This window comes from Papio anubis, chromosome 6, assembly GCF_008728515.1.
Source record: "Papio anubis isolate 15944 chromosome 6, Panubis1.0, whole genome shotgun sequence".
In the NCBI taxonomy this organism is placed as follows: domain Eukaryota; kingdom Metazoa; phylum Chordata; class Mammalia; order Primates; family Cercopithecidae; genus Papio; species Papio anubis.
The window spans coordinates 106,824,369-106,968,547 of NC_044981.1; the positions used below are offsets into that span (position 1 = coordinate 106,824,369).

Consider the following 144,179-nt stretch of genomic DNA (forward strand, 5'->3'; position numbering starts at 1 on the left):
CTTTAATTCTACCTCAATGTTCTTCAACAAAATTTTCCATAAGAGTCTAACACATCTTTTTGTTTTGTTTTGTTTTGATTTTTTAGAGACAGGGTCTCACTATGTTGTCTAGGCCTGTGTCCAACTCTCGGCCTCAAGCAATCCTTCTGCCTCAGCCTTTCAAAGGCATTGGCATTATGGGGCTGAGTCGCCATGCCTGGCCTCATCTTTTAATTTTGTTCCTGGTTACCTCAGAAATTTTATTGTCATTGTAAATGGGAAATACTAATTGAATATATTTTAGAAATAGAAAATCTATTAATTTGTCTACATTATTATTTTATGTAGTAACTTTCCTAAAATTTTGTAGTAGGTATAATATTTTGTCAGTTGATTCTCTTGGATCATATATTTAGATAATCATCTGCAGTCTATCTTTTTCTTTACAATTCTATACATTGCGGTTTTATTTCTTGTCTCATCTTGTTGGTTAGGTTCGTGAGAACAAGGCTAAATGGTTACAGTGAACATCCATGCCTTATGCAGTGCTTTAATGGGAATGTTTTTAAATTTTATCATCAAGTATAAGGTTTAATATACCTTTTTGTTAGATGATTTTCTTTCATTTAAGGGCTTGACTCTAATCCTACTTTATTAAGAATTTTTATCATAAATAAGTATTGTTTTATAGAATGGTTTTTCTCTATCTATTGAGATGAACATATGAATTTTGATCTGAATTTACTAATGTAGTACATAATATTAGAGAGTTTTCTTTTTTGTTTGTTTATTTAAAAAAAAAAATTTAACTTCCACAGTATGTGCTCAGGATGTGCAGGTTTGTTACATAGATAAACGTGTGCCATGGTGGTTTGGTATACCTGTCAATCCATCACCTAGGTATTAAGCCCAGCAAGCATTAGCTATTTTTCTGAATGCTGTCCTCACCCCCCTGCCCTCCCCCAACAGGCCCCAGTGTGTGTTGTTCCCCTCTTTGTATCCATGACTTCTCGTTGTTCAGCTCCCACTTATAAGTGAGAACATGCGGTGTTTGGTTTTCTGTTCCTGTGTTAGTTTGCTGAGGATGATGGCTTCCATCTCCATCCATGTCCCTACAAAGGACATGACCTTGTTCCTTTTTATGGCTGCAAAAATCCTTGCATTCCTCAAATAAACACTAGTTGGCCCTAACAGATTTTGCTACGTACTCTTATATTCAGTTTGTTCATATTTTAGGAATTTTACATCGTTTCAAAATGAAATTGTCTATGATTTCCTTTTCTTGTATTTTCCTTATCTAGTTTGATTATCAACATTATACTAGCATGGAATTACTTTTATGAGGGAGACCTCTTCTAAAGTTTCCATAAACCGCTTGTAAAACTACTGGGCCTGTCATCTGATCACTGAATTAGAAAAGAACAGGGTAGACTTGATTATCAATGCATGTCTTTATTCATTACTGTTCTACTCGCATCTTCTATTTCTCCTTGAATACACTGCTCTAATCCCTATTTTTCGGGAAAATAACATATTTTATCTAGTACTCTAAGTGTTATAGAGTTGTTGATAGTATACTCTGATGCTTTAAAAATATCTATGTTTTTGAGTTAGTTGCTTTTATCTTTATTATTTTGTCTTATGTTTCATTATGTCATGTTCTTATTTAATGACTATCTCCCTCTTATAACTCTATTTTAAACATGTTTACCTTAAAGTCTCTTTCACATCTATTATTTCTTTTTCCAGAATTTTTTATTGTGGAAAATATTAGAGAGGATAATACTATGTATCCCTATGTGTCTGTCCCAGATTCAAAAGCAATAAATTCTGTTCCAATCTGTATTCATTTATCTCTACCTACTTCCTTTTACCCCTTGATTATTTTGAAGTAAATCTCAGACATTGTGTCATTGCATCTATGCATATTTCCATACGTATTTCTAAAAGATAAGGACTCTTTTTAAAATATAACCTAACATTGTCATCCCTGAAGATATTTTTTAAATTATTTAATGTTAGCAGATTCACTCAGTGTCCAATTTGCTTTACTCTCTCAAAATTTTTTATGATTTTATTTTCCAGTTAGATTTTCATTAAATCAATACACCGAAACTACTTAATATCTCTTGTTTCTTTTAATCTAGAGATTTCCTCAAATTTTTGAATTGTGCTTTGTTGTTTGAAGAAACTAAGTAGGCTGTCCTACAAAGCATTTCATAGACTAGAATTTTCTAAGTGCATCTGGATATTATTTTAAATATCCTTTATACCCAATTTATGGTTAGATATAGAAGCCCAATCAAATGAAGTTTTAATATTTTATTTAGCAAAATACTTCAAAATATTATGCACAATTTAAAAATCATAATGTCTGATTGAATTTCTGTTTGTGGTGTTAGCAGCCAATGATGATAAATTTCCTAGGTCCACTGAAGTTGGGATTAGTGTAAGGGTTAGGGTTAGGGGTTGCAAAGTGATCATTCTTAATTATTTCTTTCGAGATCATAAGCTTGACTACAGTACACCTAAAAAGAGAAATTCTCTTTGCCAATTATCTGCTTACCCCAGGTACAGTTCAAACAGCAAGATAACACAAAAATGTTAAAATGTTTGATTTTTTCCATTTATTTATCAGTTTCCAAAATAAGTTGGCACCCCAACAGCTTCCAAAAGTGACTAACGAAGTGCTTGTTTTTTAGTATCTTTATGAACTCATGCATTTAAGCTTATTTGATATGTTATTATCTCTACTGGTCCTCAAATTATCCTGTATCTGGCCAGTGGTAACTTTTTCAATTTGATCTTCAGGCTCCTTGACATGTTACTTGGAGTCTTTGCCAGCTTCCTTGCTTTCTAATATGACTAAATATTCTAGGCTCTTATAAACTTCCTGCTGCAATCTTAGACTCAGTCATTTCTCCATGGATTTGTGGTTTCTTTTACCAATAAATGGCATTTAGAAACCACAACGTGAGCCAAGGGATGTTCATTGCTCTTCGGCACTTGGTTGTTCTTATTTTTTCTGGACGTTTTCAGTGAACATAGAAAATAATCTTGGAGGGAAGGAGAGCATCAGGATAATAGCTAATGCATGTGGGGCTTAATGCCTAGGTGATGGGTTGATAGGTGCAGCAAACCACCATGACACAAATTTACCGATGTAACAAACCTGCACATCCTGCACATGTATCCCAGAACTTAAAACTAAATTAAATTAAATTTTAAAAAATAAAATAGTGTTTTAAATAAAATATATCATTGTTTTTACTGATACTTCTCTTTTAAACCCATAATTATAGAATTTCTACTTAGCTTCATTGATCTCACTTCTGTATCTTTTTCCCCCACGCAGAAAACCTGAGTTCTCAATAACATTAATGTAAACATTCATTTTTCTTTATCCTTCAATACACACAACAGTTTTGACAAAAGTATTTCCACTAAAATTATATTTTACTTCTTTTTATTCTTATAGCATAGGCCTCAAAATGTAGGCAAATTACTTTTTAAAAAAAAACTTGCAATAATTCCTCTCTGTATAGTTATTGCTCTATTATTCCTGATCATTTAGACAGTACCTATGTATTGTCTATGGACTGTCTTGCTTTGTACTGAACCTTGTATGTATTAAAATTTCTATATGTGAGGTCATCTCTGTCTTAAGGGAAACTCAACAGTAGAGCTCTACGTTGCATGAGATTTTTTACCAGTGCTTCTGCCAAACCCCTAGTTAGGAACCATTTTTACATAAATTTGTGGCTCTATGTTAACATCACCTTTCAGGTAAGTTTAGGGTTACAATTCTCAAGGTAATTCTGTTTCCTCCCACAATAAAGAATGAACCATTCTCTCCCAGGCTTACAAGCAAAGATTTTTTTATTCCTATTAATAGAAAGGGCAGTGATTTCCAACAGGCTGGGAACCTGGTACCATGCCGTGGGTATGCCTGGGGCATGTTCTCTAACCTGTGGTTCTTAAGGTAGAGTTCCATCCTGGAACCCCCACGCATCCCTACTGCTTTGTATACACTCTGCATTTGGGAACCTAGAGTTTTCCATTCTTGTCATAAACCTGGTTATGTATTCCTTGATATTTACAAATATTATAACTGGCATATCTATGTATTTTAAGTAGTAGTGGAGTTCCTTGTACCCATGAAGGTCACAGCCGTGACCAGAAGTCTCAAAAAGTAAACTTCCACAGATAGGTTCACACAGTTCAGAAAATCCAGGTAACATCTGGAAGCTTTCTTCATCCAGATATTTTGGTATTTGCAGACATCTGAATACTTGCCTCAATTTTTCACCTAGAAACTGGAGTTCATGTAGATGTATATCCGGTTTAATTTTTGGTCATTATTTCAAATGATTTTTAAACATTTAATGTATGTTCTGTAATATGTTTACCTTTAACATGATAGTTAAATTCTCGGTGACTCAATGAGAATGCTTTATTGCATTCTAGATAATGTGACTTCACCTCATACCTAAATACACCTTTTAAAGCCTACTAGAAGCTACAGGCCTGAAAGCTTTTTCTCTAGGTGTGCATCAAGCACTTCTTAGAGGCACTGTCTTGCTGGATCATTATTTAGTAAATTGTTCTGAAGGAGACTTTGAGTCTCTTCAAGTGCCTTTTCATTTAAGTTACCAGAGTCCTCAAATTTAACCCCCATCCCATTTTTAAAGTTCAATTTTTTAAAAGAGAAAGAATTGTGTTTTTTCAACATTGTCTTCTATGTCTTGTTTAAAGACGTGTGTTATAACTTAACATGATTTAAAGAAGATATTTTAAAATTAAATTTATCACTTGGCAATTTGATTTGTAGGCTAAGGAGTGCTAAGTTGTACAAATGAAATACTTTTAAATAAATCATAATTAATTAACTATGCAAACATTTCCAATAAATTTGGATACATAGTTAGATGACTAATTACAGTTCAGAAAGGTTAGAAATTGTAATACTTATTTTTTAGCTTGGTTAATATAATATTATAATTGGGGTTGCTTTGATCATTGTGAATGTCAGAGACAATAATTTTTCAAGCTTGGATGATTTTGAAATCATATGGTTATAGTATTAGCAACTTAATGTAAAATGTGGTGCTGTCCACAAAGTTAAAAGAAATTATTTTGTCATAATAAGCTATATTAATTTAATTATTTGTGTATATGGTTCTATTTTTTTATTTGAAAATGAAAGCAGAGTGGTAGTTGATAAATGTAGTTCCTGAAAGAGAAAAAGGAACTCTTTGATATTTGAAATAATTTTATAGGAAAAAAACTTTAGCTTCCATATATTTTATTATTTCACATGGCAGATTTTATTTTTATTTTTATTTTATTTTATTTTGAGACGGAGTCTCACTCTGTCACCCAGGCTGGAGTGCAGTGGCGCGATCTAGGCTCACTGCAAGCTCTGCCTCCTGGGTTCATGCCATTCTCCTGCCTCAGCCTCCCGAGTAGCTGGGACTACAGGCGCCCGCTACCTCACCCGGCTAGTTTTTTGTATTCTTTTTAGTAAGGACGGGGTTTCACCGTGTTAGCCAGGATGGTCTCGATCTCCTGACCTCATGATCTGCCCGTCTCAGCCTCCCAAAGTGCTGGAATTACAGGCTTGAGCCACCGTGCCCAGCCTCACATAGCAGATTTTTTAAGCCTCCCTTAATTCATGCTTTCATTCTGTAAGCCTTCATATGGGGCTCAACAATGGGTTAGGGGTTACCACATCCTGAGTTAACTTTCACACACTGATATGGTTTGGCTGTGTCTCCACCCAAATCTCATCTTGAATTGTAGTCCACATAACCCCCATCTGTCATGGGAGGGACCCAGAGGGAGGTAATTTAATCATGGGGGCAAGTTTTCTCATGTTGTTCTCATGATAGTGAATAAGTCTCAAGATCTGATGGTTTTATAAAGGGCAGTTCCCCTGCACCCACTCTCTTGTCTGCCGCCATGTAAGACATGCCTTTGCTCCTCCTTCACCTTCCACCATGACTGTGAGGCCTCCCCAGCCATGTGGAACTGTGAATCCATTAAATCTCTTATTGTTTACAAATTACCCAGTCTTGGGTATTTCTTTATAGCAGTATGAAAATGGACTAATCCACATGCCCTTCCCTGATCTACTGTGAAGGCTTCCTACTTCCAGCTCCCAGGCTCACTCCCTTCAGTCTATCTTCCACCCTGACACCCAGGCCACCCTCTGATACAGCAGTCTGGGGCCAGTATCCCTGTGTTTCATGCTCTTTCAGGGCTTATCATCCCCTACAGTGGAAGTCCCAAACAGGGGGGATGCGGGAGGGGGCTCAATGAGCCATTTCCAGCCAATAGATGTGTTTCTTGGATTCATATTGTGATTTTAGTCTCATTTTTGTTTTAATCTGAGGTTGTTTCCAAATTAAAGAGAGTTTCATGTAAAATTCTAGAAATCTGACTTTCCTTTAAAAATTGAAAAAATGTAATAAGGTTGGCCCACATTCCTTCCAGAGCCAAGCAGAGGCTGCCCCATTTAGATGAAGTCACCACTCTGGTCAGTTTGGGGACTTCAGGCACCTCTGGCCCTCTTGACTCATTAACAGAGGCTGCCTGGAATCTGGATCTGTGGCCCATGAATGCAGGCTCAGATCCAAATTTATTATTTTTCCTAGAAGGCTATGGTGGGTTGAATCATGACACCCAAAAGATATGCCCACCGGGAACCTCAGAATGTGACTTTATTTGGAATAAGAGTTTTTGTAGCTATAATTAAGGGAAGTATCTTGAAGTAAGATCTTCCTGCATTAGGGCAGGACTCCAATGTGATGGAAAGTGTCCTTATTAGGCACAGAAAAGGAAATTCAGAGATGAACAGAAAGAAGCAATCCATGTGAAGACAGAGCATGGAGGCAGAGACTGGAATGAGAAGGCAGCCCCAAGCCAATGAACACCGGGGGTTGCCAGCAGCCATCAGAAGCTACCAGACAGGAACAGAGGGGATTCTCACTCAGAGTCTCCCAAGGGAACTAGCCCTGCACCTACCTCAATTTTGGACTTCTGATCTCCAAAACTGTGAGAGAATAAAATCTGTTGTTTGCAGCTCCAACTTTGGGGACTTTGTGGTGGCAGCATGAGGAAGCAAATAGGACCCTGGGTGACCTGGCCCAGGCTACCATTCCCATCTCCTCTTGCCTGACCTGTCTTCACCACTGACCTCTGTTTCCACACTGGCAGTTCCCTCACACTCATCTGGTTTTGTGACTCTGTTCCTGCAACTGCTTCTTCCCCTGTCTGGAAGACTTTTCACATCTCTTTTTTCCTGGTGAAATTCCAAATTGTTAAGACTCCTATACTCCTTATCCCCAGACTGAGCACACTGCTGCCCTAGGGGCATTGCTGTTCCTTGAGCTACCACACAGCTTTTTAGCACTTTCCACATGAGGCTGAGGAAGAAACCTTGCAAAGGAGGTCATATTTGACCAAATTCTTGAAGGGGGTTATGTTTATGAGGCATAGGATTGTTAATTTTGTGTGTCAACTTTGCTAAGCTATGCTGCCCAGTTCTTTGGTCAACCCGCAGTCTGGATGCCGCCGTGAAGGTATTTTTAGATGTGATTGAAATTTAAGTCAGCCAATTTTGAGCAAAGTTCATTACCCTCTGATATGGTTTGGCTATGTCCCCAGCCAAATCTCAACTTGAATTGTATCTCCCAGAATTTCTGCATGTTGTGGAAGGGACCCAGAGGGAGGTAATTGAATCATAAGGACCAGTCTTTTCTATGCTATTCTCTTGATAGTGAATAGGTGTCACGAGAGCTGATGGGTTTATCAGGGGTTTCTGCTTTTGCTTCTCTCTCATTTTCTCTTTCCACCACCATGTAAGAAGTGCCTTTTGCCTTCTGCCATGATTCTGAAGCCTCCCCAGACATGTGGAACTGTAAGTCCAATTAAATCTCTTTTTCTTCCCAGTCTCAGGTGTGTCTTCATCAGCAACATGAAAACAGACTAATACAGTACATTGGTACCAATAGAGCGGGGCATTGCTGAAAAAATACCCCAAAATATGGAAGCGACTTTGGAACTGGGTAACAGGTGGAGGTTGGAACAGTTTGGAGGACTCAGAAGAAGACAGGGAAATGTTGGAAAGTTTGGAACTCCCTAGAGGCTTGTTGAATGGCTTTGCCCAAAATGCTGATAATGATACAGATAATAAAATCCAGGCTGAGATGGTCTCAGATGGAGATGAGGAACTTGTTGGGAAATGGAGTAAAGGTGACTCTTGTTGTTTTAGCAAAGAGATTTAGCAGCATTTTTCCCCTGACCTAGAAATTTGTGGAACTTTGAACTTGAGAAAAATGATTTAGGGTAACTGGCAGAAGAAATTTCTAAGCAGCAAAACATTCAAGATGTGACTTGGGTGCTGTTAAAAGCTTTCAGTTTTATAAGGGAAGCAGAGCATAAAAGTTCGGAAAATCTGCAACCTGACTATGTGATAGAAAAGAAAAACCCATTTTCTGGGGAGAAATTCAAGCCAGCTGCAGAAATTTGCATAAATAGCAAGAAGCCCATTGTTCATCGTCAAGACCAGGGAGAAAATGTCTCCAGGCCATGTCAGAGACCTTCCCGTCAGCCCCTCCCATCACATGCTTGGAGGCCCAGGAGGAAAATGTGGTTTCATGTGCCAGGCCCAGAGTCCCTGTGCTGTGTGCAGCCTAGAGACTTGGTGCCCTGTGTCCCAGCCACCCCAGCCAAACTTACAGCTTGGGCTGTGGCTTCAGAGGGTGAAAGCTCCAAGCTTTGGCAGCTTCTACATGGCAAAATTTGCTGCAGGGGCAGGGCCCTCATGGAGAACCTCTGCTAGGGCAGCGTGGAAGGGAAACATGGGTCTGGAGCCCCCACACAGAGTCCCTACTGGGGCACTGCCTAGTGGAACTGTGAGAAAAGGGCCACTGTCCTCCAGATCTCAGAATGGTAGATCCACCTGCAGCTTGCACCGTGCACCTGAAAATGCCACAGACACTCAATGCCAGTCTGTGGAAGCAGCCAGGAGGGAGGCTGCAAAGCCACAGAGGCAGAGCTGCCCAAGACCATGGGAACCCACCTCTTGTATCAGCCTGACCTGGATGTGAGACCTGGAGGCAAAGGAGATGATTTTGGAGCTTTAAAATTTGACTCCCCCTCTGGATTTCAGACTTGCATGGGCCCCATAACCCCTTTGTTTTGGCCAATTTCTACCATTTGGAATAGCTGTATTTACCCAGTACCTGTACCCTCACTGTGTCTCTAGGAAGCAACTAGCTTACTTTTGATTTACAGACTCATAGGTTGAAGGGACTTGCCTTGTCTCAGATGAGACTTTGGACTGTGGACTTTGGGGTTAATGTTTAAATGAGTTAAGAGTTTAGAGTACTGTTGAGAAGGTATGATTGGTTTTCAAATGTAAGGACATAAAATTTGGAGGGACCAGAGGTGGAACGATATGATTTGGCTGTGTGCCCACCCAAATCTCAACTTGAATTGTATCTCCCAGAATTTCCAAGTGTTGTGGGAGGGACCCAGGAGGAGGCAAGTGAATCATAAGGGCCAGTCTTTCCCACGTTATTCTCATTATAATGAATAAGTCTCATGAGATCTGATGGGTTTATCACGGGCTTCCACTTTTGCTTCTCTCTCATTTTCTCTTGCTGCCACCATGTAAGAAGTGCCTTTCACCTCCCACCATGATTCTGAGGCCTCCCCATCCATGTGGAACTGTAAATACAATTAAATCTCGTTTTCCTCCCTGTCTCAGGTATGACTTTATCTGTAGCATGAAAACAGACTTATACAACCTCCACAATGTGAGTGATTCTCACAATCAGGTGAAGGCCTTAAGAGCAAAGACTGAGGTCTCTCCAAGAATATGGATTCTCCTCAAGACTGCAATGAAGAAACCCTGTCCATACTTGCATCCTGCTGCCCAGAGGAGTTTAAATTCAAGATGTTGGTATCAACTCACCTGACTTTCCAGCCTGCTGGCCTGCCTGCAAATTTCAAACTTGCTAGCTTTCACACAGTCATGTGTGGCAATTATTTATGATAAGCAAACAAATGTTTGTCTGTGTGTATCTGTGTGTGTGTGTCCTATTAGTTCTGTTTCACTGGAGAACTCTAATACATGGCAGAAAAAAGAAGGAAGAGCATTTCAGAAAGAAGAGAAAGAAGGAACAAAACACAAAATACAGACCTCCTGGTTGGCTCTGGAGTAGCTGACTTGTAGGATGTGCTGGGATATGGAAAAGCAAAGCTGGAGTGGGAACTCAGAACCAGTCTCTCATGGGAATCATTTCAGACATATAAGCGGAGTTACAGCATGATTCATTCTGTGCTTTGGAATAAATACTCCAGTGGCAGAGTTGGAGTCAAAGTAAAATAACTGCAGGCAGATATGTCAATTAGGGGTAGTTGAAAAAAATGCAAGTGAAATGTAATAAGGGCCTATAGCGGGGCACCTGGAACGAATGGGAGGGGATCTGTTGAGATACAGGACAGAATCAAGCAACGTGATATGGTGACTGGCTTGCTTCCCTGTAGATACTGAGCCTATGCCTCATGCATCTGGCACCCAAGGGCCTAGCATGCCTGGGATATGGCACTCAATGATGTTTGTTAAAGGAAGGAATAAATGGAAGACTACACAGGAGGAGAAAGAGAAAGAATCAAAGATAACCTTGATGCTTCTACATCAGAATGGCCATTTTTTTCCTTTCTATAGCTTTTTAAAGTTTTACATCTCATTGCCCATCCATAAATCTGGATAGTCTAGAAAAAATCTGGAACCACGTGAGTTTAGCTGCCCAGAAAACTTATTCTCCCTTGACCTGATGTCCAATTTTGTAGTGCATCCAATCTCTTCCTTTTTTCTTTCCTCACTTCTCCCCTGTATCATTTTGAGCCAGGAACGTATGAGATATGATCAGTGAATGCAAGGGCAGTTTATCTCAGCAAAAGGAGATCAAGTTTAACGAGGGGGGAAAGAAATCAAGGTTGGTCAGAAAAATAAAATATTAAGTTTTCAAACTTAGGAAAAAACACCTACCTATACAGTGTGGAGAGGCAGAAAAATAAAAAGACAGCAAGAGCACTGTTGAGTATTTTGCAATCACATGATTGCAAGAACCAAGCCATAGTTTGAACAAATGGTTTTGCCAAAAGCCAGATTGTACATTGCACCACCTCAATCACCTTGTCAAGAAATCCTCTCCCTTTTGACAATAGTATCGCACCAAGACAAAGAGCCCTTGCAAATTATGTAAGTACTAATTATAAGCAGAGTAGTATAGTACCTTATGGCAGAGCTAGCGCCTTCTAGGGAAACATGCAGGAAGGTATCTGACAGAATGTCTTACCACTAATACAGTATGAGGTAAGAGGTAAAATTGAAGTTAAGTATGAAACCCTGAAGTGCCAAGTACATATTGGTTTATTCACAACCAGTACCAATTATTCAAATGATGTGTAGCCATGATGCCTCACCTATTGGGTCCAATGGCCTTACCTCCTCAAAGAGAGTTTGAACTAAAAAATGGAAGAGCTACAGTTAGGAACTGTAGCACCTGGAGCTTCAAATGACACAAATTGTCTGGAATGGTTGAGCCCACATAAAGAGGAATGTAGAAGTAGACATCAAAAGCAACTATATGATGATTTTCAATGTACGTACAGGACTTCATTGCTCTTGTTGAAGATCCGTCTTCTAAAAAGCACTCTATAATAAACAGACAAAATAGAATGGGAGAATATATTTGCAAACTATGCATCTGACAAAGTTCTAATATTTGGCATGTATAAGAAACTTAAATTTACAAGCAAAAAACAATCCCATTAAAAATGGGCAAAGCACATGAACAGACACTTCCCAAAGGAAGACATACACATGGCCAACAAGCACATGAAAAAATGCTGAACATCACTAATCATTAGAGAAATACAAATTAAATCAGAGATCCACCCATTCAGACCACAGGCCAGTACCCATCCATAGCCTGTAAGGAAGCAGGCCATGCAGCAGAAGGTGAGCGAGCATTACCACCTGAGCTCCACCTCCTATCAGCTAAGTGGCAGCAGTAGATCCTCATGGGAGCGTGAACCCTATTGTGAACTGTGTGTGTGAGGGGTCTAGGTTGAGTGCTCCTAATGAGAATCTAATGCCTGATGATCTGAAGTAGAACAGCTTCATCCCAAAACCATCCCCTACCTTCAGTCTGTGGAAAAACTGTCTTCCATGATACCAGTTCCTGGTGCCAAAAAGGTTAGGGACCACTAAATTAAACCACAATGAGATACCATCTTACACCAGTCCAAATGGCTATTATTAAAAAGTCAAAAAATAACAGATGCTGGTAATGTTGCAGAGAAAAGGGAATGTTTATATGCTGTTAGTGGAGATATAAATTATTTCAGCCACTGTGGAAAGCAGTTTGAAGATTTCTCAAAGAACTTAAAACAAAGCTACTATTCAATCCAGCATAACCTATTACTGGGTATGTACCCAAAAGAAAATAAATTGTTCTACCAAAAAGACACATGCACTCATATGTTCATTGCTGTGCTATTCACAATAATAAAGACATGCGATCAACCAAAATGCCCGTCAACAGTGGACTGGATAATGGTACATATACACCATGGATTACTACAAAGCCATAAAGAAGAATGAAATCATGCACTTTGCGGCAACATGGATGGCACTGGAGGCCATTATTCTAAGCAAATTAATGCAAGAACAGAAAACCAAATACCACATGTTCTCACTTATAAGTGAGAGCTGAATATTGAGTACAAATGGACACAAAGAAGGGAACAATAGGCACCTGGGGCATACTTGAGTGTGGAAGGTGGAAGAGGATGAGGATCAAGAAACTACCTATCAAGTACTAAGCTTATTATCTGAGTGACCAAATAATTTGTACAATAAACCCCTATGACATGCAATTTACCCACGTAACAAACCTGTACATGTACTCCCAAAATTAAAACAAAAGTTGGGGAAAAAAGAATCTTCTTCCAATAAATTTTTCTCAATATAGGTTTAAAAATTCTTTTTGTGTTCAATTCTTCTATTCACTGAAAGAAAATAGTTAATATTAAGTCACACTAAAAGCAAGTTTCTATTTACTTTTAGGATTCGAATTCTCTATGGGCGTGTGTGGCAGAAAGAAACTTCTTCCACTACCATCTTCTCAATGTGTGCTAACAAACTCTTTATTTTGTTAAACTCTTCCATTTTAAGAATAAAAACAATTAATGATGAGCCATTCATTAAAAATAAACATAAATTTAAAAAATAAAAATTAAAAGCCCTCTAATGTAGGTTCTGAGCAACTAATTTGCTTCCTCCTGTCATCCAAAAGAATTGCTAAAAATAGGGCAATGGGAAAAATTAATTTCAGTTTTAAATTATCTACCTGTAATAAGGCATTTCTTCAGGACCACTGTCCTATTAAATTGTATTTTTCCATTGGGAAAATTCACGCTTTAAGTGTAAACTTTTGAACATTTGACATAAAACCTACTCTCTCTCAAGAGTTACATCATCAGTGAAGGCGGGCAGAGTAGCACCAGATGACTAATCCTCTCTTTTCTTGGAACTGTGACCCAGCTTCATGGCCCCAGTCATTCTGAATAAGACTTTTTCTTTATTGGTTTAAGTTAATCAGCCAGGCCACAATAAAATGCCTCTAGCTCTGGATGCCAATCAAAACAGAAGCATTCATGCAGATAAAGGAAGTTGCCATGCGTAGTTGTCATCATGTATCTGTGCATCTGTCTTAAAAGTAACATGGTCAAGCAGGAAGACTGCAGGACTGGGGCATCACACACAATGGGCTTGCAACTCAGCGTGGCCTTCACTAACTAGGTGATCGTAAGAGAGTGACTTAGCCTCTTTACATCTCCATATCCTTCTCATCTATAAAACAGGTTTTATTATACCATCCTAATAGGTATGCAAGAATTAAGTATAATAACATGAAATGCCCGGCACCTGGGTGGCCCTCTAGAAATAGCCATACTCCAGACTTTTGGAGAGTGGTTACATTTTTCCAATTAGCACTTCCCAGGCAGCATTGTCTAGGACTCGGGCTCCCAGAGTGAGTGCTCAGGATATGCTTTTTGTTAATTCTTTCATCCCTGTCCACTGTAGACTGCAAAGTCGTGAAAATAGAAGTGGAGCAAGTGATGAAATGAAATAGCCAGAGGATCTGAACACCAGCTCTAGTCTCGTTTCTCCACTAACCAGCAATGGGACCTAAGCCTAGTCCCTTATCTTCTTGGTCTCTATTTTCTCCTTTGTAACATGAGAACATTGCTCTACGGGATCCCTACCATCTCCTTCCATTCTTGAGGGTCATGATTCTAGAGGAAATTTTCATTCAAAATATGGGACTCTGCAAACCATCTCTAAAAAAATATTACTGAATCTTTTTGTGTGTATGTGTTCTGGGTCATTGGGTGACGGTTATGATGGCAGTGGACAGGTTTGCTTTATTCCATTTTGCCGGTTTCTTGTGAAGTGCTTATGGAAAATTCATAGAAATCTTGTTATAGTACTAAGCAAACATAATTCTTTTATGTGCTTACATTCTTTCTTCTATTTTCTATGTCTTAAATTTCTGTATTGCTTTGGTCCAACTTCCCAATGTCCCTTTGACAATAAAATGAATCTTTAAGACTGCAATAATGCAAACATTAACTGAGTAGAATAATAAAAAAATTGTGCATAAGATGACGAATGAACTGCAAGTCATATCATCCTGGAAGACAGATATCACTGAACCTGCTGAGTGACATTGGCATCCTTCGGAACAAATGTGCAGTGCTTTCTCCAGCTGCTATTTTCATATCTGATGGCATTAAAAAAAAATACTAAACCTTTGTCGGATGTTCCTGTTCTTTTCTGAACTCTGATCAAATAGTCCCAAAGTTTGGCAAACTGACTTATAAGGTACTACGAGGATAAAAAGTAAACTTTCCAGCTTGTCTAAATGGATCCTGAAAATGGAATATTTCAATAGCTGTTCATTTGCTTTCTTATTTGCTACCAGAAAATTCATGGCTGTTACAAGAAATATGTATTTGGAGGAGGCTTGTTTTATGTGATTTCGCCTATCCCCTGTCTATTAAATCAAATGGATGTAATTCATCGTGTGAGTGCTGGTAGCCTTCCCCTGCGGCATGCAGTGATGTGGCGCTCGGGGAGGGGGTGAGCACGCAGCCTGAAAGAGCAACAGGAAAAGATGGTTGGAAGTGCGCTCCTCATCACAAATATGTGTCTTCAATATTTAGTTGTTGTGGCAGGAAAACGCCAACAAATACATGAACTGTAAACCATCTGGCTTGAAATATGTTCAAATATGACTGTTCATCTTGAAAAATGAAATCTATGGAATTCTGGCATCCACTTTGACTTTTGAGAGATGAACAGCTTGGATATGCAAAGAAGGGATTTCTAGACTAGCCTTCTTAAACTTTAAATTTTCCTGAACTCAGAAGTTAAATGATTCACTGCCTAGAAAGGAAAACTTCCCTTTCACTTTTACACTTTCATGAAAACCACTGACTCTTTGAAAATCCCTGGGACTTTATCTGTGTCTTGTGTGTCAAAAAGAGAAGTAAATGTGGTTCTGTATGGATGATTAAATGTTTATTAAGTTCTAATATGTGCTAGATGCAATATAAAACACTTAAAGAGCACGATAATCCTGGCTTTCACCAAATTTCAAAATTGGACATTTAAAACTTGCAGAACTGGAGTCTGCATTGTGCCACTTAATTTGGGGTAAGAAATGATGAATTAGTCACCCTGTTCTCTCATGAACTGGGATCCTCAGGTAACCTAGTACCAATGACCTGCCAGAAGTGGTTATCCCATCAATTTTGAGAAAGATTTTAGGTAACTTGATATATAGAGAGAAGAAATGCATTGCAAACGTACGTGAGTGATGACGAAGATGAGGGCAGGAGAATGGGAAGGGAACCAAACACAGACATTCTGGGCTTAGAAGACCAGACCAAAAGCGACCGCAAGAAGGGGAATGGAGGCAGGGATATTTTTTGCCTGCTGCTTGATGTTTTAGGAGCATGAACAAGACTCTGAGAGAACTTAGACATTCAAACTTACTTTCCTCCTTCTCTTCTTCACACTATTTTCTTTTATAAAAGTCACCTCAATCCACCTTGTGCAAAGGATTCTCCCTGGAGGCTCTTACCTAGGTCTCTTCATGTGTCAGGAGCCCCCAGCTGTGCAATTTCTACCACTTTAGGATAGCCTCACCTTTAAATGATCCTTCAGCCATTGCACATGTACCTGTGGCCTCCCCAGCCGCATTGTAAGCTTCGAAATAGAGAAGCCAGACCTCTAATACCCGCTGTGCCTAGGATTGTGTGATGCAGGCAGTGGACTCACAGAGTATTTGTTTGAGATTGTGAGAGTTGGGTAAAGGAAAGAATCACGCCATAGATACGGGGGAAAGCTTCAGTGGTTAATGTAAACTAAGTGCGTGACACAAGCCTCTTTTAAACGGTATTAAGAGAATACAGTGTTTTCTGAAATAAAAACCTAATATACTTAATTCAGCAAAGGTAAAATACTAATTTAAATTAATTAAATTTTGTTAAAAAATCAGACGTATGTTAATGTATGGACTTTTTTCTTTTGTTCTTCTTTTCCTTTAAAAATGAAATTTATCCAACATATAATTTATCTAATATAATTACATAATTATCACAATAAACACTCCTCAAAATAACCGTGTAAGGATCTGGGATTATATGTGTTTGCATTTTTTCTTTTGTTGCCACTAATGTTCACCTTAGTACTTAGATGTTTATAAATGCTTTAGGAAAAGGCAAAAACATATTTAATGCATAAGAGAGAATAATTTTGCAATGCTATTTTTATACGTTGTGAATTCTGCTACATCCACAGGGAAACTAGATCACAGTAGGCAGCAACAAAATATACTAGGCGATCAATCTTGCTCTTGAAAATCGAAGTATTTCTTTGTTAGGTCAACTGATCAACTAAGGAACTAAAAATAACTAAAATATAATAGAGCAAAACCAGTCGAGGAATGTAGCAATGTAGCATCATTAGTATAGAGTTAGCATTCACATACACAAGCAATTAACCTGCTTTTTGAAACGTATTTGTTCTGTTTCCCTCCTACTTTTTCCATTATAGGTTTGTTACTGGTGAGATTTACAAGGGGAAAAGCCCACATCATCTTTTGTGGTGAGCTGAAAGAGTCAATGAATATACCCATTTAATTAGAAAGCCAGTAGCCACCACAGATACAAGGCAAATTTCACTTCATTTGTTTTGAGAAAATTCTGAGAAATGAAGTGAGCACCACCTACTAGTGATGAAAACAATTAGGTGAAAATAGATCAAATTCTGAACATTTATATTATTTCCGTAGATTTTGTACAATTCCCTTCCTCTTTAAACACAACCCCATTAACTTGGGAATCATTTCTTCGAAAGTGATTGAGAGTCTTGATTTCAGCTGTGATCTGTACAGATTCCTTCAACAAAGTAAAAACTGAGGTTGACCTCTGGGCATGATATGCATCCCAGAATTTTCAACAGGTAAATTAACAAATAATGAGAGCAACCTAATACCTTGTTTATAAAAACTGAGTGCTTGTGTGAAGGAACCCACAGGTGGACCTGAGTTGGACTCCTGTGTGTGATAGAAGACATGGTATCATGAGTCTCATGAAGTCTGATCCCAGTATTGCAAAATAATCACTGGTGTCATCAGGTTACTCTTAAAAGTATTAATAAAAATAGAAAAGTTGAAAAAGTATATTCATAAATTATACAAAATTGTTGGGCTTTGAATGAATTTGAATATGATTTGAAGTCCACATATGATTCTTCAATATGAATGAACTGAGCATCGTTGCAAACTTTATAAAAATAAAATCTATGAGAAAAATGCCCAAGTTAAATCATGAGCTATACTTCCATCATACAATTGTGAACCTTTGTGTACTGTAAAGGAATAATAGCTACACTTTAACACAATATTCTTCCCATATTCAAAATGAGGAATAAAGAAATCACATTTAGAAATAAGGATGGAGCATGTAAAGATTAATTTTTAAAACTAAACTTTAAGTTTTATTTTTACTGTAATACTAGAAATACTCTAAGCAATTAACAAAAAAGTGTGACGACACTTTTTTTTTTTTTTTTGAGATGGAGTCTCACTCTGTCGCCCAGGCTGGATTGCAGTAGCATGATCTCGGCTCACTGCAACCTCCACCTCCCAGGTTCAAGTGATTCTCCCGCCTCAGCCTCCCAAGTAGCTGGGATTACAGGCATGTGCCACCAAGCCCAGCTAAATTTTTTTTTTTTTTTTTTTTTTGTATTTTTAGTAGAGACGGGATTTCTCCATGTTAGCCAGGATGGTCTCAATCTCCTGACCTCGTGATCTGCCCGCCTCGACCTCCCAATGTGCTGGGATTACAGGCTTGAGCCACTGCACCCGGTTTACCATACAGCAATATAAGTCTCTCCTTTGTAACACTGGGTAAAGAACACAGAAGGCAAGAACATTTCAACTCTTCCTCACGCTCATTGAATCTAAAATAGAAGAGATAGTATAAAATTCTAGATGTATTCTCTCTGAATTAATTTTTATAACCCAACTGAATAAGACCTCTAAGATATGTAAATCCTAAACACTTCAGAAATAACAAATCATTTTATCATGGAAGATTATTGGCTTAAAGAAATGAATATAAAGACTTTACATCTTTATAGTGCTCACGGTTAAAGAAGCTACTAAAGATATCTTACTAACTGCACTCTAATCTCAGGTCAAAGCTGCCAAAAATGCCTGTGCTTTCATATATTTCTACAGAGAAAAAATCCCGAAAAAATGATGTCTTTTCCAAGAAGTAAATTTACTATATTTTTTATGGGCCAATCCAAAAGAAGCTTCTTCTGCAAAAGAAGCATCGTCTTAAGTGTGAGTGTGAGTGTGTTTATGAGTGTGTGTACGTATTAGGCAGATTAGGATTGAAAGGGGAATGGGAATGACATTGCAAGGTAGGTGTTGTTAGTCCCATTAAACTAATGTGGAAAATGAGACTCAAAAGAGGTAACACGCAGAGCTGGGCGACAAGTGGAAAACTCACCTGTTTGTCAAAATACTTAACCAGGATCGATGAGGAGACAGAAGGATCAAGGGGAGAACACGAGGCAGAGCCTTTTTTGTGGTTTTCACGGGAAGAAAGGGGCGAGTTTGTATACTCAGGGGAGCAGGTGTAGGATTAGATCGTTTGAATAGATTCTGCAGGCCCTGGGCTACCCGTGTGATTGGTCCCTCGTTGTCCAGTAGCTGGTTCTGAGGTGATTGAGGGCAGGGGAGAGGTTGACTCTATGTATGAGAGTTTAATGAAAGAGAGGGTTAGGGGTTTGGACTATGTTTGGTTTGCGTATCAGAAACATGCTCCCAAACCAGTTGTTTGCTATCACTAGAAATGAGCTAACCTTGATTTGAGCAGTTTCTCCCCAAGACTGCAAGACCCTGAGATGTCAATGCACCCCAAAATGCAGAAAATAAAAAACATTACTAATACAATAGAATAACTTATCCATTTTTCTATAATTCATTGGCATTATGTAGAAATAGTGTACTTAATCACACACAGCAACATTTATTTGTAATTAAATTCCTACAAGTTAAAAGTCCTACTTATAGCACTGCAATTTATATCTGTATATTCAGTATGCTTTGGTGCACAGGTCCATATATTAGTATTTCATAAAAGAGACAGTATAAGGTAATGGTTAGAAACGAAGATGTTAAAGTCAAAGAGAACTGAATTCAAATCCCAACCACCCCTACTGCAAGTTACTTCGAGAACTGAATTCAAATCCCAACCACCCCTACTGCAAGTTACTTCATTTCAGCTTGTTTCCACATTTCTGTAACGGTGCACATAATAATATCTGCCTGATAGAGTCCATGTATGATTTAACTGACAATACTTGAAAAGTCCTTAACCTAATAGTACCTGGTTAAATAAAGATCAATGAATATTCACAATTCTTACTCTTACCAGGTTTTTAACAGGAGAGATTTAACTTTCCAAAATTGATTCTCCTCCTATTTTCATCTTGTCTAAAAAATTTAAAGGAAATATTTGGGCCAAAACTAGTCAGAAAATTGCTTCAATTGGAACAATTTTGCCTACCAGAGTAGAATTATGGTCATTATATTGAACAACTATGACTTACACAAAGTCAGAGACAGACGAGGCTCCCATGCAGCCACTCCTGGAGTGACTGGAGTATGAAAGGATATTTGCACTTGCCGCATGGGTGCACCAAGTGTGATTAATGACATGTATTACATCAGTCCCACAAAAAAGTTCATTTTTTATAGTCACACTTTTAGATTTATATGAGAGTTTTCTATCTGATGTTTTTTAGAATCTTTTTTCATCATCTTCTGAAAGATGGTTTAATTCATACTCATTTAGCCCATACTCTTTGTCTTCTATAGAGAGCTTTTTTGAAAGAGGGGAAAAGGAATTAAAGAAGTGGAAAAACTATGGCTGGTCGCAGTGGCTCACGCCTGTAATCCCAGCACTTTGGAAGGCCAAGGCAGGTGGATCGCCTGAGGTCAGGAGTTCGAGACCAGCTTGGCCAACATGGCAAAACCCGTCACTACTAAAATTACAAAAACTAGCCAGGCGTGGTGGTGCATACCTGTAATCCCAGCTACCCAGGAGGCTGAGGCAGGAGAATCCCTTAAACCCAGGGGCAGAGGTTGCAGTGAGCCGAGATGGTACCACTTCACTCCAGCCTGGGTGAAACAGCAAGACTCTGTTTCCAAAAAAAAAAGGAAAAATAACAAATAGAGAAAGTTCTTTGCTATATGCAGCCTTCAGCAGTTAGGTTATTTCTCAAATTTACATAAAGACTTATTATCATCTTGACTGCAATCATGTAGAAAATGAACGGGTATAAAGTACATGAGGACAATTTAATAAAACCAGTTTTCTTTTCTTATAAACTCTCTGACAAAGGGAATCATTAGACAGAGACTTGCCTTGTATTTACCCAGGTCATGAGGCAAGGCAGCTTGGTGATGTGCTCTTGGCAAGAAGTCTTTAATTAGAAATTCCTCGAGAGCTGCTCCCTGTAGGTGCTTCCTATGACAAAAAGACAAAATAATTTACTAGGGAAGCCCTCACGAAGGACTCAACATCCAGACACAGGTGAGGGAAAGGAAATTTGCTGACAGCCGAAGAGCAACAAGCATCATGATGGGATGCTGGGTTTTGAATGAGGGTCTCTCCATCATATTAGTAGTAAGTATCAATTTCGTCATTCAACTTTACATACACAGATTGAATAGTCTTTGGTTTTTAGGAAAACTTGTATAGGAACACTAAATAGCTTGAAGTATTACTCTGGTTAAAAGACTAAAACTTGTTAGAAAACATTCAGTAGATATATTTAATTTACCCTTATAGAATCATGCAAAGTTGTTTTCCGATTGAGCTCATTTTTAATTATTTTTAAAGTCAAGTAGTTTGTTTTTGCATAATGTATGAGTGTTTCTCTAAATCAAATGAAGTCTCTGAATTAGACTATGAAATTGAAATTTTTTTCTAGAGAACTCTCAGAGTTGTTTTTAAAGATTTCCTCCTTCTTGACATCATTGTCAAGCAACATTGATTAAGAAGCTTTTGTGGTTTCATTAAATCACTTAAAGTTGACTCATATGTGTTTAAAATCTTTTTTATAAAGGTAATCGTTTCTTATCATTATAATCCTATTAAAAACTAATCTATGAGAAATAAATATGTGGAGTGATTCTGATTAATATTGAGAAGCTCTTCATTCTACGTTAAAAGAACCCCAAGTGATTCTGAATAGAGAAAAAGCTTGAAGGTAGTATTGATTGGTTCTCTTTCCTTTCTACTCTAGCTCTCATGGCTGGGAGTAAATTTGTATCTGTTTATTGACACGTTCTACTGGTATGAAGAGGAGGAGTCTTTCCATTACACACGAGTTATTTTGGGTGTAAGTACGGTTTATGATTAAACATTACTTTTTCAAAAAACAAAATGCATTTTATTTGCCCTGGATCCTTGTTTTCCCTGAATCTCTTTTTTATGTCTTTACATGTGGACAGTCAACACTGGCTTGGGCGCGAGCGTCTGCACTGTGCCTGAATTTTAACTGCATGCTAATTCTAATACCTATCAGTCGAAACCTTATTTCATTCATAAGAGGAACAAGTATTGTAAGTACTAAAATATTTGAAATAATTTCAGTTGTTATGACTTCCTCATATAAGTGCCATTGAAAACAAAAATGTACTTTATTATGAAATTCTCGGTTATTCTGTTTAAACTTGGGTTTCTTTGTTGGAGATAACAGAAAGGCTAAAACTGAAAAACGGTAGTCAGTACATCTATCTGATTTGGCTTTGGCTGTTGCCGTTGATTTCCTACATGACACGCAACTCATTGCTCAACAGTTTCCTGATGTATTTGCACCATGAAGATAGAAGCATTATAATAGCTGGAACCATCATTGTTTCTGATTGAAAGACGACAAATAAGCTTTTGAGACAAATGCCACCAGGAAACATCTCTCAGGGTTCTCACCCACAAAAGCATGATCACAGTACATAGATTTTATTATGTAGATTTTAACCTCTACCAAACATAATGGGATATTTCCCAATTATATTGATTTCACTGTGTTAGGAACTTACCTGTGCTTCCTGTCAAACAAAATAGCATACAGAAAATGAGTCCTTCAAAAACTTTTACCAGGGAAAATACTGTATTATGCAGGCATCCCTCATTTCATTGCACTTCCCTTTATTGCACTTCTCAGATACTATGGTTTTTACAAATTTAAGACTTCTGGCAACCCTGTGTGGAGCGAGTATACTGGCGCCATTTTTTCCAATACCATGTGCTCGCTTTGTGTCTCTGTGTCAGCACTTTTTAGCAATAAAGTATTTTTTAATTAAAGTCTGTACTTTTTTTTAGACATAATGCTATTGCACACTTAATAGACTACAGTATGGTATAAATGTAACTTTTATATACACTAGAAAATCAAAATTTTTGTGTGACTTGCTTTATTGCAATGGTCTGAAATTAAACCCACAATATCTCCGAGGTATGCCTGTGTAATCATCATCATAATTTTATGAATATTTATATATAGATGCATATTTGCCTTTGTATATGTGGGAATAATTTGTAGACTACCTAAAACACATGAATGAGGATGACGGCTATCACCTTAAATTTTTAAACAAAGAAGCTGAGTGAGGCATGTATTTTAGCAGGCTTATTCAAGAGTTTTGAATTATAACCAGAGAACTAATAAGTCAATCAGTTTTGAGCTGAGAGTTCAGCAAAGCAACTAATAACCTTTTGATTTGCCTGTTTGACTAATGGCCATTAACTTTTGTGTCACATTTAGAGGCAAAGCCTGATTCCTACTCTCTTAACTGTCATGACACTGTTTTCATTGTAATTTTTCCATAAATCAGGCATTTTTTTGTTGTTGTTATTCTAGTGCTGCAGAGGACCGTGGAGGAGGCAATTAGACAAAAACCTCAAATTTCACAAACTGGTCGCCTATGGGATAGCTGTTAATGCAAGTAAGTACTCACTAATTGATTGATGGATTTTACAATATCTGATGCCTAACTTCATAGTTTTGTTTTAACTCTGACTTCCTCAAGTCTCACCCTTAGGTAAAAGAAATCTTAGCCATTTATTTCACCCTGTAAACCTTATACAAATGGGTTTTTACATTTTCAATTTATACTTACATAAGAGTTTTCCCCTTGTCAAAGAAAAGTTGGTGAAACTTCATTTGCGAATAGTTAAGCTTGTTATTAATACAATAATAAATATTTGAAAAAGGAACACTTTGTTATTCAGCATAATTCACTTTGGAAATAAAATTGACCTCTGCTCAAAATCTCATTCACAGTCATAGGAAAATGACTGTCAAATAGTACTGTGGGCAATAAAAAAGAAAAAAGAAAAGAAAGATCATGTGAGCAAAGTTCTGAATCATATTGAGGTAATGGACATAAAAGGGTCTTGAAAACACATGAAGCTTTATCGGCACATAAAGTGTTATTGTTATTATTATATTTCTAATTCAAGAGGAAGGCACTAGAAATTAGCATCCAAGGCCAAGGTTAAACTCTGATGAGGAAGAAAGGAGGAGGAGCAGTCATCAACCAGCTTGTGGTTTTGCTGGAAAACAAAGACACTGAAATAAAAGGCTATCTGAGCAATAAAGAGTTATGATTCAGGACCGTTTCTCTCAAACTAATTTAACTATAAAATGTTTTCCTCATTTGTTTTTATCCTCTCATGCATAAAAAAAAAAGCAGAGTAAAAGGAACACTCAAAACAAATGTGAATTTAATTAAGCAACAAGACATGACAGACGGTGCCCGAGTGCCAATTAACACAACTTTGGGTGTGCAGTAAGACATGAGGGGAAGATGCTCCCATTGATTGTCTTCGGCACTGGATTAAACCAACCCGAGAACTGCTTTGTAAAAGGTCTTTGTGGTTTGTGAGGAAATAAGAGTAAAAAGACATCGTGTCCTAGAGAAAACCAGCTCAGGGATAAAGGGGAAAAAATAAGGCTGGTTCATCTTTGTATTGCAAGGCCCACAATAGTGCTGAGTATGCGTAGGCACCAATAACCTTTCATGAATGAGCGAACGCATGAAGGAATAAAGACTCAGGGAAACAGATTTTGGCTCACGAATGGAAGTCTTTTCCGGACCTTGAAAATTATCTAAAATTAGAATGAAGTTTCCCTAAGAGTACCAAATTCCCCATCATGGGTGATGTCCAAACAGAGACCAGATTGCTCCTTGATAGGCTCATCAGAGAAGGAATTCAAGGAATCTCTAGGCTTCCTTTAAAATCTTAAATAGCTTGATTTTTGCATAACAGTAAAATGGCAAGAATATTATCATAGTACAATAGCTTTAAGACAGAATTGAACTCTGAGAGAAAGTTTTAAAGATATTACAGAGAGAAGGGGGGAAAAAACAGCCAGCATCAAAATACATCAGAAAAGAGGCCGGGTATGGTGGTTCACGCCTGTAATCCCAGCACTTCGGGAGGCTGAGGCAAGTGAATTGCTTGAGTTCAGAAGTTCGAGACTAGCCCGGGCAACATAGTGAAAGCCCGTCTCTAGCAAAAATATGAAAAAATTAGATGGGCATGGTGGCACATGCCTATGGTACCAGCTACTTGGGAGGCTTTGGTGGGAGGATGACTTGAGCCCAGGAGGTGAACGTTGCAGGGAGCTAAAATTGTGCCACTGCACTCCAGCCTGGACAACACAGTGAGACCCCCCATCTCAAAATTAAAAAAAAATACAACAGAAAAGAAAGCAGAGAATAAGAAAAATGTGTGTTATGAAATAGTTTTCTCCTTAAACTTTTCGGCATGTACATTTCTTTATATGTAATCGTGTACCAATAATACCAATGCATTAGAAACATATAATGAATATCCCCCATGTTAAAGATACCCTGATAGCAGCTATATCTTTCTGAAACTAGTGTGGTCACGGCTGTTTTAGGATGGAATATAATTTAGTATAAGCAGCAGTTGACTGAAATCAGGTGACCAAATTATGTTATACCTCTCTACTGATTGGTAGTGTGATATCAGATAAGTTCCTCCTGCTCTCTCTTCTGTGGAGTTAAAAGAATACTAATACAGGCCGGGCGTGGTGGCTCACGCCTGTAATCCCAGCACTTTGGGAGGTTGGGGAGGGTGGGTCACCCAAGGTCAGGAGTTCGAGACCAGCTTGACCAACACGGTGAAACACCGTCTGTACTAAAAATGCAAAAATTAGCAGGCATGGTGCTGCACACCTGTAATCCCAGCTACTCGGGAGGTTAATGCAGGAGAATCGCCTGAACCCAGGAGGTGGAGGTTGCAGTGAGCCGAGATTGCATCATTATACTCCAGCCTAGGCAACAAGAGCAAAACTGTGTCTCAAAAAAAATAAATAAATAAATAAATACATTTCAATGAGATGTGCAGATTATTGTCGGGACCAGAGTTAGTTGGAAATTTGGAGAATACAGGGCTATTCATTTGTTGCTATTGCAAATAAGATTAAATCCAAAGCCCTTAGCCTGGCCAAGAGGTCCAATGACCTCACGTGTGCCCCCTGCCTGTGCCCCTTGCCACAGTCTTATCTCCTGCCACTACCCCCTGGCTTTTCCCCTTGGGCACACCCAGCTCCTGGGAGTTCCTAAGCATTCTGTGCCTTTGCTCCAGGGATCCCCCTTGCCTGAAATGCTCTGCCCTCCTCGTGGTGCTAAATGGGTGAGACATGGCCATGCCCAGGACTCATATCCTGGTCCACCTCCTCCGATGCAGCCATTTCAACGAGGGGTCTGAGGTCATACTTTCTACCACAGAGTGAAATTCATTCCCCCAGAAGCTGATCACCTCCAGGGCTGAGCCTGTGCCTTACACATCTTGGCTGCCCTGGTCCCTGGCACACAAGAGGTCCTCAAAAATTTGGTGAAAACAGGATGAGTAGGAGTCGGCCAGCAGGCAAGAGAGGTTGAAGGAAACGCTGGGAATGGTACAGCACACAGACGCATGAGCTGTTCAGGGAGTTATGAGCAGTCTGGGGAGGACTGAACAGAGTGTGCGGAGGGAAAAGATTTAAACGATGCCAGTTGTCCAAGATAATACATTCGCATTCTGCTGCAACCAGAGAAAGCAGGGTGCTCTTTCTCCCTCTGTCCCTCACACATCCCTGGAGAGAATCAAGTGTTCTTTTCGGCCCCCTTCCTCCTGAACCCCACGGCTTTGCCAGGTACCCAGATATCACCTGGGGTTCCCCCAGCAGGGTCAGAACTGCCACCCAGAACAGAGTGCCCCTCATCCTACTCCTCCATAGCAACCAGCAGCACTGCGGTGTTTCCACTCCCTGCAAACGGAGGGAGGAGGCTGGGGAGAAAGCTCTCCGCTTCTCCCAAACCCTGACAAAGCAATTATTACATTTCACATGAACGGAGAAATGCGTCTGGCAACTGCGCTTTTAGGAGGAAAAAAATGCTAAGCCTTGGTTTCATGGAAACACCTTTGCTTTTCACATTGTGTTCTTCTGGTAGATTCACTTGGGAGCAGCTGAAAATGTCCCTGCGCTTGTTTTATTAGCATCGCCCATTATGCTGCATTTCAAACAGCCGGCTGGCTTAACAGAGGTGTGTAACCTTGGAAAAAGTGCGACCACATCGAAGTTTGCGTGCCAACCTCTAATTTCTCATCCGTTCCCCTATAAGCTGAGCTGCAGGCTTTAATTGGTCAAATCATTAAAGGATGTAATTAGAGACTGGTGGAAGAAGGCGAGGGAGGAGGAGGGAAGAGGCAAAACAATGGTATCTGTAATCAAGGACATCACGGAAAATGCAGTGACAGGAACTCTTCTTTTGGCTTCCTGCCTTCCTGCTTGCCTGCCTATGATAAGAGCTGCCGGAGCATTCTTGAACCACTAATAAATCATTTTCGGGGACCTATAACCCCACGGGTATAAAAATCATAGTTTCACAGCCTCTTCGTTCTTGTTAATGCAGATCTTTCTGGAGTCCCTGGTCCACAGCAGACCTTGAAGACCCTTCCAATTGAAAAGTAGTACTTTGAGCTCGAGCTTCCATTAAGGGGTGTCTAAATAGTGACCCAGGCGGCTCTCCCTTGCAGAGTCGGCAGCTTGCTTCTGCCAGGTTCCAGGAGTGAACAATTAGCCAAGTGCAGCTCCTGATGAGTTGCTAAAATTAGTCTACAAACATCAATAAACATAACAAGGGCAGGGTGAGAGGAGAGAGCACAGAATAAGGGTGCCCAGAAAATAAAGATTTGGAGACCCCGGCTTGAGAACAGCCCTAAAGCCGCAGACTCTTCAGTCCTGACCCCCTCAAGGATTGCTCCTAACTAGTTCCGCCTGAGGCTCTGGGAGCTTCAGGGAAGCTCCATTCCCAGTCCTGCCTGACAGGATTTAATGTGATTTACAAATGCGTGGCACACACAGGGTGCCAGAGTCAATGAATCCTCCTACAGAAATCAGACCACAGGTTTAAAAGTTTGCAGCCAAATTCTGGCTGCAGAAGCACAGCCAGAATCTGTCCCTGGGTCCTTGTTTCTAAAGGCTGTTTAATTAGGAGGTGACTAACTCCAAAATGACTGTTATCACTGACAGGCAGGCAGAAAGACAGCAAGACGGACCACGCTTCCAAGATTCCCCTCAATTATGCTCACTTCGATCTCCTGAAAAATAAAATGAAAGAAGGAAGGTAAAAGAACTTTTTCAGGGCAACTGGCTCTAATAGTAGCCTTTATGATTTTTTTTTTTTTTTTTTTTTTTGGTTCACTCTTTAATGTAAAACTCCTTATTGGAACTCAGAAATTCACACACCAATTAAATTTGCATGTGTAGTGTTTCCAAAATTGCTGCTCTCTTAAAAGTACCCGGGGAGAACACAAAATTGTAGAAAGATCCAGTCATAGCACCTTTTAGCCTGGCACAATTGGGTTATGGAAATGTGTGTCTTGCAGTTCTCCAAGGGCACAGCAGTGCATACTGTAGAAAGTCCACAGAGGCCCAGGGAGAGCTCACCCCATAGCTAATGGCGTTGGATTTACCGCAAGACTGAAGAGCCCCATTTAAGCCAGAGTTGGCTTTGGAAACATGAAAACATGAACTTCGTGTTTGCATTACTTCCATATTGGTCTACAAATCCCTTTTAGATGATAAATATGTTCCCAGTAAACTTCAGAGAAAGACACAGGAGCCACACAGCTGGAAGGGAGCTTAGATAACCTTGTTTAGTACAATCTACCCATTTCACAGATGGGAAAAAAGGGCCTGAAAGAAGTTAAGTGACTGAGAAGTATCCTCTTCAGTATTCTTTCTGTTACATACTAATATCAAATCTAATAACATGAAATGATACTGATGACTAAGACAGAGCGAAATCAAACCATGTCACTGTTTTATCCCATCTCTGTAGCCCTTGTCTCTGTAACATAAACAGCGTGGCTACTTACATTTTTAAGAACCTAAAATGTAGAAGGGAAGGAATAGAAATTATAATGTCTAAAAAAGAACAAAAATAGTATCTCCCCTGGTGCCTATCAAGTCACAACAATTCTGAATTTAGCGGTTGGTGTATCTTTAGTTCCAAGCCAAGATTGCTGTAAAATTAGGATCAGATCTAAGGGGAAAATAAAATGTTTAGACAAACAAAATCAGCATAAGCAGTTTTCTCTCTGAGAATTCCTGAGATAAATAAAATATTCCACTTTGTATGTTCTACCTTGTGAAAGGAAAACAAAATGGAGGTAGCGAGAGCAAGGGAACATGTAAGACATGAACTTTAAAGTGCGTGACAAATACTGGAGAGAATAGTTTTCACACATTCCCTCAGAACCTGCCTCTTGAAAACCATCTGGGGCTTCCTCGTACTCCTTCATTAGTTTCTTCAGCTCTGTTATGGGAGACCTGGCAATAAGAATAAATAAGTAGTTCAATATCTTTGTTCATTCAATCAACATACTTAAATTTCGTTTAACAATGTCAAATTCTCATGTGGAAATCAATCTAACAGAAAACAAATTGCAATCAACAACTCATTACAGGGGAGAAGAATGTTATAAAATATAAGGCCAGGTGTGGTGGCTCACGCCTGTAATCCCAGCACTTTGGGAGGCCAAGGAGGGTAGATTGCCTGAGCTTAGGAGTTTGAGAGCAGCCTGGGCAGCATGATAAAACCCCATCTCTACTAAAAATTAGCTGGGCATGGTGGTGTGTGCCTGTAATCCCAGCTACTCGGAGGCTGAGGCAGGAGAATTGCTTGAACCCGGGTGGCGGAGTTTGCAGTTAGCTGAGATCATGCCATTGCACTCCAGCCTGGGTGACAGAGTAAGACTCTGTCTCAACAACAACAACAAAAAAGTTACAAAATATTAAAAACTTATCTTGCCTTCTATTTCTGACTATCACATATGGATTATGCAATGGTAAACATATCAGTTAACTTGGTCCGAAACTCAGTCTCTAGCTCTGTAAATTGTGAACAGCTTCACACCCTGTCTGGAGTGTCCTAGTCTGTGGAGAGAGAATTAAAGAAAGCTAGGAGGAGAGGAGGAGTAAGGGTCAAGGGGCAGAATATAAAAGAAGCATTCACGCCAACCTACAATGAGGACTCCAAATGTTGTTATCAGTCAGAAGCCTTAGAAACGGTTGGACTCTAGATTAAAGACACCAGGTAAACCATTCAGTTTTATCTCAGCCCGTAGAAAAAAAGCTAGTTTTCAATTAAAAATCAAGTATGATAATTGCTCATTAGTCAAATGAAGCAATACAGCTTAATAGTCAAAAGATGGAGCACTGAGTCACGCAAACCACTAAACCACTTTCATCACTAATGAGCAACACATTCCTTAACTCTTTGGATACTGGTCTGTGAAAGGAGAAGAAGGCTGATACCTGAGGAGGGTTAAATCAGATAATACGCCTATAGCATTTATAACAGTGTCTGTTGTATAGTAAACATTCAATGTGTTTGCTATGAAGCGTACTACCTGCTTTTTAAAGACTTTGAGATAGTTATCAGAAAACAGCATTTAGGAATACTGGACAATGTTTGTGTTCAATTTAGCAAATAGTTTCCGTGAGGTATATTTGACTTGATTTTCAACTTAAAGGCTAAAGAAAAAATGTGCAATATACTTATATATATATAATTGTTATATATGATATATATATGTGTGTGTGTGTGTATATATATATCAACAAAGAAAGCATTACTCCAACAAGGTTGCGTCTATAGATTGATTTTCTGACCCTTTCTTTACCCCTTCTACCTTTCTGTAATCTCATTGTCACTAAGCAAATAATTGTCAAATGCGAACTGGTACTGAGGTTTCAAGGATGAATAAAGTCCATCCTTGAGGAGTGAAAGTTCATCAGGGGGTGCAGGGATAAACAGATACTGCAACAGTAATATCTGAGAAATGCTATGGTCATACTATCATTTGTGCTGGTGAAATTGAAGAATGTGTGATAGAAATCAACTTTTGAAGTGAACTGTAAGGCGTGAGTAGAACATTTTGCAAATCAGAAAAGGGAGTGATAGCAGGAACTCAGGTGACAAAGAAAAGAGGTTGCATAGAAGACAGCATTTCTAAATAAATCTGCTCCTAGGACCACAGGGACCAAAATGACACCAATCTTCTCAGAAGTTCCTGCTGTTTCTTTTTCCCCATCACATTTTCTTCCATACCTCAACCCACAAGGTACAGCCATGGAGGATGCCGTAACTCATTCACAACTTGTATAGACTGTATGATAGTCATAGGCCGTGCTACTCCTCACTGTGGGTGCAGAAGAAAAGAAGATATCAACTGGGAAATTATCTATACCCTGGGCAGTGAAGCCTCATTTCACACATGAATCTGATCCCAATGGCAGTTATCAACTGGCCACCCAGCAGGAGTTTCATTTGCAGGAAAAGCATCAGTATGTCGTTGCCTAGCTGTGACTGCTGGCTTCCCAACAGATTTAGAAAGAGCAGCATCAGACACAGAATCCTCAGGCCAGACGATGCTGTGTTCTTAAGCTTGTTCTCTTCATTTAGAATTTAGACACCACCAAGTCCCAGAATTAGAAAGCTCCATTTACTTCTTAAGAATATACAGAAGGTATGTTTAGTTCCATAAATACTGGCTTATTTCAATCCACCAGGAATAACACATGCAAATGTATGTGTGAATGTGTATGTGCAGGGGTATATATACATATAGAGTAGTCCCTCCTCGTCTGCAGGGGATACATTCCAAGACCCACAGCGGATGCCTGAAACAGTGGATAGTACTGACCCCGACTGCCATCCATCGGAACATGTTCCTTTTCATGTCTTCCACCTACTAATGTAATGCCTTTTTCATCATAAATAAGCACTTATCATGCACTGTGGCTGTAACTTTTGCAGTCTGAGGTGTGACAGCGAAACTAGCACAAGTGTCTTTTTTCTTCACAATTTCAGATAGAAGATTTGTTCTTACCATAGATCTTAGCAATTTCCACATACAGTTTTTTTCCTTTCCTTATTAAGTAGAGAACTTTCACCTTTTCACTTAAAGGAAGGACTTGATCGTTTCTCTTTGGCACAGCTGAATTGCCAGCATCACTACTTTTGCGCTTTGGGGCCATTTTTAAGCAAAATAAGGATGACTTGCACACAAACACTGGGATACCGTGACAGTTGGTCTGATAACCAAGAGGGCTACTGGATATGCTGGACAAAGGGATGATTCACATCCCAGGTAGGACAGAGCGGGATGGCATGAGATTTCATCATACTACTCAGAATGGCATGCAATGTAAAACACAAATTGCTTACTCCTGGAATTTTCCGTTCAATATTTTCTGATTGTGGTTGACCTCGGGTAACTTAAACTGGGGAAAGTGAAACTTTAGACTGGGGGGACTACTGTATACTAAAATGTGTAAAGGAATAAACAGAAAACAAAAGGGAACAAAAACAATATATCTCCTGGTATCTATCATTTGTGTCATATACATACATATCAGCATGTATAATGTACAGTATTCTAGAATAATGCTTTCAGATTTCTTAAGAAGTTATATATAATTATTTCTTTTAGAATTATATTGTATATAATTATGCTGAGATATCATAACATTTATTCCATTTCCATGATAACTATACACTTTATGATTAACTGAGATTTACTTCATTAATATAATTTAAATAAATGTGGAGATTTTTGTACAATATCTTTGGAAGTATTCAATCCACTCCACTCAAAGCACTGTGAAAGATGTATAAACAAATCACTTTTCCTTGGAGATTACAAAAACCAGAACAGAGAAACTTGAGCACAGAGACACAGTATTTTTTAGTAACTAGGGAGGAAGCCACAGGGTACATGTTTGGTGTCGTCTCGTCCTAGCCATCCATGTCGTGGCGCATTTCTTCAACCTGGAACGCTATCGCTGGAGCCAGTCCAAGGAGGCCCAGGGACTTCTCGCTGCACTTTCCAAGTTGGGTAACACCCCTAATGAGAGCTACCTCAACCCTATCCGGACCTTCCCCATGGTGAGTTCCTGCCTGCTAACGAGCTTCTCCCCTGAAAACTCCGTCCTTTTCCAATCCTCTAATCAGGAATGCTATATTGAAAAGCTTTTAATAAAAGGGCTGGAGAGTGAAAATTTACATGGAATTTGTTCTTAATTTCACATTTTCTAAAAAGTTATTTTTTTAATCATTAATGTTGCTGGGAAGTTATGAGCAAGGAGAAAAAGATATGTCACCGAATTAATTTTTATACACACACACACACTAGAAATGCAGTAACCTGTTAAATTCCTAATATTTTAAAATTTAACGTTTTAAAAGCAGTCCATGATTAGATATTTTTTCACTGATGTTAGACTCATAAAGAATGTGAAGTGCCATCTAAACCCAGAAATTATAAATTGGATGTCTTCATTTTCAATCTGCAGATTGTTTTCCGGATCTCTTCTCCAAATGCCTCATACATTGGCACATATGTGAATAGCTGCTTTGCCAAATCAGATACTGGGCAAAGCAGCTAATTTCATAATGAGACCTGCATGGCCAGTGACATCATTAATGCTAATTACCTGTGTGCACAGAGTGTCAGCAGCTATGGGGAACAAAAAGAAAACCAAAAATGTAGGCACAGCAATCTGTGTTCCAAGATTAAGACAGTCGTCTCCCTTAATTCACCCCTACCTCTTTCTTTGTGGTTGGTCTCAATTTTTTTCCCATGTACCACCACATTGGCATATGTGTGCAGCATGTTGACCAGACTAAAAAGATCTCTATTGCCCAAGAAAAGCCCTAAGGCAATACACTTTAGCAATGAAAATCCCTCCATTCTTATCCAGGCCATCTCTTTAAGTGACCATTTCCCCCATGCAGTCTTATTTAAAGAACAAAAATTCAAAATCTGGTTTTGGGACACTTGTTCCATGTCATGTCCCCTAATTAGCCTAGGGTGATTTTCAGTATCAGGCCATTGATCAGGTTTAGTTGAGCTACATTTTCTTTTATTTTTTTTCTTATTTTATTTTATTTTATTTTTTTGAGACGGAATCTCGCTCTGTCGCCCAGGCTAGAGTGCAGTGGCACAATCTCAGCTCACTGCAAGCTCCGCCTCCCAGGTTCACGCCATTCTCCTGCCTCAGCCTCCCGAGTACCTGAGACTACAGGCGCCCGCTGCCACGCCCAACTAATTTTTGTATTTTTAGTAGAGAGGTTTCACTGCGTTAGCCAGGATGGTCTTGATCTCCTGACCTCATGATCGCCCGCCTTAGCCTCCCAAAGTGCTTAGATTACAGGCGTGAGCCACTGTGCCCAGCCTGAGGTACATTTTCTTAGCTGACAGCTATTGGAAGCAAAAATTTCACACCTGCAAATCAGAACTACAGCTGCCCTAAGCGAGTGGGAATGCCTTTATGTCAGTCCATTGAATCACAGCATTTGTCTGGGCACCTACTGAGGTTACTGTTTTTCCCCACTAAGATGCTGGAAAATCCATTGCTACACACACTCAAGAATAAATCTCAACATTTTGCATAGTCTATGTAATAAATAGTATTTATTAAAAATACTTTTCAAGCGATATGATTATGTATTTTAATAGCAAAATAATTAAACTACTACCTATACAGTAATTTCAAAATTTTAGAAGCAATATACTGTGTAAGTACTAATTAAGCTCAGGAAACCCTCTAATTTAGGATATTTGGAGGGAGATGAGTATCAATAACATAGAGTGTACATTATAGAATATTTTTAGAGATGCAGTGGGATTGTTTTGGAGGATACATTGCAACTCTAACCAGTCTATAAATGTGTTGCAAGAACAGAGATATGGTGATTTGCCTTAATAGGCAAGGAAGAATGATGTGAAATTAGCACATCATATGATGTAAATGGACTTCTAAAATGCCTGAATGTACTTGAAAAGAAAATATTTTAAATGTTTGAGATATATCCCCTTCAATTTTATTTCCACTCTTTGCTCTATGAAGAAAAAATAAACAATGAAGAAGTCCCTGTCCAAATTACCTCCAGATCTCAAAGCAGCCCAAATTAATGAGATTTTACTGACAAAAGATATGGTGAGTTTATTGAGCTCGTGGCCGTCTCAGCGATAGTAACACAATGTATGAATACTAATGACTTGGCAAGAATATGGGAAATTCACAATAAAAACAAACTGCTGCATGATGCATATTCCAAAAGGCTATTTAACTGTCCCTTGCACTCACAGGTCAGAATTCTGGTCGTTTAGCGGTGTCCACCAGATAAGAATAGCTGTACCTTTATTGATCACCTAGGATTTACCAAGCCTTATTCCAGGCCCCCCGAGATGGCGTGAAAGAAATGCAAGTCATGGTCTTTCCAATTAAGAAGCAAGAGCAAGGAATAACTACCAGGGGAACTGAGTGTGCAGCTGCTTTATTAGGAACACCCCAAGGGACTTCTCAAAAAAAGTGTTTATTAATGTTAAAATGCAATTAAGCATGGTGATCCACATAGTTATTTTAAAGACTAAAAACTTGAAACTCAGATTTATTTTGCAATATTTTATTTTAAAATGCTCTTTTCATGCTGCCCTCATTTCAATTCAACATAATCACTTTGTTTTTTTATTTTTATTTTTTTTTCTTTTTTCCCATTTTGTCATTGTTGTTGTTGCTTTAAAGACAGGGTCTCACTCTGTCTCCCAGGCTGGAGTGCAGAGGCAGCATCATGGCTCACTGCAGCCTCGAACTCCTGGGATTAAGTGATCGTCCCATCTCAGCCTACTGAGTAGCTGGGACTATAGGCTCAAGCCACCATGCCCAGTTTTTTGGGGGGGGTATGGCGGGGAGGGGTTTCCAGTATAATAACTTTGATGTGAAATGATTTATACAAATTTAAAAAATGTGATTGATGAAATGGTATTTTATGAAATTTTAGCAAAGCAAGTAGCCACCGTAAGCTGGTGGGAAGGGGGAGGAAGAGGAAGCTCATTCTTGAGTTGCGCCTGCATCCTCATTGAGGCTAACATGCTTCTGCGTGAAACACTGTGAATGGCTCCCTGCTTGAAATCTCAAGTACTGGTCCTAAAAGTGGAAAAAAAAAAAAAAAAAAATGTGCCAGGATATTTATTGTCACGGTGTTCTTTTTTTTTTTTTAGAACACAACCACTGAATTGCTAAGAACAATAGCGGGTGTCACCGGCCTGGTGATCTCTCTGGCTTTAGTCTTGATCATGACCTCGTCAACCGAGTTCATCAGACAGGCCTCCTATGAGTTGTTCTGGTGCACACACCATGTTTTCATCGTCTTCTTTCTCAGCCTGGCCATCCATGGGATGGGGTAAGTCCACACTGTGCTCCTCTGCAAGGATTTTATCTCTGAGAGTCCCAAAATAATCTTAGAAAGTCCTTTAGATGAAGGATCCCAGCATGCAGTGACTAAAGGACTTGTACAATGTGTGAAAAGCACATTGACTGTGGCAAACGCTTTTTCAGTAACACTGAAAATAAGCTAATAGATGGTGAAGTATTATATTCATTTTTCCTCACTGACTCTGTTAGTGAGTCTTGGCATGTTTATAAAATTCAGGAATTCTAATGAATGCAGGATGACAGTAGATCTATGTTTCATTCAGCACCTGTTCTGCAATCCAATTTATGTGGGATTACTCAGGATATATATTTTTGACACCAAGATTTCACTTCTGCTTAACCAAAACCATCAACTAGGAAACCTGGTGTTCAGGCAGGGACAATGTGTGGCATGGGCAGTCTGGTGCGGGGTCCAGATCCAGCTCTGAGACCAGTTATCAGAGTGAGCCCTTCAGGTCCTCTGGGCCTCAGTTTCCCCATTTGACCTCTAGGATTCCATTTTGCTCAGACATCCCATAAAACACGGCTCTGGCATTCAATACCCACCTGATACGGTTCATCTCTTCATCAGGAAGCTAGCATAGCCCCTGATGTGTTCAAAATCCCTTAAATATAATGTTTTTCAATCCTTTAAATATTAATAAATGGCCCTGGACTAATGAATCAATTGCTGTCTGTGAACTAGCTTGTCCCTTTTAATTATTTCAAAAACTGATTGCCATTTTTTCCATGTTACAATTTTCAAAGCACATTCATATGCATGATCAACTCGACTGCCACAACAGTCCTGTCACGTAGAGAAGGTGCCGTTGTCCCCATTTCATAAAAAGGAAAAAGGTGTTCTCAGGGTTAAGTGATGCCCTCAAGGTCCCATGATGAATAAACGACAGAGTCAGATCTAGGACACCAGTCTTTAGACCATCAAACCTTTACTCTGATTTAGCAAGCCCTGGCAGAACAAGTCTTCCGTTTTATGAATTAAACCTTCCTCAACACCAGTAAGAATGCGGCCAGCAATGTTGCTAATGCCCTTTTTGGCTTGCCAGCAGCAACTCCTCTGTTCCTGCACAGCACAATACCCTCTTCCGCCCCTCATTCTCCCACCATTGCCACTGCTGAGTGCGGAGGGTCCTGTCCCGGAGGTGGCCTCCCTCTCTGCACGGACCTGGAAGAGCAAGTGCATAGCTGCAGAGTAGCATGGCCTAGGAAGTCACACATGCCTTGGTGACTCTGGGTCCCATGTAGAGCCCACGGACAATGCTTTGGGATTTGCCCCTCTGCAAGTCAATGACCCCTCCAGTCTCCCTCCTCACCCTTAATGCTCCTGTCTTCTCAGCCCCCTACTTCTGGAAGGGGGTCGCGGTTCTGCCGCCGCCACTGCCTGTACCTAAGACTTCTCCCATTGTCCCTCAGCTGGCGGACAGAAACACATTCTCCAAGGAAGAAGTGCCCCTGAGGGTGCATTTTACCCTAAAAGACTGCCTGTGCCTCTGCCGAGCCTTAGCAACCGGGTCAGTCCACGTTCACACGTCCTCTACTGCCCGGCTAGAGGCTTCCCATTTTCTTTCACCTAGAACTCTCTGGGATTGGCTCTTCTGAATGTGGAAATCTCACCATTCCTTTTTGTACTTGGGGTGGGCAAGGTGGATGGTGTGGGCAAGGTGGATGGTGTGTAGTCCTAGTGTGTTCCAACTCAGAGATTGTCAGTTCCCCCACTTCCTACTGCTAATTCCACTCAGGACGCTGGGGTTGTGACCCCTCAGCGTATTTATGAGGCTACCTATAACCCAGGGGAGTCTAGAAGCCCTCTTCACAGACACCATGTGCTTACCCCACTAAACATACATCCCCCACATCCACACCCTGGTGCACTGTAGAAGCGCAAGAGAATTTCAATGGGCAGTGTTTCGTTGGAGATATTTTTGATATCCAAATAACATCTCATAAGATGAAATTTTTTAGTCATTTTAACCTAGTTGAAAAGCTTATTTTAGGATAAGGGCCTCATTTAATCTTCTCAGCGTGAAGTATTCTACAGCTACTGTTTACAGCAAAAGCAATTTGCAAATTCTACACAAAGTGCCAAGTGAAAGTAGGATTATTGGAATGTGTTAAGGCCCACTAATCTTCCTATTATGGGATGGCATAGATGAAGCCATTTCAAAAGTTTAAAATTTTTAAAAGATACAGCATTTGTGGAATAAGATGAGGCTTCTTTTAGACACTACGGGGAATGCTGCCTACAGCCTGAGAATGAAAGTGTTAAATGTCTGGAATCCTTCCTCTGACTCTCACTTACTATTCACCCTGCCTACGTCTGGGCGTCATTTGTACATTGGAGATTTACAGATAGTTTTTCTCATCGAACTCAGAGGGATGTTATCAAGTTTGGATGGCTTCCATGAAACAGATTGGGACAAAGGCTAAGATGTCAGTTCTAGCTGACACAAGGCTGTTTCCAAGGGCGTATTACTGCTCCCTCCTCCCATGCCCTGTGATATAACAGGGTCCACACCACTCCACAGGCTGTCCAGGGCATAAGTCTGTGTGATGCTAAGGTTTCTCAGTCTAGAGTACCATGATTCTCAAAACAGATCAATGCCTTTTATTCACAAACACCTAGAAACCAAACAATTCTCAGATTCCCTGACCTTGGGAAAGTCTTGGGCTTTGCTGTCTGTGCACCAAGGAGGAACCCTAGGAGCTTGTACCACAGCGACTTGTCAAAGACCAGTCAGGAGTGCACTCATGGCAAATAAAATATAGAAGGATTATAGGACTCTTTGTCCAGTGCTCTATTCATTAAGACTGCCTTCTCTTTCCATTCCTAATGTAGCAATACCACCTTGAAGACACACTCCATTGTGACCTATTTTGACCGAGTCAGACGCTGGCTTGCTGGTGGTCACTAGGGGAAAAAATACCATTATTCTGGGCACTTCTTTTGACTTCTTCACTTGAAGACTTCTAAGCACTCAGAAACAACCCAACGAGGGTAGAAGTTAAATAAATCTGCAAAAGAACCAAATAGTGCAGTTAGCCAATTAGCCCAAATCAGCAATCAGGACAAGATGAAACCTAATTAAATTCAACAGTCTACAAAAGGATGTGTTCAAACAATTTCCCTTCATTATGAATTCTCTAATATAGACACTTTCAATTTAACACAGGATACCACAGAGGGGCACTTCTTTTCTGGGATCTTCAAAGTTACTGGAAGCTTCTTCAATGCTTATTTTGAAAGAAACTGGGGGAAATGAATGATAGCCTGAGTTTCAAGAACTGGAAGTGATATTTCCAAGCTCACTGTAGAATGTATATCTGTGGGATAACAAGACTGCTCAAAATCAGTCTGACGTTTTGGTTTTCTGTTTTGTTTTGCTTTTCTTAATTAACAAGTCGGATTGTTCGAGGCCAAACCCAGGACAGCCTCTCTCTGCACAACATCACCGTCTGTAGAGACCGCTATGCAGAATGGCAGACAGTGGCCCAATGCCCCGTGCCTCAATTTTCTGGCAAGGAACCCTCGGTAAGAATGAACCCAGGAGCTTTTAAAAATAAATGTCCCCGCAGTTAAAATATAGAGCTTTTATAGGCTTGGAAAAAAGAAAGCACATTTCACCACTAGACAAAGCCAACTCTTTATTAAGTGTGCTAATGGAGAAATCAAGTTACAGATAATTTTTAAAGAGGTTTACTGCCAAAAGCACTATGTTCAGCTTTGAAATGTATTCTTCTACGTACCTTTAAATACTAGTGTCTGATATTGTGGGAATTCATAACAGCACACTGATGTCCCTGGAGGGGTCAGCCTTGGGCCTCACCACCCTTCTCTGTGCTCCCGCATCCTTGGCCACCTGTCCTCTGCATAACTGCCCCTGCTCCCAGTCCGAGAATTACCAGCACTGCTGCTCAAACCTAGATCCATGAACAGCCAAATGAGGCTCAGGCCTTCTTTATAAGCTTGCCTTCTTCCTTTCGACAACTTTGGGGATCAAAAACTTAGGGTGTCAAATGCATTTACTTCTTGCTCTAATTAAGCTCCTGTAACTGAAAAAACGATGACGTTAGCCAAGAACATACTTAATTAATTTGTGTAGATGACAATGTCCACAGATCTGAAAAGTCAGATTTCCTGGGTAGGTGGTAACCATTACAGTTGGTAGCGTAGGTAAAGAGAAATAATATTCCTATCTGGCCTCCTCTGGTATCTTAGAACAGTGCAAATCTTTGGGACAACCAAGTGATGCTTGAAAGAAAATAAATGCAGCTGGCAGATAAAAAGTAGGAGGAAATAAGTGTCCAAAAATATGTAACTTAAAACATGGAATAACAGGGTATAAGATATATAATTGATGAAGATTTGGGAAATTAAGTCATCAACATATGAAGAATATAAGTGATTGCATTGTTTAAAAAATAAAACCTCAAATATATTAAATTAAGCATTGGATTTTAAGGGTGAAAGTACTAGGAGGAAGGTTTTAAACCAAGAGAACCGGAATAGATGTGCCCATTAGACTGTGGTTCTTTTAATGGCCGGTATAGATTGTCTCTGTCTTAAACTCAACTCTCAGTAGCCACTATCCAACCTGCATATTAATGAGGAACATGAATACCTCTCTAAAATTTTCAGCTACAGCGTCTCCATAAAAAAATCAATACTCCCCCACACCTCATGAATACAGACCAGGACCTGCTCCCAGCAGCATTTGCTGGCATTAATTATCATTAAGAGGGGGCCTTACTCGTCTCCCTCTAACTCTCCCCTGCTCCACTTCCTTGCACACCCAAACTCAGGGTGTCACTCTCTCCCATTGTTTGTAATGGATCCTGAGTCAAAGCGTGTGTGGGCTATGCAATTACCGCTTGGCTGAACCGTACGATATTCTCTCTGATGTCTTATAGACACTGAATCCAAAAGGCATCCCAAGGACAAGGAAGGGTTCCTGCGCTTCACTGCACCACACCTACTCGGTCTCTGCAAAGCTCCATTTCTCCTTCCTTGCCTCTCTTAACTCAGGGCGTTTTCACGGTGCTCTGATCAATAGAATATGTATCATTTCTCCTTCAGTGGTGCACTGTTCCCAATGTTAGGACAGAGAATGCTTTGTACCTCACCTCGTATAAACGGAACTGATTAAAGAAACCAACTATACCCGGCAGTCCCCCCTCCCCTGCTTGTCTCAGTCTCCCTTTCCAGCCCAAATGCACTGAGGCATACAGGACTCCAGATTCCTGGTTTGCTTCTGATGCAATCCAGTCTCAAAAGATGCCTGGTCGTCCTAGGCCAAAGAAGCACTTTATGTCATTTAACGACAGCATCAACTAATCGTAACCACAAGGTTGACACTTTGTAATTACTAGGGAAGGCTGTGAGTGGTAAAGGAGAAAGCCCTGACCGAGGTAGAGTCAATTCAGCGAACTTTCACTGAGTGCCTAAGTGCATTGCTTGGCAATGCACTAGACAGGATTCAGAGACGTGGGACCTGCCCCAGGAGATCTGATTGTCTAGAAAAAGAGGCTATTCATAAACACACACATAAAATAAAATCAAAGCCAGCATGTTCTTATTTTCTGGTAGGAATGAAAAACCAGGAGTGAAAGCGAAGGAAACAAGTTTCATTATTGCTGCTTTTGAATCAACATTGTTTGATTTCTATCATAAAATACTCACTGTAGCGTGACTTTTTGAGTATTTTTTGGAGAAGAAGAAAATAAATCCAAGAAGCCACGAAATATTTTAGCATTAAGGAAATTTAGATACTAAATAGTTCTTCCCCATTATTTAATGGCTGAGGAAATGGAGGTCCAAGCAGTTTCAGTGTCTTACCTATGGTCACAAAAGGCATTCCCAGTAAAGCCACATCAAAGAATCAGAGCCCTTAACTCTGTGGCCGTGAACTTTCTCCTCCACACCCCACAGCATTCACTGGAAATCTCCAGCTTCCATAACCCCCATTTTGTCAGCACTCCGCTGCCAGCTACAAGTACATAGCCCCAACGTTCTATTTATCTCTGTGAATAAAGCCATAGTGTTTAACAGCTTGGAGGGAACTTAAATCATAATCTTCTCCAGCTAGTTCCCATTTTACGAAACAGGAAATTGTGAACATAATAAATCCCAAGATGTGCCTAGTGGCACAGAATGAGGGGTGGTGGCCCCAAGGACAGAATCAGGTCTTCAGACACCTAGCCCAGCATCTACCTTGGCACACATCCCTCTTGCTCTGAATCAAGGCCTCCTTGTCTTGATTCACTCTTGTCTGTCCCTGGTATCACTGCAAGGACAGTTCCCTAATATTCCTCCCTGGCCATCTCTCCCTCAGGCCCTGACTTCCAGGGGCTCCAGGCACAACACAGGTAACCACACTGGCTACCTCCTCCTGGAGCAAGGGATATACTCAGGTTGAGATGGAGTCAGGGATTAATAGCTTACATTCTCCTACCTGAACCATGGAAAGAAAAATAATCCATTACATTTTATCACCGTGGAAAATATCAGAGACCATGTCTGATTTGACATCACCAAAATGAAGTGTGTGATGCCCCCAAACTCTCTAAAATGGGTGGGGAAGATTATTTGTAAAAAAATATATGAAGACTGTGAGTGTCTTTGCAAATATCTCTTTTAGCCCACATAGAAAGAACTGCCAGTTCTTGCTCTCACTTCTGTAAACATCCAAAGCAGTTCTCAAAAAGCTTTCTGGTTCATTCAAGCTTAAGAGACCTAAGGATTCCTTTGCTTGGCCCAACCCCGTGCTTCCCAGGGACGCTTCCTAGTTTCCCTTACTCTGATCATCTTCACCACGTCATCCACAGCATAGGGGGACAAAAGGCTTATTCTCTTTGCTATTCCAATCACATTGCTGGGCCTCACTGAGGCAGAAAAAATAAGTGGGTCAAATTACCTTGTGTTGTCCCCATCGATCTAGCTTTTATGAGGCCAAGAGTCCCCCAGGAAAAAAAAAAAAAAAAAAAAGCAGAGATGGTTGATGTAGTTGAGAAGAGGGACCACGCAAAGAGACCCAGAAATCAACAAAAAGAAATAGACAAAATGAGAAAGTGGTGACTCAAAGGAAGTAAAAATAATGCTAAAATGCTTGTGACCCACCAACAGAAGAAACGGAGCCAGACGACTGGTCAGGGAGCACTGAGTAACGGGTCAGTCGGTGAGGGGTGGTGAATGTCTGAGTTCCGAAGACGAGGCATCCTTCCTGCCTCCCTAGATACTATTCAAGGAGTAAGGGGGTGGATTTAGAAAACCTAGGAGGAAATGTAGGGACACATGAAAAGGCTTGAGTTCTAGCCCTGGCTCTCTCTGGTCCACTTTGGACTCTCTAGGCAACTCAGAATATCAGGATTTTCCTTCTTTTAATTCTAGAATAATTAGAGGGTATTGAATGTTCCCAATACAAAGAAATAATCAGTGTTCGAGATGATGAATAGAGTAATATACCCTGACCTTATCATGATACATTATGTGTATCAAAACATCACTATGTACCTCGTGAATATATACAATTATTATTTGTCTATTTAAAACAATAAAAATTATAAAAAGAAAAAAAAGAATTAGAGTAGATTTCCAAGACCATTTAATATCCTAAAATTCAATGAGTTCATGAGTTTCTAATGTTTTGGAAAACAAGCCTCAGTATCAATTTCAGGGCAGGACAGAAAGGACCACGATAATATGGCAATGCACGTGGGAGGTAGCCTGAGATCCTGGAAAGAACTCAGGCTGGGTAGTCAGGCATATCTGAGTTCACATCTCTACCAGACACCTTCTTCCCTTTATGACCTTGGACAATTTGGTTGATCTGACTGAGTCTTAATTCCGTCTTCTGTAAAATCAAGACAATACATATGCCTCATGGGATTGTTCAGTACAAATAGAACTCTTCAAAATTTGTAACTTCCCATCCCTTCCCTTTTACTGAGGAAGACACCTTATGTTGTACAGAGCACCTGATACAATAGCCTGCTGGTAAATTGATCATCAGTAACGCACATTATACTCACCAAAGGTTCACACAGCATCTGATTTAAAAAGGACATTTTCACCATCACAATTCTCTAGACAATTATTGAGCCTTTTGCTGTGATTAGATAAACTTAAATTTAAGGTGTCAGGAAACTAACTTTGTATTTTACTCTATATAACTCTGTGTGTGTGTGTGTGTGTGTGTGTGTGTGTATTTCTGTGTTTATTCAGGCAGACCCTCTAGTTGTGATGCATTCTTGGCCCAAAAAATTACTATTTGAGATTTTAAAATGCAATTTCTTGTGTCCTGTGTTGGGTGAGTAATGTAGCTTTGACTTTGGCTTGAGTTTGGGAGCATTTATGACCCTATCATATGTAACATAAACATCAATCTGCTTTTTTATTTCTTTGCAAATTCAATTATTTCTAATTACATAAAGGCATCATTGATCAAGTAAGCATAAAAACCAATATAGAAGAATTTAATCTCTTAAATAAGCTTGTAGACTTCAAGAAATAATTGAATGTTATAGTATATAATACAAGGAGACATCTTTGTTGTTGATAACTGGCCCAAAGTTAAAGGAAAAATGTCTAAACCTCGTCATGTTTTATATTGATTTGGTTCAAATTGAAAATATTTGGATTCTATTTTCATTCCTTTTTCTCTCTCTCTGCTACTCTCTGCAGGCTTGGAAATGGATTTTAGGCCCTGTAGTCTTGTATGCATGTGAAAGAATAATTAGGTTCTGGCGATTTCAACAAGAAGTTGTCATTACCAAGGTATGCATGTAGCTTTATGTCTGAATAAAAGCCTGAGTGTAGATGAAAATTTTTTATTAGCCCAAGTTTTTAATTTGCCATTTTTATTGCAGAACTGTCTGTAATTTAGAGGCTCATCTTCTGTTCTAATAATTGCTTGTATCCTGAGCATCTTTTAGTGTGACTAATTTTGCTGAAGACAGGGATCAGGGCTCCAGACGGTACACAGAATTCTGATAAAGGTTTATTGTACAGCACTGGAATGATCCGCTTTTTCTTTATTTTGGTTTCTCTCTAGGGTGAAATGCAAGGGGAGTGAGTGTGCTTTACATGGGTCACAGTGACTTGAAGGATAATCACTTCCTTCACCAAGTAAAGACACAAATTTTGCAAACAAATAACATTTTCAAATCTATACACTCTCGCTGGGGACTACCAAGCAGAGGAAGGGGAAACAGTCACCATAAGGTTCAGAGCAAGAGGGACCACTGTGGGGAAGAAAAATGGAGAGGAAGGATGAAGACAGAGTTCTACCCTCGTGAGCGGCGTGCTCTTGGTAGCATTTTTCAGGCTTGCTCCCCATTCTCGCATCTCTACATCCTCACAATGTTTACCTCTTGCTGGAGGAAGCTGGGAAGGGATAGACCAAGACCAAAAAAAATGCATGCCTAGGAGAGTGAAAAGGTGCCAAATACTCTCCCCTAGTTTTTGAAATGTCCAAGAAGAAATTCTCCATTAGCCAAGCCTATCCCACTTTGCCAATACAATTTTAACAGAATCCTGTATCTCTGTAGCCACCTTCATGAAAGCAGATGTATAGAAATTGCTTCCTATTTCTGCTTTAAGCTGTTTCTATGTTGCTGTTTTTAAGTTAAGCACCAAAGGATGTCAGGCTGTATCAAAAGCCAGACTGTAAAACTTCTGGAAACCTACTCGAGCTGTTACTAGGGAGACCATTTAACCGCAGTGTCAGAACAGATACCAGTAGGGAGAGGAAAAACTTAGAACCAATGATTAAAGTGCTGTGAAATTCTCTTTTGAATGGAAAAATACTGTCACAGTATCTAGATGCTAGATTTTGTTCCCTTATACCTCTTGTCACAAAAGACGACGGGAGGGCCTGGAGAGATTTTTCAGGAAACAAGATAGAAATCTAAGAAGGGAAATTAGCTCTTTCCCTCTGATAAGCAGCAAGTCATAAAACTTTTATAAACACTACTAGAAACCTTGCGCAATGCTTCCCTACATCTAAAACTCACAGTGGAGTCAGGACATGGGATAAGACTCAACTAAAAAGAAAAGAGTTTGAAGGTAGACTCAACTAAAACAAGAAAAGAGTTTGAAGTGAGTTTGAAGATCCTTTTTCACTAAGCCTGAAGAAATAAGAGGGTTAATTCACAGGACATTGAGACAAGATGCAGATCATTGGAAAAGCTAACAAAATGTTCCTAGATGTTAAAAACCCAGAGCTAATATGGTGACTATTTTAATAACCCTAAGCATAATAATATGCAAGCTTCTACTCTCTTGGGTCTGGTTGACTGTGCTGTGGAAAGTCTGGCCATTTGACACATGGACTCTAGGCCATGTCCATGCTGGGCACCAATTGCACCTGGGTACAGCTGTTTCAAACACCGCCCTCTGTAGCAGAGGAGCATCATTCTTGCTGGAGTTGCAAACACAGATGTGAAAGTGGTGGCAAATATCGTTGGGAGCTAATAGCAGATGGGATATATAAATTACACCTGAAACAAGCTCATCTAAAACTGTGAACACCTTTGATGGAATGAAAGGTGTTTCTTTATTATTTTGAGGACAAAGGCAACCCACTCTCTTGCTCTCACATAGGTGGTAAGCCACCCCTCCGGAGTCGTGGAACTTCACATGAAAAAGCGTGGCTTTAAAATGGCGCCAGGGCAGTACATCTTGGTGCAGTGCTCGGCCATATCCTCGCTGGAGTGGCACCCCTTCACCCTTACCTCTGCCCCCCAGGAAGACTTCTTCAGCGTGCACATCCGGGCAGCGGGAGACTGGACGGCAGCGCTACTGGAGGCCTTTGGGGCAGAGGGACAGGCCCTCCAGGAGCCCTGGAGACTGCCAAGGTTCGTGCCCATTTCTCTCATGTATAAATCGCAATATTATAGAAAGTAAGGTATCTTAATGCATCAACATGCCACTAGATTCAGCAATATCTTTATTAGATGGTGAGTTTGAGCCCATGTTCTAAATTTGAGAATGTGTATAAAAAGTATAACTTTGTAGACTTCTAGGAGACATACATCTATTTCTGTAAAAAAAAAAAAAAAAAGAAGAAGAAGAAGAAGAACAGAAAAAAAAACTAATGTTCAGCCAAGAGAGGGTGATCCAGGAAGGGGCTTTCTCTCCCAGCTCCTAAAGCATCACCTGGTTACTTCTATGTAACCTGCAATGAGTGAGACAACTCTAGGCATTTTTTTCTATCACAGTCTGAGTTTTTTTTTATTATATTTGTAAAGTCGGATCTTCATAACAAGGATGCTATGTTTCTGTGTCCTCTTCTTATAAAGACCCTAGTCATATTGGATATAAGGGCCCATACCACTCCTGCGTGACCTCATCTTAGCTTTATTCATTATGTCTGCAACCCTATTTCTAAATAAGGCCACGTTCTAAGTACTGAGGTTAGGACTTTAACATGTCAATGGGGGACACAACTCAACCCACACCATCACTCTATTAAGAAAAACCTGGTTTCATGCCTGTTATCCCAGCACTTTGGGAGGCCGAGGCGGGCAGATTACTTGAGGTCAGGAGTTTGAGACCAGCCTGGCCAACCTGACGAAACCCCATCTCTACTAAAAATACAAAAATTAGCCAGGTGTGGTGTCACGTGCCTGTAATCCCAGCTATTTGGGTGGCTGAGGCAGGAGAATTGCTTGAACCTGGGAGGCAGAGGTTGCAGTGAGCCGAGATCACGCCACTGCACTCCAGCCTGGGCGATAGAGTGAGACCTTGTCTCAAAAAAAGGAGGGGGGGGAGGAGGGGGGGGAGGAGGAGGAGGAGGAGGAGAAGGAGGAGGAAAGATAAAGAAAAAGCGTGGGCACATGACAGAATTGCCAATGTAAATGACCACTCCTTGGCTCTGTTCAGTAAACAATGGCTTCAGGTCAATTCCCACTCTTCATGCAGGGTTACCCAAAAGCTTACAAAGCACACATTTGGGGCTCTAGAATAGCAGGGACACAAAAAAAATGATGAGAAAATCATTTTTGGAAAAATTTCATATTTGAAAAGAAGCATCAAGAGATTCCTACTTCTGCCATCCCTGGAGGGTATCAGGAACTACCAAGAAGCAGCCACTGCCGTGAGCACTTCGGTAGGGAGCTCGGTAGAGACACTTTGAACGGAAGTTCCTGAGGGCAGGACATTGTCTTTCCTCCTCGGAATCTCCGGTGCCTACAACAGTGTCTGACGTGCAGTGCATACAGAGGAAAGATTTGACAAAAGAATCAATGAAGCCCTGGAGCCAATATGGATTCGTTATCTCATTTAATTTGACAAATATTTATTGGTGACAAACAAGGTACCATAATAAATTTGAGACACAAAATGTAATCAGCTTATCGTCCTGCTTTCCCTCTTTTCATAGGCTACTGAGCTGTAACTGCACCGCTGGGCTTGGTTGTATTTTGTGGGTAGGAAGAGTCACAGGCTTCCTTTCAAACCCCGGTCCTCAAGAATGGTATGATGCCAAGCCAAGTAGAAACATCATTTGCTCAAGCCAGAGCCCCAGATCAGATGACAACACCTGACTATTTTCTTTTTTATAGTGGAAATGAAGCAATGTAATAAAATTTTAAGGTTCAGAGTGCAGTGCAAATGCCTAAAGTCAGACATAAAAGTAGAAGCACTGCACAGCACCCACCCTCACCAACCGCCCCAGCACACACACACACACACACACCACACACACATATGCAGAGCACAGTATCTAACTGCTTTCTCGGTCCCTGCTCTCCCCTTGGCAACGCCAAGGCAAAAGGCTTCATCCTTTTTGCTATCTGGCTTCTGCCTTGTGTGTATGCACTTATCCGCTCTATCAACCACCGTTCCCCTTCACAAACCAGATAGCATTTCAGCCAGTCCCCCAAGAAGAACTCGGTACACGTTACTCAGTAGCTGATATGCTTTCTGCCTATGGAGTGCATCGCCAGCTGCAAGGCCCAACAGGATCCCCAGGGCCTCCTTGGGCTCATCTGTTCCACCTCCTGCTCCCTCCTGGGCTTAGCTCTTCCAGCTTTCTTGTTGTTCCCACACACTGAAAATGTGGTCCTCAGTGCCTTTGCCATTGCTGTTCCCTCCACCTGGAATGCTGTTCCCCACATCTCTGCTGGGCAGCTTCCTCTCTTCCTTCAGGTCTCTGTTCAAATGTCTCCTTCTAGTGAGGCCTTTCCTTCCCACTCCACATGAAACAACCCCCAGCAGTCACTCAATCGCCATGATGCCACATGCTGACTTTATTTTTCTTTATAGTACATACCACCACCTGACATGCTAAATATTTGCTTGATTGCTTGTTTACTGTCTATCTCTCCACACTAGAATGGAAGCTCTATGAGAAAAGGGGCTCTGTTTGGTTCACTTTACCATTCCCAGGGCCTAGAACAGGCCCTGACCCTCAGTCACTCAGTAAGTAATTATGGGCTCGATAAAAATGAGTTGTCATAAACAGAGCTGCTTCCCTCCGTTCACTAATTTGTTTCACCCTCTGCCTCTGTATGTGTGTAGGCATATGTATTAGTGGCAAAGCCTTCCAAAAAACTAGAATTTGTTTAAATCTTCAACATACAAAGAATCAGGATGTTATTGGACTTCCTTGGATGATTTTACAGTTCCCCACTGTTTCAATTTTGAATTAAATTTACCATATTGGGGAGAGCACTAGATCTTTTTACTGCTTTGGATCCCAGACAAATTTAATCCAGCCCCTGGAATTCATGAGTGAGAAGCCCAGGAGGAGAAGCAAGCCCAGAAAAAGAACAAGGAAGCCTCTTCCTCTAAGCCCAAGAAAAAGGGAGAGAATGTGAGCTCTTTTAAAAGACTAGACCTTCTGAAGGAAAACAGAGGAATTTCTCAGAGTTGATAGCATTTTCAGCAGGTTATCCTGTGCCCAGAGCTGGGGGCTGCAGTGTGAGACAAGCTGGGTTCAAAGCCCAACTTTGTGTATGATCTTGGAGAATGTATGCAACACACTGCCTCAGTTTCCTCATCTGTATAATGAAGATGACAATAATGGTATTCATGGCTTTGTTTAAGATCAAATATAACAGTCCATAAAAACACTTAACATAATACTTCGCACACGGTAAGTGCTCAAAGAGTTAACTACTATTATTATTACCAAGATAAGAATGGTCACCTACCACAGAGATAGCAATGGAAGTGTTTATTAGAGGAGTAAATGCAGTCAGTTCAGAGAAATGAGATTGGAACTTAATGGGGTAGGGTGGGGTGCTGCTGAACTATCCAACAAGGACTCACAGGACATGGATGCAGGCAAGACGAATCATTTTCTGAGCAGCATTGTTAGGAACGCTGTGTCTGACTCAAGGCAGGGATAGCTGCATAAACTTGATAAACAAAAATGTGTGCAAAGGAAGCTGATTCACATTGTCAAAAATCTGGAGAAATGGAGAAATTTGGGCCCAAAAAAGAACAACTGGGGTGTCGTGATAGCTATGATCAACTATTTAAAGGCCTGAGATGCAAAAAAGGAAAAAGATCTGGAATGTGCTTCTCAGAAAGGCAAAAGATGAGAGTTGTCAGAAGACAGATTTCAGTAAGACACGAGAAAAAATTGTCTAATACTTAGAATTGCCCCTAAGTGGAACAAGGTGCCCTGCAGTTTAACATCGGAATATGATCATCTCTCAGGGATGTGGCAGGAGGATTACTGTATTAGCAGGGAACGGAGACTAAATACTTTCTCCTGTAGCTTTGAGTTTCAATTCTAAAGATGTAGAAATTTGTTTATTGTATATTTCTGTGGATTTCTTCTTTGGATTTAATTGATATCTTTTTAAATCAGTGTCAAATAAATCCCTAATACGACTGATTCTTTTAAAAAAATGAACAATAAGACATTTTAATCTATGTACAGGGTTTTTTTCTCTCTCTCAATTTCCTTTATCTAATTATTTATGGAATAATCTACAGTGGGCTAAGATACTAACCATTTCTGGTTAATGACCTTTTATTTTTATTCTTCCATTTCCATATATCAATATGTAATAAAGCCTTATTAATTAAGATTAACTTGAGGAGAGTTCATTTGAATTATTAGGAAGTCTGGCATATAGAACAGTTTAAAATAAACCCAATTGAACTTTCATGAACACATAGTAAAGCCCAAATGGGCCAACCACCGGTGTCTTCAACAGACACCCCTTAGGGAATGGTTATGAATAACTCAGAAACCTTTTAATTAGCATATCTTTGTTCATATGTAAATGTGTGCTTTTGGAATAGTTGAGGTTATTGAATACATTCTGCTGACTGAAATATTTTAAACATTCCCTTTACAATGTATTCAACCAATTGTTATTGAACAACTTCATGTCAGAGAGCGCTGGCATTACAGCAGTGAGCAAAGAGAGCCCTGACTCCCACTTTCCTAGACCTCACAGCTCTAGACAGACATCAATCAGATCATGCACACACACCAATACATTGTAAACTTACAGCTGTGATGAGGACTATAGAGGAGGGGAACATGTAGTTATAAATTATATAAGAGGGAATTTAACCTAACCTGAGGGGTTCAAGAAGGCTTCCACAGGAAAAGAATGATTTGGATAAGACCTACCAGAGGAATAACTATTAACTAACTAAGGAGAGAAGGAAGAAACTGGAGAAGATGCCAGGTGCAGAGGCTCACGCCTGTAATCCCAGCACGTTGGGAGGCCGAGGCGGGCGGATCACGAGGTCAAGAGATCGAGACCATCCTGGCCAACATGGTCAAATCCCATCTCTACTAAAAATACAAAAAAATTAGCTGGGCATGGTGGCACGTGCCTGTAGTCGCAGCTACTTGGGAGGCTGAGGCAGGAGAATCACTTGAACCCAGGAGGCGAAGGTTGCAGTGAGCCGAGGTCGCATCCCTGCACTCCAGCCTGGAGATAGAGCAAGACTCCATCTCAAAAAAAAAAAAGGAAAGAAACCGGGGAAGATTATTCCAAGGGAAAAGGGTATCATATGCAAAGGCCCCGTGGCAGTAGGGAGTATTGTGTATTTAATATTTTAGGAATATTAAGATCTCACCAGAGTGAAAACCAGTGATGAGAGATGGAGAAGAATTCAGGGGCCAGCCTACATAGGACCATACTAAGGACCCTCTTATTTATTCAGTGAATATACCTTATCCTTATTAAGAAACATTTGCTAAGCAAAGAAAAATACCAGTGCTACCCAAGGCCTAATTACCACAGATTTTGAGTCAGTATAATCTAAAATAATGGGTTTTAGAAGTTCCACAGAACTGACAAATGACTTCAAAATTATGTTTATTCCAAATGAATGGCTTCCATTAGACTAAAATTACATAAACCTACTAAGATGTGTGACCAAAAGTAAACAGGGGAGAATGACACTAGGAAGAGGAAAGAGAAGCCTGCTAAGCTATCTTGATGCTTCCAGATTTTTCCCTCTGATGGCAACTGGGGTGGAAAGGGAGATGGCTCTTCCAGCAGCCTCAATAATACTTGGAGCCAAAACAAGCTTCTAAGAACTGTAAGGAGAGCATGCCACATGGAAGAGGCCTGAGCTATAGCGAGAGATGTCAGGCTTTGTCCTTCTATGAACAGTGCCCGGGCCAGGACAACCTGGTTGTCTCCCAATAAGGCAGAGCTGGAAATCCTCATGCTAACCCCAGGTTCTCCAAATAGGGCATTTTCAGGCACAGAGTCAACCTCTGCATGCACTGGCAAACACGTCCTATAAAAAGCACCAGCTCCAGATGGTTTTGGGTTCACGAGCAAGGTGTTCTGAAGGTCAAATAGGCTGCGTTTCTCTGTGATTCCAGGCTGGCAGTGGACGGGCCCTTTGGAGCTGCCCTGACAGATGTATTTCACTACCCAGTGAGTGTGTGCATTGCCGCGGGGATCGGAGTCACTCCCTTCGCTGCTCTTCTGAAATCTATATGGTACAAATGCAGTGAGGCGCAGACCCAGCTGAAGCTGAGCAAGGTATGGAAAAATCATTAGTTCACCCTTCCATGGATTAAAAGGTTCAATGTCCTTATATCTATCATCTGCCAATTCTTGGGGAGGATTTTAATTAACTATGAGGGATAAACTCAAGGATCCTTAACTATACTTATGTTCTTAAAAATCTCCACTCAGTATTACATTTATGAGTAAGGTTATGTCTAATCTTGTTAAAGATGACAAGACATAAATTTTATTGCTTCATTGCCATTACAGGACATGTAATTGCTCATCTCAATAAAATATGGACAGGCTGCAAATGGCTATGTGACTGGGTGGCAGTTCGCAATATTAACAGGCAACCTCTCCTTAGTCTCTTTAGCTTCAGACTGCGGTTGCAAGTGTACAATTCGATGTCTTCCTCTCGTGGACCCAGTCCTAACAAGAAGCCACGCCACAACTGGGATTTATTGGCCACCTTGCTGTGGGGTGGCCATCCCGCTCTGAATCTCCCTTTTGTCATTTCTTGTATGTTTTACAACTAGATGCCTCTAGAATTTCTTTCCCTCCTTTGTCATATCTAGACACTCCATCCAATACTTTGACCCTCTTAGGACCAGCAGCAGGCACTAGAGGAATGGTAGGCAAGGAGCCCTAATAACCCAAAGCCGTGTGAATGCAGGAGGAGTGAGGATGGCAGGCGAGCTAGGTGCTGGGCCCAGTCCTGCGTATCTTCTGTGCTTAACCCTTTGTACACAGTGTCCTCAGCTATCAAAGGGAGATGCTTGACTTAACCACCAGCTCTCAATGTGTAAAACAAGGGACATCTGTCACCTGACATGAGCCATAAAGAGAATTCTGTAGTGGAACTTAAGCAATGCTCCTGCAACATCGCACGCTGGAAGACATCATCTACTAGTCATTAAATACATTCTACGGGGTTGGGGCACAGTGACTCACACCTGTAATCCCAGCACTTTGGGAGACTGAAGTGGGAGGATCACATGAGGCCAGGAGTTTGAGACTAGATCAGCCTTGGCTGCACAGTGAGACATCATCTCTACAAAAAAATTAAATATTAGGGAGTTCAAGGCAGTGAGCCATGATCACACCACTGCACTCCAGCCTGGGCAACAGAGCGAGACTCTGTCTCTAAAATACAGTTCCGCAGAAAAGAGCCTCATTCAGCTTTGTTTCATCTATCTTTCCCAAGGTTATTTAGCCACAGAACCTTTCCTCACCTAACACCTGTCAAGAAATCGTATTCTGTGAAGCATCCCAGGCAGTGCAGGCCAGAAGATCTCTAAATTCGGGTCTCTGCCAACTAAGAAACAGGAATTAGCTATTTCCCGAGTTTCCAAGTGACAGGTTCTTGACACACATTTTCTCATCTGAATTTTTTAATCTCCCCAATAACCTTATAAAGTAAATAACACAAAGCCTGTTTTCCAGATAAGGAACCTGAAGCTTGGAGAGATTAAATTGATTTTTCTGAAAAGACATGGGTAATCAAAGGCAGAATCGGGATTCAAACTCAGGTTCATCTGGCTCTTTCCATGACAAAACCAACACATGGTAGATGTGACCCCAGCTCCTCCTGCAACCCTAGTGCAATATTGTAGGAAGACCATGGGAATCGGCACCTGAATTTTACTGTTATCAAAGAACATGCCTGATTCCACCCTGACTGAAGTACTGCCTGCAGTTCACCTCTCTGAGCTGGGTTTCCTGATCCACATAATGGAGAAATAAGAATCCATATCCAACAGAGAGTTTTAATGCTAAATAAGACAAATAATATGGAAATATTACTATAGAAATGTGTGTACAGAAATATAAATGATTATCTAAATGCTGATTATATCTACCAAAGATATAAATAGGTTACCAGTACTACTACTACTAACGGCCTAGATTTATCAAGCACTAACTACCTAACAGGAAGAAAACTGGGCATTTTACATGCACTATCTCATGCCATCTTTTCATCGTACTTGTCATTTTCATTCCCATTTTACAGATGAGAAAACTGAAGCTAGATCACAAAGCTAATAGAAATGATAGAGTCATCTTACTGAATGCTCATAATAGCTCATTCAGATAGGTAATATTCTCAATACTGATGAGGATCCTGGCACACAGAGAGCTTAATAATACTAGAACTAGAGTCTGAATCTAGATCCTTTCGGCACCAAAGCTCATCTTCTTTCCTCTACACCGTAATATATTTAACAAAGCAAGCAAAACAGTGACTGGGATATTTGGACCTCACAGCAATGCTTTGTTTTCATTCGTGATGATTTCTCAGCCACCCTAAGTTCTTCCTTCCCTCTTGCTGCCTACCAAGTAAAACCCGCTTAGAGAGGTGGCTCGCTGCTTCATGGTTTCCATGGCACTAAAAGTCACTTTGCGCTTCACAGGAAGATGGTGGTGGATAGCGTGTCTCACTTTCATTCACCCACTAATCCAGCTAATATTTCAAGTCCTGCTCAGAGGCATGCAAAGTCTCACTCTCATCATACCCAACTCACAATCACCTCCCCCTTCTCTTAACCTCCACCACTCCTTTGCTGCCCTCCTGTTTTGTCACATGTCTTTCCTGCATTAAGATTTGCAAAATAATCTTATTTTCTCTAACAGACTGTGAGTTCCTTGAACATAGCTTCTCTGGATATCTTTATACACACACACATATATATATACACACACACACATATTATGTGATAACTATATATATAGTTAAAATATTGAATAAATCAATGAGTGAATAAATGTCTCCATGTCCAAAAAGAATAAACAATGGCTTCTGTATACAATTTTCTTTAAAATTTAAGGGTATTAAGATTTTGTTTATGTAACCAAAAAGATTGTTCAATGATTTTTACTAAATTCCAATTATTTTACTAGAAACATAGAGGAAAAATCTTATAAGAACCCCCCAAAATCTTAAAATTCATACAGGAGCCTACAAAGTCTTAATACCACCTCCTTTCTCAGCATTCCATTGTCATTCCTGGGCTCTGCCTGTGGGGTTTCTCAAGGCTTTCAGCACTGCAGTCACCACAAAACCATAAAATAGGGACATTGATTTCTATTCCAAGAAACAGAAACCGTAGAGTCAAAAATATAAAAGCAATGTTTTCATCGCTTATAAAAATGTGAGGGACTATTTGGACACGACTCAGCTGAAAATAAGGGCAGAAATAATGTCATGTGGGAGAAGGGAAGCTAAAGTGTGGGATCATAAACTAACTTAAAGGCCCTAATCTCCTAGTTTTGCATAAGACCATGAAAGTCAGTATCTGTACTTCGAGTGGAGACGATTGGTCCAAAGTCACCCAGCTGGTTCACCACTGAGTCAGGACCTGAGCGCGTGTTTCTGATTTTTGCTTCGAAGCTCTTTCATGGAAGAAGTGAGGTTTTCATGCTATTGAAACTTTAGGCTGAAAATTACACTTCACATCCAATTCCTTCACGTCTGCAGGCATGAGAACAGGCTTAGGAAGTTTCTCTCTTTTAAAGCAACTTTGTGTTGGTTTGAGTACAGCTATCGTTAGGCTTATGTAACTAATATTTGTCAGGGCTACCCACATGCCTTTGAGATATAACGACTACCCCTTCCACTAAACTGTCAGCGTCTATATAATTTTTGAAGTGCAGCGCAGAGCAAAGCAGTACGTATTTATCTAACGGTGTCTTCACAATTTTAAGTCTGGACTATAGTTTTCAGATTGTCCTCTTTTGTAATAAGGAAGGAAAGGAAAACTCACATAGGCATTGAGAGCTGGAATTTTAAGCTTAAATGGTTAACTGCAATTAGGTGTGATTTTTTTTCCTCCATGTGTAAAAACACTGGTTGGCATTAAGGTATAGATTTTTACACACAAAACTCAAGTTGCAAGTCTACAGTAAAAAATGGGCACCAAAGTTTTCTCAATTGTCACCATTGCAAACTAGAACTTCTTTAACCTTCTCCTCTGCTGCATTATTCTAGAAAACTTCTAAGTAAAACGCAGGAGCATAACCAATAAGACGCCTGCCACTTCCTTAGTGGGAAGTGTCATAGGTAGTACTTTCCATTTGAAGCTGATGTCTTAAAATCTCTATGTTTGTAAGTACCTTTTATTTTGAAAGATCTGAGAGGGGGCAGGGAGTGGAAGGGGAGGGGGAAGAATGGGCAGGAGGGGATTTCCCAAGAAGGCAAAATAACAAGAAGTATAATGATGGCTTACTGTGATGAAAATGGAAAAAAGTTGTAATACATGAAAGAAATATTTTCAACAGAAGTAAGAGCCAAACTTCACTGAGTTGAAGGCAGCTGAGAATGCTGTGCCCTTGTGGGATGAGGGAAGACTGAGGGTGGTTGAGAATTCTCTGTGATGCAATATGGAGGAAGCTGAATGCTGGGGGCGAAAAATGCCCTCTAGCGATAAAGTCCTCCACCTCCTGCCTAACGGGTATGATTAATTCTACATCACACTCAATTTGTGAAAAGAGCTCTTGAAAAAAAATTAGGATGGTTTGCTTGTGCAAACTGTCAAAATGATGAATGAAATAGGTGTGTATGAATGGGGAGGGAGGGAGAGGATTGCTGACATAAATAGATTGGCTTACACATTTTAGTTCTCCCTAATATCACAGCTGTGCAGTCAGAACTGAGAGAACTGCCAACTGCAAGATGTGGTGCGTTTTCTTAACTGCATATGTAATCTTCAGACTGCAATACAATAGATTATACAAAAACTGAGATAATCTCGTTTCTTCATAAATTGTCTTCCTTCATCAGCTCCGTAACATATAACCATGATAATGGGTATTTACAGTGTGTCCCATGCAAAATGGCCTTTGGGTTCTTAACCTAGTATAATAAACAGATAATTCAAATAAAAAGACAGCATGGGCCAGTGGGAACAAGGGAAAGAGGCTAAAAAAGACAAAAAATCCATACCCTACTAAAATATATTAATAAAACAGAGGAGGGCCTGCTCTCTTTTCTAGTGAATGAAAAATGCATTTAATTTAATCTGTTTACTTTGAGAAATTATTTACTTTCCCTTTCCCTCACACTGGAGCTCTGGCTACTCCTGGAATTGATCATCTCCACTCACCACCAAGATTGCTGCCATCAGTTGGCCTCTTTAAGAGGGGCCATGCGCACCTCTCCTAAAGAAACGTGTGCTTCTTGCCTTTCCTTGGAGGGCCTCAAAAGGCCTCAGTACCCCATCAGCCCTCATTGCTCTGTACAGAAGTGATCAGTATTAATATGTTTAATATCTTAGTCTATTAACCACAGATTCCATGACTACAGTCTTCTTGTAAAAGAGTCCAATGAAATACACAAACGTTTTAAAAATCTCCCTTCACCTCCCTCCCCAAACTAAACACCTCCCCAACTTTGCTCCCTGAGAAACTCATCATTAAACAGTTAAATATGTCTCATTCTATTCCTTTTCCGTGCATTTATATGCATATACCTATACACATTTATGCATAAATAGGGGTGTGTGTGTGTAGAAGGAAGAGGAAGTGCAATTTGTTTTGTTTTTCATTAAAGCATAACTTGGGGCACCTTCAGTGTCAATACCTGATGATCTATTTCATTTTGTTTGGTGTCTTTAGAGTATTTCATAGTGTGGAATATATATCCATAGTATGGTAGGCCACAATTTACAGAATCATTCTGCTATTAAAGAATGTTTCAGGCCAGGTGTGGTGGCTCACTCCTGTACCAGCACTTTGGGAGGCCGAGGCAGGCGGATCACCTGAGGCCAGGAGTTCAAGATCAGCCTGACCAACATGGCAATACCCCATCTCTACTAAAAATACAAAAATTAGCCAGGCGTGGTGGCAGGTGCCTGTAATCCCAGCTACTCAGGAGGTTGAAGCATGAGAATTGCTTGAACCTGAGAGGCGGAGGTTGCAATGAACTGAGATCATGCCACTGCACTCCAGTCCCAGGGGACAGAGCGAGACTGTCTCCAAAAGAAAAGAAAAGTATGTTTCAGTTGTCCAATAAGAATTATTAACTGTAATTAGACCAAACCGGGGCCCAAAAGAAATCAGTCGTCAGCCACAGGGCAAAGTAGCAATATAGTCATGAAATAGTTAACATCGAGGATAATGACATTCAGAAAATGTCTTAAGGATGAAAAATGATTCACAAAGCCTGGTCTTGGCCTTATAATGGTTCACCAGAAAAACAATTTTATAATTGCATCACTTTAAACTAGAAGTTTTACACATTAGGCAGGCTTATCATTAAGAAGAAACATTTCTTCTTTTATTTCTTCTTATTTGTTCTTGTATTAATCCAGGATTCCCTTAACAAAAACAAAATAAAAATCGGGACAATAAGAGTGACCATTTTTTGAGTAGGTAATATATTTTCTAAACACCAGTCTTTATCTTTTCATGGAGAGAAATTCTCCTTTTGGAAAACGGTCCTGATTCTCCCTCTATGCAGAGTTTCTGTCATCCTGCTGGTTTCAAGCTTCTGTCTGTTCTGTTCTTTCTTTTGCCGTGTGGGATACAGAGGCATGCTGCCCAGCAAGAGGCAGGTGGCACTGCAAGCCACTGCCGTTCTCCTTGAGGAGGCGATGGTCAAGGTGGGCCCCTGGCTCCCTGTAAAATGCCTCTAGGCTGGTTTAGTACACACCGAACCTGGTGAGGGGCTTCCCCTTCATGGAGCACGTCTTCATGATGAATGCTGAGATTCTGGTTCTGTCACTGGTGCCAGAGGTCAAGTCTGGCTTCCCTTCTCAGTGACCAGGAGTGGGAACACATGCCAAGCAAGGCGCATCTGCTTCTTTGCTCTATAATAGATTGTCTTCATTCTTCATTCTCTAAGCTCCTCCAAATGACAAACAAGGATAGCAACAATAGCAGCAAACATCTTCTGAGCACTTACTGTGTCTGCCAGACATTGTGTTAAATGCTTCAGTAAAACATATCCTTTCATCCTCACAATAACCTCATGAGCTATTGTTCTGTGTTTGTTGCTATTTTACATATGCAATAATCTAGGTTCGAGTTAAGAAACTTGTGCCCAGTTGCACAAGTTATTTGCAACTTCTACCTGCATGGTGAAGCCGGCAGCAGTCTACAACAGCAGATGGATCTCATAGGCTCACAACGTTGAGTTGTTGTACCATGCTACACTGTATCCTAAATCTGTATTCTTGTGTACACTTTCCTTGTTTAGAGGGGTTCTAGGCCATAAATAAATACATAGGTAAATAATTTTTTTTCTGTTTCATCCTCTGGAAATTGACTTTGGATATAAAGACATGCAGATTGTGTTTGTGAAAGGGCCCTCTGCCTGTGTTCATGGATATCTATTCAAGATACAGCACAAGCTTTGGAGATGCAATCGCCTGAAAGCATCCAACTTTGATTGGAGAGTCTGAGCTCTCGTAGTAACACAGATTGGTAGTGCTTCTCAATTCATTTTCTAAAACTGTTTATCAAAATTTAGCACAGTTCTATTTCCTACTGGCCCCAGACCTCTTTGACCTGGTCCCTATGTGCTGCTGAAGAATTCTTAAAGAGAAACCTAGGCTTGGGAAAACATGAAAATGAGAAGGGACACACAGAGAGCCCAGCCTTGTGACTGTCACTCAGACCCAAGCCCTTTGCAAATGGACATGGCTGAGTTTGGGCTGATCATTAGTGCTTGGGAACGATGTGACAGCTAAGGTCTATGACAGGCCACATGCACACAGAACCCCTCAACCCCATGACACAGTCTCAGAGGGGTCTCCCAAAACATCTAGACATCCACTATATCTACAAGAATGTGGCTGGGCACGATGGTTCATGCTCATAATCCCAGCACTTTGGGAGGCTTAGGTGGGTGGATCACTTGAGGTCAGGAGTTCGAGACCAGCATGGTCAACATGGTGAAATCCCATCTCTACTAAAAAATACAAACTTAGTCGTGCATTGTGGCACATGTCTGTAATCCCAGCTACTTGGAAGACTGAGGCAGGAGAATCACTTGAACCCGGGAGGTGGAGCTTGCAGTGAGCCAAGATCCTGCCATTGCGCTCCAGTCTGGGCAACAGGGAGAGACTCCCTCTCAAAAAAAAAAAAAAGTGTGGGATGAGTCCTGTAAAAAAAAATAATAATTTTATTACTATGAAAGTTCAGAACTTTTGTTATTTTACTGAGAATGACTTTCTATTTAATAAAATCTTTTAAAGTAAACTCAAGTATTTTGGTCTCTGAGATCAGCCATGGAATTCTGAAAAGGCATGCTTTCTACAGGTAGCTGATTTCAGGGTTGTTTTATTTTTGGAGACTAAGGTGGAGTGAGCATTGGAAAGCACAGATCACAGAGTTGTAGCCTATTGTTTGGGATACTTGGTCTGTCATTGACCAGGTCCTTTCTCATGGGCGAAATGCAGAGGTGGAACTCTTATGTCCCTTCCCAGTGAGAGTCCCCCACCATTAGAAAGATGAAAGAAAGTCAAAGTAAATACCTTTTGCTTCTGTTCAAAGTCCCTTTCTTTCTTTTTCTGCCTGAAACACTACTACTGAGCCTATCCATTTTTCCTCCATAGCCTCTTACACCAAAGCTGCCCAGTGTCACTTACGAGTCAATTACGGAGGGAAAAACACACAAAGCCATTACAAGGAAGCAAAAAGTATAAAAGGCTTAACAAACCCTAAGAACACTGACACGCAGCTAGGCCACGAGAAAGTAAGGACGGATTTCTATTTGAAAGGATAAAGTTTCATGTACGGAGGAAGCTAAGATGGGGATAGTTTTCAAGAAAGCATGACTGGGACTAGATTTGAAATTGGAGGATTTTTTTTATAAAGCAAATGCTCTGGTTTATCATCCATCTATGAATTTGTTTTAAGCATGTTCCTTAAAAAGTGAGAAAGAGAGAAAATAAATCAATGATATTTGCTCTATGCCCAGTGCCATACTCTGAGATGAAACAGACTACCAAGGCCAGGGAGGAGGGGGTCGTGCGTAGGTGAGCACCTTGTTAATTCAGCCAGTAGATTTTTTCATTTCCACCCAGAGCAAAGCAAGGCAAAGTGAGAGCTAAGGTTTTCAAAGAGTAATTTGGATTAGGCACTACACAAAGTGAAAAGAAAGCAGATAGCAGTATTCATCACCAACCTCGAATATAAAATCTGCCCCTAACTGGCCTCCTTTCCTCTTCCCTCACCCTCCATCCCCTGGTTCTGTTCTCAATACAGCAGCCAGAGAGATCCTGCCACCTGCGGTGAACCATGGAACTCCCCTGCTTGCCAACTCCCTGTGCTTTCCTGCCTCGGAGTGAAAGTCAATGATGGACCCAAAGCCCTACAACGCTATGGCTCTCCCAGCCCACCCCTTGCCCGTCTCCTTGCTCTCCCTGCCCTCTCTGGCCTCCGGCCACACGGGCCTCCAGGCTTTTCCTGGAAAGGTCTCACTCAGGACAACTTCCCACCATCTGCAGAGCTCTTCCTCTAAGCATTTGACTCCCTCGCCTCTTCCAGGTCTTTGCTCCAATGTCCCCTTCTCATGAAGAGGGGATATGAATCTCCGCGAACTGAGGGTTCGTGTCCATCCATTACTGATTCAACAAATATGTACCGAATGCCTCTTATGTCTCCAAACTGTTCTATGCCTTGGAACTATAAAAGTGAACACAAGAGGCCAAGAACAAGAAAGGGCTCAATGAGCCCCCGTTTGACCATTTGACTTAATATTGCAACACTTCCTAGTCCACCTGGGGTTTCTGCATGCACTTCTCACCATCTGACATAGCCTATATTCTACTTACCTATCATCTTCCTTCTCCCGCTAAGATGCAAACTCTAAGAGGATATCAATTTTTTTTTTTTTTTTTTTTTTTGGCCCTGTCTTGTTCACTTGTATAGTTCCAGAGCACAGAAAAGTCTGGACAGGTAGGAAGCATTCAATACATATTTGTTGAATCAGTGAACGAATGGATGAACCTGAGTCCCTTGCTCATGGGGATTCACAGGGCGTCACCAAAGGGAATCCCTGCTTCGCTCTGCCTGGAGAGGCTGTGCACAGATGATCCCCAGGAAGAAATAAGTGTCAGGAAAAGAAAGGCAGCCCTGTCTCTTCCTGAGAAAAGAAGGTCTTTGCGCTTAGAGACTGAGGGATTATTTGTCCCAAAATTAATATCTTAAGTCCCCTTGTGAACAGGAGCTGTCCAACAAATATGTAGGCCTAATTCTTGAAAGAAGAGGCCTTATTCTCAGCATCTTTTACTCTTACAAATAATTAATATTATAAAGTCCTGCCTAAACATGAAGAGAATAGACAAGATGTTTAGCTTTGAAATAAACTCTTTCATTTTTGTCTCATGAATTTGATCTATTAATTAAATCTCATTGATATCTCTGATTATATGATTGTGAGCTTACAAGCTGGCTGGCAGAGAGGGAGAGAAGAGAACATTGATCACCACATGAGGTATTTCCTGGTGGGGATTTACCAGGCAGCAGGTGGAATCAAGACCAGCCCTCATGGATATTGTTAAGCCGTAGAGATATCTCTTTGGGGAGAAGGCACAAGAGAGAGAGGTGTGGGCAGCAAGGGGTGGGAGTGTGAGAAAAATTGGGAGAATTAATAGATTTCTCTCCTGTGGTTTCTTCTAGATGCAATTATTTGAAACTCGAAGCACAAAAACTAAGCTTTTATTTTAGCAAACCCGAACTACTTCTTGTCACATGCCATTTGCTTAACACCGAGAGTTAAAAAAATAATTCTTCCTAGACATAATTTCATTATAGCAGTTGACACACAGGCACAGCCACCACCCACCAGCTTTCTTGGACACTGATATGTTTCACTGAGAGGAAATTTCTGGCCTGTGCCTGTGTGACTTGATTCTGAAATTACCATAATCTCCACTCTCCAGAGGCCGTAGCTAGTGAAGTGGATTAGTGCCCAAGCCTTTGGGGTCTCTGGAGAACAAAGTTCAAATCCGGAGCTTAGGTCATAAGTAAAGATGAAGGGGTTGGTCTAACGGTTTATCCCCCTTTGGGAGCAGTGAAAGGCACAGCTAGTTATGATTATTAATCTTGTTCAGAAGCAGCACAGCCAGAAATGTGGTGAGTTGATCCTCATCCAGAGAAACTGGCACGGCCCACAGGCTCCTGACTCTCTGAATTCACTCTGGGCTTTTTCAAACACAATGTGAATTTTTTCTAAAGAAATCACAGTGTGACTGTTTGTTCACTGACAAAAAAAAAAAAAAAAAAAAAAAAAAAGCATGTTATTTTGCAGAAGTGCCCATTTGGGCTCAAATAATTTGAGGGAGATAAAGTAGTCTGTGATTATCAGCACATATGAAAAGAGGGATAGATCCGTTCACTTGCCTTCTCTCTTGACAGGTGTATTTCTACTGGATTTGCCGGGATGCAAGAGCTTTTGAGTGGTTTGCCGATCTCTTACTCTCACTGGAAACACGGATGAGTGAGCAGGGGAAAACTCACTTTCTGAGTTATCATATATTTCTTACTGGCTGGGATGAAAATCAGGTACTGATAAGACTCTGAGAATAAGCAATATTGCTTAACTCATCTAATAGCAACGAGAAACAATTTCAATAATGAGCTATGTAGCACTCTGATAGCATGACAGAATTATTTTTATGTTCTTAAAAAGGAAAGGAGAGTGAAATAAAATCAGATTAGCAAGAGTGATTCAAGTTGTAACAATCAAAGAACCAAAAAAGAAGCCACAGTTAACTTGCTGAGGAATAGAAAGGGTCAGACAGTGGAAGACAATCCAGAGGTTGGAAATCCCAAATAAATTTGCATTTGTCCCTTTAAAAGTGGCATCAAATGAATAGTACTGATTGGCTGTATCATGTTGTTGAGTTCCTGACTGGTTCTAATTCTGTGCCTTGAGCTGTTCAGAGTTAAGCAAAAAAGATTCCTAGGTGTTTACATTCAACATTTTGTATTGTCAAGTATGTGAGCGTCTATAGAAAATAATTATTATGAATACGCAATTTGTCCAGAGTTTGTTCTCTTAAGGTGTTCTTAGAAATTGTGTGCATGTATGTTTATTTACCTAAGATCAAGATGATCTTTTGTTTTGGCAGGTGTTCTGCAGTATATTGTATTAATGAAACATTAAGATTGAATTTACCAAAAATAATGTGTACCAAAATATTGACTATGGTAGCATTTCAATGTTGATACTCTTGAATGATAACTATTACACTGTAATTCATTTTAACTCCTCAAATATGGGAATTAACAATGAAGTGATTACTAGGTTACACAATATACATTCTAATCAGCAGCTATTATTGATATATACTTTTAAGGAAAGTATATTTGAGCCTGGGAGATTGGCATTAATCACTGCATTTACAAGTGAATGCTCTGTGTATGTACATCACACATACACACACACACACACACACACATACACACACTGGCCCTAAGGAACATCACTGTAATTTGACTCTGTACATCTGCAAATGAATAAGACTCTGCTAGAAATTCAGTAGCTTAATGAATTTTTATGGTCTTATTTGCAGTCCTTCTTAAATATTTAATCCTTTGGGATAATTTGAAATGTAGGTTTCTTGGGAACCAGGCTTGAAACATCTTAATGAATTATATAGTGTTAATTATGTTTTCCAAACAAACACTTTCCTTATTCAAGTGGGATTTTTGACTGATGAACGGTTTGGTGAAGTACAGACAGCTTCTGTCTTCTGCTTTCAAGTACTGTGCCTGCTCTTCTACTTCTAAGGTGCATTGATCCCAGTGTGCACCTAGGTATTCCCTGCCAACTGGGAGCTATGGGACTGAGGTTCTCATAACCGAGAACTGAAGTTGATTTGGCGACAACACAATCCTGCCCCCTCCCATCTCTACTACTTCCAAGAATACGCTATAAAATATACATTTTTTTCTAAACACGAGTAAATTAGAATAGATGTCTTACGTTTTTGCCATGACATGTTGAAAATTATTTCGACTCCCAAATTTCAGGCAGAAAATCACTAATTTCAACATTTAAAGGAAAAATAATTGGTGCATTCTGTCGGGAAAGAATCAAGAGGCTGTTTTAGAAATACCCAATTGTTAAACTGAATTAAACAACCTCAAAGTGGCAAAATGACAAGAACAGAAGGGACAGATGGAAGAGGTATTATGAAGGGCAAATCAACAGAGTTTGGAGATTAATTGAACATTGGGCTGAGAAATATGGGACAAATATCATTCCAAATGTTTGAACATCAGTGATTGGCGGTACCACAAGTGTAAGTAGGGAAGGCCCTTTTTGTGTGTGAAATGGTGCCCAAACTTCTCAGCAAGGACTTTAAGGCCCTTCCCAGCCTGACTCCGACTCACTAGTTGTGTCCCACCCCCATCAGTTTCCTCTGGCACCAGAGCCACCAAAGGATGCGTGTTCACCCATCACACTGCGCACGGTCACACACCCATGGCTTTGCTTGTTCTCTTCCCGCACCTGACATATCACTTAACACCCTCTGCCACTGTTCCCCACCTTCTTTTTGCACAGAGTCCTATACCCCAACTCTTTTCCAGCAGTAGCCCTGCCATCTGGGGTCAGACTTGCCTGCTCACAACTTTCTACAACCTGGATTTCTTTTTATCTTTATATTTTAGATTCAGAGGGTGTGTGTGCCCATTTGTGAGATGGGTATAACACATTCTGGTGGGGTTTGGGCTTTTAGTGTACCCATTACCCAAATAGTGGACATAGTACCCAGTAGATTCTTTGTCAAAACTCACTCCCTTCTCACCATCCCCCCTTTTTGGAGCCTCCCGTGCCTGTTATTCCCATCTTTATGTCCATGTGTGCCCATTGATTAGCTGCTACCAATAACTGAGAACACAGAGTATTTGAGTTTTTGTTTCTGAGTTAGTTCACTTAGAATAATGGCCTCCAGCTCCATCCATGTTGCTGCAAAGAACATGACTTCATTCTTTTTATGGCTGCGTAGTATTCCATAGTAGGTATATAACACATTTTCTTTGTCCAGTCAACTGTTGATGGACACTTAGGTTAGTTCCATGATTTTGCTATTGTGAATACTGCTGTGATGAACATATGAGTTCAGGTTTCTTTTATATATAATTGGCTTGGATTTCTGAGATCAACCTGCCATTGTCTCCTGGCCTGTTGGGACACTTCCGTTATTTTCAGCTGAACCTCCCTAGATTCAACTATTTTTTTAAACTGGAGAGAAAGTCAGCCAGGAAAGTCAGGCTTGCAGTGGGGACCTGGGGCATGAGTTGCACCCAGCAGGGTTGTTACCCAAACTGGTCAGGGTCAGGATGAGTCAAGAGAGTGAGGACGAATAGAGCGCCACATAGGGGTCTAAGGGATGAGCACTGGTGACACAGATCCCAGGAGGTGAGAAGCAAGGTAGCTACCAGAACGCAGAAGGGGCTAAAATAAATGACAGCAACTTAAAACATGATCATGACCAGGCGTGGTGGCTCACGCCTGTAAACCCAGCACTTTGGGACGCCAAAGCAGGTGTATCATGAGGTCAGGAGGTTGAGACCATCCTGGCTAACACAGTGAAACCCCATCTCCACTAAAAATACAAAAAAAAAAAAAAAAAATTAGCCAGGTGTGGTGGCATGCACCTGTAGTCCCAGCTACTTGGGAGGCTGAGGCAGGAGGATTGTTTGAACTCAGGAGGTGGAGGTTGCAGTGAGCCGAGATCGTGCCACTGCGCTGCAGACTGGGCGACAAAGCAAGACTGTCTCAAAAAAAGCCAAAAACATACAAACAAACAAACAAAAAAATGATCACAAGGGATTACGCTGTGGGCGCTCACTTATTGACCACTAGCTACATGATGCCTGGATGGAGTCACTTAATTCCAAGGCGAATGATTAGGCACAGAGCTCCAGCCAAGCCGCCTGCTAGGCTCTGGCCACCATGTTCTGCCTGCCGGGCTCCACGGCCTCCCGGCACTTGAAACCGGACCGTATACATCACACCGTTTCAACACGCTAGGCAGGTCTGATTGTAAGTTGCAGTTTCTTCCCAGACATTTCATAGCACTGTAATCTGGCAATGCCCTTCTCAACTCCCCAGGAGCCAATGTTAAGTGAAAGGGGATAGCAGGTAGAGATGAATTGTTGAAAAGTTTGGCAGGAAAAGAAGGAAGTCATTTAGTGCTTGCTTTTTCTTAACCACATTTACTATATTACTTTCATCCTTTCAAAGGAAAATATTCTTTCTAGGTTAACGTTATTGCACACCTACTATGTATAAAGAGGCACTTGGTTCCGACGAGGCCTGATTCAGACATAAATGAGATATGATGCTTGCCCTAAAGTACAGCATTGGTGACATCTGCAAATAGTGATAAGCATTGCCAGCCCTGTACACATATTTTAATTAAATCTACAAATGAACATGATTAGTTTATTCTTTATCGATAGAAGGCTTATATATTTTTTCTAAATGTCATCTAATGCCACAAATTTACTTTAGGCTCTTCACATAGCTTTACATTGGGATGAAAATACTGATGTGATCACAGGCTTAAAACAGAAGACCTTCTATGGGAGACCCAACTGGAACAACGAGTTCAAGCAGATCGCCTACAGTCACCCCAGGTGAGGCAAGATCTTGCTCCTCTCCCTGCTGGGCTCTTCTCTGGAGAAATGCAAAGGTTGCTAGAGTGAAAAGTTAAGCTGCAGGACTGTGCATCTCCATTAGAGACAAAACATCTACCTTAGAAAAGGTGGTCAATGGTATATTTCAGGGGCCACAAGCCTCTGCTGAACTGGCTCTTACAACCTCTGACAGTTATTGATTATGTTGCAATTTTTCACATTTAACCTCAATTTAAAGATGGTATTTCTTCAACTGCATATGCTTTCAAGACATCTTTGGTGGATGCAGTTGATCTCTAATTAGCCAACTGGAGAATTCACTCCTGTCCAACTGTACACTATCTAGCACATCTAGCAAAAGCAGAGAGAAAATGTTCGAAGACAAAGCAGGGATTTCGGGTGGCGGTTAAGGACCCAGCATCTGGCTGTAAATCCTGGCTCTGCCTTTACCACTGGTTGACCTTGGACAGGTTACCTATCCTGGTACTGTCTCCGTCTCCGCCTCTGCAAACTGCAGATAATAATAGTGCTTTCCTCCTAAGAGTCTGCAAGGATAAAATTAATGAATGCATGTAAGAGGCTTAAAACAGTGCTTTGTATGGAGTACACAAGAAGCACTAGCTGCTATCACTGCTATTATTATTTTTATTATCATTTCCATTATTACTCTTATTATTATCATTATATAATGAATTTCAATATAGAGAAGCAAGAGTACTTGTTCTGGGGCCACAAAACTGAAGTGAAGCCTGCACTTCCTGGTTCTAGAAGTTACTGGCTGTGTGACCTTGGACGAGACAGTTTATTTGAGCTTTTGCATCCCATTGAAAAATATGGATGATAACATCCATTCACAGTTTTGTTTTCATAATGTAAATATACTTGTAGTATGGAGCACTAATGCAAACAGTTATCATTGTTGTGATGTCTCCTAAGTCAGTCTTTGCTTTGAACCTTCATTGTCTATGGCTCTTAAAAGTCAGCATGTCCTAATATTGTCTTCATTAAAGAACACTTTCCATGTTTGAGGAAAGATCTGAAGGCAGTGAAGGAGTGTGCCATGTGGGCAACTGGAGCATGTGCCAAGACCCTGAGGCAGGAGACATCGTTCCTGGCATGATCCTGGAACAGAGGAGGTGAGAGGGAGAGCAGCAAGAGTCAGACTGTAGGAGAAGTCACAAAGACAGCTGCGAGTCATCGTAAGACTTTGGATTTTATTCACAGAGGGGAAGGCACTTACAGGTTTGAGCAGTAGAGTGGCGTGGGATCATGCTGCAAGAGAAGGGAACGTGAGGGGCCTGGGACAGAGGTGGAGAGGCCAGAGAGGATCAGCAGTGTGGTGGTTTGGATTAGGGAGCTGCAGAGGAGGTCATGAGAAATTGTTAGATTCTGGAGTTTTTTGCAGGTTGAGCTGAACTGACTGTGGATGGGATGTGAGGTGTGACTCAAGCTATTCAATAGAATGGAGTCCCCACTTACCATTTGGCGATGACATTAAGAGGAGCAGCTGGTTGGCAGACATGGAGTATCAGGAGTTCAGTTTTTGACATGTTTAGCTTATGAGGCCTGTCATACATCCATGTGGAGTTATGGAGTGGGTAGATGAATATAAGAAGCAAACGTTCAGGGGAGAAGTTCAGCCAGAGGTGTGAGCACATGGACTGTTTGGAGCCATGAAACTGGATAAGATGACCAGACGGGCAGATACAGATGGACAAGAGTTCCAAGGACTGCACTGTTGGAGGGTCAGGAAATAGACTATTGACAGGTCACAGAGTTTAATACGTGACACTCATATCTGCCTTAATAATCATGCCCCTTGGGTCTTCTATACCCTGACCTTCTTTCCATCCGCTTTCTCTGTATTGCACCAGTAAGAATACATTAAAGCCCACTAGGGTTCCTCTGACTGCTTCCGTATCCCCAGCGATTTTTCCATTGTCTTGCATCCTTCAAAGCCTCAGTCCTTGCATTTCTGCCTTGTGGGCTTCCTGCAGACACAGCGTGCTTCATTAAACTCTTTGTACTTCCTTCGTATTTGTTCTGCTTCACAGAGTACTTCTCTGGTGAATATTATTTATCTTTTGGTGATTTTGGCTGCTCCTTTTTTACATTTTTTTCACACTCTCTCTTTGCCAGAAAGATGCCATTTTCTTTTTTATCGGTTGTCATGGAATTCGTTAGACTCCCTGGACCAGCTATTTGAAGGATGTTAGCGAGGAGGGAGATGTGGAAGGAGTGATCAGGTAGCCATCCAAGATTCATAACCATCTGATTCCAGTCGCCTTCTTCCCTGTGAAGTCACTCAGACCTCAACTGCCCTGTGCTCTGTGAGGCCTCTGCCAGACCTCTCTGCACTCTGCACCCAGCAACCTGCAGAGAAGCAGGAGTGTTTACACTCAGGGAAGAGAAGGTTTGAAGGCGTGCTTGTGGGGATTACTCCTGACTCGCATTGAGGCCAAGAGTACAGGCTTTCCAGCAGGAGACCCCAAGAAAAGCATGACTTCAAGCATACAGTTGGGGAGGGAGTGAGTGGACCAGCTGCGCAACCTTGCAATCTTGCTCTTGCCCCATGGGGCTCATTCTGATGCTCCATAAGCTGTGGCAGTGGCCTTGGAGACTTTTCCAGGTGTCACTTCCTCATACCTCCTTGCTCCATTTTGCTTCTTGCCCTGACCCCAGGGGACATGTGGCCTAGAATCCAGTTCTGGTTCTACCTTCTCTCCAAATGCGTGCTTCCAACCCATCCCGGCTTCTGCAGGCACAGAATCCGGTTCCTCTGAGCTCCTGCTCCACACCCAGCCCTGGCTCCCGGGCCCCCAGGGCTTCTGAGTCTAAATCACCACCCCCACCTCACACCCACCCAGAGCAGAGACGAGCTCATTTCATCTGCCATTTCCTTGAAAAGATTATAGGTAGAAACTAACAAAATATTACAAGCTGATATGAGAAAACTCGGGGGTTTTTTTGTTGCTATTTTCTCCGTTAGGGGAAAAAAACCCCATATATATTCATTGATAAATGTTTTACATTCGGTTTTCAGTCATCATGGAATAAATGTTCTCACTTCACAGGCTTTGACGTGGACATCTATATCTTGGTTTTCGGTTCTTCTAGATAGTCTCAGTCTTTATTAGGATTGTCCCTTTTTGACATCTCACATGGCGTTTGTTTATTTATGTATTTATTTATTTTTACACACAAAGCTTGCAGTCCAGTGGGGAAGGCCTTTAAAACCAAACTATTTAATTATCTCTCTTCCCTCCAAAAGGCATGAGCCAGGAACACGGAGCATCAAGAGACAAAGGATAAAACTGGGCTTGCACAAACTCTGCCCAGAAAATTATGTTACTCAGTGCTGAGAAGTGGGCCTGTCCAATTTTTTGCAGGGAGTAAAGAGTAATCAGTTTTAAGGTAGAAAAACTATATTACCATCACTTTCCCCATTGCTAGTACCTTTCTAGAAGCCATAATCAAAGTTAAGTGCAGAAACGTACTTAATGCTCAGCTGTGTTTTGCAGCCCAGTAGCTATGCAAACTCTCTCTCCTTGATGGATGACTTCTCTTCCAGAGTAGACGAGGCCCCCAAGGTTTAGAATCACTGAATCAAACCTCTACAGCATACTTCCTAGTCCCCAATTTTTTGATATCATATTTGTAATAGCCTTAGACTCTAGAACATAGTAACTTGTTATATAGCTTCAAACATCCATGTCATTAATATTAGACACATGAAGGCAAAGTCAATCATTTTATCCCTGGAATGCCAGATCCCTGGGAAAAGACAAGCCTTTAGTCAAAAGCTTAGCACCACCCTTTCAAAAGACTTTTAAAATGACCTCCTTAAAATAATTTTGTTTTCTGCTGTGTAAAAGGAGATTTATGTTTAATGAAGCTTTTAATGAAGAAATCTCGGAAAGAGAATGCCAATAAAATCTAATTTTTAAACAAGAAAATCTAATATTGAGAAGTATTTCAATATCCTGGCCTTTGTCCAGATATAAATGAAACACACAATCCAATTACTGTTCTGCACAAAGGACAAAGTAACATTAATTTTCCTCAGGATGGTTATTAAAGAGATAAACAGTATGTTTTCCCCTTATTATGTCAAGGATATGTTTGTTCCCAAGCCTGCTTGGCTACTCTTACAAGACAGTTCTGTCCTGTCGTTAGCTCATATCTTTTGGCAAAGATGGGTCAGAAGAAATCGGTGGATTTGTTAGTGGCCTCAGAAAGGGTTCTTTGTTCTTGAGGGCCTTTGAAGTAGGCTCTCAACCATTTCTATTCATCAGCGCGAAGCCGAGGATTCTCCGGACTCACTCTTTCAAAAATATTTACCTGTTCACTCAAAGCTGGAGTTTGTTCTTGTTCTAAGAAGGAGTTAAATCAAAAGAATAAAGTGAAGAGGGGCAAAAAGATTTTTTATAGAACATGAAAAACAGCACCAAAAATAAAGCTTGAAGGGAAGCAGATCAAAGAGAGTAGTACAAGCTATAAAGGAACCAGAAAATTGCAAAAATAACAGTAATAGAGAAACAAATTGATGGGCATCAAAATGAATACAAATAAGGAAGAGAGAAGAAAAATTAAAAATAGATCAAAGACTGACAGTAGAAAATAGAAAAGTGTGTTCTATTGTTTTTATTTGTAATTAATTTTGGTAATTATATTAGCTATATTACAAAAACACAAGTATAGTTTTGAAAGACAATCAACACATATTAAGTGGATGCATTATAAGCCTTTTATTAATATATTCAAATTCACATACGTGAAAATTGTATCTTATTTCAGTTAGACAAAGCACAGAAAAGTACTATAAAACAAAAACATTAAAAATTATTCTCCCAATTGAAATATAGTAGGCTAATTATATACATTGACATCTATGTCTTACTAATCTAGAGAAAGTTATCTTTTTCAAAAATGGAAACTGTATTGCATTTTTTGTAAACATTGTCAATATGTTCCCAAGCTTTAGGTAAATGTTCAGAAAATCGGGAAAATATTTCCAAGAAGGTAGACAGAATGAAAATAAAAATACCCTTGTCACATCTAGTTGCTTTTTTGATAAACACACATTGTACAGATACTCAGATTTCTGATTTGTGGATCAGTTGTTTTAAATTAATTGAATAAAATGATTTTCCATAGGCCTTAAATCTTCAATCTTACACTTCAGATAACATTTATAGTTTTCTACTTTCAACTTATCTGCTAATAACTTCACCAGGCCTTTTAGGTGTAAATTTGATGTAATTAATTACCATAAAAACTTTAAAGGTTTGGTCATTTATTTTTTTTTTTGTAACTTCAGTAGAAGTGTTTCTTTTAACTCTGAAGAAAGAAACAAAAAATGGAAGAGTACTACCATTTGTTAGAACAGTTTAACCCAACCTAACGATGAAGAAAGGTGTCAACTTACCATATGATTGGGGGCTTCTAATCCATATTGCATGAATGTATTTTAGACCACCCATTGTTTTCAGAAACATGAAAATACCTTTATACTAAATTGAGTAAATGTGTCCATCTGGATCCACATTTGCTTGTGTACGCACCCTTCAATTCTCATTTGTATGTGCATATGTGCAAAATGTTTTAAAATGATATTTTTAACAAATTAGCATTCTGATTATAGCATACAGGGCCCTTTATCTAACAGGATATCCTAAACATTCATTATATGACTAAAATGTTCAGAATACTCAAAGAAATAGACTTAAATGGAAATACAACACATGATAAATTATAGCTTCATGGGAAAAATAAAGACACCATAAACTTATGATGAGGAAATTGTCAGCATATTCCCATAGTTCCTTCCCACGAGAGGGCATCAATCTCTCTGGTTAGAGCCAACTGAAGACTCAATGAAAATTGCTGAAATTACTCCATTTGTGGTGGGGGGAATTGGAGAGATGGGTGAGTACAGGATGGATTTATCATTATGCTGCAAAGTTTCTTCGATGGTACTACCTATCTATCAAATTATTAGTTTGGCAAAATATTTGGTTACTTATGCACAAAGGCATATATATGTTAGTGTTTTATTGGGGTGGGGGAAAGTTGGCACAATGGCTCTACCATTCCCTGGGATCGGATGCTACAAGTCAGCTGCTTTCATTTTTCTTCCCCATTTGACCATAAGCTTCTCAAGGGCTTACAGCTACAAGCAACTTTATCTATGCACCTCAGAGCCTAGCAAAATGGCCAGTATGTGCAAGTGGCAGCACCATGAGACCAATGAGGGAGCTGGGACAAGAGTCCGAACAGCACAGTTCTGGCTGCCAAAGAAAACAGAGCCTGTGGAGTGTGGGCAGGAGGAGAATCACCACAGTGAGCCTGGTTAGGGACATCTGCAGCAACTCATGAGCAACTGAGTAATTAGGACACAGAGAAAAGTAATGTCGTAGGCTGCTACAAATTAACTGGGAGATAGGTTAAAAAAAAAAAAAAAAAAAAAAAGCTGGCCAGCACAATTATCATCTGTGGTTCTGAAAAAAGAAGGTGTTGTACAAAATATAATTATGTGATGAATCATTTGGAGGCATTTCTAATGAAAAACACTCACTAGAAAGGATTAACCAGAAGTTGTGTCCATTGTCTGATACAGAGTTTGTCGCTCTCATCTTCTTTCTAAGCCTCCATAAATCCATGGGAAGCTTCTGTTTATTGATTTTATTTGCAGAATGCACTCAGGGTAAAAAGTAATTTGATTTTTTTTAAATGGGGTTTAGGGTCTGCCCCTACAGGGTTATAATTTACCAAGCATAAAAGCCAACACATAAAAACAAACATACAATTTAAGAAGAGAAGGGCTCACGGCAGCAGAACCTGGGAATTCAGCAAGGTGGTAGGATTACTCCTGGGCGCACCCACAAGCCCATTTATCTGCGGGGCTGAAATCTCCTGGTGGGTGATATTTTGGATGCCTTTCATGCATGGCATCACTGAACTGTTTTTTGAAAAATGCACCAACCCCACAGAGAAGAGCACAACAGTTATTTAGCAGACATAGAGAGGGAAAGGAGAATTTTCTTTATTGTTTATCAGAGCTAAAAATAATGCCGTGAATGTTAGCCATCTTTGCGGCTTGTGTAAAATTTGTCCTTTTCTCATCAAAGTCAGCAGCCCAGACTGATCAATGCCGTTAACGTTGCCCCCGATCCAGCTCCCCCATGCGTGTGCAAGCTCATGCAGACTGTAAACTGAAGAATAGCACCTTGTGTTTTTATGCTTCTTTTGCAGAGAATCTCTTTTTAATTCCAAGTGATTGTGGGTAATTAAATTTTATAGAAGAATTTTTTCTTTACCAACCCCATTAGGGTTCTGTTGCACTTGTCCGTTGCCTCATAAAAGAAAAAAAAAAGGAAAGATGCCACATCTGTCCCTTAACTATTTTGCGTGGATTCTCTGCCTTGTGATTCACAGTATGCATTTGTGACAAGAAATTCTCCATACTTGGAGTCATAAATGCCGAGAAGAGTAAGCCAGGCAAGCAGAAGAATGCTGTATGTGGGAACAGTGATTCACAGAGAGCCAGTGAAGGGCTGACCTTTCCACCTTAGCAGAAAGTAGATAATAAACAGCCTTTGTGAAACTTTTTGGTGATTGCATCACCATGGCGGTTATGGCCCCTGAGTAAAGTGTGGACTTAGCTGTGCAGTGTGATAGCCACAACTTCAAAAGAGGCAGGGGAGCTGTGAACTGCTGGGGACACCAGTAGAACACCGGGCAGCAGCAATCAGAATCCTTTGAAATGGAGTCTTAAAGGCAGAGCATCAAAGGGCACCATCAGGTTTGCAGTTACTGTCGCTGCAAACGAAAGGGCAGTCTTAGCCTGTTGGAGTGGGCCAGTGGGCAATCTCTTTGGTGACATCTACACTAATGGAAAAATATCACCACCCATAACAGCATCTTTGAAAATAGATGCAAGGATACCTCTGGGCATCAGACACAAAGCAAAGCTGTGACTCCTCACTGGGAAGGGTCTCACCTGACCCATCTACCATTCAAAATGTTTCAGTCCAGAGCTCAAAAATCTAGCGCTGATCTCAGTAAGTCCACATACTCACCTCTGTGTTAACACCCCGCACCACATCTTCTGTTCAGCTTCACGGAACAGGCAGACACCAATAGTCATCACATGGGAAAATAACATTAGGAAGCTAGCAGTTCCTGAGAGCGCACCGTGTGCCAGACACAGGACCAGCAGCCAGACCTGCAATGTCTTGCTTAATCCTCACAGAGATTCTAGGAGGTAGATTCTATAATTCTCCCCATTTTATAGATGAGAAACTGGGGGCTTTCTGAAGGTAATTAACATGCCCAAAGTTACCCAGCAACGAAGTGGTGGAGCCAAGAGCACTCTTAACCATTGCCTTTCATTTCCATAAACACCTCAAAATCTCTTCATTAAGCCATAAACTCATACTTTTCTGTGGGAAATATTTTCTGAAAAATTACTTTCTCAAATTTAGCCATGGGAATGGTTTCTTTGAAAGCAGTACTGCTACATTTTAAACATATTGTCATTTATAAATTAAGCCATTGATAAATTCCTTTGAAGCTGGAGTTTGAAATGCAATGGAACCATCAATTTCTACTGTGGATGTGATGGTCCTGGAACACACAATTAAAATGTGGCTATGATACATGGTAGAGAATCATGTTAACATATAAGCTAAGAAAAAATAGGCTATATAGACACTTTCAGCAAGATCTATGTCTGAGGAAACAGAGATGGTATAGTGAGCTGGTCCTGAAGCCCAAAGAATGTCTTGATGACAGTGTTTCTCAAAGTGTGGCTCACAGGGCGATCTGCCTCAACATCACCCGAGATCCTTACTAAACATGCATCCCTTGACTTCAAGCCTAGGAATCTACATTTTAACAATCTGCCTAGATGATTTTATGCACAGCAAAGCTTGAGAAGTTTTGATCCACACTAGAGTAACCAATTCAGCTTATGCTAGAGGTTGGAAAAAATGCTACAAAGAATAGTAATATTCAACACAAGAGAAAAAAGACACAGTCTCTGAAAATCTCTATAGAGAGACTGATGCACCCCAACTTCCAAAAACAACTTTGAACCCCAGCATGAATGTGGTGTTTACATATAAACTAAGTCGCAAGGCATTTGAGCAGCTCTGGGATAGTTACTATATGCAGGAAGTATCTCTTTGACACAGTTTTCTGAAATGTCAAGATTAGAGGTGACAATGTTTGGGTGATTGTATTATCAGCAATGTCACGATTAGAAATGACAGTGTTTGGGTGACTGTATTCTCAGCAATGTCACGATTAGAGACGACAATATTTAGGTGACTGTCTTATCAGCAATATCAAGATTAGAGATGACAATGTTTGGGTGACTGTATTATCAGCAATGTCAAGATTAGAGATGACAGTGTTTGCGTGACTGTCTTATCAGCAACAGGAAGATTAGAGACGACAATGTTTGGGTGACTGTCTTATCAGCAATGTCAAGATTAGAGATGACAATGTTTGGGTGACTGTATTATCAGCAATGTCAAGATTAGAGATGACAGTGTTTGGGTGACTGTCTTATCAGCAATGTCAAGATTAGAGATGACAATGTTTGGGTGACTGTCTTATCAGCAATGTCAAGACTAGAGACAACAATATTTGGGTGACTGTTATCAGCAATGTCAAGATTAGAGACAACAATGTTTGGGTGACTGTCTTATCAGCAATGTCAAGATTAGAGATGACGGTAGTTGGGTGACTGTCTTATCAGCAATGTCAAGATTAGAGATGATAATGTTTGGGTGACTGTCTTATCAGCAATGTCAAGATTAGAGATGACAGTGTTTGGGTGACTGTCTTATCAGCAATGTCAAGATTAAGTGACGTATTTGAACGACTGTCTTATCACCAATGTCAAGATTAGAGACAACAATATTTGGGTGACTGTTGTCAGTAATGTCAAGATTAGAGACAACAATGTTTGGGTGACTGTCTTATCAGCAATGTCAAGATTAGAGATGAGTGTTTCGGTGACTGTATTCTCAGCAATGTCAAGATTAGAGATGACAATGTTTGGGTGACTGTGTTATCAGCAATGTCTTTTTCTTTTTCAGCTCTCCCTTCTGGCCTTCTTTGAAAATTAAAATAATTCCAAAAGGAGAAATTAATTAAATTGCTATTACTGTAGCATAAATTTTATTATCTATAAAAAGGCAGGGCTGAACAAGATATTAGTAATAACTAACCTTTTCAAAACCCTTTTGAATGTATTATCTCATCTTGCTTTTGATAAAACATACAAAGTAGTCCTTATCATCTTTTACAGATGCAGAAATTTAGGTATAGTGACTTGCCCAAGACCACGCAGATACTACTCAGCAAAGCCATTTAGCCACTCATTCAGCAAATGTGTGTTGATTGTCCACTGTATGCACTGTTCCAGGTGCTGGAATAAAACAGATCAGGTTTATGTTCTCAGGAAGTTTACATCTGGTCACGTATCCAAGGAGACATGAATCAAGGTCACCTGGCCAAAAAGCCTGGTGTATCAAAATCCCTCTGTATCAAAACCCCTCAACAGTCTCATGGCCGCTTTCATGCCTCAGTCTTCTTGGTTCCACCTCCCTGATTAGTTCAGGGAAGGATACTGAGAACCTGGGAGAGAGCATGGTGCTGAAAGTAGGTAGAAAAAAAGAATCTAAGAAAAAAAGACACGGAGGGAGAAAGGGAGAAAAATAAATAAGTAACCTCATAGTCACAACCACTTCACTAATCTTATTGTCTTGGCTTCTGGCTGGCCTTGCCTCCAGGTGACATTTTCTTTCCTTTTCTTACCCCTACTGCAGCAGCAGCATTGGCGTGTTCTTCTGTGGACCTAAAGCTCTCTCAAGGACCCTTCAAAAGATGTGCCGCTTGTATTCATCAGCTGACCCTAGAGGTGTTCATTTCTATTACAACAAGGAGAGCTTCTAGACTTTGGAGGTCAAGACCAGGCATTGTGTAAGTGGCTGCAAACATATAGGTCAGGGATTGGGAAACTCTTCCCACAAGACACCAAATAGTAATCATTTGAGGCTCTGTGGACTCAACTCCTGAACTCTGCCATTGTAAAGTGCCAACATTGCCACAAACAATAATGTCAATGAATGGGCATAGTTGTGTTCCAATAATATTTTACTGATGGACTGAAGTCACATTTCATATAATTTTCTTGTATCATGAAATTTTTACAAATTGTAAAAGTCACTTTTCGCACATCGACCATCCACATAGTCAGGGGGAGGGCTGGATTTGGCCTGTGGGCCAGAGCTTGCTGACCCCTGGCATAGGCTGTCTTTCCCAAACTTGTTTCCATGCCCAACGTTACATCCAACATGGAGACTTATGCTGCTGCTTGGCCTGAAGTTTCCTTTAGAAATCATTTCAAATTTTCATTTCCCTGATGGCAGAGACCCACAACTTATATCCAAACCTGATCTTTTCTGCTTTAAACTTAAGCTCCTTTTGTGCTTTTGTTCATCCTCTGTAGACCACAGAAATCACCAACGGAGGTTATCTTTCAGAAAAGTCCTTTAGATACTTGAAAATGATAATCAAATCATCCCTTTCCTATCCCTTTTCTGGTCCAAACAATACTAAATTCTTTTTTTTTTTTTTTTTTTTTGAGACGGAGTCTCGCTCTGGCGCCCAGGCTGGAGTGCAGTGGCCGGATCTCAGCTCACTGCAAGCTCCGCCTCCCGGGTTCCCGCCATTCTCCTGCCTCAGCCTCCCGAGTAGCTGGGACTACAGGCGCCCGCCACCTCGCCCGGCTAGTTTTTTGTATTTTTTAGTAGAGACGGGGTTTCACCGTGTTAGCCAGGATGGTCTCGATCTCCTGACCTCGTGATCCGCCCGTCTCGGCCTCCCAAAGTGCTGGGATTACAGGCTTGAGCCACCGCGCCCGGCCAACAATACTAAATTCTTAACCTTTTGGCCTAGGATATATATCAAGCCCTTCCATCACCTTGTTGCTCTTATTCAAATTCACTTCCATTTCTTCATATCCTTTTAAAATGCATTGAGAAGCGTGACTAGTATTGAGCAGAAGAGGGACTTTCTTAGAGCTTATATGCCATATATTTACAAACAAATTCTATGTTTTCTTTTCTTCCTTCTTTCTGCCTTCCTTCCTTTCCATCTTCCTTTCATATTTCTTTCTCAATCTCTTTTAACAAATACTTTTTATTCTACCACATTTTGGTCTGTGGTCTTCTTAACACTTACACTCCTACTCAACTTCTGCCCCACAAAATAACTGAAATTGTTTCTTTAATTCCCATTGTGCCGTCTTTCTATACTATGCAACTATTTTACTCCCAAGATGTTCGCAAAGTATTCCTCACATCTTATAATTCTTGCTACTAATATTGATTAATTTTTTAGAATTTTTCTAATATTTCAAGATTGTTTTGAAGTTTAGCCCCAGACACTAATACTGGTATGTAGTTTGTAGTATCTACATATTTCACTGATAATATCTCAAATCTTTTGTTTAGATTTTCAATCACGTTATTGACTCCAAAGAACTCCACCAGGAATTCCTGTGATGGCCTGTTGATATGAGCTCCCAGTCGGAAACTGGTGAACAATAATTAACTACTGCAAACAGTACACCATACCATACTTCGTTAGCTTATAAATAACATGTCATATACAACAACACAAAAACTTTTACTGAAATTAAAATATATTATGTTTCTCAAAGGCTTCTTATCTTTGTGGACTGTCATTCTGCCATAAAAGAGAATTAAATTGATCTGGCATGATGTGTTTTGACAAAGGCAGCCTCTTAAGCTCTTCTAAGTAGTTCTAAATTATAAATTGATCACTTCTTTTACTTTATCCTCAGATTTTTATGTTGACCTGATGCTTTCTATGATATTAATATTGATTTTATAAGTTAGGAATATTCCATTCATGTCTAAAAAAATTATTTCTACTATCTCTGCATTGGAATTTCTCAGTAACTTGAGGTATTACTTGATGCATATAATTCAAACTCTCCTAATTTGAATAGAACCAATCTTTCTGTGTAATTATTTCCCCATTTGAGTTTAGTTCAGCCTTTGCAACCAGAAATTTCTATAGTCAAATCTAATCTTTACCTTAGTCATGTTTAATTATTACTTTTCTTTCTCTGTCTACTTGAAAATAAAAGTACTTTTCTTGGTCATCTAATTTTGTCTAGTAAATTAGAACATACCTGCCCTTAAACACAGATTTTGCCACTTTTTTTAATCTCTGGGGATGCTGTTTGCACCCCCTTTTGTGTTTTGACCTTTATGCTACTTCCCTGCAAACTATGTAGAATCAAACCTATCCAGACACAAGAAAATACAAAAGTCAATAGGTTTCTTTAATGCAGCAATGACCAAATAGAAAATGTGGAATTTAAAATTGAAATCGTCTCTTCAAAACAGAAACAAAAATCTGGCAAACCTGTAAGTTCATTTAAGAAGAATTATACAACACGATTTGATAAATAAACATGCAATTCATAGGCAGACATTTTTAAATGGATAGAAATAGCACGTTTCTAAATAGGAATATTAAACATACTAAAGTTACAAATTTGTCCCAAATTAATTAATGGTCAAGTGAAATTCCAGTCAAATTTTAAATTCTCTTTAGATTTTTTGGAAGGGTAAATATCCTAAAGTTTATCTAGAAGAATATATGAGAAAGAGAAGTGCCAAAAAAATGTGGAAAAGAAAAGAAGAAGAAAAGAGAGGAGAGAAAGAAAAGAAAACAAAAAGAACAGAAAGGAAAAGAAAGGAAACAAGGCGGGTGGGGGGTGGGGAGTGTGAGGAAGGAAAATTTCAAATCCAGAAGCATCATTGTTAAATAAAAGACCTTAAAGCAACCAGAGAGGAAAAGGTCAATTACCTGCAAATAAACAGAAGTACATCTGGCAGCTGCCTTCTCAAAAGCATCCACAGAAAACAGATGATAATGAAATAGTATCTTCAAAGTGCTGGGGGACCATAACTATCCATTGAGAATTTTGTCCGTAGTGAAATTATTATTCAAAGGTGAAGGCAAAATACAGATATCTCCAAACAAAAGAAAACTGAAATGTAACTACCTCACCAAAATAATGACAAAAGGATATATTTAAGGAAGGAGGAAAGACAATTAATGGAATGCAATATGCAATGATGAGCAAAGAAATTGAAAAACGTTTTGGCAAAATCGCTAAGCACCGACTGTAAAAGAAAATTAATGAGTATTTCAGAGGGAATGTTCTTTTAAGAACAAAACTAAGGATATGGACAACAACAATATGAAAGATGGGGAGATGACACCAGAATTAAGTCATTCCAAGATCTATGGATTGTTCAGGAGGGTGAAAGCAATGTTGATTAAATGTAGCCTTTCTTAAGCTTTATAAGTAAACTAGGAGGGGTAACCTCACATGGATTCAATGCCCACCACTATTCCTTTTAACATAATTTCTCTATTCTTGAGTTTGTATTGAGCCTAAGCTACTAGTTTGTTTGACTGTCAAGCAATACGTTTTAAGAAGGACTAACGACTGTTATATTTCCTGATTTAATTCATACTGATATTTGACTAAATTTAGTGTTCTTAGACCATATTTTCTTCCCTTTAGAAGTTTGAAGATAGAACTCTAGCATTTTCTGTCACTGAATATTGCTGTGGTGAAGTAAGGGGCCAACTTCATCCTCTTCCCTTTGTAAGTAAGTTACTTTTTTTGCCTGGGTGCCTAAATAATTTTATCTTTGAAGTTCATAACAATTTGGTATTGATATTTCACATGAATTTTTCCTGTATTGCAGTGGTTTTTTTTTTTATCTTTGTTTTTGTTTTTTTTGTGACGCTCTGTCACCCAGGCTGGAGTGCAGTGGTGCAATCTCCCCCCACTGCCACCTCCGCCTCCCGAGTTCAAGCGATTCTCCTGCCTCAGCCTCCCCAGTAGCTGGGACTACATGTGCGCACCACCATGTCTGGCTAATTTTTTGTATTTTTATTAGAGACGGGATTTCACCATGTTAGCCAGGATGGTCTTAATCTCCTGACCTCGTGAGCCTCACCACCTCAGCCTCACAAAGTGCTGGGATTACGCACCCAGTCCAGTGTGTTTTTTGAACACTTTCTTCTTCACTTCAGAAATTTTTTTTATTAGTTCTTTAAATATACTTCTATTGCTTTTGTTTGTCTCATTTCAAATGCATCAATTTTCCTCATATTAGATCTTTTTTTTTCTTTTTTCCATTCTTTTAGGGTTTCTAATTAATTTAATCTCTTTGTTTCTTTTATTTACAAATCATTTCCCCTATTTTATTACTGGTTTACCATCTCTTTCTGAAACCTTTGAAGCCATATATGTTTTGGAATTTGAAATGATTTCATATTTTAGAAAATAACAAATGCATATCCCATATAGTGTATGATACTCCCAGTAGAGTCTGGGAAGCACCCAGTATTCAAAAGCATTAATGTTTTATTTTTTCAAATAAAACTATAAATATAGATACTCAACTTGCATAAAGGAAGATTATAAATAGCCTCACATCTGTTCAGGACACATTATGAAATTATGCTGCCAAGTGGGGTTACAAAAAAAATACTCTCACTTTTCATAATTTTTTGTATTTTTTTGAATTTCAGATTAGGGAGAGATTATAGTCTTGAAATTCAGCTTTCAATGATATTTATTCTGTTCCTTAACTGTTTAAAAAAATGTAATTAGTTCCATAAAGATGTTGCTTTGAGCCTTGATTTGTTACCTTAGACTTGCAATATCCCTTGTGATCTCATTCTTTTTTATAATTTTGTCTTTTATCTCTCTTATTAAATTAATATTCTCATTAAGTCCTCCATACATAAACAGATAGTGAAGAATTACCTGAGTTATGATTTCTACCAGATTGAGTTGTTTTTTCTTCTACTACATGGTATTTTCCCTTTTTGCCTGTAGTATCTCCACACTTGCTGTATACATCCTGTATTTTTTTTCACCTTCTCATGTTAGTTGACTCTGCCTAGATATGTTACTGTTTCTTCTATATTGTGATAAATTTTTGGTTGTTTCCCTCCACCCCACCATCTCCAAGACCATTTTTCTCCCCTCCCCCATAGCTTTATTGAGATATAATACACATACCATAAAATTAACCCACTTCAAATGCATCATTTCATCATTTTTAGTATATTTATAGAGTTGTGTAACCATTCCCATAGTACATTTTAGAACATTTTTATTTATGCATAATAGATGTACATAGTACCAGGGTACATGTGGTAATTTAATACATACATATAATTTACAAAGATTAAATATGTGTGTTTGGGATATCCATCATCTTAAGTACTTGTCTTTTTCTTTTGATAGAACCATTCGAATTCTTCTACTCTATTTCAAAGTGTACAATACATTATTGTAAACTATAGTTACCCTACTGATCTGTCTAACACTAGGTCTTATTTAGTGTATTAAACCATATACTTGTACCCATTAATCAACTTCTCTTCATTCCCCCTCCCCAATACCCTTCCCCAGCCTCTGGTTACCACCAATCTACTCTCTACTATCATTAGACCCACTTTTTTTTCTCCCCCATATAAGTGAGAACATGTGGCTTATTTCACTTACCGTAATGACCTCCAATTCCGTTGATGTTGCTGCAAATGACAGGATCTCATTCATTTTTATGGTGTAAGATTCCATTGTGTATATGTACCACATTTTCTTTATCCAATCATTTGCTGATGAACACCTGGGTTGATTTCATATTTTCACTGTTGTGAAGAACTTTTTTTTTTTTTTTTTTTTTGAGATGGAGTCTCTGTCGCCCAGGCTGGAGTGCAGTGGCGCGATCTCGGTTCACTGCAACCTCTTCCTCCCAGGTTCAAGCGATTCTCTTGCCTCAGCCACCCAAGTAGCTGGGACTATAGGCACATGCCACCACGCCTGGCTAATATTTTGTATTTTAGTGGAGACGGGGTTTCCCCGTGTTGCCCAAGATGGTCTCAAACTGTTGAGCTCAGGCAATCCACCTGCCTCAGCCTCCCAAAGTGCTGGGATTACAGGTGTGCGCCATAAAGAACATTTTTATTATTCCAAAAAGAAAGCCCATATCCATTAGTCTCCATTTCTCCTCAACTGCCGCCTGTCCTAGGCAACCACTAACCTTCTTTCTGTCTCTATGGATTTTACTATTCTGGACATTTTATGTAAATGAAAACATACAATAAGTGGTCTTTTGTGTTTGGCTTCTTTCACCTAGCATAATGTTTTCAATATTCATCCATGTTGCAGCAAGTATTAGTACTTCATTATTTTTGCCAAACTAATATATTTCATTGTATGGTTATGCCACACTGTATTCACTCATTCATCAATTGATGAACATTCAGTTGTTTCCACTTTGGGGCCATTAGAATAATGCTTTTATAAACACTCATGTACAGGTTTTCATGAACCATGTTTTCTCTTCTAGAGCCAGGAATTTCGTTTCTTATCCACTTTTTTGTAGTCTGAGAGAACAGCAGCTGGCATGGAGAGCTGTGCAGAAGAGCACGGAAGCTCAGCCTGAGTGGTGTGGACACTACATTTGATTTTTTGGTTCCTTTCTGTCTTCTGAGATTACATGGACTGTCCTGTATCTGAGTTCATTCCAACTAATGGAGTAGAGGAGAGAGGATATAATGTATTTCCACAATGAGATATTCCCAGGCTTCGAACCCTTTCCCCAGTTGAGTGTGAATTTTGGATTCTTCTCTTTCAACAGAGAAAGTTGGCTCTCTTGATTTATTTTCTTTATTCATCCATTTAATTCATGCTTTCCCAACATCATATCTTCTCTTTACATTCCACAAGCAAGAGTTTTAATGAAATTTCTTGGGACTTTTTGACCACCAGTGGGGCTTCAGAGGAGTAAATGAGGTAGAAGCCAAACCATGTAGCTGCTCTCCATTATCTTCCAGAATCCTGTGTTCCTTCTCTTCAGCACAAGTTTTTCAATGTATTAGATTACATTTTTCCTTTATCTTGTCTATTGGTGAATGTGTGTGTGTGTATGTGCACATGTGTAGAGCAATAACTGTCCAGAGTTGAATGTCCACAACATTCACTCTTACTACACTAAACTGGATTATCTCTACAACTATAACTATTTTCAAGGCTCACCATAACCTCCATGGTGTGAAATTCAACTTCGTTTTATTTTTAGCAGCAACTGAAATGGATGACCAATGCTTCCGTCTTGAAACACTTTCTTCTTTTGACTTCTGTCAAAACAATCTCTTTGTTTTTGTCTCAGACTCCTCTATCCAGTTTCACAATGTTGGCATGTCTTTGAATTGGTCATAGTCCCTCTTCTCTTTTTCTGTCTATTCTCCTCCTTTGAATAATATTATACAATCCTGTGGCTTCAAACACCATCTGTTTGCTGATGAGGCCCAAAATTTAAACTCTAGGGTAGACTTCTCCCCTGGATTCCAGTCTGATATATCCAACTGCCTACTTCATCATTGGAAGTATAATAAGCATCTCAAATGTAACATATCCAAAGCCAAATTCTTTATTTTTTTCTCTTCATAATCCCGTTCTTCCTCCAGCTTTTCTTATTTTAGTGAATGGCACCATCATCTACCAAAATGCCTAAACTAAAATCACTAAAAATCTCTGAGTCATATTTGGTTCCTCTTTCCTTCATCACTCACTCCAAACCCTATCCCAAACCACTGTTTTATGATCTTACTTGCTTCATCTTTTCCTATAAACCTTTCAGAAAAGTATAAATTATACTTTTGTGGCCTCCAGTATGTACAGTGCAAATTTCCAAGTTAATACTATTGCTTAAGTCTAATCCCACTTTAGGCAAACTATACAAACTTACAGGCAAAGTTCCTGCATGCTACTGTCAAGAATAAAGCTCTGCTCACCATGCTTCATTAACCAGTCATTCCCTGGTTGGTAAATGAAGTGGAACATGTTTCTACCAACATAGGTGAACCTCATTATCAAATAATTTAAAGTGTCTTCTTATATATCTACTAGCTATTGTCACATTGGGATTTTTTCTCTTCTCTTTTTATCTTCAATTTTTAAATTGTTTTTCCTATTAATTTTTATAGGAATATCTGCAGCCCTCTAAGTTACTTTCTCCCAGGCTCCTCTCAGAAGCTGAACAGAAGAAAAACTGTTTTAAGAATCCTTTATCAATTCCAAACACCTTCAAATTATTGTAAAAATTCCTTAAAAATATAAATAAATAAAAATTTAAAAATAAAAATTCCTGATTGGTCTTAAAGACAACAGCTCAATCATGATCAAATTTCCATTTAGTGATTCAATTAAGTAATCCCCTAAGGAAAGGAACATCACTATGACATATTTATATCATAATCTTGTGCCATACTCTTCAAATCTCCAATTAAATTACCTCAAAAGTCAAATTTACTTTTTAAAAATGTTTGGAAGTATAAGAACAGCATCAAACAATATAAGGTACCAATAAATAATTCTAACAAAATATTTGAAACTTTTACCAAAAAAAGAAACTCTATTAATCAACCATATCTGCCCTGTGCTAACCTGAAATATGACAGAAGTGTTACTCCTTCACCTTCACCTCAATTCCCACACCCTGCCTCCAACCCCAACCCGAGACTGTGTAAGGGGGAGATCTGTCAATCATTCCTGCCCTGCACTTAGTAAGTATCTAGCAGAGGCTAGAGAGTGTGTGTTGGGATGGGGGGATCACAGAGAGAAGGGAGCTGAAGGAAAGAGTTCTTAAATCTGTGCATGAAATCTTGGATGGTTTCCCAAGAGGCCAGTGTGTGAAACCAACGAGAATCAACACAGCCAATGAGTTGAGAATTGAACCCTGGTGAGGAATACTGCCCAGGTTTTAGATTGGCTTCTGGATTACACATAAGTGGGGCATACCAAAATAGCATGGCAACGCCTTTGAAAACTAAGTTGATATTTGAACCACAAACCACCAAAGTGGGCCAGGATGTGTGTTTCTGAACCTAAACCTGCTAACTGCCAACTAAAATAGAAGATCTAAATAAGAATCAGAGTGTCATAACATTATCCTCAAAATGTACAGGATGCAATCCAAAATTTTTGTCATACGAAGAACTAGGAAAACTCAACTCAAATGAGAAAAATCAACAGATGCCAACACCAAGATGACACAAATGTTGGAATTATCTAACAAGAATTTTAAAGCAGCTATCATAAAAACATTCCAACAGGCAATTAAAATCACTCGTGAAACAAATGAAAAAATAGTCTCAGCAAGGAAATAAAAGATATAAAAAGAACCAAATGCAAGTTTTGGAATTTAAAAATATACTAACTGAAAGAAAAAACTCACTAGATAGGCTTCTGGTAGGTAGACTAATCCCTCCCCTGAGGCCAAAATGCCCACATCCTAATCCCTAGCACCTATGACATGTGAGATTATATGGCAAGGAAGAATTAAGGTTCCAGATGAAATTATGGTTGCTTTGAGATGACTGCATCGAAATGGAAAGATTATCCTAGATTATCTGGCTGGGCTCAATGTTATCACAAGGATCTTAAAAAATGAAAGAAAGAGGCAGAAGAGTCTGACAGAGTCAGAGGAGATGTGATAAGAGAAGCAAAGCTTGGAGTGATAGTTTCAATGGCTTTGAAGGTAAAAGATGCCATAAGCCAAGGAACATGGGCAGCCCCTAGAAGCTGGGAAGGGCAGGGGAATGCATCCTCCCCTAGAGGCTCCCAAAAGACCCATGGTCCTGCAAACATTTTTATTTTAGTCCAGTGAGATTCATGTTGGAGACTGACCTAAAATAAACAGATAAAAGATAATAAATTTGTATTGTTTCAAGCTGACACATTTTTGGTAATTTGTTATAGCAGCAACAGACAACTAATACAGATCAAAAGGTCCAATGCCATATATATGTCAATTCTCTTCAAAATGATCTATAAATTCAAAGCAATTTCAACAAAATCAAAAAGAGGCTTTCCACGAAACTTGACAGGCTAATTTTTTCAATGTCTATATAGAAGAATCAAGAGATAAGAATAACCCAACAGAAATAACAAAAAGGAGCCATTAAATTTTTTCTGTAAAGGGGCAGATCATAAATATTTTAGGTTGTTCTGGCCACATATGGCCTCTGTCATGTCTACTTCTTTGATTTTCTTTATTATTTAATTCTTTAAAAATGTAAACCATTCTTAGCTCGAGGGGTGTATAAAATCAAACAACCAGCTGGATTTGGCCCATGGGCCAGTTTGCTGATCCCAGAATTTAGAACAACATTGATAAGCTTTACAATCATATTGAGAAAAAAAAGATTGTAGAAGAATACATGTTGAGTGGAACCACTAAATAAGATTGTAAATCCTGCAAAACAGTATTATTTATACACAAACATACACACATATAACCACACGCATTTTATAGGTTTAAATAATTGTACAGAAAATAAATTACATGCCCCATGTTCAGAACACTGTTTCTGATGAGAGGGAAGAGAGAATGGGAACAGATGGAATAAAAGAGGGCTTCAATAGTCTCAATGATATTTATTTCTCAAATTGGTTTTTTAATTTGTATTACATAAGCTGTAATTCTGTACACACTTGATATATCTCATAATAAGTAAAATATTCTTGGTAGATTTTTTCTCTGTTAGGCAAGGGATGATTCCCCAAATTACTGGGACATGGGTTTTCTTCAGTAGATGGTGTTTCTCATCCTTGCTGAGGCTCTGTACTCCTGTTTTACAAATTAAAGGTGAAAGTTTGGACATTTGGTTTTCAAGAATCAAGGAGAGCATGTCCAATTCATCATTTTATCTGTGACACAGAAAACCTGGCTTTTCTCTCAACAACAGATGTCTAGAAACTTCCCAGAAACCTGTAGTGAAAGAGACCAGGGCTCTCTAAGCCTCTCCCACAGCACACACACACATGTGTCTCAATCGTTTGAGGATTCAGATTTTTACGACTTTGCACCAAGATACTCCAATTCACTAAAATGTCCTTCGAGTGCCAGTTGTCTTTGCCACAGTCCCACTGTCTTGAGTTCCTGGAACCTCCACTCCACTTCTCCTCATTTATTTCCTTCCAACTTGAGAGTGAAGGTCAGAGGATGATAGAAACACAGTCAGAAAACACGAGAAGCAGTCTGCCACAAACCTCCCAAACTACAGCAGAATGGGGTTGGGAGGCAGGCCCAGTCTGGGGTGCAAAAGCAGCTGGGCATGCAGAGAGAGTGTAGTGCCCAAGGAAGAGTCGTGGGCCAGGTCACAGTGGACACCAAGACTTCCTGGAGGAGCTAGGCCCTTCCCAGGAAAGGGAAGGGTAGGATAGTGGATACCCCACGCGGGCAGCACATTGGACTGAAGATGGCTGGTGTCATTATCAGGAAGATGAAACACACGGGGCAGGGTGCTAGCCACAGGCCTGGGTGTCAGGAACAGAGATTCCTGAACTCACAGGAGAACAACAAGGTAGTCAGAACCAAAGCAGAGCTCAATTCTTAGAAATAGAGCGCTCAGGAGCCCAGGGACATCACCCAGGTCATCAAAGGTGACCCAGGGTCTGGGGAAGATCACAAGAGGAGAAAGGAGAAGGCAGCCATGGCCCCTCTTCTGCCCACACTTGTCTGTTTCCTCATGCTTCTCCCTCCCATCCCCAACCCGGCATTAATTATTTGTACTAACATCTGCAGCACATTTTTCAGATTCACTGCTGGTACAAAGAAAGAATCACAAAATAAAGTTATGTTATTGTATTTGTAAAATGGAGCCTCTTTGTTTGAAAATTGCTTAAGTTTTTGAAATGTCTACCCATCCAGCATGATTAATGCGATACATACAGTGAAGCAGCAGAGTGAGTGGAGAATTAGAGTCGGTGCCAGTTCACCTAGAGGCATTTATCTTTTCTTTTTTCCCTGGTGCCTGTGCTGAGCCTGAGGGTAAGCTGACACTTTTTTTTTTTTTTAATAAATTAAGCTTCATTTTCTGTTTTGCGTGTGTGTTAAGAACCTTGAAGGGAATGAGCAATGTCTGCAGCCTCCAATACCAGCTGCCATGGCAGGAAAGAAAGAGGTGACAATTTCCCGCAGATTCAGAATGATTGTTTTAATGGGGCTGTGGCGGAGGCAACGAGCACAAAGATATTGTGCTGCCAGGAAAAAGCAGGTTCTCTCTTCCCAGCCTCGCGCTACATGATGTAACATTTAGCTTCTGGGTTAACGTGGCATCTCTTCCCTGCGTTGATTTATTCCCACTTTTGCAAATCACAGAGGTATGTTACAGGAGATGCATTTACAGCCGTTGTTATAGCTCATTGAGGAGCAACGCTGTTATCCCCACCAGAGGACAATCTCATGCGTATCAGGGTGAGTGACCTAGAATAAAAGGAAAGAATTTTTTTGAAAAAAAGAGGGAGAGAGAGCAGGAATATAGATGTTATGCTAGGACGAAATTGTATTTACCTTGATTGAAAACTCTTTTATTATGAACATAATTTAGATCAGAATGGAAAAGAGAACTATTGGGCTCCCTGCCTGGCTGCAAGTGTTGCTGAGCACACAGCCGCTACAATAATGTAAGTGCATATGTAATGACTGTGTTATTGTGTTTATATACGAAAGCATTATGCTCCATCAAAGGAAATGAAAAATATCTTCATGGGTTTGCTCAGTCAGCTTCTTTAGCAGAAAATGCTTGGAGGTGTAGAATAGTAACGGGTGACCAAAATACAGAGTAATAAAAGAACTATGCAGGCTTAATCTTATGTGGAAGTTAGATACCATCTGAAACAGTAAAATGCTGACCAGACTCTGGCATCCTCAGAATAGTTAATGTGGGGCCTTTATTGTGATTCTGGCATAAGTGTTCCTTGAGCACAAATTATGCCCACAGTACTGTGTTGAGTAAAATGTATAAAACAACGGGGCTGTCTGCAAGAAGCTTACAGTCCAAACTGGACAGACAAAACAAATACACATAGAGAGATCATTAGAAATACAAAGGGGAAATTTCAAATGAGTTGCTGTAATTAATCAAATTCTAATGAGACTATTCTGAAAGTTTAGTCACTTTCTCTAGAATGTGTGTGTCCGTGTGTTTACAAATACATTATATATATATATATATATATATTTTTTTTTTTTTTTTTTTTAAGAGACAGGTCTCACTCTATCATTCAGGCTGAAGTACAGTGGCACGATCACAGCCCACTGCAGCCTCTAACTCCTAGGTTCAAGCAGTCCTCCTGCGTCTGCCTCCTAAAGCACTGGGATTACAGGTGTGAGCCGCAGCACCCAGCCTATACACATACACTTAGATATAAGCATTTTTATTTTTATACATGTTTTTACATTTCTAACATGCTCAATTAAGAAGTTCCTGTTTCCTTATTTCTAAGACTTTCTCCATGTCAAAGCTACTCTAAGAACCAAGAAACAAGACAGAGCAGAAGTATTTGTTTTGTGTTCTACTCATAGCCCATGTATATGAGCCTGCAGGCATTTCTGCTGCCAGTCCAAGTTGTTACAGACTTTCCACCACACAGCGCAGACCAGTGCTGAACACTAATTGACAAGGAAAGAGCTCAAAGATTGACTCCTTGGCTCATGGTCACGTGATAAATATAATCAATTTCCCCTAAGTAGTCTTGAATAGGGGTAATTGTATATATTTATCTTCCCACATAAACATTGTTTCTAAAAGACAAAAACCAAGCCTGCCTTCAGAGGGCTTACAATCATGTAGGGAAATAACACTCAGCATACAAAAATAAAAATAAAAAACAAGAATGAATGGTCCAAGGCAATATATGATTAAGAGAAAAAAGAATGTGCACAGTGGGTGTGGTGACATCTGGTTTTTCTGACCCACCTGACACTTTCCAAGTCTTTTACCAGCAGCAGCTACTCACTCCCACACCTACCTCACTAGGGTAGAAATGTGGCTATTAACCCACTTGGTTTTGTGTAACTATATTTTTTTTCCGGCCAAAATAGCCTAAGAGTAAAAATGTAAACAGAGAACATTTTTATTTATAATGCCAGTTTACTTAAAAAAAAAGAAAAAGAAAAAAAATCTGACTCTGTCCTCATAAATTTATAGCTAGTGATTCTGAGAATACCCAGAACAGTTCTCTGTCATTCTCCTCTTTTCTTGTACCTGCTCATGGTGGTGAAATGTATCACTCATCAAAGGTCAACCATGGTTCTGACATGGATTAAAGACACTGCTAACAGGGTTCAGGAGAAGGAAGTGCTTAAGAATCTGGGGTCAGATGCTACAGTTGTAATCCCAGTCAAATGTGCATGATAGCCACAGCACCGAGGCTTGGATGATCTAATGCCACAATGGGAGGTCAGGCTGTCACCACCTTAAGATCATGATCAATTTCAGTGTCATTAATGGTGAGACAACCAGAGAGTAGATACTTCTCCCAGTGGGATGCTACTTAACACATACAGCAACAACTATGAAGGATTCTTGCTAAAAGGTTTTACTTGAATCTAATTGAGCCTTTAAATATAAAAGACAGAGGAATGGGTTAAATGACACCATAAGGAAACAACGAGACAAATACAGAAGGAGGAACATTACAAAGGACAACCATTCTGGTCCCTTCAAAAGCCAATGTAATGATTCTTTTTTTGAAAAAAAAAAAGAGGCTATATTGTACTATTTTAAAAAGAAAGGAAGGAGGACTTTTCTATATTAAAAGATAGTTAAGAGACATCATAATCAAATGCGACATTTAATTTGACTCTGGTTAAAGCAAATGAGCTATAAAAGACATTTGTGGTGGGGAACTGGCGAGATTTGAATATAGCTGAACATTAGATTGTTGGAGAGCTGTTGTTAATTTTGACAAGGGTGATAACAATGGTATGATTATGTAGTAAGTGTCCTTATTTTTCAGAGGTGTATATTGAAATATTTAGGAGTGAACTGTCATCATATCTGAAACTTAGTTTAAAATACTTCCACCAAAAAAACTACTCAAATACAGCAAAACGTATGTAATTATTGGTATATGGTATAATGGTAATTCTTATTCAGACACTTTACTTTTCAATGTGTAAATTTTCATAATAAGAAAATTTAAAGGGATGATGTGAATTGTTTAACAGAATTCCTGGCACACAATAAATGCTTATTAATATTGGCTTTTATCATAATTGTTGTTTTTGTTATTTCCAAGCTGTCAGGGCTGCTGCTAATGCTTGCTGACGTTACCATGAAGGCTGCTGCCACCCAAAGGTGAGAGAATAGATATAGATTCGGAGCATCATCTCCAGTTCCTGCCTAAACTGCAAAAGCCAATGCTGGTGAGGCCTCGTGTTCTCAATAACCCAGCATTTCTCTTTTTCCTCTTTTTGCTTTTCATCACTCTTAATGTAATCTGTTCTACAGAAACTGGACCAGAATGATAGCACTGGGCTCCACTCAGGAACACAAGTCCTAAGATATTGACGAGCAAGCTGTGCCGCAGTGGGGTGAGGGTTGGAAGAAGGAAGGCTCCAGAGCCTGGGCTTCATTCTCTCATGTGAAGAAACGACAGGGAGAGGACACTCTTGGAAACTCTCCACCTCCCTCACTCTTCTCTAAGAAAGAGGGTTGCTTTATCTCGTTGACAAATTTAGAAGCAAACACTGGGCATGAGCAGCTCAACTCCTGCCCATATAGGACTCAAGCTCTGTTGCATTCTCCACATCCAAAGCTTAATGGCACAGACTCTGTCCCTGCAACGGGAGTCTATGGCACTGCCTGTGATTGGGGGTGAGGTTGTCTATTCTAAGATTCAAGATGGAAGCCTCCATTGCCCCTCCTAAGCCATGCTTTCCAGCATTGTAATAAAACTGGATTTTTTTTCCCCCTCTATCTCCTTTATTCCACCTTATCATTTGGGTTAGCTTTCGGATTGGGGGAAAGAGGCTATTATGTGTCAACCTTCTCAAACCCCAACATCCTGAACCAAATATGTGAACGTCTTATTTTTCTACTGAGAAAAATTCTTTTCCAGGTCCTTCATATAAATAGATACACATTCTGCTTTGTGAGTCCTGTAGAAATGCCTAGATATTCCTGCATTTTAGAAAAACACAGTTGACTTGCGATTTCTGTTCTGTGTATGTGTTGCTGTTGTTGTTTTCATAGAGATGGAGTCTCGCCGTGTTGCCCAGTTTGGTCTTGAAGTCCTGGGCTTAAGCAATTCTCCCACCTTGGCCTCCTAAAGTGCTGGGATTATAGGCATGAGCCACCACACCTGGCCTGTTCTCTGTGTTTTTAAAAAACTCAGTAAACTAGCTGTCTACATATCAAACTCCTAGAACTGGGTAAATGGGTTGTATATCCATCTTATATTTAGGAAATGTTCAAATTGAACATTCTGAGTGAAGCTGAGTGAAGTATGAAATTGCCACCATCTCTCCAGCTATTCTAATTTTTCAAATTAAAAAGAGGAAGAGAACAAAGCTCCCTGTGCTACAAGTGCGGAATTAGTTAGTAATCAATTTTTGCCATGGCTTGGGGGAATGCTAAAGTAAATCTTGGAGTTGAAATGGAAGCCCTCCCAGTAACCATCTTGACCTCTTCCTTCCCTAATAATTTCAACTATCAGCAGATATATTTCCTATGAGGGTATGTCACCAAATTAATAATGCAAATCAACTAATACCTTGGATTTTTATGAGTGCAGAAAACACCTACACACGAACAAAAAAACTAAAGACAATTATTTTTACATATATTTTACACTGTGGTAAAATATACATAACACAAAATTTACCATCTTAATCATTTTAAGGGTACAGCTGAGTGCCACTAAGCACATTCACATTATTGTGCAACGATCACTACCATCCAAATCCAGAACTCTTTTCATCTAACAAAATGAAATTTCATACCCATTAAACAACAATTCCTCATTCTCCTGCCCCTAGACCCTTATGGGTACCACCCTTTCTGTCTTTATGAATCTGACTAATCTAGGTTCCTCACACAAATGGAATCATACAGTATTTATCTTTTGGTAACTAAAGACAATTACTTTTAGGTGGCTTCCCTATCCTCTGCATGTCACTTATATATGCCTTGCCATGGATTTATCTGCCTGATAATCCACCCAGGAATTGCATCAAAACATAAGCCAGGCTAGTTGACATTTAGAAGATCATCTTTCTATTTGATTTTTATATCTAGAAGTCACCATGTCAACAAAAGTCACCAAGTCATAGACTGTTTTCTTTTTTGAAGTTAAATTCACAAAGTCAGAACACTCCCAAATTTGCCTTGTGCAAAGAGTTCCCTCTACACCAATTTCTGGAAACCTCCTACATATGGTATTACGCTAGGCTATGGGCAGCAGACACCAAGAAGAGAGGCCAAAAGCTAGACTCAGAGAGCCAAAATAAGCAGCCAGAAGTCTAGAGGGGAGGCTATCAAAAGAAGGTGAATATCAACAGGCAACATCACAGACAAAGTAGTCAAAACTGAAGTAACACTCACTGTGAATGTTCAATAGTGCCACTGGAGTACAACTTACCACGTATGACAGATGCTCACCCCCACCAGCAAAATGTATCTAGTATAGGAAAAACACAGTAGGAAAATACTCTATGTTATCCATTTTTATTATTTAATGTTGAAATGAATTATTTTAATTCTATCTCTCAATTCAGTCATCTCATTTCTACCCGCAGAGATATCAAATCCAAAATCTGAATGGTGTCTCACCATTTAATTCAATTTATTCTACATAAATAGCTTGCTTTATTTAAAAATTTTTTTAAAAGGCTTGGTCTGAGGACCCAGAGGAAAGAGAGATCTTTTGCCTTGGATAGTCATTACTCTTACAAAAAGTCATTTTGAGAATAAAAAATCAAAACTAGTTTAAACTTTTGAACTGAAAGAGCATACACTAAATATCATGAAACTATGATTAGAAATAGTTTTGAGGAACCAATGATAATGTTTTGCTCTAAGTGAAACTACTACAGGTTGAGTATCACTTATCCAAAATGCTTGGTACCAAAAGAGTTTGGATTTCAGATTTTTTTTGAATATTTGCATTTTACTTACTGGTTTAGCATCCCTAATCCCAAAATTTGAAATTCTAAATGCTCCAATGAACCTTTCCTTTGATCATCATTTCTGTTCTCAAAAAGTTTCAGATTTTTGAGCATTTCAGATTCTCAGATTAGGGACACTCAATCAGTATTTGTAAAATTTGGTAACTAATTCTGAGACTTGGTACTTTTTTCTCATTTTGAGCAAATTCTACCTTTCTGTGCCTTGAATTCTTCATATGAATAGTCAAGATAGTAATTTTCAAAGTTCTTTTGAGGTCCTGACAAACAGGTATTTTCATCATCACTGAAACATATTAAAGAATTAAGCAATTAAAACTTAAGACTTACCTTAGTCCATTACTATAACAAAATACCACAGATTGCATAATTTATATTAAAGAGACAGTCATTTATTGGCTCATAGTTCTGGAGGCTAGGAAGTCTGAGATCAAGGGACTGGCCTCTGGCAAGGGCCATCTTGCTGTGTCAGAGGCAGAAAGCAAAAGGATAAGAGAACAAGAGCAGGATGAACTTGCCCTTTTGTAATGGCACCAATCCCACACATTTGGGTGATGTCCTCCTGGGCCTAATCACCTCTTAAACTTTCCGCCCCTTAATACTGTTACAATGGCAATTAAATTTCAAAATGGGTCTTGGAGGAGACAAACATTCAAACTATAGCAAGACTTTAATTCACATGAAAATGTCATGGTCCTAGAAATGACATCTGTATATGCCAAATATCAGAGCACTTGGGCATATCATTTCTCCTAACATACAATCTACTGTATAGTCTTAGAGTGTTAGAGGTAGAGTCTGGGAAGCCAACTACAGAAAATTCTTCGTTTTTCATTAGAAGAAACTTAGGTCTAGACTGGTTTAACTTACTTGGTTAAGTCGTGTAAAAAGAATAAAAATTCAAACCTCTTGAATCTAATTTCAATGCTATCTACATTACACTAAAGAAAAGTACCTAAATAGTGAATAAAGTAATGAATCTTAGTTTGGAATCCACCTCCTAGGAGATTCTCTGAGTCATCTCATTCTAACCAAACTTCTCCAAGACAAGGGATGCTACTGAACAGAAAAAAGCTGGGCCCATGAGGTTAAACTGGCTCCTAAATAGACTGTGTTGGCCATGATCCATGTGCGTAATGGCCTGCTGTAACACCTATAGCAACCTTCATAAAACAAGCGCTAATGTTGGGGAAAGCAAACAGTTAACAATTGTAGGGGCTCAGTTTGAATCACTCCTGGGCCAAATTTAAGTTATAAGTGACTTCAGTCCAAGCTCCAAGTAAAGTAGACTCTATAAAGAATTTTAAAGATAAGCAGATTTCCAGTGTCTGAATATGTAGACAAGATAATGATATAAGGAAGAGAATTGTAGAACCAGCATATCTTTTAGGATAAGTAGAACCTATATAGAAAAAGTAGGCTGCCATCTGAGGTAAAATAGCACAAGGCTGTTAAGGTATTTTGCAAGTTTCAGAAAGTTTAAAACTAAGGAATGGGGAGGAAAATGGATGGAAACATATATCTGTGTCATCTAAGATTCAAATACAGCAATCAAGGAGAAGGTTGAGGGTACATCTGGAAAAAAATAATAAGGATAATAAAATAAAGATGCCCTAATCTAAGAACTAATGGATGAGAGAGGTAGTGAAAGATCAATTCAGTATGCAAAACTGCTTCAAATAAATATTAAAGACTTACCAGACCAAATGGCCATATGGGAACACTTGGCAACAAATAAGGACTATGATATAATTAGCAGGTATGGAACCAGCTAGTCTCTTGCTGCCAAACAAAAACTCCGTATAGGAAGGATATGGCGTAGGCACACAGGAGAAGATGTGACTTTGTATTTTAAGACATTGTAAACCAGGGATGTCCAAACTTTTGGCTTCCCTGGGCCACATTGAAAGAAGAATTGTCTTTGGCCACACATAAAATACACTAACACCAATGATTAATGAGCTAAAAAAAAAATCACAAAAATATCTCATAATGTTTTAAGAAAGTTTACAAATTTGTGCTGGGCTGCATTCAAAGCCATCCTGGGCCACATGCAGACCACAGGCTGCAAGGTGGACAAACTTGTCTTCAACAAAAACAAGTTGCAAGACTTTACAAGAAAAGGAAATACGATAGAATCACTGTGGATAGAAATGCTATACTTAAATATCTAGATTAGGGGTTGGCAAACTACAGCCTACAGGTCAAATCTGGCCCCACTGCTTATTTCTCTATAATTTTTAAGTTCTCATTTTCAAATGGTTGAAACGATCAAAAGAAGAATAACACTTGATGACACATCAAAATGGTGGGAAATTCTAATTTCAGTCCATAAACAAAGTTTTATTGGAACACAGCCATGCTCATTTGTTTACATAGTGTCTATGGATGCGTCTACACTACATCTGCAGATTTGAGTTGCTGCAATGGAGACCATATGGCCCACAAAGCCTAAAATTTTATGACCTGGCCTTTTATAGGAAAGTTTGCCAGGCCCAATCTAAATAATAAAACAGAGCCTGAAATACTAGAAGGTAGCAAATTTCAAAATCATCTCTAGTAGTCATAAATGAGGAACTTCAGTTATCTACACATTAATTTGTGGAAATGTAAAGTTAAGATTTTGATTAAGATGACTACTTCCTATGATAGGCCATTTTAAAACTTACAAGGAAAGGACCCTCTATCCAAGGCTCCAGGTAATGGGTATGAGCTGGATAGAAAGTCTCTGTTGGAAACATCCATATAAGCATGATTCCAGACTAAGTCTGCCTAAAAAATAATCAATGACACAGGGCCCTAGTTTGAGAAGGAAATTATTTTTTTAAAGTGATGTTAGTAAGAAAAGTTTAAAAGGTGAGATAACAACCCAAAGAAAATTTGAAAATTATTTTAAAATGTATTTTGGAGGGCCATGAAAAATATAAGCCATAGAGCAAAAGATGAGAATTTCAACAGTAAAAACAACAATAACAGAACTCCATATACTTTATCAGTGAAGTTTAGGAAGAAAACATACTGTTGAAAAATGCATCATATTAAAAATTAGTGTGCCCAAATGGAAAAAATAATAAGGAATATCATATATAGCAGAATATATACCAAAAAAAAGTTCTAAAATCTAAAAAATAATTAGCCAACATTTCTGAGGGACCAACCTCAGTAATAAAATCTCTGTTAGAAACATGGGCGGCAGAAATCGATGAAACCAATTGATTGACGACCACGATATGAAAAGTCCATTCAGGTCTGAAAAGGAGATAGCAGAATGAATAAGTGTATAAAGGAAGGCATTAGTGACATTCTCACTCCTAAATTAACTTTTGAAGCAGATCAGTCACAGGTACAAAAATCAAACAGCAATAAATAAACTAGATGTTCTTGGCTGAATCAATAATGCATTTGGTCACAATTTTCTCTCCTGAAATTGAGTAATCACTGGAACTAAATGGGCTCCACCCAAGAGTTTAGAAGAAACTCAAGGGTGAAATTTTGGATCCATTGAAACTTGTGTAGACAAATCAATTTAATGGAGGACTGGCAAACTAGTAATGTGACAGGCATTCATGAGTAAAGACCAAAGAATATGGCTCCCTGTACACTTAAGTGTAACATAATCTACAGCTAGAAAGGCAAAAGAGTTTTTGAAAGTGAATTATACCTCCCCAATATTTCTAAGGAAGCATATGAAAAAAAAAGAATCCTGTAGGTGTCTTCTATTTAAATACTTAGTAAAACTTCTATAAAAGTCCATGAAAAATCGTGTAGATTTAATAATATGCCTTATTACAAAAGTAATATATGTTCTTTGTAAATGTGGAAAATACAGAGATGCAAAGAGAATAAAATTAAAATCATTCATAATCCAGCCAACCAGAGATGTCCACTGGTAATGTTTTGCCATACATTATTTGGGAGCAAACGTGGAATTTCATTAACTGTTTTATCTTGGAAGATAGCTGACGATGGCTCCAAAAAACGAGAGAAGGGCAAGAAAAAATATTTTTTTAAATTGTTCCAATTCACAAAGGGATGATATGACATAACAAGAGACTATTTCCAATGAAATTCTCAGATTTGCACATGACGCTAAGTTCTTTTTAACAGTGAAATATTATGCCGTTTATGCAGAGGAAACTGAAAACTTCACAATACTGCATATGGGCGCAGAAAACTGGCAGATGAAATTCCTTATAGGCAAGCATAAGAGAATACATTCAGGGGAGTATAATGCCAATTATCCTGGAAAATGATAGATTCCCATCTACAATACTATGTAGCATGCCATCATTACAAACTATACCCTAAAGACAATATACTGATTTCACTAAAAGATCAAAACTGATGCAGAAACCAATATTCTACTCTCAGAAATAATGGTATATCCACAGCTAGAATACTCTGTGCATTTAAAGTCCTTCTACCTTAACAAGGGCCAAGACGTTTCAAAGAAACACAGAGATCAAAGAAGTGAAAATGCTTGCCTATGAGAATCAGTGTTAATAACTGGCATTCTCCAATCTATAAAATATAAATGTAATAGCTGAAATATAAATGAAATAAAGGCTATAAAACAGTGATATTTCTAGAGTAGGTGATGCCCCTTAACCCAGGGCCCGTGGAGCTTAGGTTTACAAATTTATTTAAAGAGCATGCACATTTTCTTCATATCTATACATGTGTGTACATAAATATATACTTTTATTACATATATATATGTATATATACATCTCCTGTTCAGTGGATGTATAGTGATCATCAGATTCTTAATGAGGTTCATTAAAAAATCTCAAGAACTGGTGGTCTAGATGGTAGGGGTGTGGCTTCGGTGAATAATTCTTGGCAGCACACCTTGAGGCTTGAATGAGAAAGTTTCAGTACCAATTTACCCCATGAAAAATAAACATATGGAACTCATTTCCCTGACGATTGCTATAGATAAGAAGGCAAGAGTGTCTTGGAATGTTTGAGGGAGGTGTTTGTATCGGGGCTGCATGAGAGCAGAGACTAAGGTCTGCTTTGTTCACCACTGTATCCCTAGTGCTTAGAACAGGGCCTGGCACATAACAGACACTCAATAAATACTTGTTGAATAGATTAATTTGTGTGCTGAAGGACAGCCATACCGCCACTTAAAAAAGAGAAAGAGAAAGAGAGAAGAAAGACAGAGGCATGGAGGAAAGAATGGAGAGAGGGAGGGAGAAAAGGAGGGAGGATGGATATACTGGAGTAGAAGGGGAAGCATGGCTGTTCTTCAGCACATTAATTTATCAATTTAACAAGTATTCACTGAGTCCTGATATGCACCAGGTACTGTGTTCTAAGGTTCTGTTTTTAAACACTCGATCTTGGTGGCGTGTCAGAGGCAGTTCCTGCCTGAGCTCCAGGTCTGCCTCAGTGTGGTATTTCTGATATTTACAAGGATGAGGCTGTTTCCTTCCTGCCCTCCTTCCCATGTCCTCATCTCATTTTTTTGTGCATCTACCACAATGAAGACACCTAGATTGTGGAGGCAGGAGTGGCATCATGTCAACAAAGAATTATTGAATTTGGCCTACAGAGAAGGAATCAGGAATGAAATATCAAAGCAGTAAAGAGTTTATAAGAGTTTATGAACATAAAACTTGCACAACTGTTAAATGGAACACTGTCAAGCAGATTAATTAGTTAACATTTGGAAAGTGCGTTAAAGATGAAAATCGCCAAATACGGGCTTCACATCTTGACCTAATTTCTCATCCATTATAACTTGGTGGCATAAGAAACAAACCCACTAACAGGTGAGACAATTATTGTGCCCAAGATAGGATATAAAGGGTCTGTTGCCCTTGGGAGGCTGAGTCCAGCAGAGCCCTCCTCCAGGATACGGGGTGAAGCCTGTTTCCCCAGGCAGTCATATTTACAGCAGTGGAGTTCCATCTCCTCAAAGTTCTCCACTTTTGTCGGCCAATTTCCCCACCCTCTAGGTCCTGAAGACGGCTAGAGAGCCCTTGTGGGATACCTCTTAGTTCCAAGTAAAGACATTATAAATAAGCCTTGTTAGAATCTTCCAACCCCAATTTAGACTTTGTTAAAATGGGTATTTTAGCTAACATTCCCTGGATAGAATGGTATTCCATTCCTTAACAGTACTGAAATATTGAGCTATCCAGACACTCTTGAAATACAGCATGACAAGACCCAGAGCTACCTCCAGCCCAGCCAAAACAGAGATGCTCTCTCTGGAAGCAGTAGTCAATGATGAGAGAATTCTGAATCAGAAACCATCCAAACATCCAAAATGTAAAACCAGCATTTTTATTTTAATCAACATTTGTTTTGATTTCCAAGTTTTATGATCTCTTCTACCTCCAAAAGAAACTGAAGCAACTTAGAGATTAAAACAAAGTATAAAGAACTAAAGCATTTAGAGATAAAATAGGACAAATACTGTATCCCTGTGCTGGAATTTATAAGACACGGTATGCTTCAGTAGAAAAAGTGTTAGAATTGAAGCACAAAAATCCCGGGTTCTAGCCTTAAGTCTCTCTAACTGTGTGGTCTTGTGTAATCTTTATTCCATTGGCAAAATGAAATCTCTAAAACTTTTTCAATGTGATTTTTTAATATATTTAAAAAATAATATGCTAGCATTAGAATGTCAAGCAAAATGCGGTGGTTGAGGTTGTAGAGGAACCAGTTAAGAGATTAAAGAGTGATTAGGTATGGAGGATTAACAGTAGGAATCGAAAGAAAAGGAGTGGGGAACCCTTTTAAGGAAATGTTTGACAGACCTTGGAAGTTGATTGGAAATGAGAATGAGCAAGATGAGTCCGAGGTGACGTTGACTCTCTGTGGTGGGGAGCATGTTATCACTGCAAACAGAAACAGGGAAATGTTTCTAGGAGAGGAACCTAAGCTAGGACGGAGCAGAGTGAGCTCAGCCTTGCCAGGTGGAGTTTGTCCTGATGGGAAAACATCCAAGTGAAAATACGGCATAGACTTGTCTGGTATGAGCTGAACCTGAGGCAAGAAAATAAAGAGGGAGGTAAAAGCACAGAAGTCATTGGTATTTCAGTAAACGAGCAGAGGTGGACACATAGAAACACAGGAAGGGTAAGGAGGAAGGGAACTGAGGGCTCAGTCTTGAGTTAACCAGGACCGGGTGGCCAAAAACAGCCTCCGAGACCAGGTTGTTCAGTACTAAGCATTTGTTTCTGTAATTACATGGTCTTCACTTCTGCTCTTCTCAGTTGTCTCTAATCCCATTCAAGTATTCTCAAAGAGAATGCCTGCTGGAGCGGACCAGCACACAGGTGAGAGGTAGAGTTTCTGATGGGGGTACAGCTGAGCCTGTGGACTTCATTGCATCTTTCTACTATTCATTCTCTTCATTGGATGAACCCACTTAGTAGCATGTCCTCTGCTGAACGTATGTTGATCACAGAGAACCTGGGATTTCCGGAACAAATTCATTTGACTCAGCATGTCTCATCCAACTGAGTTTTATTTACATTTCCCCAAACCTGCCCCTGTTCATTCTAAGTTTCCCACTTCTAAAGGTCATCTTCCTTGCCACGCTCACTGCCAACCTTCTCCGGAAACCTTGAACAAGTTAGTCATGAGTTTGCTAAGGTCTCTTTCCCACTCTTCACCAAGAACAGTGGCACAGATCCTGTGTTCAACTCCATGAATCCTCCTGATCCCTTTCCCTAGAATTGAACCCAACTTTGTTAATCCTCAGATGCAGGTAAATAGACCTAGGGTTTCCCACTTTATCATAATTGCTACTTGCCACATAATTAATTATGGACTGATATACTAAGCTACCAAAATACTTATTTAAAAAGAAGAGCATTTTTCTTTTGGTTTTTGTCTTTCCCCTTCGAATCTCAGCACCAAAGATTCCTTAGTTGGTAAAACAGAGGTTAATGTGACTTAAGGAGAGAATTAGCTTCTATGAAATATGAATTTGGATATCTTTTAGTATAACACATACATATATATTATATTACACAGCATAATATATTATAAATAAGAACATACTATGATCGAGTACTTTCTAGTGAGGTGTGTTGGAACACATAAGTCTTAGCAATTATAAGACTGGATGTCACTCAAACCTAAAACATCTTTTCCATAACAGAGTTATAAATGATATTAGCAATGTAGTTTATGGCAAACCAGCTTTTCTAATGATATTCATTTATGGCACAAATACAGCAATAATAAGACCAGGTGCAGGAAGAAATGAGATATGAAAGATAAAGGAAAGGGGAAACAAAAGCTGTAAATGTTGATTCTGGCTTCCTTGGAGAACTACTGATGGAGAACGTTACTCCCTGGTAGCCCTGGTGCTCTGTGAGAAGAAGATTCTCTCTTCCCTTCCCCTCCATGGCTCCTGGCTACACTGAACTTAAGTCAGTCTCAGATTGAACTGAGGAAGCCCTCAGGCACAAATGAAGTATAGAACAGCTACAGCAAAATAGTTCTTCCCTCTGCACACAAGGAGGCCAAAATCAGATGTATGAGTCTGGGGACAGAAGGGGATGGTTGGAACGCCACTGGCAAGGTAAAAGTAAAAGAGAGAAAGTATGTGTTTGAGAAGAGAAAAGAACAGTTGCAGAGGTGTCCCACAGGGGAAGCGCTAACCTGAGGAAGAATGAGATGCCTGTATTCCCCACTGCTAGAAATTATTTACACCACCTCTGCCCTGAGATATCACTAAATGTGTATTTGGAAGGTAAGTGGAGAGGTCTGAAGGCATAATAGGAAAACTGACAGAATTAGAACCAAAGGGTTGTGTTATCACTATGCCACTTCCTAGCTGTGTGGCATTAAACAAGGAATTTGACCTCTCTGAGCTTTTTTTTAAATCATTAAAATGGGAATGATAATAATAATGTATTCCCCACAAAGCTGTTGTAGGGATTAATAAGAAAATGTAGCTAAAAAGAGTTTTGTGAAATTTTAGTGCTGTTCAAATGCCCATTATTAGCAATTCTCTAAGACCAATGCCATATATTTAACTATCTATTTTTTATGATTGAAATTGGGTTCAGTTCACTTAGAGGTAAGCATGCTCAGAGGGCACTCTGGCAGATGTGGAGGTGATTTAAGAAGAGCTGTCCCAGAGTTTGGGAAGACAGAGTGTATGGAAGGAAGCAATGTGCTTGCAGGGGCCACCATGAGGGGGTCTCCTTCACAGAGACCAGCAGACACTGGAGGCCACTGGCCTTCTTTCTCAGGGCCTTTTTGCCCTTCCATCTGTGTTTCTACTTATTAGAAGCTCTCTTCTTGCCTTTCTACTTCCCTCCTTCTTTCACCCTTTTATATTATCCTTTTCATTTTCCCTTTAAATGGTCATAATATCATTTAAGTGGAAAAAATAACATTTTGGATTTTCTACTTCTAAAAGCACATATACAAAAATAATTTACAAGTCTATCTTAGAAAAAGAACAACAAAAATAAAATTAGGTTAGTTAATTTAATGTAATGGTATATTTTATGCTTTTCTTTCTGAGACCTGATAGAAATTTGAATTTGAAGTAGTCTTAAGTGTAGGTAGTCCACAATGGTTGCAACAATGAGTTCTTGAGATACTCCATTATAAAATATATCATTGTAAAGCAGATTGTGTTTTCCCATAAGAACCAGTTCATAGTTAGGGGTTGTGTTCTTGATCAAGGACTCAGAATCCAATAAATCATAGGTATCACCAACAATATGTCACAAAGGAAAAGAAACAACTATAAAATTTTATAGTCATTTGAAATGGTAAAATTAGGCCCCAGGTCTTAAAAAATGAGCAAAAACAGAACATGCACAATAATTATGTAAGGGCCCTAACCTACTGTTAAATTCATTGATCATATAAAAATACAACTCTACCTTATTGTAAGTTTGACTAAAAAGTAATATATTATCTATAATGAATATTAAACATTTAATGAATAATAACTTTATTTGCTGTGCTTGACTTTAGAAAAACTTTCTAGGGAGGCTCTGGGTGAGTTGAGCCTTCTTACAAATTCATCTGCTGAGCAGGGACCATAGCAGAGAGCCATGGTAAGCCCTGGACTGAGCTCTAGTCAGCATTTTTTATTAGCTACTTAGATACATGAACTGTATCTAAGAAACATGCTAAATAAACAGTGGTCCACAACTTTAAGTTCTTGGTTAAAATCAATAAGGATCACAAGTTGGAGAAGTGGGCAGACCTAAACACAACAAAACTTGATAGGGATTTATGATAAGAACACACAGCACCCCGATGGAAAAACTGTGTCTCATTCTTTTTTTTTTTTTTTTTTTTTTTTTTTTTTCAGAAGGAGTCTCGCTCTGTCGCCCAGGCTGGGGTGCAGTGGCCGGATCTCGGCTTACTGCAAGCTCCGCCTCCCAGATTTACACCATTCTCCTGCCTCAGCCTCCCGAGTAGCTGGGACTACAGGCACCCGCTACCTCGCCCGGCTAGTTTTTTTGTATTTTTAGTAGAGACGGGGTTTCACCATGTTAGCCAGGATGGTCTGATCTCCTGACCGCCCGTCTCGGCCTCCCAAAGTGCTGGGATTACAGGCTTCAGCCACCGCGCCCGGCCTCCACTTGTATCATTCTTATCAAAGCGCACACACACACACTCACACACACACACATTTACTGAGTACCTGCCAAGCTAGGGGAGGTGTAACTGTGGTTTAAGAGGTCTAAAAGTGGAAGAAGGGTTGATCATCATAGAGGAATACAAGCTAAATTTAATACCTTAGGTTAAAAGCAAACAAGATACCCATAAATAGACATAAAATAGGCACATTTTGTAAGCATAGCAGATAGATGTAAAACAAATACTCAATAAAAGCTGAAACTGTAAAGTTTATGGGTTCCCATAACCCCTCTGCCCACTCCAGCAGCACGCATAGCACCCGCGATGGCAGTCTCTGCCGAGTGATTTTGCCAACTTCCTACTTGGCTGTGAGTTTCTTGTATCATCATCTCGTTTTCCATCTATCTGATCCATAATAGGCACCAGTAAATGTTTGTTGAATGAAAGAATAAATTAATATTCTGTTTTCTAATGGGAAGCACTCAAGTAGGAGTCAAAAGTCCTGAGTTCTGGTCTCACATCAACCACTCCCTGCATTTGGATCCAGAATGTGTTCTGATGAGGAGTCCCTTACCTTTTGAACAAAAAGGACCACATTTATTACTTCTCCCCTATGTTGAGCTCATCTCATCTTGGAAAAATTCTGGACTGCCAAATCACCTTCATTAGGCAATAATTTTTTTTTATTTTTCCCTTAAGACAACACCACTGCTAACACACTACGTTGATGTAACTATTGCTAGGAGCTGGAAAGTTACATTTTTATAATCTGCCACTTGTAAGCATTCTCCTTCTTAAAATGAAAATAGACCATTGCTACCCTTATATTACTACTTTCAGAGTCTGGCCTTCAACTTGAAAGCAAGTCTTGATAGCATCTTTGAGGGCTTTTTGTTCTAACACCCTTGAAATCTACATTATTTCAGGTTAAGACCTAGCAAAGAAAAGGCTGGCACTTCGTAACAGCCTATATTCAAATATATGTGATTACGGATAGTTATTTGTGAAGTACAGGAAAAGTAAAAACAGGGCCAGAAAATATGAAATGAATTATCTATTTTTTTAAAAAATTGTTTAGAGATAGTGTCTTGCTCTGTCACTCAGGCTGGAGTGCAGTAGCTTGATCCTAGCTCACTGCAGCCTCCAACACTTGGCCTCAAACGATCCTCCTGCCTCAATCTCCCAAAGCACTGGAATCACAGGCACGAGTCACCACGCCAAACCTGGAATTATCTACTTAAATAGAAGCAAGAGGAATGCAAGTTTTTCTTTTCGAAAACAACAAGCATTTCCATGTGCACCACAGATTTACCAAAGAGACATTGGTAATTCACATGGTGCTCTAGAAAGGGCTTCAAAAAGAATGGTCCTTCCTCACTAGCCTGAGCCAGGAATCCATTTATCAGTATTCCTAACTGGGGAGTTAAGAAGGTGAGAAAAACCTAGTACAATGCCTCCCAAACCAAACACTGTACAAATGGGACAGCTGGAGGACTTGTTAACCTTGTTCCCAGAGAATGAAGGGCAAAGGGGATGAGGAGGGGAAGAGGAGGGGAGAAGAGCTGAGAGGAGCAGAGCGTGAACACTGCCTCCTTGGGAGACAAGAGCCATCCTGAGAATGCCCTCTCTGGAGCGAAAGGCCCAGGACAATGGTTTAAAAAAGAAAAAGAAAAAAAAGATTTCAAATCTTTCTTCCCCGTAAAGAAAATAAGAAGGAGAGAAAGAAAAAGATTAAGAGAAAAAAAGATTTATTGAGAAGAAGAAAAGAGAGAGAAACTAAGTGCTGATACAGGCCAACTTGAAAAGAAATAGTGGAATGTGTAAAAAAAGAAAAACTGACTTCAATGAGCATGAGAATAAAAAGGAATATCAAATAAAAGGCAAAAGAAAAAAGCACTAAAGTGAAAGCACTTTCAGAAAGGAGAGAATGTCATGTAGAGATAAACAAGATTTTTTTTTTAATGGGGGAAAAATATCCTCCAAGCATTTTTATTTAGTTAGCCAAGGAAGAATATGAATTCAAGAGGAAAGAGGTGATTAAAAAGGAAAGACACTCTATTTTTTATTTATTTATCAAAATTAAATGTTACTAAAGAAAATAAGGAACAAAGGAGAAAAATGATTTTGGAAAAGGAAAAAATACTCATATAGGAAATTTTCAGCAGCTGAATTAGGTTAAAAGCCTTGTAATAAACATCATTCTCAATAAAAAGCATGCATTGAACTTACCCTGAGCCTGGAAAAACACAGGTAAGGGCGAACACAAAGCCGCTAGAAAGAGGAACCAAGACACACCAGAAAGCAGAGCTAGTTAACCTGGAATAAAAGCTTCAGGGCACACAAATGTCTTTCATCCTGCCACCCAACACAGAGGAGGCATTTTGAAAATGCAAATATTCTGAAAAATATTTGTGGAATGAATGAATGAATGAATGAATGAACGAACAATTAAGTCTATGGAGTTTCAGCAGCCTCTGGTATACCTTCAGCTCCTAATGGCACAGAAATCTTCTCTATTCCCCAATACCTGCTCCTACCCCATTGTGGAGCCGCCTCTTCCTTCTCTTGTTCTGCCAACAGAGATGACAAAATCCCTGTAGTCCTTGGTCTACTCACTAGGCAGTCATCCCAGCCCCATTTCTCATTAGGAAGAAAGAAGGGGAATGGTGAAAATTTTCAATTTTTCAAAGCATTTATAAAAAAATTTAAAAAAACTTGTTTTACCCCTGACAAGTTAAATAAGGCAGCACAATTATCTTCAAGTAAAATCAGCATTGAGAAGTTCAGTGGTCATTGGAATGACCCCAAAAAAGGTGAACAATACAGGTCATGAGGAAGGATAATGCAATACTAAGATCCCTGACACCTAATTAAGAGAGATTATGGAACTACTGTGGATGGAGACAATTCAGTTTCCTTCATCCAAGATTTCTTTGAAGAAGTGAGACATTAGCTAGGTTTTAAAATTTGAAAATATAAGACTTCAGGAAATTAAACTAGGAAATAGGACACACACACACACGCACGCACTACACTTAAAGCAGTCAAAATCAATATTGAGAATTCTAAGGGCCCCAATTTAAGTGGCCCTGAAGGAGGAACCAAAAATTCTTATTTCTTTCACTTATTTTTATAATAAAACCTACTTATCTACCAAAGCCTACTGCTAAATTTAAGACATTTTTCCTTTAAGGGGTACCCCTTTTTAAGGTAAATATTGTGACAAACCTAAGGAGACACTGGGCAATAATTTTAAAAGATTAAAGATGTATTAATCTCAGGCTTGAAAGTTTGCAACTACAAAGGATGTCCTCAGAATAAAGTTTGAATTACAGAAAGTGATCTTAAGACCTCAGAAATTTTTCAGCAGTTCCCTGAGAGCCAGAGAATCAGACTAAGAAGTATGGCCAGGCTTCAGAAGAACAAATCAGAGATAGACAAATATGTTTTCATGTCAGTCCCAAAATTTCAAGTTGCTTATTAAGTATGGCACATCTAAATAAATACATTTTAAATCATGGCATAGTAAGGCGTGCTTAATACCAAGTTGTCAAGAAACCCAGTATATAAATAACATACATTTGTCCTTTAAAAATACATAGTTAGCTGGAAAACATATTTTAGATAAGATTTTGAAGAGTCACTCAAATTAATGGAATTCTTGAAAGTCACCAAGTGTAGTATCAAGTTTCATCTCTATTTGGGAATAACCAGATTTTCTTTCATGTCTTCTGTCTTTAACGCTGAGGTAATTCAAGAGTTAAAAGAGCTAGTAAGATATTATTACTACCTTTAACTTTAAAAAATCAAAATATTAATCTGTTTCTAAAGTGAATACAATTATTTAATTTACTTAATATGATTCATTGTTTTCTTAGCTTGTGCTACCAGAAATGGATATTATTATTCTCTTCAACTAAGCAGAGTTTAAACTCAGACTCAAATATAAATCAGGGTCACAGAATCAGAAATTAAGATGGTTTATATATGAAAAGAATAATGAAATTTTCTCAAAATTAGAGGGAACCTTGGCAATCATTATAGGCATTTAATAAATGCGTGTCAATTTGAAAATCTTACCAATAATGAAATAACTGGATCTTGAAAAGCAATGTCAGTTATATATGAATCCTAATAAGTAACTATTTTCAGCAATTTCTATTTAAATAGGAACATCTTTGTTTGCAGTAGAAAATAAAGAGGAATTGAATGATAACAATCATGCACCAGAATTAATTTTTGCTGTTGAATTCATTGCCAGAAATCACTCCTTTGTTATTATATATTGACAAATTATAGTTGTATATATTTATGGGATACAGAGCGGATTATGGTTTTTTAATACAATGTGGATTGATTAAATTAAGCTAATTAACATATATATCACCTTAAATATTTAACATTTTTATGATGACAACATTAGAAATTTACTCAGTGATACTGAAATGTACAGTACTCAATTATTATCTATATTCAGCATGCTGTGCTATTGATCTCAAGAAAAAAAGCAATCAAACTTATTTCTCCTATGTGAGGCTTTTTACCCACCATCTCCCCATGCCCCTAACCCTCCAGTCTCTGGTAACCACCAGTCTACTTTTCTTCTGAGTTCAATTGCTTTAGATTCCACATAAAAGTGAGAACATGTAGTATTTGCCTTTCAGTGTTTGGCTTATTTCACTTAGCATAAGGTTTTCCAATTTTATCCATGTTGTCATAAACATGTTGTCCATGCTGTAACAAATGATAAAATTTCACCTTTTTAAGGCTGAATAGTATTCTATCATATACATATATCACATTTTCTTTATCCATTTATCCCTTGATAGAGATTTAGGTTGATTCCACAACTTGGCTATTGTGAATAGTACTTCATTGAACAAGGGAGTACAGATACTGATTTCATATCATTCAGGTACTATCCAGAAGTGGGATTGCTAGATCTTATGTTAATTCTACTTTTAATTTTTCAAGGAACTGCCTACTTTTTTCCATAATGGTTGTACGAATTTACATTCCCACCAACAGCATAAAGGGTTCTCTTTTCTGTATATCCTTGCCAACAGTTCTCACCTTTTTGATAATAGAAATTCTAACAGGTATGAGGTGATATTGCATAGTAGTTTTAATTTATATCACTTGAATTATTAGCAATGTTGGACATTGTATTCATTTATCTGTTAGCCACTTGTATGTCTTCGGTTGAGAAATTCAGGCCCCTTTCCCATTTCTTAACCAGATTATTTGTTTTGTTTCTATAGAGAGGAGTTCCTTATGTATTTTGCATATTAATCTCTTATCAGATATGTGGCTTGCAAATATTTTCTTCTAATCCATAGGTTGTCTCTTCACCCTAATGTTTCCTTTGATATGCAGAAGATTTTTATTTTGAGGTAATCCCATTTCTCTGTCTTCGCTTTTGTTGACTGCACTTTTGAGGTCAAATCTAAAAAAGTATTGCCCAGACCAATGTTGTATAGTTTTTCCTCTCTGTTTTTTTCTAGTAGTTTTACAGTTTCAGGTCTTATGTTTAAGTCTTCAACCCATTTTGAGTTGATTTTTTTATATGGTGTGAGATAAGGGTCTGATTTCAGTCTTTTGCATATAGATATCCAGTTTTCCCAACACCATTTATTGAAAAGACTGTCCTTTTCACATTGTACATTGTGAATTGGAAGATCAATTAACAACAGATATGTGGGTTCTTTTCTGAGTTCTCTGTCCTATTCTGTTGGTTGTTGTGTCTATTTTTATGCCAGTGACATGCTGTTTTCATTACTATTACTTCATAGTATAGTCTGAAATCTGGTAGTATGCTGCCTCCAGCTTTGTTCTTTTTGCTCATGATTGCCTTGGCTATTCAGAGATTTTTGTGGTTCCATATGAATGTTAGAATTTTCTTATATCTATAAGAAATGAGATTGGAATTTTTACAGGTATTGCATCTAATCTTGAGATACCTTTGGGTAGTATGGAATTTTTAATAATATTAATTTTTCCAATCCATGAGCATGAAATACCTTTCCATTTATTTGTATCTTCCTCAATTTATTACTGTTCTATAGCTTTTAGTGTGTAGATCTTTGACCTCCTTGGTTAAATGTAGTCCTAAGAGGAGTTGTTTTTGTTCGTTTGTTTAGCTATTGTAAATGGGATGGTACTCAATTTCCTTTTTGGAAAGTTTATTGTTAGTGTAGAGAAACAATATTAATTTTTGCATGTTGATTTTGTACCCTGCAAATTTACCAAATTTATCAATTCTAACAGGTTTTTGGTGGAAATTTTAGGGTTTTCTATATATAAGATCATGTTGTCTGCATACAGAGACAATTTAAATTCTTCCTTTCCAATTTGGATTCCCTGTATTTATTTTTCCTGCCTAATTGCTCTGGCTAAGATCTCCAGTACTACATTGAACAGAAGTGGCAAGAGCAAACATATTTGTCCTGTCCCAGATCTTGGAGAAAAAACTTTCAACTTTTCCCCATTTGGTATGATATTAACTGTGGGTTTGTCATATACAGCCTTTATTGTGTTGAGTTACATTTCTTCTACACCTGATTTATTTAGAGTTTTTATCACAAAGGGATATTGGATTTTGTCAAGTATTTTTTCTGCATCTATCAGGATGATCATATGAACCTTATTCTTCATTCTATTAGTGTGGTGTATCACATTTATTGATTTTCTTGTGTTAAACTATCTTTGGATCCCAGGTATAAATTCCACTTGATTGTGGTAAATGATACTTTTAATGTGCTGTTGAATTCAGTTTGTTAGTATTTTGTTGAGGATTTTTGCATCTATGTTTATCAAGGATATTGGTCTGTAGTTTGCTTTTTTTCTTGTAATATTCTTGTCTGGTTTTGGTATTAGGGTAATGCTAGCTTTGTTAACCGTAAAAAGAGGTTGGAAGTATTTCTTCCTCTTTGATTTTTTGGAATAGTTTGTAGAGAATTGGTATTCGTGTTTCTTTAAATGCTTGGAAGAATTCAGCAGTGAATTCATCAGGTCCTGGGATTTTCTTTGATGGTAGATGTTTCATTATTCTTTTGATTTCCTCTCCCCCTTATTGGTCTTTCAGATTTTCTATTTCTTCCAAGTTCAGTCTTGGTAGGTTGTATATGTTTAGGATTTTGTTCATTTCTTCTAGAGTATCCAATTTGTTGATATACAATTATTCATAATGTTCTCTTATGATCCTTTGTGTTTTTCTGATGTCATTGTGATGTCTTCTCTTTCATTTCTGATTTTATTTATTGGAATCTTTTCTCTTTTTCTCTTAGTCTACCTAAAGGTCTATCAATGGTGTTTATCACTTTAAAAAACCAACTTTTAGTTTTCTTGATCTTTTATATTTCATTTATTTCTACTCTGATCTTGGTTATTTCTTTCCTTTTGCTAACATTGGGCTTAGTTTCTTCTTTTCCTGTTTTCTTAAGGTGCAACATTAAGTTGTTTATTTGTGACTCTTCTTCTTTTTTGATTTGGCATTTATTGCTGTAAACTTTCCTCTTAGAACTGTTTTTTCAGTATCCTATACATTTTGATTTTTGTTTCCAACTGCGTTTGTCTCAAGATATTTTTAAATTTCCTTCTTTATTGATGCATAATAGATGTACATATTTTAGGGTCTCTGTGACCATTTAATACATTCATATAACTTGTAAAGATCAAATCAGTATACTTGGGATATACATCACCTTAAATGTTTGTCATTTCTTTATGCTAGGAACATTGAATCATCCTCTTGGTACTATTTTGAAATATATAATAGATTACTGTAAACTATAGTCACCCTGTTGATCTATCTAACACTAGGTCTTATTTACTCTCTCAAACTCTCACTACAAAGATGTATGAGACAGGGTATCATTCTGTTGCTTAGGCTGGAGAGCAGTAGCATAATCATAGCTCACTGCAGCCTTGGTCTCCCAGGCTCAAGCAATCCTCCCACCTCAGCCTCCCAAGTAGCTAGGACTATAGGCATCTCCCACCATGCCTCGCTGATTTTTTTTCAGAGACAAAGTCTCTATGTGTTGCCCAGGCTTGTCTTGAACTCCAGAGCTCAAGGAATCTTCCTGCCTTGGCCTTTCAAAGTGCTAGGATTACAGGCTGACCAAACCTGGCCCAAGCCATATATATGGATCTAATAATGAACTTCTCTTCATGCCTCTTCCCTACTTACCTTTCTGGCCTCTGGTAACCAGCAATCTACTCTATCTTCATGACATCCACAATTCACTTTTTTAGCTCCCACACGAATGAGAACATGCAATATTTGTCTTCCTGTACTTGAATTCTTTTACTTAACCTCCAGTTCCATCTGTGTTGCTGCAAATGATATAATTTCATTCTTTTTTACGGCTGAATAATATTCCATTGTGTGTATTTGCCACATTTTCTTTATCCATTTATCTGTTGATGATAAATTAGGTTGATTCCATAGTTTGACTATTGTGAATGGTGCTGCAATAAACATGATGCACACAAGTCTTTTCAATATATTGATTTCCTTTCTTGTAGATATACATCCAAGAGTGGAATTGTTGGATCATATGGTGGTTCTATTTTTAGTTTTGTGAGGAGCCTCTATACTGCTTTCCATAGTAGCTGTACTTATAGTCTCACCAATGCTATACAACGGTTTCCCTTTTTCCACATCCTTGCCAGCATCCATTATTGCCTATCTTTTAGATGAAAGCCATTTTAACTGGGGTGAAATTATATTTCATTGTAGTTTTGACTTGCATTTCTCTAATGATTAGTGACGTTAGGCATTTTTTCATATATCTGTTGGCCCTTTGTATATCTTCTTTTGAGAAATGTCTATTCAGTTCTTGTGCCCATTATTAATCAGATTAGTGTTTTGCTATTGTGTTGAGCATTATATATAGACTAGTTATTAATCCCTTGTCACATGAGTATTTTTCAAATATTTTCTCCTATTCTGTGGGTTATCCCTTCACTTTGTTGATTGTTTCCTTTGCTGTGAAGAAGCTTTTTAACTTGATGCAATCCCATTTGCCTATTTTTTCTTTGATTACCTGTGCTTTTTAGGACTTACACAAAATATCTTTGCCATACTAGTGTCCTGGAGAATTTTCCCAGGTTTTCTTCCTGTAGTTTCAAGTATTAAAGTCTTTAATCCATTTTTATTTGATTTTTGTATATTGTGAGAGATAGAGTTCTAGTTTCACTCTTTATATAGTTATCAAGTTTCCCAGCACCATTTATTGAAGAGACTGTTCTTTCCCCTATTGTATATTCTTGGCACCTTTGTCCAAGATGAGTTGGCTGTAAATGTGTGAATTTCTGTTTGGGTTCTCTATTCTGTTTTCATTGGTGTATGTGCCTGTTTTTCTGCCAGTACAATGCTGATTTGGTTACTATAGCTTTGTAGTAAACTATGAAGTCAGGTAGTGTGATATTTTCAGCTTTGTTCTTTATCCTTGGCATTGCTTTGGTTCTTTGGGGTCTTTTGTGGTTCCATATGAATTTTAGGATTGTTTTTCCTTTTTCTGTGAAGAGCGTCATTTGTACTTCGATAGGGATTGCAGTGAACCTCTAAATAATATGTTTGGGTAGTACTGTCATTTTAACAATATTAATTCTTCTAATCCATGAGCATAAAATATCTATCTTTGTTTCCTATTCAATTTCTTTCATAAGTTTTTTACCATTTTCCTTGTATAAATCTTTCATTTCTTTGGTTAAATTGATTCCTGGGTATTTTATATTCTTTTACCTATTGTAAATAGGATTGCTTTATTGGAAATTGGCTGGGCATGGTGGCTCATGCCTGGAATTCCAGCACTTTGCAAGGCCAAGGCGGGCAGATCACCTGAGGTCAAGAGTTCAAGACCAGCCTGGTCAACATGGTGAAACCCTGTCTCTACTAAAAATACAAAAATTGGTCGGGTGTGGTGGCGTGCACCTGTAGTCCCAGCTACTAGGGAGGTTGAGGCGGATTGCTAGAACCTGGAAGGAGGAAGTTGCAGTGAGCTGAGATTGTGCCATTGCACACCAGCCTGGGCAACAGAGTGAGGCTCCATCTCAAAAAAAAAAAAAGATTACTTTCTTGATGTGCTTTTCAGATTGTTTGCTCTTGGTGTACATAAACCAATTTTAGTACATTGATTTTGTACCTCAGACTTTACTAAATTCATTTATCAGTTTTAACAATGTTTTGGTAGAATCCTTAGATTTTTCTATGTATAAGATCATGTCATCTGCAAACAAGACTAATTTGACTTTTTCCTTTCCAATTTGGATGTCCTTCATTTCTCTCTTGTCCAACGGCTCTGGCCAGGACTTCCAGTAGTATATTGAATAAAAGTGGAGAAACTGAGCATCCTTGTCTTTTTCCCCTTTCCTCTAAGAGACCTTTTCTCCATTCAGATGTTAGCTCTGGGTTTGTCATATATGGTCCATGTTACTTTGAGGTATGTTTCTTCTATACCCAGTTTGATGACAGTTTTTGTCATAAAGAGATGTTGAATTTTATCTAGTGCCTTTTGGGCACCTATTGAAATAAACATACAGGTTTTGTTCTTGGTTCTCTTAATGTGATGTATCACATTTATTACTTGTGTATATTGAACCATCCCTGCATCCCTGGAATGAATCCCACTTGATCATGGGATTCATTAAAATGCTAGTTTTGGTATTAGGGTAATACTGGCCTCATAAAATGAATTTGGAAGTATTATCTTCTCTTCTTCTCTTCCTTTTTTTTTTTTTTTTTTTTTTTAGAGTTTGAATAGAATTGGTATTAGTTTTCCTTAAACGTTTGGCAGAATGCAGCAGTGAAGTCATCAGGTCCTGGAATTTTCTCTGATGGGAGACATTTTATTACAGGTTTGATCTTGTTATTCTTTATTGGCTTACTGAGGCTTTCTATTTTTTCTATTTTTTTTCATTGTTCAATCTTGATAGGTTGTGTCTAGGAATTTATCCATTTCTTCTGAGTTTTCCAAATTGTCGGTGTATAGTTATTCATAACACTCTCTAGTGATTCTTTGTATTTCTGTGGTGTCAGCTTTATGTCTTCTTTTTTGTTTCTGATGTTATTTGGGTCTTCTCTTTTTTCCTTGAAAAAATAAATAAAACTGACAAGCCTTTGGCTGAACTAACTAATGTCCCTTTTAAATTCTTCATTGCCCCATTGGTTGTTCAGAAGCATGTTAATTTCCATATATTCATGAATTTTCCAAAATTTCTTCTGTTACTGATTTCTAGTTTAATACCATTATAGTCAGAAAAGGTAAATGATATGATTTCAAACTTCTTAGATTTGCTAAGACTTGTCTTGTGGCCTAACATATAACTATTCTGGAGAATGTTCTTTGTGCTCTTGAATAGAATACATATTCTGTTGCTGTTAAATGCAAAGTTCTGTATATGTATATTAGGTCAGTTTTGTTTAAGTGTTGTTCAAGTCCAGTGTTTCCTTATTTTCTGTCTAGATGATCCATACATTATTGAAAGTGATGTCTTGATATTCCTTAATATTATTGTATTCCAATATGTCTCTCCCTCCAGATCCTTTAACATTTGCTTTATATATTTAGGTACTCCACTGTTGGGAGCAAATATATTTGTAAATGTTATATCCTCTTGAGAAATTGATCTCTCTATCATTATATAATGACCTTATTTGTCTCTTTTTAGTTTTTTATTTAAAGTCTATTTTGTCTAAGTATGATAACCTGCTCTTTTTTGGTTTCCATTGCATGGAATGTCTTTTTTCATTCCTTCCCTTTCAGTCTATGTGTGTCCTTAAAAGTGAAATGAGTCTCGTAGACAACGTATAGTTGGGGCTTGTGTCTTTTATCATTAATTTACTCTGTCTTTTTATTGGAGAATTTAACCCATTTACATTCAAGGTAATTATTAATAGCTTACAATTTGCTACTGCAATTTTGTTGTTTTCTGGTTTTCTGTAGATATTTTGTTTCTTCCTTTCTTGCTGCCTTCCTTTGTGGTCTGATGGTTTTTTTATATTGATACGTTTTGAATTATTTTAATTTTGGTTTTGTGCATCTCCTATATATTTTTGCATTTTCTTACCATGAAGCCTACAAATAATATATTATACTTATAATAGTGTATTTTGGCCGGGCATGGTGGCTCACACCTGTAATCCCAGCACTTTGGGAGGGCAAGGCAAGTGAATTGCTTGAGGTCAGGAATCCAAGACCAGCCTGACCAACATGGAAAAACCCCATCTCTACTAAAAATACAAAAATTAGCTGGGTATGGTCATGGGTGTTTGTAATCTCAGCTACTCAGGGGCTGAGACAGGAGAATTGCTTGAACCCAGGAGGCAGAGGTTGCATAGAACCAAGATCGCACCAGTGTACTTCAGCCTGGGTGACGGAGTAAGACTCTGTCTCAAAAAAAAAAAAAAATTGTGTTTTTCAAGCTGATAACAACTTAACTTTGATTGCATACAACTGTATACCTTTACTCCCCCTACGCCCACGCATTTTATATTTTTGATGTCTGAATCTATATAATTTTGTAATATGTATCCCTTGACAGTTTACTTTAGCTATAGTTGTTGTTAATAATTTTGTCCTTTAACCCTAGCACTAGGAATAAAATTACTTTACACATTACCATTACAGTCCTAGAGTATTTTGAATATAACTCAATATTAGTTATGCCACTGGGTTTTGTTTTTTTATAAGTATTATGTTATTAATTAACAGTCTTTTGTTTCAATTTAAAGAAATCCCTTTAGCAATTCGTGTAAGGCCAGCCTAATGGTAAGGAAATCCCTCAGCTTTTGTTCATCTGGGAAAGTTTTTAGTTATTCCTCATTTCTGAAAAACAGCTTTGCTAGGTAAAGTGTTCTTGGTTGCAATTTTTTTCTTTAGCACTCTGAATATAGTATCCCACTTCCTCCTGGCCTACAAGATTTATCCTGAGAAGTATGCTGATAGTTGCATTTGGACTCCTTTGTATGTCATGTATTTCTTACCTCATGCTGCTCTCAGAATTTTTCTTTGTCTTTGATTTTTGACAGTTTAATTGCTATGTGTCATGGTGACCTCTTCTTTGGGTTGAATATACTTCAAGATCTCTTTTTTCCTGTACCTGGATGTTGGCTTCTTTCTTCAAATAAGGGGGATTTTCATCAATTATTTATTTAAATATGTTTTCTGGCCCCTTTTTTTCCCTTTTTCTCCTTTAATTCCTATATGCATAGCTTAGGTATCTCCATGGTGCCACATAATCCCCATAGGCTTTCTTAGTTCTTTTTTTTCTTTTTGTTCCTCTGATTCTATAATTTCAAATATTCTGCCTTGAGCTTGCTAATTTTTTTCAGTTTGATCCAGCAGGTTGCTGAAGCTTTCTATTACACTTTTCAGTTCAGTCACTGTGTTGTTCATTTCTAGAATTTATTTGGGATTTAAAAAACTATTTGTATTTCTTTGTCAAACTTCTTAATTTGTTCATGTATTGTTTTTCAAATTTTTAAAATTTTTATCCGTATATTCTTAGAAGTCATGAACTTTTTAACACAATTATTCTGAATTCTTTTTTGGTCATTTCATAGATCTCCCTTTCTTTAGGGTCCATTGTTGGAGCTTTGTTTCTTTTGGAGATGTCATGATTTTCTGAGTCTTTGTAATATTTGTGTCCTTGCATTGGTGTTTATGCATTTGTGGAGACTGCCACCTTTTCCAGCTTTCACAAGTGTTCTTCGGCAGGAATAGAGCTTCACTGTTTATTCTAGCCTATGTTTCTAGACTGGCCAGCTGGTAATGACTCTGGGCAGGCAGAGCTTGGTTTCAGGTTCTCTAGATGACTGGGCTGCTACCTTTGCTCTGAATTTGTGTGGGGCAACTGGCTTGGTTCTGCTATCCAAAAAGACCATTGGCTTAATTCTGAAGTCAGGCTGAGCTATGGAATCAGAACTGCAATTGCCTGTGATCTGGGTGAAACAGAAAGAGTATTGTCTGATCAGGTGGTATCACTCTTTGAATTCAGCAGTTGAACAGGGCTGCAGGAGGGCTCTTGAGGTAACATGGATTGGGACAGATGAACCAACTGCTATGCTCAGTACAAATGTACAGTTGAGATTTGCCTCTCTATCTGAGAAGGGTCTGACGTGGGCTTTAAACTCCCTAATGTAGCAGAACTAGTGACTGCTTGTTGTCAAAATTCACTCAGGATCTGCTGTGGAACAGAGGCTGGCAAAACTGTCCTGGTGGTTCAGACTGGCTAGTAGTTCTGTGTAGACAGAATTACTCCTAGGCTGTGGCAGAGAGGGACTGGAGACAAGAGAGGGCCCCTTCAGGATGTGCTGTGCAACACAGGCTGGCAAGCCTGTCCAAGTGGCTCAGCTAGGTGTGTCTCCCAGCAGTTCAATGCAAAGGCAGGATCGTTTCCCGACTGCAGTGAGAGGAATTGGAGCTGAGACTGAACCCCTTCATGATTTTCTGTGGGACCAAGACTTAAAAACCTGTCACAAAGGCTTGGACAGGTAAATCTCCCAATATTTCTTTGTGTGGGAAGAATATCTCTCAGGCTAGGGCAGAGGTGCTGGTGTGAAGACTGGGCCCCTTCAAAATCTGTGAGGACAGAGGCCAGCAAGACTGTCTCAGTAACTCAGATGGGTGGGTCTCCCTCTGCATCCTGTGTGAGCAGTACTAAGCTGGGAACACAGCTGAAAGGGGCTGGAGCCAAGTTGTAGGATAACTTTCAAGTCTGCTACTGAAACTCATGTCAGCAAGCAGATGAGCCTTTCGGCTGAGGCAATAGTGTCCAGGCTTCCTCCTGGACCCCTTGGAAAATTCTTTTGTTTGTAGGTTCAAGGTCAAGTGGAACTGTAGGCAAGCCTTTAGGGAATGGGGCTGGTTTGAGGTTTGAACTCAGAAGCACAATCAGACAGTCTGACACCTACGTGCAGGTCTGCACTCTCAAAACCACCATCCTAAGTCTTGGGCTCCACCAGGTTTCACAACCTCCTACCTGAATCTCAGGCTCCCAGAAGGAGACTTTTGTCTGTGGATGGGATTCTTACTGTGGGAAGGTAAAGAGCAAGTGAACCCCAATCCTCCAACTGGCTAACATCACTCCATCCAGAAATAACTTTTTAGTGATCAGGGTCCCTTTGAGGTGAAGCCCTTTAAGCTTAATGAGACCTAAAAAAAAAGTGATCAGGAGATGACCATTTAAAAAACTATTTCAAATACAATGCAGTTAGGCTGAAATGAACCAGAAACACTAATTCACTGACCTTCCTGAAATGTAAAACACTTTCTGGAACCAAGTGGATCTTTCTCATTGATTTTTTTAAAGCTCCTTAGGGCATCTTTAGTGCCACATAAAAAGTATTTGCCAAAGGAACCATGTAGTTTGTACTACAAGCTCATAAGTGAAGAGTTAATTCTCAAAACAGATTTTGGTTGTCTCAGATCACCACAGGATCAAGTGAAGAATCCCATAGATCTGGCTGGGTGCGGTGGCTCATGCCTATAATCCCAGCACTTTGGGAGGCCAAGGCAGGCGGATAACCTGAGGTCAGGAGTTCAAGACCAGTCTGACCAACATGGAGAAATACCATTTCTATTAAAAATACAAAATTAGCCAGACATGGTGGTGCATGACTGTAATCCCAGCTACTCAGGAGACTGAGGCAGGAGAATGACTTGAACCCAGGAGGCGGAGGTCGTGGTGAGCCAAGATTGTGCCATTGCACTCCAGTCTGGGCAACAAGAGTGAAACTCCATCTGAAAAGAAAAGAAAAGAAAAGAAAGAAGGAAGGAAGGAAGGAAGGAAAGAAAGAAAAGAATCCCATAGTTCTCACAGTCTTTTTTCTGTCAAATTTTACTCATTCACTCATTCATTCAGCTAATATAACACATATTAATTGAGGCTCCAATTAACTTATCAGGCAATACTTATGCCTTCATGAGTGCTCTACCACTTTTTAAAATTTAAAGAGAAATAAGTGGATTAGAACATGTATCCATTCATCCACATTATCCATGCTGAGATACTTTAAAGCCAAAATTGGTTTATTTTATTATTTATTTATTTATTTTGCCTGCGTGGTCATGTCTGATACCTGTTTGGGTAGTGATTGGAACATAGTGACAGATGTAGAAATATGACTCAAAACTAAACTGGGGCAGCTTTCCCAAAAAAGTAACTGAAGACTGTGTTCAAGCCTTGCATATACATAGACACCTGCTGTATTTGCATAGCCCAGGCTTGCAGGAAACTCTAATCAATCATTTTCTGTGCGTAGAATTATTCAACCAGAAAACCATTACTTATTTCACCAGAAAAATTTTGTTTTTCATTGCTGCTAGATTAGTTACATCCCATCTCCCCACTTCCCTCTCTTCATCAGCAAACAAAGTTTATACCAAATTATATGGATCAATGTCTCAGCCTGTAAGCAATTTTGGTTTATTTTTAAATCTTCAAAAAGGTGGATTCTTTCACTTCTTTTGTTAATGTGCAATAAAAATTCTATCTTCTCTTACATGCTTCTTTAATTATATTTATTGAGTGTTCTTCACTGGGCCAGGTGCTAGGAAATTTGTAAATAAAAGGAGAGAAATATTGATTACATAATCATTAAAAAGTAAGCAGCTACAAATCATGATGAGTGATAAGAAGAAAAAGTAGAAGCTGCTACCTGGAAAGATAAAAAGAGGGAACCTGATAGAGTTGTGGGATTGGGGTGGTGGTGGATCAATAGAGAAGCAATGATTGAGCTGAGATTTTAATAAATAGGCATTAACTTAGAGGAAGTTCAGAGAGGGGGATCAAGACAGAGATGAGAAAGTTGCAGGCAAGGAAAAATAAAGCATGTGCCAAGGTCCTGACAGGAGGGAGACTGCTCACTGAAGGACTGAAAGGTTTAAGAGAATATAGGAAATACTTGAGAAAATGGTCAACTAGAAGTAGCTAGTGTGTGCTGCTCTCACAGAAAGGAATAGGAAGGGTGCATAAATACAGCACTTTCAACTGATACATCCAGGTAAATGCATTGGGTCTAATCAAAGAAACTACTCAACCTACAGAGAATCGAGAAAAGTAAGGCAGGATGACCGCACACCCAGGAGTAACACAGAGTCAGGGGAACCTCCCCTACCCAGGGAGGTGGTGAGTGAATGTGTGACCCCAGGAACCCATGCTTCCTCCATGGATCTTTCCAACTCTGAGGTCAGGAGATCCCCTTGTAAACTCATGACACCAGGGCCTTCAGTCTGACACAGAGCTATGGAGTCTTAGCAGAGCAGCCACTCAGGCACATGCAGAGACGTGGGAGCCTTAGATACCCAGGCTTTCTGGGCTTCCCGACAAAAGCAGCTGCAACTCCATCAAAGTGGGAGGTTAGACCCCTGAACATATCCCTAGGAAGGGGACTGAATCAAGGGGGCTGAGCAGCGACAGTCTGCAGGCCCCACTTCCATGGCACGGGATGAGACCCACTAGCTTGGAACTCCAGCCGGCCACGGGTAGCAGTGTTACACCTCCCTGAGATGGAGCTCCCAGGGAGATGGGCATGTCACCACCTTTGCTGTTTGGCCAACTGAGCCATTCAGGTTTGTAGCTTTGGAGAGTCTGAGGCAACCTGGGGCTGAAATGGGTCCCCAGCACAGCACAGCAGCTCTATGAAAACATGGCCAGACTGCTTTTTAAAGTGGGTCCCCGATCTCATTCCTCCTCATTAGGCAGGACCTCCCAACCACTGTCTCTCGCTATCCCCACCAGTGTTCTCCAGTTGACAAGAGGTTTCAAACCTTCCTGGGATAGAGCTCCCAGAGGGAGGGGCAGGACACCATCTTTGCTGTTTGGCCAACTTACCTGTCCTGGCCTTTGGGCTTTGGAGAGTTTGAGGCAACTAGGGGCTGAAGCAGACCCCCAACACAGCACAACTGCTCTGCAAAAATGTGGCCAGGTTGCTTTTTAAAGTGGGTCCCTGATCTCATTTCTCCTCTCTGGGCAGGACCTTCCAACCAGGGCCTTCAGCTATCCCTACCAGTGTTCCCCAGCCGACAGAGGTTTTAAACTTCCCTGGGATGGAGCACTCATAGGGAGGCATAGGCTGCCATCTTTGCTGTTTGGATGACTTATCCATTCTGATCTTTGGGCTCTGAAAGTCGAAGGTGACCAGGGGCTAAAGCAGACCCCCAGCACATCACAACTGCTCTACAAACATGTAGCCAGACTGCTTTAAGCAGGTCCCCAATCCCATTCCTCCTCACCAGGCAGGATTTCCCAACCGGGGTCTTCAGCTATGCCCAGCAGTGTTCTCCAGCTGACAGCAGTTTCAAACCTACCTAGGACGGAGCTCCCAGTGGGAGGGGCAGGTGACCATCTCTGCTATTTGGGTGACTCAGCCATTCCAGCCTTTGGGCTTTAGAGAGTCCAAGGCACCCAGTAGCTGGAGCAGATTCCCAGCACAGCACAGCTGCTCTATGAAAATGTGACCAGACTGTTTTTGTAAAGGATACCCCCAATCCCATTTCTCCTCACTGGGCAGGACCTCCCAAATGGGGTCTCTGGGCACCTCCTACAGGTGAGTTCAGGCTGGCAACAGGTCTCTCCCTGGGACACAGCTCCCAGAGGGAGAGGCAGGCCACCATCTTTGCTGTTTCACAGCCTTTACTGTTTATACCTGCAAATCTGAGAAAATTTAAGGTGTCTAGAAAGTGGAGCAGACCCCCAGCATACCACAGCAGCCCTATGGAAAAGTAGCTAGACTATCACATGAATGCCTGTTCCCGTATCTCCTTACCAGGCAGGTCCTCCAGGCCTGGACCTCCAGCCACCCCCTTCTAGGGCTATTGAGCCAGTAGTAGCTCTGCAACTCAACTCCCTGAACAGATCCCCCAGTAACAACTAAAAGCCTCTCTGCCACTGCCACTGCTGTGGAACTGCCTTTGCTACCCTCAGACAAATGAAGGAGCAAAGAACCTAAGGTCTTTGTGGATAAGGATAAAGACCCTTATCCACACCTCCAACAAGCTATGTCAACCCAAGGAGAGAAGGCCAGTCTTCCATGGGTCTCATATCTCCTGCTCATCATCAGACAGGAAACCCTGGGCTTGGGTCCATAGCACAGACCCTCCATCCTGGGCTGATTGCATTGAGCAACTGCTGACCTGCATCTGAGGTGGAGCCCCCAAGAGATAAGCAGAAGACCCTTGGCCACAACCACTACTAAGATCCCTTCCTCCGTTGCCTCCAAGTTGGAGAAGGAACATAAACCCTGAGACCATCCCAGAGCTACAGTGGGCATCTCAGGAGTGCCAAGCTGTGATGTACAGCCAGCATTCAAGGGGAAGAGGAGCCCATGCTTTCAGGGCATTGAGAGGGAATATGGCTGCATACAACCTACCAACTGACCAATACATCTAAGCACCACCTACTGGATCACACCCCTACCAACTGACCAATACATCTAAGTACCACCTACTGGTCACACCCCTACCAACTGACCAATACATCTAAGCACCACCTGGATCACACCCCTACCAACTGACAAATACATCTAAGCACCACCTACTGGATCACACCCCTACCAACTGACCAATACATCTAAGCACCACCTACTGGATCACACCCCAAAGCTTCAACACCAAAAATACCTTGCTAACATATCCCCCATGAAACCAAAGACAGGAAGTCAGCTTCAAATAAAAACTCTCTGCAGAAATCCTTGACTCTGTGAAAACATCCAGAAAATAAGTCTATCAACTGTACTCAATTGACACTGCAGTTAAAGACATACACACAGAGATGAGAAAGAAACAACACAAAAATTTTGGTGACTCAAATGGCCAGGGTATCTCATGTCCTCCAAATGATACACCAGTTCTCCAACAGTTCTTAATCAGGCTGAACTGCTTGAAATAACAGAAATAGAATTTAAGAATAAGAATAGGAATGAAGACTATTGAAATTCAGGAGAATGGCAAAACCCAATCCAAGGGAACTAAGAATCACAATAAAATAAGACAGGAGCTGAAGGACACAATACTCAATATAAAAAGGAAGCTAGGGGGCAGAGCAAGATGGCCAAATAGGAACAGCTCCAGTCTCCAGCTCCCAGCACGACCGACACAGAAGACGGGTGATTTCTGCATTTTCAACTGAGGTACCGGGTTCATCTCACTAGGGAGTGCCGGACAATAGGTGCTGGTCAGCTGCTGCAGCCTGACCAGTGACAGCTGAAGCAGGGCGAGGCATTGCCTCACCTGGGAAGTGCAAGGGGAAAGGGAATCCCTTTTCCTAGCCAGGGGAACTGAGACACACAACACCTGGAAAATCGGGTAACTCCCACCCCAATACTGTGCTTTACCAAGGGTCTTAGCAAATGGCACACCAGGAGATTATATCCCACACCTGGCCGGGAGGGTCCCACGCCCACGGAGCCTCCCTCATTGCTAGCACAGCAGTCTGCGATCTAACGGCAAGGCAGCAGCGAGGCTGGGGGAGGGGCGCCCGCCATTGCTGATGCTTGAGTAGGTAAACAAAGCCGCTGGGAAGCTCGAACTGGGTGGAACCCACAGCAGCTCAAAGAGGCCTGCCTGTCTCTGTAGACTCCACCTCTGGGGACAAGGCACAGCTAAACAAATAAACAAAAAGCAGCAGAAATCTCTGCAGACGCAAACGACCCTGTCTGACAGCTTTGAAGAGAGCAGTGGATCTCCCAACACGGAGGTTGAGATCTGAGAACGGACAGACTGCCTGCTCAAGTGGGTCCCTATCCCTGAGTAGCCTAACTGGGAGACATCCCCCACTAGGGGCAGACCAACACCCCACACCTCATATGGTGGGGTACACCCCTGAGATGAAGCTTCCAAAGCAAGAATCAGACAGGTACACTTGCTGTTCAGCAATATTCTATCTTCTGCAGCCTCTGCTGCTGATACCCAGGCAAACAGGGTCTGGAGTGGACCTCAAGCAATCTCCAACAGACCTACAGCTGAGGGTCCTGACTCTTAGAAGGAAAACTAACAAACAGGAAGGACACCCACACCAAAACCCCATCAGTAAGTCACCATCATCAAAGACCAGAGGCAGATAAAACCACAAAGATGGGGAAAAAGCAGGGCAGAAAAGCTGGAAATTCAAAAAATAAGAGTGCATCTCCCCCCCCAAAGGAATGCAGCTCATCGCCAGCAACGGATCAAAGCTGGACGGAGAATGACTTTGACAAGTTGAGAGAAGAAGGCTTCAGTCCATCAAACTTCTCAGAGCTAAAGGAGGAATTATGTACCCAGTGCAAAGAAACTAAAAATCTTGAAAAAAGAATGGAAGAATGGATAACTAGAATAATCAATGCAGAGAAGGCCATAAATGAACTGACAGAGATAAAAACCATGACATGAGAAATACATGACAAATGCATAAGCTTCAGTAACCGACTCGATCAGCTGGAAGAAAGAGTATCAGTGATTGAGGATCAAATGAATGAAATGAAGTGAGAAGAGAAGTCTAAAGAAAAAAGAAGAAAAAGAAATGAACAAAGCCTTCAAGAAGTATGGGATTATGTGAAAAGATCAAATCTACATCTGATTGGCATGCCTGAAAGTGAGGGGGGAAATGGAACCAAGTTGGAAAACACTCTTCACGATATCATCCAGGAGAGCTTCCCCAACCTAGTAAGGCAGGTCAACATTCAAATTCAGGAAATACAGAGAATGCCACAAAGATACTCCTCGAGAAGAGCAACTCCAAGACACATAATTGTCAGATTCACCAAAGTTGAAATGAAGGAAAAACTGTTAAGGGCAGCCAGAGAGAAAGGTCAGGTTACCCACAAAGGGAAGCCCATCAGACTAACAGCAGATCTCTCGGCAGAAACTCTACAAGCCAGAAGACAGTGGGGGCCAATATTCAACATTCTTAAAGAAAAGAATTTTAAACCCAGAATTTCATATCCAGCCAAACTAAGTTTCATAAGTGAAGGAGAAATAAAATCCTTTACAGATAAGCAAATGCTTAGAGATTTTGTCACCACCAGGCCTGCCTTACAAGAGACCCTGAAGGAAGCACTAAACATGGAAAGGAACAACTGGTACCAGCCAATGCAAAAACATGCCAAAATGTAAAGACCATCGACGCTAGGAAGAAACTGCATCAAGTAACAAGCAAAATAACCAGTAAATATCATAATGACAGGATCAAGTTCACACATAACAATATTAATGTAAATGGACTAAATTGTCCAATTAAAAGACACAGACTGGTAAACTGGATAAAGATTCAGGACCCATCAGTTTGCTGCATTCAGGAGACCCATCTCACATGCAGAGACACACATAGGCTCAAAATAAAGGAATGGAGGAAGATCTACCAAGCAAATGGAGAACAAAAAAAAGCAGGGGTTGCAATCCTAGTCTCTGATAAAGCAGACTTTAAACCATCAAAGATCAAAAGAGACAAAGAAGGCCATTACATAATGGTAAAGGGATCAATTCAACAGGAAGAGCTAACTATCCTAAATATATATGCACCCAATACAGGAGCACCCAGATTCATAAAGCAAGTCCTTAGAGACTTACAAAGAGACTTAGACTCCCATACAATAATAATGGGAGACTTCAACACTCCACTGTCAACATTAGACAGATCAACAAGACAGAAAGTTAACAAGGATATCCAGGAATTGAACTCATCTCTGCACCAAGTGGACCTAATAGACATCTACAGGACTCTCCACCCCAAATCAACAGAATATACATTCTTCTCAGCACCACATCGTACTTACTCCAAAATTGACCACGTAATTGGAAGTAAAGCACTCCTCAGCAAATGTACAAGAACAGAAATTATAACAAACTGTCTCTCAGACCACAGTGCAATCAAACTAGAACTCAGGATTAAGAAACTCAATCAAAACCGCTCAACTACATGGAAACTGAACAACCTGCTCCTGAATGACTACTGGGTACATAACGAAATGAAGGCAGAAATAAAGATGTTCTTTGAAACCAATGAGAACAAAGATACAACATACCAGAATCTCTGGGACACATTTAAAGCAGTGTGTAGAGGGAAATTTATAGCACTAAATGCCCACAAGAGAAAGCAGGAAAGATCAAAAATTGACACTCTAACATCGCAATTAAAAGAACTAGAGAAGCAAGAGCAAACACATTCCAAAGCTAGCAGAAGGCAAGAAATAACTAAGATCAGAGCAGAACTGAAGGAGATAGAGACACAAAAAACCCTCCAAAAAATCAATGAATCCAGGAGTTGGTTTTTTGAAAAGATCAACAAAATTGACAGACTGCTAGCAAGACTAATAAAGAAGAAAAGAGAGAAGAATCAAATAGACACAGCAAAAAATGATAAAGGGGATATCACCACTGACCCCACAGAAATACAAACTACCATCAGAGAATACTATAAACACCTCTACGCAAATAAACTAGAAAATCTAGAAGAAATGGATAATTTCCTGGACACTTACACTCTCCCAAGACTAAACCAGGAAGAAGTTGAATCCCTGAATAGACCAATAGCAGGCTCTGAAATTGAGGTAATAATTAATAGCCTACCAACCAAAAAAAGTCCAGGACCAGATGGATTCACAGCTGAATTCTACCAGAGGTACAAGGAGGAGCTGGTACCATTCCTTCTGAAACTATTCCAATCAATAGAAAAAGAGGGAATCCTCCCTAACTCATTTTATGAGGCCAACATCATCCTGATACCAAAGCCTGGCAGAGACACAACAAAAAAAAGAGAATTTTAGACCAATATCCCTGATGAATATCGATGCAAAAATCCTCAATAAAATACTGGCAAACCAAATCCAGCAGTACATCAAAAAGCTTATCCACCATGATCAAGTGGGCTTCATCCCTGGGATGCAAGGCTGGTTCAACATATGCAAATCAATAAATGTAATACAGCATATAAACAGAACCAAAGACAAAAACCACATGATTATCTTAATAGATGCAGAAAAGGCCTTTGACAAAATTCAATAGCCCTTCATGCTAAAAACACTCAATAAATTCGATATGGATGGAACATATCTCAAAATAATAAGAGTATTTATGACAAACCCACAGCCAATATCATACTGAATGGGAAAAAACTGGAAGCATTCCCTTTGAAAACTGGCACAAGACAGGGATGCCCTCTCTCACCACTCCTATTCAACATAGCGTTTGAAGTTCTGGCTAGGGCAATCAGGCAAGAGAAAGAAATCAAGGGTATTCGGTTAGGAAAAGAAGAAGTCAAATTGTCCCTCTTTGCAGATGACATGATTGTATATTTAGAAAACCCCATCATCTCAGCCCATAATCTCCTTAAGCTGATAAGCAACTTCAGCAAAGTCTCAGGATACAAAATTAATGTGCAAAAATCACAAGCATTCTTATACACCAGTAACAGACAGAGCCAAATCATGAATGAACTTCCATTCACAATTGCTTCAAAGAGAATAAAATACCTAGGAATCCAACTTACAAGGGATGTAAAGGACCTCTTCAAGGAGAACTACAAACCACTGCTCAGTGAAATAAAAGAGGACACAAACAAATGGAAGAACATACCATGCTCATGGATAGGAAGAATCAATATCGTGAAAATGGCCATACTGCCCAAGGTAATTTATAGATTCAATGCCATCCCCATCAAGCTACCAATGGGTTTCTTCACAGAATTGGAAAAAACTGCTTTAAAGTTCATATGGAACCAAAAAAGAGCCCGCATTGCCAAGACAATCCTAAGTCAAAAGAACAAAGCTGGAGGCATCATGCTACCTGACTTAAAACTATACTACAAGGCTACAGTAACCAAAACAGCATGGTACTGGTACCAAAACAGAGATACAGACCAATGGGACAGAATAGAGTCCTCAGAAATAATACCACACATCTACCGTCATCTGATCTTTGACAAACCTGACAAAAACAAGAAATGGGGAAAGGATTCCCTATTTAATAAATGGTGCTGGGAAAATTGGCTAGCCATAAGTAGAAAGCTGAAACTGGATCCTTTCCTTGCTCCTTATGCAAAAATTAATTCAAGATAGATTAGAGACTTAAATGTTAGACCTAATACCATAAAAACCTTAGAAGAAAACCTAGGTAATACCATTCAGGACATAGGCATGGGCAAAGACTTCATGTCTAAAACACCAAAAGCAATGGCAACAAAAGCCAAAATTGACAAATGGGATCTAATTAAACTAAAGAGCTTCTGCACAGCAAAAGAAACTACCATCACAGTGTACAGGCAACCTACAGAATGGGAGAAAATTTTTGCAATCTACTCATCTGACAAAAGGCTAATATCCAGAACCTACAAAGAACTCAAACAAATTTACAAGAAAAAAACAAACAACCCCATCAAAAAGTGGGCAAAGGATATGAACAGACATTTCTCAAAAGAAGACATTCATACAGCCAACAGACACATGAAAAAATGCTCATCATCACTGGCCATCAGAGAAATGCAAATCAAAACCACAATGAGATACCATCTCACACCATTTAGAATGGCGATCATTAAAAAGTCAGGAAACAACAGGTGCTGGAGAGGCTATGGAGAAATAGGAGCACTTTTACACTGTTGTTGGGATTGTAAACTAGTTCAACCATTATGGAAAACAATATGGTGAATCCTCAAGGATCTAGAACTAGAAGTAACATATGACCCAGCCATCCCATTACTGGGCATATACCCAAAGGATTATAAATCATGCTGCTATAAAGACACATGCACATGTATGTTCATTGCGGCACTATTCACAATAGCAAAGACTTGGAATCAACCCAAATGTCCATCAGTGACAGACTGGATTAAGAAAATGTGGCACATATACACCATGGAATACTATGTAGCTATAAAAAAGGATGAGTTTGTGTCCTTTGTAGGGACGCGGATGCGGCTGGAAACCATCATTCTCAGAAAACTATCACAAGAACAGAAAACCAAACACCGCATGTTCTCACTCATAGGTGGGAACTGAACAATGAGATCACTTGGACTTGGGAAGGGGAACATCACACACCGGGGCCTATAGTGGCGAGTGGGGAGGGATTGCACTGGGAGTTATACCTGATGTAAATGACGAGTTGATGGGTGCTGACGAGTTGATGGGTGCAGCACACCAACATGGCACAAGTATACATATGTAACAAACCTGCACATTATGCACATGTACCCTAAAACTTAAAGTATAATAAAAATAAATAAAAATAAATAAATAAATAAATAAAAATAAAATAAAAAGGAAGCTAACAGATCTGACAGAATTAAAAAACACAATATAAGAATTTCACAATGCAATCACAAGTATTGACAGCAGAATAGACCAAGCTAAGGAAATAATTTCAGAACTTGAAGACTGGCTCCCTGAACTAAGACAGTCAGAAAAAAAAGGAATGAACAAATCTTCTGTTAAGTATGAGATTATGTAAAGAGGCCAGATCTACAAATTGCTGGCATCCCTGAAAGGGAGGGGAAGAAAGAAAACAACTTGGAAAACATATTTCAGGAATCATTCATGAAACCTTGCTAAAGAGGCCAAAAGTCAAATTCAGGAAATACAGAGAACTCCTGCAAGATTCTATACAAGAAGATCACCCCCAAGACACATACATAATCATCAGATTTTCCAAGGTTGAAATGAAAGAAAGAGGGTTAAGGGCAGCTAAAGAGAAAGGGCAGGTAACTTACCAAGGGAACCCCATCAGGCTAACAGTGGATCTCTCAGCTAAAACCCTACAAGCCAGAAAAGAGTATGAGGCATAAATTCAACATTCTTAAAGAGAAAAATCTTCAACCAAGAATTTCATATTCTTAGCCAAACTAAGCTTCTTAAGCAAAGGAGAAAAAAAGATCCTTTTTAGATAAGCAAATGTTGACAGAGTTTGTTACCACTACACCTGCCCTACATGAGATGTTGAAAGGAGCACTAAAGGAAAGACTGCTACCAGCTAAGAGAAAAACACACTTAAATATATAGACCAGTGACACCACAAAGGAACCACAAAAACAAGCCAGCACAATAACCAGCTAACAACACAATGACAGGATGAAAGCCACACATATCAATACTAACATTAAATGTCAATGGACTAAATGCCCCCACTTAAAAGGCACAGAGTGGCAAGCTGAAAAAAAAAAAAAACCAAGACCCACTCAATGGTATGCTGTCTTCAAGAGACTCATCTCACTTGTGCTGACACCTATAGGCTCAAAATAAAGGGATGGAGAAAGAATCTACCAAACAAATGAAAAACAGAAAAAGCAGGAGTTGTAATCCTAATTTCAGACAAAAGAGACTTTAAAACAACAAAGATCAAAAAAGACAGGCCAGGCGTGGTGGCTCACGCCTGTAATCCTAGCACTTTGGGAGGCCAGGGCAGGCAGATCACTTAAGGTCAGGAGTTCAGGACCAGCCTGGCCAAATGGTGAAACCACATCTCTACTAAAAATATAAAAATTAGCCAGTGGTGGTGGTGCACACCTGTAATCCCAGCTACTCAGGAGGGTGAGGCAGGAGAATCACTTCAACCTGGGAGGCAGAGATGCAATGAGCCAAAATCACAACACTGCGCTCCAGCTAGGGGACAAGAGCGAAACTCCATTTAAAAAAAAAAAAAAAGACAAAGAAGAGCCTTAATGATGATAAAGGGCTCCATTCAACAAGAAGACTTAACTATCCAAAATATATATGCACCCAATACAGGAGCATCCAGATTCAGAAAGCTAATTCTCAGAGACCTACAGAGATCTAAACTCCCACACAGTAATAGTGGGGGACTTCAACACTTCACTGACAATATTAGACATACCATCAAGGCAAAACATTAACAAAGATATTCAGGACCTAAACTCAATATTGGACCAAATGGATCTGATAGACCTCTATAGAATCCTCCACCCCAAAACAGCAGAACATACATTCTCATCATCACATGGCACATGCTCTAAAATTGACCACATAATTGGATGTAAAACAACCCTCAGCAAATGCAAAAGAACTTAAATCATACCAAACATACTCTCAGACCACAGCACAATAAAAATAAAAGTCAAGACTAAGAAAATCACTCAAAACCATGCAATTAAACAACATGCTCCTGAATGACTTTTGGGTAAAAAAGAAATTAAGGCAGAAATGAATAAGTTCTTTGAAACTAACAAGAACAAAGATACAATACACCAGAATCTCTGGGATACAACTAAGCCAGTGTTCAGAGTGAAATTCATAGCACTAAATGCCCACATCAAAAAGTTAGGAAGATCTCAAATTAACAACCCAACATCACACTGAAAGAATTAGAGAAGCATGAAAAAAATCAATCCCAAAGCTAGCAGAAAACAAGAAATAAGCAAAATCAGAGCTTAACTAAAGGATATTAAGATATAAAACATTCGGAAGATCAATGAATCCAGGAGTTGGCTTTTTGAAAAAATGAATAAGACAGGCCACTAGCTAGACTAATAAAAAAGAAAAGAGAGACAATCCAAATAAACACAATGAGAAATGATGAAGGGGATGTCACCACTGACCCCACAGAAATAAAAATAACCATCAGAAACTACTATGAACACCTCTATACACATCAACTAGAAAATCTAGAAGAGACAGATAAATTCCTGAACACATACACCTTCAGAAGACTGAACCAGGAAGAAACTGATTCCCTGAATAGACGAATAACATGCTCTGAAATTGAATCAGTAATATTAATAAATAGACTACCAACCAAAAAGCTCAGGACCAGATGGATTCACAGCTGAATTCTACCAAAGGCACAAAGAAGAGCTGATACCATTCCTCCTGAAATTATTCCCAAAACTTGAGGAGGAGGGACTCCTCCCCAACTCATTCTATGAGGCCAGCATCATCCTGATATCAAAACCTAGCAGAGACACAACAAAACAAGAAAATCTCAAGCCAATATCCGTGATGAACACTGACGCAAAAATCTTCAACAAAATACTTGCAAACCAAATCCAGCAGCACATCAGAAAGCTAATCCACCATGATCAAGTAGGCTTCATCCCCAGGATGCAAGGTTGGTTCAACATATGCAAATCAATACATGTAATTTATCACATAAACAGAACTAAAGACAAAAATCACATGATTATCTCAATAGATGCAGAAAAGCCTTTCTGTAAAATTCGACATCTCTTCATGTTTAAATTCCCAACAAACTAGGTATTGAAGGGACATACCTCAAAATAATAAGAGCCATCTACGACAAACCCACAGCCAACATCATACTGAATGGGCAAAAGCTGGAAGCATTCCCCTTGAAAACTGGCATAGGACAAGGATGTTCTTTCTACAATATACTTAGCAAGAGAAAAACAGGCAAGAGAAAGAAATAAAGGGAATCCAAACACAATGAGAGGAAGTCAACCTATTCCTGCTTGCAGGTGACATGATTCTGTATCTAGAAAACCCCACAGTTGCTAGGCACAAAAGCTACTTCAGCTGATAAACAACTTCAGCAAAGTTTCAGGACACAAAATCAATGTACAAAAATCACTAGCATTCCTATACACCAGCAACAGCCAAGCTGAGAGACAAATCAGGAAGGCAATCCCATTCACAAATGCTACAAAAATAATAAAATACCTAAGAATACAGCTAACCGGGAAGGTTAAATATCTCTACAGTGAAAATTACAAAACACTGCTCAAGGAAATCAGAGAAAACATAAACAAATGGAAAAACATCCCATGCTTATGGATAGGAAGAATCAACATCATTAAAATGGCCATACTGCCCAAAGCAATTTACAGATTCAATGCTATTCCTATCAAACTACCAATGACCTTCTCCACAGAACTCAAAAAAAAAAAAAAACGATTTTAAAATTCATATGGCACCAAAAAAGAGCCTGAATAACCAAGACAATCTTAAGCAAAAACAACAAAGCTGGAGGTATAACATTACGTGACTTCAAACTATACTACAAAGCTACAGTAACCAAAATAGCATGGTACTGGTACAAAAACAGACACATAGGTCAATTGAACAGAAGAAAAAGCCCAGAAACAGAGTCACACACTATGACCATCTGATCTTTGACAAAGCTGACAAAAAACAAGAAATGGGGAGAAGACTCCCTATTCAATAAATGGTGCTGGGATACCTGGCTAGTTATATGGAGAAGATTGAAGCTGGATCCCTTCCTTACACCATATTTAAAAATCAACTCAAGGTGGATTAAAGATTTAAATGTAAAACCCAAAACTACAAAAACCCTGTAAGACAACCTATGCAATGCAATCCTGGACATAGGAACAGGTAAATATTTCATGACAAAGACACCAAAAACAATCACGACAAAAGCAAAAATTGACAAATAGGATCTAATTAAACTTAAAAGCTTCTGCACCACAAAAGAAACTATCAACAGAGTAAACAGACAACCTACAGAATGAGAGAAAATACTTGCAAACTATGCATATGACAAAGGTCTACTATCCAGCATCTATAAGATGCAAACAAATTTACAAGAGAAAAACAACCCCATTAAAAAGTGGGCAAAGGACATGAACAGACACTTTTCAAAAGAAAACGACCTTGTGGCCAACAAGCACATTGAAAAAAAGTTTAATATCACAAATCATTAGAGAAATGCAAATCAAACCCACAATGAGATACCATTTCACAACAGTCAGAATGATTATTACAAAAAGTCAAAAAATAACGGATGCTGGTGAGGCTGCAGAGAAAAGAGAAGACTTATACACTGTTGGTGAGAGTGTAAATTAGTTCAACCATTGTGGAAAGCAGTATGGCAATTCTTCAAAGATCTAAAGATCTACCATTCAACCCAGCAATCCCATTGCTAGGTATATACCCAGAGGAATATAAATTTTTTTACCATAAAGACACATGCATGAGAATGTTCACTGCAGCACTATTCATAATAGCAAAGACATAGAATCAACCTAAATGTCCATCAGTGACAGATTGGACAAAGAAAATGTGGTACATATATACTGAGGAGTACTATGCAGCCATAAAAAGAATGAGATCATGCCTTTTGTGGGAACATGGATGGAGCTGGAGGCAAACTAACACAGAAACAATCATAGATTCTTAGCAAACTTACACAGAAATCCAAATACCACATGTTCTCACTTATAAGTGGGAGCTAAATGATGAGAACTCATGAACAAAAAGAAGGGAACAACAGACACTGAGGTCTACTTGAGAGTGGAGGAAATAACTATTGGGTGCTAGGCTTAATACCTGGGTGATGAAATAATCTGTACAACAAACACCTGTGACACAAGTTTACTTATATAACAAACCTTCACATGAACCCAGAAACTAAAATAACAGTTTTTTAATTAGATGAGGCTGGAGACAGAGCTGGCCCAGATCACATGAGGCGTTGCAGATATCGTAAAGAGTTTGGTCTTTAAAAGCAACTGGAAGCCATTCCAAGCTTTCAAGAAACGTGATCAGATTTTCAATTTTAAAAGCTCATCTGGATACAGTGTAAGAAGTGTATCACAGTTGGGAGGTGCTTCAGTCAACTTGAGATAGATGACAATAGTGCCACTATAGGGAGGCAGTGAGTTAGAGAGGAGTGTATGCATACTAGGGATATTTATGAGGTAAAATCCATAGGACTTGGCTGTGTTAAAGAAATACACGAATATATTAGGGAATCAGTCTTCAAAACAGACCACATTTACTTAATCTTTCCACTCGCCATAATGACTAAATTTTAGAAAAGTTCTTTATGCAAATGGTAATTTTTTAAAAACAGAAAATATAAAGCTCCATCTGATATTAGTGTTTTACAAAAAAAGGCATATGAGCTTTTATACTTTATAGGCCTTATTCTAGATAGAAGATGAAGAGTCTTGAATTCAGTTATTTTTCCCTGTGAATATATTTGTATGAGACTCTTCCAGGTCTCTGATTTATTTCCTATATATTAGTATGTAAATGTTAATAGCCTCCTTTAATTTACAGCCAAGCTACAGATCACCATTTCTCAAAGTGTGTTCCCCAGAATCAGCCCTTTTTTTCATCAATAATGGTTAAATATATAGCAATTTCCTTAATGGAGGCTTTCAAAGCCTTTAATATGCTGATATGCATTGTGAATTTCCAAAGCAGAAATCTGGAGCACATCTCAACTCATGTGTCATGAAATGTGTTCCACTGAACATATCAGTGGTCTGGTGTTCCATAAGATCCCTTAAGTAACAGGCCACGCGCACCTTGGCTTAGCTCCTTGAGCAAAGTTTTGCATATAACATGTCTTTATAATTTGTTAAATGAATGATGATACGGATTCAGAATTGCAAACTTTAACACCAAGTCTCTTAGCTAAGTGACATGACAAAGGGCTGACAAATGCCCCATGCCTCTAATGAGGGCATCAATAGAAGGACAGTCAGCTAACTTGTTGATATGTAAAACATACCAATTTTTAAAGGGAAGTCAAAAATCCTTATTTCTATATGAAATTTCATACTATTTCTTAGTGCCTCAGGCCAAACAGAACATATAGGCTACAAGTTTGAACTTCTAAGACATTCTAACACACATTACATTTCACTACTTTAAAAAAAAAATGAACAGTCAGGCCAAGTTCCTTAGTGGAGTAACCAAGAATCCTCCTGTGAGATCCATAAAAGCTTTTCTTCCTTTTAAGGAACTCACACTTTTAATTTTCCATTATGAAAATTTCCATTTCTACTTTTTAATTTTCTTCTTGAGGAAAAGTAACACCTTCATTGCTTGGAGGCATCATTAGAAACCCTAAAAGAGATAACTTAGCAAATAATATTGTCAAACCTTGAAAGAAATCATTATTTCATTATAAAGCACATTTTCTCCCTGGTTCAGGAAAGATCAGGTCATTCAGGAATAAAGAGCAATAGAAAAGCAATCCTATTTGAGAAAGCACATTATTACACCAGAGGCAAACACTTAGATATAGCAATGCAATCAGACCAGAGTTTAATTACAGATGTGATCATGTATCTGTTTTGCTAAAAAACAAGTAATGTGACTGCTTAAACTACAGTAAACTCTCAGTTATTCAGAACCTTATTTATCAATTTATTGGTTACCCACCCCAATTTATTTCCTTTCTTGCTAAGCATATTTGTCTATTTCAATACTAACAGGTACAGGAAAATGCACACTTAGTAAGTTTGTATTTCTTACATTTCATTAAAACAATGCACAAACATACACACGCCACACATACAGGGTTAGGTAGTTTATGTTTTGTTTCTTATTTATGCTATTTCTATAATGGGTGCTTTATTGTTTACCTTGTGATTAAAATTCTATTTATATATCTTTTTCCCTTTTTTACCATTTAGAAGTCCAGCATGAATAGTGGGGGAAAAAATTATGGTAGTAGTATGGTTCTATTTTGTAAAAATCAATTGTATTTTTAAATGAAGTGTTAACTTGAAAAAATGAGATTTTTTACTGCTAATGAAACCGTATATATAATAACACTTCTCAAATCTGAAGATAATTTGTTTCCTGACCTCAACAGTCTAAAAAATATCCAATAACCAAGAAAATGGAATTTGAACTAATACATCTACATGAGCCAAAATAGATAATAACAACAACAAATAATGCCATCACCTCATGCAGCCAGGGCAGGCTGTCTTCAAATCCCTTTAAAAGACTTTCATAAACATAATCTCATTTGATCTGCTAAATAGCATTATAGTAGTTTCCCCTTATCCATGGGGGACATGCTCCAGAGCCCCAGTGTGTGCCTGAAACCATAAATAGTATAAAATCCGATATATACTACTTTTTCCATACATACATATGATAAAGTTTAATTTATATATTAGGCACAGTAAGGATTAACATTATCAAATAATAAAACAGAACAATTACAAAAATATACTACAATAAAAGTTATGTGGATGTGCTCTCTCATTCTCTCTCTCTAAATATCTTATTGTACTGTACTCATTGTTCTCCTGATAATGTGAGATGATACATGTCTACATGACACCTGAAATGAGGTGAATGAAGTAGGCATTGTGATGCAGCATTAGGCTACTATTTGACTTTCTGATGACACTTCAGAAGGAAGAGTGTCTGCTTTGGGTGATCCTGGATCATCGAGCCATGACTATGTCAAAGGTTGGATGTCAGAAACACATGATGTCAGTGGCTAACCAGGCAGGTAGTGTAATGGGCAGGTGGATACACAGGACAAAGGGATGATTAAGGACCTGGGCGAGACAGAGCAGGATGGCATCAGATTTTACTGTGCTTCTCAAAATGGCATGTGATTTAAAATTTATGACTCGTTTATTTCTGAAATTTTCCATTTACTATTTTTGGAATAGTTGACCATGGGTAACTGAAACCACAGAAAGCAAAGCCACAGATAAGAAGGTAATTTTTAAAACCACAGAAATTTTAAAAACGGTTGGCAATCTTATTCCCATTATTCAGATGAAAATTGTAGGGTTACCATATTTCATCCAAATGAGGACAAGAGGACAATGGTTGGAGCACTATTAATAATTATGCCTAGACAACAAACATAAACTTGGGATGGTCACAGTCTAACTGGAACATATAGTCACCCTAGAAAAACTATGTCATAAAGTCATGCTTTTGCTTAGGCAAGCTCCTCAGGCCATCTCTAAGAGCCTATTTGCTCCTGCTAATAGGTGATGCACCTCTACCATGAGGTAAGATGCTATTTGTGGCTGAGGGGAGCAAAGTCAATCTAGAAGGGTAGGGTTGACCTGGGAGTCTAAAACAGATGAATTAGGCTAATGGTACAAATCACAATGACCAGGGCACTTAGTGAACTTGTAGCTAACAACAGATCCCAAAGGGACCCAGCCTCAGCTCCAGTTCATACTGTTGTAACAAGGAAGAACCTTGCTTTTCAAAGACCTGCTGGGCCCACCAGTCTCCTTCTTACAGCAGATCCCAAGGGGGCCCAGTCTCAAATCCAGCCCCTCTAGCTGCAGTCAGGGACCTATATCACCTGTGCAGAGACCTGCTGGAGGCATGCCCATCTGAGCCATCAGGACAGTCTTCTGGACTTACTGGCCACTATTCCCACTCAGCCCCAGTACCCTCCTTGGGTCTTCACCAGGTTAATCTGAGCCAGAAGGCCACAAGAACTTTGGAATCCTCACAAGATGTGGAGTAAGCCTGAGCTTATACTGTCCTCTAGTGCTGAGACAGCTGCAGTGATCACAGGCTCAGGAAAACCAAGATAGTCTGCTTAGAATCCCTAGAAGGCCCTCTGAAACAGACAGGAACAAACAAAGACAATTTGTAAAGGTGAAAATAAATACCTAATCCTTCAAGGTTCAGACATGGTCACATGTCACAGGCATCAAGAACATTCAAGGAAATATGACCTCACCAAACAGACAAAATAAGGTGCCAGAGGCTGATCCTACAA

General features: G+C 39.3%; 1 protein-coding gene across 1 annotated transcript; it reads left to right on the forward strand.

Annotated features, from left to right (window-relative positions):
- The first annotated feature begins 18,893 nt into the window (after positions 1 to 18,893).
- On the forward strand, positions 18,894 to 80,675 carry NOX3 (NADPH oxidase 3). The gene is made up of 13 exons (XM_021937492.2): positions 18,894 to 18,989; positions 21,959 to 22,054; positions 22,167 to 22,277; positions 23,576 to 23,660; positions 33,043 to 33,188; positions 36,307 to 36,488; positions 39,920 to 40,049; positions 45,198 to 45,290; positions 47,118 to 47,371; positions 53,329 to 53,491; positions 64,820 to 64,966; positions 68,931 to 69,055; positions 79,897 to 80,675. Exons 1-13 carry the CDS (start codon positions 18,894 to 18,896, stop codon positions 80,021 to 80,023), a joined length of 1,755 nt encoding a protein of 584 aa, XP_021793184.1. The 3' UTR covers positions 80,024 to 80,675.
- Positions 80,676 to 144,179: the final 63,504 nt, after the last annotated feature.

Bases quoted from the DNA above. Each gene is read 5' to 3' on its own strand.
- NOX3 (XM_021937492.2), top strand. From the start codon at position 18,894: ATGATGTCTTTTCCAAGAAGTAAATTTACTATATTTTTTATGGGCCAA. The intron at 22,055-22,166 runs GTAAGTACGGTT...ACATGTGGACAG, and splicing joins ACACACGAGTTATTTTGGGT to TCAACACTGGCTTGGGCGCG. The intron at 64,967-68,930 runs GTACTGATAAGA...AATTTACTTTAG, and splicing joins CTGGCTGGGATGAAAATCAG to GCTCTTCACATAGCTTTACA.